The following is a 136,107-nucleotide window of genomic DNA, read 5'->3' as shown; positions in this document are numbered from 1 at the left end:
ACAGCCTGCCAATGCTTAGACCCTAGGCTATGCATAAATCTGCCGACCTGTGAGACCACAAACTGAATATCCGGCCTCGTGTTGCATACATAAATGAGGCAGCCAACAACAGTTTGGTAAAGAGTGACATCAGCAGGATCACCAGCATCATGTAAAATCAACTTCAAACCTGTTTCCATGGGAGTGGCAATAGGTGTGCAATCCTCAAGTCCAAACTTACATAGCAAGGTCTCTATGTAACTTTACTGACACAAGGCAATACCATCATCACACTGCTTAAACTGTATGCCCAAGTAATGATGCAACAGCCCCAAATCTTTCATCTTGAAAGTAGCATTCAAATCAGCCTTAAATTCAGCAATATGTCTCTCATTTGGTCCAGTGATCAACAAATCATCGACATAAAGAACCACAATGAGAAGTACATCACCCTCACGCTTTAAACATACAATGTGCTTTCTGTTCGACTGTTATGAAAGCCTTGTTTGACCAAATGAGTGTCAGCTTTCTCATACCAAGCACGAGGAGATTGCTTCAACCCATACAAAGCCTTATTACATTTGCACACTTTGTCCTCTTGTCCTTTTATGACAAAACCGCGAGGCTGCGTTACATAAACTTCCTCAAATATGTCACCATTCAAGAAAGCAGTCTCAATGTCTGATTGATGTACATCCCAACCAAAATGAGCTGTCAATGCACATAGAAAACGTACAGTAGTCATATGACAAGTGGGAGAAAAAGTCTCTTCATAATCTATGCCTTTTTGCTGTGCATAACCTTTTGCAACAAGTCGAGCCTTATGGCGATCGATCTCACCATCCGGCTTGCGTTTCAACTTGTAAACGCACTTCGTACCAATGGCCTTTTTGCCAGGAGGAAAATCACATAAAGTCCATGTGTCATTTTCTATAAGTGCATCATATTCTGATTGCATGGCAGCCATCCAATTTTTTGAATTCTGTGCTTCATTAAAAGAGAGAGGCTCCTCAACATCATGTAAGCTAGACACAGCCAAAGCATAACAATCTGATGCATAAGATGCATGGCGAGAGCCTGAACGAGTACAACTAGACAAAGGTGCATCCAATTTACTGTCACACAAAGTGTGCACCAACCATTTTGGCATACCTCTAGCCTGCTCATTTTCAGCCCTTTCCTCATCAAGTACATCTGCATCAGTAATAGGCTGATCTGTAACATTTTCAGAAACCCCCATAGGCTGTACATTTGCCTCATTGGAACTTACATTCGTATTTCCACCACTGAAAAGAGGCAACAAAGTGTCATAAATGTCCTGTGAGCTTACGTTACTGTCTCTAGTACATGACGGCAAGGGTTGAACAGAATCTTCCACAAACACTACATCCCGAGAAACCAGAATATGTTTTATTTGCGGATAATACAACCTGTAACCTTTGCTTTCAGCACTATAACCAACAAAAATACATTTGACAGCCTTATCATTCAATTTTCCGCATTGTGTTTGTGGCACCAAAGCATATGCCAAACAACCAAAAACACGCATGTGCTCAATAGAAGGCTTTCTATCATGCCATGCTTCATATGGAGTAATAGACTGCAAAGCTTTCGTAGGACACCTGTTAAGTACATAAGTGGCACACATGATGGCATCAAGCCAAAAAGAATGCGGCAAAGATTGACTTTTGACCATACATCGTGCCATTTTCGTAAGTGACCTGTTTTTCCTCTCAGTAACACCATTTTGCTTAGGTGTATAAGGCATTGTACATTGGTGTTTTATCCCACGACTAGCCAGAAATGCATTAAATTCATGAGACATATACTCCCCCCCTCGATCGGAACGGAGGGTGCCCATAGTACATTTCGAGACATTTTCAACCATAGCCAGAAATTGTTTGAAGCACATAAAAACTTCGGACTTTGCTTTAACCGGAAATACCCATGCATGCCTAGAGTAATCATCAATGAAAGTCACGAAGTACAGGTATTGCCCAAGGACGGAGTTTGCATGGGCCCACAAACATCACTATACACAAGCTGCAACCTGCATGTGGCCCGAACTGAACCATCCTTTGGAAACTTAGAACGCTGCATCTTACCCAAAATACAGCCTTCACAAACATGTTTGATAGGTGCTTCAAGAGGCGGCAAAGAAGCAACCATATCAGATTTCTGCAAACGTAGCAAACTGGCAAAATTCATATGACCAAAACGTGCATGTCAAGATTTGCATCTGAAATAGCCCTTGAATCTGCAACAACATTTGCAAAATTTTGTCCACACTTGTCGTACAAAGTGAGCTTAAACAGCCCACAGCACAAAAGGCCAGATGCAACAATTTCATCACCAAAACTGAGATCATGAATTGTACATCTGTCATCCACAAATTTGACTACAAGTCCAAGTGTAGCAAGTGCAGATATAGACAAGAGATTCTTCTTGATCCCAGATACATAAAGTGCATCAACAAGTGTGAAAGAACTACCATTAGCAGCAATAAGCACAATCTTTCCAACTCCCTAAACTGGATAAGAGGCATTGTTGGCACAAGTGACTGAATTCCCATGAGGGACAGACTCGAGAGAGGTAAACAATTCACGATGTGAGGTAATGTGCTTTGTAGCATCACTGTTGAAATACCACACATGTGAATCTGCAGCAACTGACAAGCATGCATCATGGACAGCGGGATTGTAAGTGCACTTTGCGCTAAAAGCCCATTGTGCATCAACATCAGCATTACAGTCTCCTTTCACAGAAGACTCAACAATGGTTGCATTTGTAGTGGAACCAATATTTGCAGTGGAACCACCCTCTTTCTTCTTAGCCTCTTTGCCCTTCAACTTAGGACACGACTTGATCAAGTGACCATTAGCTTTACAATAATGGCAACGCATCTTCTTTTTGCCCTTATCACCATAATTTCCAGACGAATTGCTGCCAGTAGGAGAAGCATTAGGAACATAATTTTTGCCACTCGCAGCAGAAGCATAAGAAGTGGCTGCATTGCTGTTATCGCCCTTTCTTTGAGAAGCAATAAAAGCCTGTTCAATTGCACGTTGTTTACTCCTGTTTTTTTGGGAAAGTGACTCTTGCAATAGCAACGTGCATAATGCATCAAACTTGACAACTTCTCGATTTCCTTGGGTCATAAGTCTCCAAGTACTAGAAAAAGTCTGGTAAGAATCTAGTAAGGCATCAAGAACAGTCTGCACAAGGGAACTGTTTGAAATGACTTCTCCTGCAGAAATAAGTTGCTCATTGATATCCTTGACACGAGCAAGGAAAGTGTCCATATCATCTTCCTCATGCATAACCTTCGACTCTAGCTCTTTACGCAGCAAAGCAATTTTAGCCTCATTGCGGCTTGCATAAAGACCTGCTAGAATATCCCAAGCCCGTTTGCAGATTTTGTTGAATGGATGTGAGAAACAATGGTGCGCTTCACAAACAATGCAATCAATGCATGAGCCTACACATCCTTTACATCCTAACGAGCTTGTTCTGCCGTAGGCAAAACAACTCTAATAGCAGCAATCCTTGCAGCAAGACCTGCAACATCCTCAACATCGCCTACATCCTCAGAACCAGGACGTACATCAATGCCTTGCACAATGTTCTAGACGACCTTTGACACAAGAACATGTTGCATCATATAAGCCCACATAGGGTAGTTGTCCTCATCCAACGTGTCCTCAGCAACAAACATCTTGAACACATCTGTGTTGTTGTTGTCAGCCATGGTAAATGCTACACCTGATGTGAAAACTGCCCGAAAATAGGAGAAACAGAGCGGGAACAACACGTGTTATATAGCACAAACCGTAGAAGACTATAAGGCACCTGTTATGTAGAAAACGACACTGACAAAAATTTTGCACAAAATGATGAAATAGCCTGTGCAGTACTGCCTGTAGCTCACTGAAATCAGAGAAAGTGAGTAGGCGTGTACTGGAGCAGCTAGCGACTAAGCCCGAGAGGACGCAACCTGCTCTGATACCAATTGTTGGAATTAGGGTTGCAGAGAAATGCACACAGCTTGGAGAGAACGAAGGAAGCTCAAGGCACACAATAGAGAGTGTATTACTTAGTGTGCAATGGAAAGATAGATAGCCCTAGAGTTATGGGCATATATACAATGCACAGGGGAAAAAACCTCCTAAAGAGGGAAAAAATGCCCCGGCAGTCCTAGTGTGTTCACACACATCACTACCACATGTATATGGTAACACCTGCCACCAAAACCTGCAACATCGCCTACATCCTTAGAACCAAGGCATACATCAATGCCCTACACAATGTTCCAAATGCCCTTTGACACAAGGACATGCTGCATCATGTAAGCCCACATAGGATAATTGCCCCCATCCCAACTATCCTCAGCACAGTAAACATCTTGAACACATCCGTGTTGTTGTCAGCCATGGTGAATGTTGCACCTGATGTGAAAACTACCCAAAAAGCGGAGAAACGAAGCAGGAACAATACGTGCTATATAGCACAAACCATTGAAGACTATAAGGGACCTGTTATGTAGAAAACGACACTGACAGACATTGTGCACAAAATGAAAAAATTGCCTACACAGTACTGCATGTAGTGGAGAAAGCTCACAAAAATCGGAGAAAGTGAGCAGGCATGTGCTGGAGCTGCTGGCGACTAAGCCCGAGAGGACACAACCTACTCTGATACCAACTGTTGAAATTAGGGTTGCAAGAAAACACACACAGCTTGGAGAAGACAAAGGAAGTTCAAGGCACACAACAGAGAGTGTATTACCTAGTGTGCAATGGAAAGATAGATAGCCCTAAAGTGATGGGTGCAAATACAATGCATGGGGGGAAAAACCTCCTAGTGAGAGAAAAAATGCCCCGACGGTCCTAAGTGTGTTCACACACATCACCACCACATGTATAGGGTAACAAAGCCTTGATCTCATCCAAATACCATCCCATTTACTTAGGAAGATATTCACGGTATCTTAGTTGCGTTCTTTCTTATCCCCTTAAAACATTGATGGTTTTGTGTTTTTCAATAACTCATCCACCTCTTTCAAGGTGAGAGTCGGTAATGGGTCCGGATTGGAGCCTTGCTTTGGGCATGCCATAGATGGAATTTTTAGGCCTAGAACCCAAAAAAATCCTAGGTTGCTCACTTGCAGGAATTGTGGCCTACTAATGTGTGAATTGCACTACTAGGTTAGATAGTTTAGTGATATTCGCATTCAAATGTGCAAAGTTCATTTTCAAAATAGACATACATGATTGCAATGCTCTAAATTCTCGAAGATGAAACAATTCTATGTTGTTGTCTGTGCTAGTTGCCGTGCGGGTACCGTCCATGAGAGTATCTTGTTATGGAGCAATGGTAGGCCTAACGGGCAAGGGATTTTCAAAATCGAAGGTATGATGCATGTTTATGTTTGAATCCATGGTGAGCAAAAATAAAGCAATCAATAAATAAAAAGTGAATACTTTGTAAGAAACAATGCCTTGCGACGTGGGACCTAGTCGAATATAGTACTTGCCGTAGGCAAGAGCAAGTTAGGGAAATCAATTGGCTATGCCAAATCAAATCCCAAAACCAAGAGGACTTGCCGAAAGAAAATCCCATGCCAATTAGAATTTCAAAACTCCTCCCAATTGCCTTGTTGTATACCACCTGGAAGTCGTACTTAGCTTTGATTATCAAAATTGGAAAGCTTTGTTGAAAATTGTTTCCACCAAGAAGTTGTGAATACAAGGCCTTGCCTTGATTACTTTTGAGCACCTTTCAAAATTATTACGTTCATGAATTGCTTTGCCTTCAAGCTTGTTATAAATTATGTATTTATTGTTCTTGAAGAGTTTTCTGAGATCAAGGCCTTGCCGGTAACGTTGCGAAGGGGGCTTTGCCTTCAAAGTGTTTTGCTTGAGGCCGTGCGGGGGAGCCGGGCCTTGGCCGCCCAAAAAGATAAAAAAATAATATGTGGTGGCCTTTGGGTGTGAAGCCCAAGCTCACCAATACATAGAGATGGCAGCAAAGTAGAATCACGCAAGAGAGGGAGACAAAGACAGGGTTGTGAAGACCTCCTCCTACCATGCTACTTAAACAAAAAATGAGCCTTAGGCTAGTGCGCATCCACTGATGTTAGCCGCATGAGCTTTGGTGGATGTCAAAAATCACAATCATGTGTGTGCTAGAGAGGTTGCATGCAGCCATGGCTTTGAGATCTCCTTCATCATCTCCATGGATGGATTTACCACACTTGTGCGTACATGCAAACCCCAAATAGCATGTACTAACTTAAGCTTTGATACCAACGAGAGGCTAGAGGGTAGGAAACCCATGTTGTACCTAGCCATCCCTGCTTATACATATAGGTAGGCCCCTGGGCCGATTTCCCACTGGCCCTTGGCCTTACAACTCTATAAAAAGTTCCACTTTAAGTAATGATAAACTTAATAGATGGAAAGAAACATTTTTCCATTATTGAGAGAGGGTTAGATGTTGTTGAAGATGTTCCCCGGATGGGCTCTGGGCTATGGGCTCTGCTATAGTATACAAATCAAACATTGGCCTTAATGCATTCAAGGTTGCTATGGAATCTTGAGTGGCCCTCATTAAGGATTTGATGCCAATAAAAGAGTACCCATGGGCTCTAGAGGAGGCAATACACTTTCCTCTTATAGCCAAAAGCTCATAGAACTTACCCAAGCTACTTCAGAGCCACTCTCAAAACATTATTACAGATTTTTTACTTGCCAAACCCCTTAAAACCCTTTAAACGGAGTGCAAAATCCATTTTGAAATAAAATTGATATAATGGTCCCAAATTAAGATGAACATTCATAGTAGTCATCACAATCCTTCCAATTCCCTTGACAAGATAAGAGGCATTTTGGCACAAGTGAATGTATTCCCATGAGGAACATCCTCGAGAGAGGTAAACAAGTCATGATGAGAGGTAATGTGCTTTGTAGCACCATTGTCAAAGTACCAAACATAAGCATTTGCAACAACATGCATCATGGGCAGAAGGATCATAAGTGCACTTTGCACTAAAAGCCCAATTTGCATCAACATCACATTCTCCTTCCACAGAAGACTCAACAATAGCTGCATTTGTAGTGGAACCAGGATTTGTAGTGGAACCTGCCTCTTTCTTCTTAGCCTCTTTTGCCTTCAATTTTGGACACTGCTTGATCAAGTGATCATTAGCTTTACAATAATGGCAACACATCTTCTTTTTTCCCTTTTACCAGAATTTCCAAACGAATTGCTACTAGCAGAAGCATTAGGAACATGTGATTTACCACTCAAAAGAAGGACAATGAGAAGTTGCTACATTGTTGTTACCACCTTTTCTTTGAGCACCAATAAAGGCATGTTCAACTGCACGCCGTCTAGTCCTATTTTTTTTGGAAAGTGACTCTTGCAACAATAATGTGCATAATGCATCAAACTTGACAACTTCAGGATTTCCTTGGGTCATAAGTCTCCAAGTACTAGAAAAAGTCTAGTAAGAATCTGGCAAAGCATCAAGAACAATCTGCACAAGGGAATTGTTAGAAGTGATTTCACCTGCAGAAATAAGTTGCTCATTGATATTGTTCACACCAGCAAGGAAAGTATCCATATCATCTACCTCGTGCATAACCTTCGACTCCAGCTCTTTACGCAGCAATGCAATTTTTGCCTCATTGTGACTTGCATAAAGACCAGCCATAATATCTTGTAGATTTCACTAAACAAATGTGAGGAGTAATAGTGTGCTTCACAGAAAACGCAATCAATGCATGCGCATGCGCATCTTTTACATCCCAACAAGCTTGCTCAACCGTAGGCAAAACAGCTCTTGCAGCAGCAACCCTGCCACCAAAACCTGCAACATCGCCTACATCCTCAGAACCAGGGCATACATCGATGACCTACACAATGTTCCAAATGCCCTTTGACACACGGACATGTTGCATCATGTAAGCCCACATAGGATAATTGTCCCCATCCAATCTATTCCTAGCACAGTAAACATCTTGAACACATCCGTGTTGCTGTCAGCCATGGTGAATGTTGTACCTAATGTGAAAACTACCCAAGAAGAGGAGAAACAAAGCAGGAACAATAGGTGCTATATACCACAAACCATTGAAGACTATAAGGGACCTGTTATGCAGAAAACGACACTGACAGACATTGTCAACAAAATGAAAAAATTGCCTGCACGGTACCGCATGTAGTGGAGAAAGCTCACAAAAATCGGAGAAAGTGAGCAGGCCTATGCTAGAGCTACTGGCGACTAAGCCCGGGAGGACACAACCTACTCTGATACCAATTGTTGAAATTAGGGTTGCAAGAAAACACACGCAGCTTGGAGAAGACAAAGGAAGCTCAAGGCACACAACAGAGAGTGTATTACTTAGTGAGCAATGGAAAGATAGATAGCCCTAAAGTGATGGGTGCAAATACAATGCATGGGGGGAAAAACGTCCTAGTGAGGGAAAAAATGCCCCGCCGGTCCTAAGTGTGTTCACACACGTCACCACCACATGTATATGGTAACAAAGCCTTGATCTCATCCAAATACCATCCCATTTACTTAGGAAGATATTCACGGTGTCTTTGTTGTGTTCTTTCTTCTCCCCTTGAAACATTGATGGTTTAATGTTTTTCAATAACTCATCCACCTCTTTCAAGGTGAGAATCGGTAATGGGTCCGGATTGGAGCCTTGCTTTGGGCATGCCATAGATGGAATTTTTAGGCCTAGAACCCAAAAAAATCCTAGGTTGCTCACTTGCAGGAATTGTGCCCTACTAATATGTGAATTGCACTACCATATTAGATAGTTTAGTGATATTCTCATTCAAATGTGCAAAGTTCATTTTCAAAATAGACATACATGATTGCAATGCTCTAAATTCTCAAAGATGAAACAATTCTATGTTGTTGTTTGTGCTAGTTGCCGTGCGGGTACCGTCCATGAGAGTATCTTGTTATGGAGCAATGGTAGGCCTAACTAGCAAGGGATTTTCATAATCGAAGGAATGATGCATGTTTATGTTTGAATCCATGGTGAGCAAAAAATAAAGCAATCAATAAATAAAAAGTGAATACTTTGTAAGAAACAATGCCTTGCGATGTGGGACCTAGTCGATATAGTACTTGCAGTAGGCAAGAGCAAGTTAGGGAAATCAATTGGCTATGCCAAATCAAATCCCAAAACCAAGAGGACTTGCCGAAAGAAAATCCCATGCCAATTACAATTTCAAAAGTCCTCCCAATTGCCTTGTTGTATACACCTGGAAGTCGTACTTAGCTTTGATTATCAGAATTGAAAAGGTTTGTTGAAAATTGTTTCCACCAAGAAGTTGTGAATACAAGGCCTTGCCTTGATTACTTTTGAGCTTAAGAAGATAGAACTTTATCCTTGCAAGCTTTCAAAATTATTACGTGCATGAATTGCTTTGCCTTCAAGTTTGTTATAAATTATGTATTTATTGTTCTTGAAGAGTTTTCCGAGATCAAGGCCTTGCCGGTAACGTTGCAAAGGGGGCTTTGCCTTCAAAGTGTTTTGCTTGAGGCCATGCGGGGGGACCGGGCCTTGGCCGCCCAAAAAGATAAAAAAATAATATGTGGTGGCCTTTGGGTGTGAAGCCCAAGCTCACCAATACATAGAGATGGCAGCAAAGTAGAATCACGCAAGAGAGGGAGACAAAGACAGGGTTGTGAAGACCTCCTCCTACCATGCTACTTAAACAAAAAATGAGCCTCAGGCTAGTGCGCATCCGCTAATGTTAGCCGCATGAGCTTTGGTGGATGTCAAAAATCACAATCATGTGTGTGCGAGAGAGGCTGCATGCAGCCATGGCTTTGACGTCTCCTTCATCATCTCCATGGATGGATTTACCACACGTGCGTACATGCAAACCCCAAATAGCATGTACTAACTTAAGCTTTGATACCAATGAGAGGCTAGAGGGTAGGAAACCCATGTTGTACCTAGCCATCCCTGCTTATACATATAGGTAGGCCCCTGGGCCGATTTCCCACTTGCCCTTGGCCTCACAACTCTATAAAAAGTTCCACTTTAACGAATTAAATTTAATAGATGGAAAAAAATTTCCATTACTTGAGAGAGGGTTAGATGTTGTTGAAGATGTTCCTCGGATGGGCTCTGCTATAGTTGACAAATCAAACAATGGCCTCAATGCATTCAAGGTTGCTATGGAATCTTGAGTGGCCCTCATTAAGGATTTGATGCCAATAAAAGAGTACCCATGGGCTCTAGAGGAGGCAATACACTTTCCTCTTATAGCCAAAAGCTCATAGAACTTACCCAAGCTACTTTAGAGCCACTCTCAAAACATTATTACAGATTTTCTTAATTGCCAAACCCTCTAAACAGAGTGCAAATTCCATTTTGAAATAAAATTGATCTAATAGTCCCAAAATAAGATGAACAATTCCACACGAAGAAGGAACGGTTTGAGACTTTTCTAGAGATGAAGGAGCCTCATGGGCAATTTATTTTCCACCTCTAGGATGAGGTTCACAATAAGTATCATGCACAGGAAGAGAGTGGTCCTCCTCCTTTGTCAAATGTAGCACCTCCAAAGGACTAAGAAGATGATGCCAAAATGAGGGCTTTCACAAGATAAATTTGGAAAAAGAATGATATAGAAACTAGTAACCAAATAACATTGAGAACTTTGCCTAGCTACACAAGGGAGTTTGAAACCAAATCTAAGGTGGTGGCTATTCCAACCTGTTGGAATTAGGGTTCCAGAGAAACACACACAGCTTGGAGAAGACGAAGGAAGCTCAAGGCACACAATAGAGAGTGTATTACTTAGTGTGCAATAGAAAGATAGATAGCCCTAGAGTGATGGGTGTATATACAATGGACGGGGGAAAAAAACCTCCTAAAGAGGAAAAAAATGCCCCGGTGGTCCTAGTGTCTTCACACACATCACTACCACATGTATATGGTAACAAATCCCCCCTGGAGTGATGCGGTGAACGAGAGCTGGCACATGAGTAAAGGGAAGTGACATGCCCTGAGGACAGGATCAGTCCACAAAGGGGAGTAAGCCCAAAGCTTTGCGGAAAGCTTCAAGCTTCTCACGAGACAATGCCTTTGTGAAAAGATCTACAAGGGTGTCCTATGTTGGCACATAAGCCAAGTTGATCTCTCCTATTGAGAGCCTCTCCTTGACATAGTGGTAATGCACCTCAATGTGCTTTGTGCGAGCATGAAAAACTGGGTTCCTCGCAACTTCCAATGCGCTCTGCCTGTCAGTGTAGATAGTGTTGGCGGTGTCCTATCCAACACCCAAATCAGCCATAAGGCGTCTGAGCCATACACACTCAACCGTAGCTGTGAAGACTGCCCTGTACTCAGCCTCACAACTCGAAGTGGCCACAATACGTTGCTTCTTGCCCAACCATGATATACATGAACTACCAAGCATGAAACAAAAACCACTTGTGGACACTCGCCTGTCAAAACAACCAGCCCAATCTGAGTCCGAAAAAGCATGTAAGTTTGGCGGCAATGATCCCCCCTTGGGATAAAACAGGCCAAGATGTAAAGTGCCACTAAGGTAGCGGAAAATCCTCTTGACAGCCTGCCAATGCTTAGACCCTAGGCTATGCATAAATCTGCTGACCCGTGAGACTGCAGACTGAATATCCGGCCTTGTGTTGCATACATAAATGAGGCAGCCAACAACAGTTTGGTAAAGAGTGACATCAGCAGGATCACCAGTATCATGTAAAATCAACTTCAAACCTGTTTCCATGGGAGTGGCAATAGGTGTGCAATCCTCAAGTCCAAACTTACATAGCAAGGTCTCTATGTAACTTTACTGACACAAGGCAATACCATCATCACACTGCTTAAACTGTATGTCCAAGTAATGATGCAACAGCCCCAAATCTTTCATCTTGAAAGTAGCATTCAAATCATCCTTAAATTTAGCAATATGTCTCTCATTTGGTCCAGTGATGAGCAAATCATCAACATAAAGAACCACAATGAGAAGTACATCACCCTCACGCTTTACATACAATGTGCTTTCTGTTAGACTATTATGAAAGCCTTGTTTGACCAAATGAGTGTCAGCTTTCTCATACCAAGCACGAGGAGATTGCTTCAACCCATACAAAGCCTTGTTACATTTGCACACTTTGTCCTCTTGTCCTTTTATGACAAAACCGCGAGGCTGCGTTACATAAACTTCCTCAAATATGTCACCATTCAAGAAAGCAGTAGCAATGTCTGATTGATGTACATCCCAACCAAAATGAGCTGCCAATGCACATAGAAAACGTACAGTAGCCATATGACAAGTGGGAGCAAAAGTCTCTTCATAATCTATGCCTTTTTGCTGTGCATAACCTTTTGCAACAAGTCGAGCCTTATGGCGATCGATCTCATCATCCGGCTTGCGTTTCAACTTGTAAACCCACTTTGTACCAATGGTCTTTTTGCCAGGAGGCAAATCACATAAAGTCCATGTGTCATTTTCTATAAGTGCATCATATTCTGATTGCATGACAGCCATCCAATTTTCAGAATTCTATGCTTCATCAAAAGACAGAGGCTCCTCAACATTATGTAAGCTAGACACAGCCTAAACACAGCCAAAGCATAACAATCTGATGCATAAGATGCATGGCTAGAGCTTGAACGAGTACGACTAGACAAAGGTGCATCCAATTTACTGTCACCCAAAGTGTGCACCAGCCATTTTGGCATACCTCTAGCCTGCTCATTTTCAGCCCTTTCCTCATCAAGTACATCATGTACATCAGCATCAGTAATATGCTGATTTGTAACATTTTTAGAAACCCCCATAGGCTGTACATTTGCCTCATTGGAACTTACATTCGTATTTCCACCACTGAAAAGAGGCAACAAAGTGTCATAAATGTCCTGTGAGCTTACGTTACTGTCTCTAGTACATGACAGCAAGGGTTGAACAGAATCTTCCACAAACACTACATCCCGAGAAACGAGGATACGTTTTGTTTGCGGATGATACAACCTGTAACCTTTGCTTTCAGCACTATAACCAACAAAAATACATTTGACAGCCTTATCATTCAATTTTCCGCATTGTGTTTGTGGCACCAAAGCATATGCCAAACAACCAAAAACACGCATGTGCTCAATAGAAGGCTTTCTATCATGCCATGCTTCATATGGAGTAATAGACTGCAAAGCTTTCGTAGGACACCTGTTAAGTACATAAGTGGCACACATGATGGCATCAAGCCAAAAAGAATGTGGCAAAGCTTGACTTTTGACCATACATCGTGCCATTTTCGTAAGTGACCTGTTTTTCCTCTCAGTAACACCATTTTGCTCAGGTGTATAAGGCACTGTACATTGTTGTTTTATCCCACGACTAGCCAGAAATGCATTAAATTCATGAGACATATACCCCCCCCCTCGATCGGAACGGAGGGTGCCCATAGTACATTTCGAGACATTTTCAACCATAGCCAGAAATTGTTTGAAGCACATAAAAACTGTGGACTTCGCTTTAAGCGGAAATACCCATGCATGCGTGGAGTAATCATCAATGAAAGTCACGAAGTATTGGTAATTTCCCAAGGACGGAGTTTGCATGGGCCCACAAACATCACTATGCACAAGCTGCAACCTGCATGTGGCCCGAACTCAACCATCCTTTGGAAATTTAGAACGCTGCATCTTACCCAAAATACAACATTCACAAACATGTTTGACAGGTGCTTCAAGAGGCGGCAAAGAAGCAACCATATCAGATTTCTGCAAACGCAGCAAACTGGCAAAATTCAGATGACCAAAACGTGCATGCCAAAGTTTTGCATCTAAAATAGCCCTTGAATCTGCAACAAAATTTGCAAAATTTTGTCCACACTTGTTATACAAAGTGAGCTTATACAGCCCAGGGCACAAAAGCCCAGATGCAACAATTTCATCACCAAAACTGAGATCTTGAACTGTACATCTGTCATCCACAAATTTGACTACAAGTCTAAGTCTAGCAAGTGCGGATACAGACAAGAGATTCTTCTTGATCCCAGGTACATAAAGTGCATCAACAAGTGTGAAGGAACTGCCATTAGCAGCAGTGATCACAATCTTTCCAACTCCCTGAACTGGATAAGAGGCGTCGTTGGCACAAGTGACTGAATTCCCATGAGGGACAGACTCGAGAGAGGTAAACAATTCACGATGTGAGGTAATGTGCTTTGTAGCATCACTGTCGAAATACCACACATGTGAATCTGCAGCAACTGACAAGCATGCATCATGGACAACGGGATTGTAAGTGCACTTTGCGTTAAAAGCCCATTGTGCATCAACATCAGCATTACAGTCTCCTTTCACAGAAGACTCAACAATGGCTACATTTGTAGTGGAACCTGCATTTGCAGTGGAACCACCCTCTTTCTTCTTAGCCTCTTTGCCCTTCAACTTAGGACACGACTTGATCAGGTGATCATTGGCTTTACAATAATGGCAATGCATCTTCTTTTTGCCCTTATCACCATAATTTCCAGACGAATTGCTGCCAGCAGAAGCATTAGGAACATAATTTTTTCCACTCGTAACAGAACCATAAGAAGTGGCTGCATTGCTATTACCACCCTTTCTTTGAGAAGCAATAAAAGCCTGTTCAATTGCATGCTGTCTAGTACTGTTTTTTCTAGAAAGTGACTCTTGCAACAACAATGTGCATAATGCATCAAACTTGAGAACTTCTGGATTTCCTTGGGTCATAAGTCTCCAAGTACTAGCAAAAGTCTGGTAGGAATCTAGTAAGGCATCAAGAACAGTCTGCACAAGGGAACTGTCTGAAATGACTTCACCTACAGAAATAAGTTGCTCATTGATATCCTTGACACTAGTAAGGAAAGTGTCCATGTCATCTTCCTCATGCATAATCTTCGACTCGAGCTCTTTACGCAGCAAAGCAATTTTAGCCTCATTGCGGCTTGCATAAAGACCTGCTAGAATATCCCAAGCCCATTTTGCAGATTTTGCTGAACGGATGTGAGAAACAATGGTGCGCTTCATAGACAACGCAATCAATGCATGAGCCTGCGCATCCTTTACATCCTAACGAGCTTGTTCTTCCATAGGCAAAACAACTCTAATAGCAGCAATCCTTGCAGCAAGACCTGCAACATCCTCAACATCGCCTACATCCTCAGAATCAGGACGTACATCAATGCCCTGTACAATGTTCTAGACGCCCTTTGACACAAGAACATGTTGCATCATATAAGCCCACATAGGGTAGTTGTCCTCATCCAGCATGTCCTCGGCAACAAACATCTTGAACACATCTGTGTTGTTGTTGTCAGCCATGGTAAATGCTGCACCTGATGTGAAAACTGCCCGAAAATAGGAGAAACGGAGCGGGAACAACCTGTGCTATATAGCACAAACCGTAGAAGACTATAAGGCACCTGTTATGCAGAAAACGGCACTGACAGAAATTCTGTACAAAATGAGGAAATAGCCTGTGCAGTACTACCTGTAGTGGAAACGGAGGCCGAATTGAGCCCAAATCAAAATTCTGAGCAGACCAAGCTCTTCGAGCGCTCCCAAAATATTTTTCGACCTGCAAACGCTTGCCAAAGCTCACTGAAATCGGAGAAAGTGAGCAGGCGTGTGCTGGAGCAGCTGGCGACTAAGCCCGGGAGGACGTGACCTGCTCTGATACCGATCGTTGGAATTAGGGTTGCAGAGAAACACACACAGCTTGGAGAAGATGAAGGAATCTCAAGGCACACAATAGAGAGTGTATTACTTAGTGTGCAATAGAAAGATAGATAGCCCTAGAGTGATGGGCGTATATACAATGCACGGGGGAAAAAAATCTCCTAAAGAGGGAAAAAATGCCCCGGCGGTCCTAGTGTGTTCACACACATCGCTACCACATGTATATGGTAACACAACCATGGTCCGTTCCTCTAATGAAAACCAACCCCTAGAGTAAGAATCTAATCAACATTAATTATGTTGGCACTAGTCACTTGTTTTCTCAAATTTCATCGAGATGTGGAAGGATATTTTCAAATTTAGTGATGACTAAATACTTAATGGAGCATGAATTGGATCAAGAATTTCTAGATCCTATACTAGAAGAAACAATTCTTTATAAAATATTTTTACAAGGATGATGATGCAACAAAGGGTAATGCTACTTTGCAGGTGGAGTAAAAAGGCCATACTTTTTTGGCAATCTTCGGAGTGAGCATTGCAAAAATAACCAATTGCAAAAATGGGGAAGACTAGCCCTCAAGAAAACTAGGATGGCCCTCCATTTAGTACATTGAAGACTTGATAAACCCATGGGGTTGTTGGAAAACATCGAGGTCACTAGTTGTGGGGTGCAATACATGCACACCTTTGCTACGTTGGACCTTGTAAGGGAACCAAACTATCACATCATACCCTCACGTCCTTTCATGAGGTAGCTCATGGAGAGCTCATAGTAGTTCAAGAATATGGATATGGATATCTTTACCTTTAACAAGAAGGGTTAATGACAAGAGTCAATTGTTGGGGTAAAGGCATTGCCTTTGCCCATGGTCGGTCAGGCGTTCGGTGTTTGGTCACCCACTGACCATACCTACCTAATTCATTTACATATACCTTTGTTATAGTGGAGCTTGGAAGGGAACCAAACTATCACATCATTCTCGCGTGTCCTTTCATGAGGTAGCTCATGGAGAGCTCATAGTATTTCAAGACTATGGATATGAATATCTTTACCTTTAACAAGAAGGGATAATGACAAGAGTCAACTATTGGGGTAAAGGTGTTGTGTCTTTGCCCGGGGTTGGATGCCCGATGTTCGTCTGCCCATTGACCATACCTACCTTATTCATATACATATACATAGAATAAGGGGCTCCCCATTCTAGAGGCTTCCTCCACCCACACGAACCGCGTTCTCCTCTTCCCTCTCTTGCACCTCACCATGCACACATGCATTCTGTGCACACGCCCTCTTTCAACTTATATTAGAGCAGTGCTTATATATGGTCACCCTTTTTGAAGGAAGAGCGCGTGCGAGAGCGTGTGTGTGTGTGTGTGCAGCAATGGAGAAGAGAGAAGATACAAGTTTGGGTGGACTCCAAACACAATAGTGTTAGGGTTATGAGTCCTTATTGTTTTATGTAGAATGAATGGTCAGTGTTAGTTCCCGGTAGTCTCCGTCCGCCCAACACTTAGGCGCGGCACATTGGGCTTTACCACCCCAATAACCTCCCACTTAAAGGACAATGTGCCTTTAAGCTGGGGTGACAATGTATGTATATATACAATACAGGTAGACAATGACCATGATCATCTACCCAATGCCCATGAGTGCCCAATAATGTGCAAACCGCTCTGAAGGTAAGCCCTTTGTTAGAAGATCAACAGGGTTTTCAGTGGTGTGAATCTTGGCAAGCTGCAATCGCTTGTCCTCAAGCACCTCATGAATGAAGTGATTCACATCCACAGGCTTTGTCTTTGCATGAAACACTGGATTCTTTGCCAATTGTATAGCACTTTGGCTATCATAATGTAACACATGCATCTCAACATTGATTCCCAAGTCTCCCACCAACAGCCGACCAAGCCATATAGCTTCCTTGCAAGCTTCTGAAGCTGCAACATATTCAGCCTCTGTAGTAGACAAGGTAACACAATCTTGCAAACAAAATCGCCATGAAACTTCACCTCCAGTGAATTCAAAAACATAGCCTGAAGTGGACCTTCTCTTGTCCAAGTCTCCAGCATAATCTACATCTGTGTAACCAATTACACATGCTTCCTTTCTTCCAAAGCAAATGCACATGTCTTTTGTACCATTCAAATATCACATAACCCCTTTCACTGCCTCCCAATGTTTCTTGCGTGGATTTGACATATATCTGCTAACTACTCCCACTGCAAAAGCAAATATCAGGACGTGTAGCTATCATAGCATACATCAAAATCCCAACTACAGATGAATAAGGCACTTGTGCCATTTCAACCTTTTCCTCTTCAAACTTAGGGCAATCATTTTTAGAAAGTTTCACATATGGAGGCAATGGAGTATCCATATTGAAACGCTTGAGCACTTTAGCAATGTACTCAGATTGAGACAAATAAACAAATTTCTTGCATATGTCTTGCTTAATGCGCATGACAAGGACATGGATTGCTTCACCCATGTCTTTCATTTCAAAGGTTGCATGTAACTCTGACTTCAAGGCTGAAATCTCATCCCTGCATTTCCCGGCAATTAACATATCATACACATAAAGGACCAAAATGAGCAAACTACCATCGTTAGCTCGCTTAGTGTAGAGGCAATGGTCCATATTGCTACGTTTGTAGACTTGAGAGAGCATGAACGAGTAGAATTTACAATACCACTCCCTTGATGGCTGTTTTAGACCATAAAGAGTCTTTTCTAACTGACACACCAAGTCTTCATTGCCCTTCTCAAAAAAACCTTATAGCTGCCGCATATAAACTTCTTCTTGAAGATCACCATGCAAGAATGCCGTCTTCACATCCATTTGGTCAAGTTCCATGTCGTCTTTAGCAACCAATGCAAGTACACACCACAGAGTAGTCATCTTGACAACTGGAGAAAAGATCTCATCAAAGTCAATACGCTGCTCTTGCTGCTTAAATCCTTTAGCAACAAGTAGTGCCTTGTACTTGGGTTTATTATCATGAGGTGTAATTTTTTGCTTGCACACCCATTTGCATGGTAATGCCTTTTTAACTTTAGGCAACCGAATCAACTTCCAAGTTTGATTCTTATGCAACGAGTCCATTTATGATTGCATAGATTTCTCCCACTTTGCCTTGTCATCCATTGACATGGCTTCCTTATAGCAGGAAGGCTCTCCGCAATCTGTCAACATAATGTAGTCCAATGAGGGAGTAAATCTATCAGGAGGCCTTGAAACTCTTGTAGACCTTCTAATAACTCTTTGAGCCGGTTGTCCTTCAGCAACATCTTGTACTGCAGGAGGATTCTATACTTGTTGTCTAACATTAGGCACTTCAGCCCTATTGTGGACAATTCCATCTTCTTGGAAGATAACTCTCCTGACCTCCACTATATGCACAGGCTTCTTATGCATCTTTTCTTCATTGAAGTATACATCATTATTGCGAACTATCTTTTTAGCTTCAAGATCCCATAACCGAAATCCCATCTCGCCAGGATTGCCATAGCCAAGAGAATATGCATTTCTTTGACTTAGGAGCCAACTTGCTTCGAAACTCCTTTGGAGCATGGCAATACGCTTCACAACCAAAGACTCTAAGATGCTTGTAAGAAGGTGGCTTCCGAGACCAAAGCTCTTCAGGTACCTTCTCATCTAAATCCTTGTTAGGAGATCTATTAATAAGATGGGCAGCAGTTGCTAACGCTTCCACCCAAAATCCATTAGGCAACTCTGCATTAGACAACATGCTACGTAAATTCTCTTGTATGGTACGGTTCATCCTCTCAGCAACACCATTTTGTGGAGGGTTATATGGAGCATTCAACTCTCTTTTGATACCTTTGGAATCACAAAAATTATGAAAGGCTTTAGTGACATACTTACCACCATTGTCTGACCTCAAGCACTTTACTTTCTTGCAAGACTGATTCTCCACTAATGCCACAAAATTCTGAAATTTTGAAAGAACTTCATCCTTCTTCATGAGAGGATATACCCACACTTTCCTTGAGAAGTCATCAATGAATGTAACAAAGTACAATGAACCTCCCATGGATACGTTAGGCATAGGTCCACAGACATCACTATGCACTAACTCTAATGGCTCACTTTTTCGAGTGCTTCCCCTTTTGTGTGGTGACTGTGTTTGTTTACCATAAAGACAATGCTCACAAACTGAAAAGTCTGAGAAATTAAAGACAAGCACATAACCAAAACGAGATAAGATTTTCATTCCCTTTTGGGACATATTTCCTAGCCGGCAATGCCACAAAGAAACACTTGGCTACTCGGCTACACAAATTACATGGTTTTTAACATTGGATACATGTAGCATGTACAAAGTCCCAGACTTTGAACCATGTGCTATCACTAAAGAACCTTTGGTGATCTTCCACGAACTATCACCAAATGTGTAGTAATATCCTGCGTCATCCAATTGCCATGTACTAATCAAGCTTTTGGTAAGCTTCGGCACATGTCTCACATTCTTGAGCATGAATGAAGAACCATTATGAAATTTTAGCTGCACATCGCCGACACCAACTATGTCGCAAGCAAAATCATTGCCAAGACGAACACGACCTTTACGGGCTGCATCATATGTACTAAACCACTCTCTCTGAGGAGTCACATGAAATGATGCACCTGAGTCAATAACCTAATCCTGTAAAGCATAGTCATCAATGGCAACCAAAAATGTTGTATCCATGGCAGATGTGAGATAAATATCTCCATCAGAATCTTCAACAAAAACATTGTTGATCTCTTCAATCTTTATACTGCTTTCCTTAGTCTTGCCTTCTTTCGACTTCTTGTCTTTACCTTTCTCTTGTTTCCACTTTCGACAGTCTTTCTTCATATGACCCTTTTGTGACAATGATAGCACTCAATGTCTTTTTGGCCACATGATTTGCTATGAGATTTTCCTCTCTGATTCTGCGAGTACCACGAGAAGTATCAAGATTCTTCCTGTCTAACCTCTTTAGTAAGAAAACTGCCCTCAACATCAGCTTTTGTTAAATCATCAGGAGGTACTGAGTTACTTATGGGCTGTGCCAAAAGTATCCCAACTTTCTGGCAGCTTGATTAGCAAGAACATTGCTTTGACCGAATTGTCGAAATTGACTCCCTGCACCGAAAGCTGACTGAAAATTGTGTTGAACTCATTGAGATGGTTGCACATGGGTGTGCCCCCCTCCATCTTAAAATCAACTAACTTTTTCAGCCAATAAACCTGTGATGCTGCACTTTGCTTCTCATACAGGTCACATAACTTCTTCCACGGCTCATAACTAGTCTTTTCCATGTTCGCATTGAAGTACGCATTCTTTGACAAAGTCAGTATGATGGTGGACCTGGCAAGCTCATCCAACTCTTGCCAATCATACTCATCCATATCCTCAGGCTTTATCCGTTTCATCTTTATCGGCCGGATCTGCTTCTTCTGTACTAAGACATTGTAAATTTGTTCCTTCCAAATTGGGAAGTTAGCCCGGGGGATTCACCATGGAAAACTTACGGCACCACATAAGTGCAAGGGAGGGGGTTTTTTACAAGTTACATAAGCGTATAAGTTAGGGGCAGGACCCTAATAATTTATCTTCCAAGCTTAAAAATAAGGGAGGGGGTATCATATTTGGGGGAGGGCGGGGGGGGGGGATGAGAGGAAGTTTTTGTGTTTCAAAATCATGGCTTCCCAAAAGAGTCTTCCCTCAAACTTGTGAGTCAAGAGCTACAAAGATACATGCAAGAGCTAGCATTGCTTTGTATCAATTGCTGTTTTGTGATTATAGTTCATTTGTTAAGGGATGAAAGCTATAAAGAGCTTGTATAGATGCAAATTTACACGGAGAACCTAATACAACTTTATAACCATGTTTTTGAGTAATTTAGATGGGTCCAAATTGGATGAGTAGCTAGAGTGCAGCCTGAACGGGCACCTAGTTTGAAAGTCAAACTAAGACACATTAAGGGTACATCTAGTTATCAACAAAAGTGGTTCCTTTGTACGTTGCCAATGACTTGCTACACGCTTTTTGACTAGTTTTACTTAGTTAGATCATGTGAGACCTAAATTTTATATGTAAGATAGAGGTATGATAATTTTCTACATTAATTATCGTATAAGCGTAGAAAGGGGGGGCATATTCCCTAATATGAGTCGTATATAGGGGTTTTATCAAAGTTGTCCGCTCGCAGGTGGCGTCCCATTTTGTATATAGAGTGAATTCCCGGGGAAGTTACTGGCATCTAACTTCGCAATGTTGAACAAAGAGTTCTCCGATGATGAAGCCATCACTCGACAAGGAACAAAAGTGATAGGTCCGCTCCACTAAAGAAGATGATAGAAAACCTGAAAAATTTCGGCAGAGTCTCCCTTGCAAAACTGACTTCTGAACCCAAAACAAATGTGTACAATGACTGAAATGTTCATCAAAGTGGCTAAACCGGCAAGATAAAATCTCAAAGAACTATCACTGTCAATGTCTCCAACTCTAGAAGAGTGTCTTTGACCAACTGAACACTGTCAAAGGCATACGCATAAAGATGACAACAATTCCAACAATGGTGGGTCAGCAGATGCACACCAATACTGCACTAGCCGCATAAACATACATCCTATGTCGATGCCGAAACTATGGGGATGTCCGGGGCTCGCTCCAAAGCCTGTATCACCGAAAGGATCTCCACATTTGAGAATCCCCTAGCTCAATAAAACCTTACCACGACCCTCAACAATAGACTTTGCATATTTCCATCACCATACATATACCGCATAAGATCTTACATCAACCATAGAAACCCGTTTCTATAATCGCTGCAGCGGTTTGTCTGATATAAAAGACCCTCAAGACCTTACATAAAATATGCATGTGACAGACATTGCAAAAAGAGTCTACAACGAAAACCTGTACGTAGAAGAACCGACGAGGGTAGACCACCCTGCTATCTGAACTGAATATTTCTCAAACTGTGCAAAATTTACAGAAATTTCCCTCCCCGCAAAGTTGTAGACCACGCGAAAACGGTCGGGGAGAGTGGGAATGGACTTGAAATAAGCTGTTTTTACAGATCAAAACACATATGTAAAAATCTGCAGCTTCTACTTCACGACCTACAGGCAGTCTGAGTGACGTATCTCAAAATTGGTGAAGATTTTGAGAAAACTTTCTTCTGCAAAGTTGAAGAGAACAAAAAACCGGTCAGGAATTCACGGAATTGGCTTAAATGAAGACATTTTGGTAGGCCAAAATAGATCTGCAAAAACGTGCTACAGTTTTTGCAGCTTCTCCGCTTGCCTCCTCGCTAAGCTCCAATGGTGCTCCCAATCCTTGAGCTCTGATACCAGTTGAAGAGCGCGTGCTAGAGAGAGAGAGAGAGAGAGAGAGAGAGAGAGAGAGAGAGAGAGAGAGAGAGAGAGAGAGAGAGAGAGAGAGAGAGAGAGAGAGAGAGAGAGAGAGAGAGTGTAGCAATGGAGAAGAGAGAAGACACAGGTTTGGGTGGACTATAGTGTTAGGGTTATGAATCTTATTCTTTTATGTAGAATGAATGATCAGTGTTAGTTCCAGGTAGTCTCCGGCCGCCCAACACTTAGGCGCGGCACATCGGGCTGAACTCCTTATTCATTACATGTTGATCATGAAACTCCTTCAGGTATCATTTTTGTCCATATATATTTACAATAGCTTGTAAGCGTGTCTCGCCTAGCTTCTCGAGAACATCTAACCTTATCGATAACTCGTGGCATATCTACTCTAAGTCCTTAGCTACTCGAAGTGTGGGAATCAAGAATTCTATGGGTAATATTGCATTCAGTCCAAACACCAAGTTAAAAGGTGTCGTTTCAATTGCTAGTTTGTAAGTTACTCGGTATGCCCAAGGAGCTTAGTAGAGTTTCTAGTCCCAATCCGCTCTTGATTCGTTCTGTATCTTTGGGAGCGCCGTGCATAGGATTTTGTTCATGCTCTCTACTTGTCCATTAGCTTGAGGGTGATAAGGTGTTGATTTGTGATGCATTACCATGAACTCATCCAACAAGAAGTCAATCACTTCGTTTAGAAAGTGAGTCCCTATTGCTAACTATTTCGATCAGTAGCCCATATCTTGTAAATATATTTTTATACAATAATTGTGTTGTCATTTTTGCATCATTTTTTAATGTAGCTTTTGCTTTGACCCATTGGGTCAAATATTCTATGGCCACTATAATATACTGAGCATGTGTATGATATGTGGGAGGTACTATTGGTCCTACAAAGTCTATGCCCCAAAAGCCCTTGCCACCATCATAGGTCTTGAAGGCCTTTTGTCTCTCTGCATAGGTGTTTTTGTTCGTTGACATTCACCAAATCTCTTCACATATGCTTCAGCATCCATGAACAAGGTCGGCCACCAGATTCCTGCAACAAAAAATGGCTTTCGTTGTTTTGTCAGCAGAAATATGATCGCATGCTTGTCCGGCATGAGCTTGTTCTAAGATTGGGATGTATTCACATTTTTTGGTGTATAACCGCAATTGACTGTCCTTCCCTCTCTTGTAGATATGATCCTCTATCAACACATAACTCTGCACTTCGATCTAAATGGATTTTATTCTTGCTTATTTTAACCCTTCTGGTAAGGTTCCTTTCGTTAGGTAATTCACCATGTATGAGCTCCACTTAGGTGCTACCTTTATTCGGAACAGTATATGTTAACCACCCGCGTCCACTTCTAGTAGTCATGGGCCGGGCTTGTCGGTCCAATAGGAAAAGGGTAAGAGTGATCATTGATGAGAGGCACACTCTAACTGCAACATTCAAGGGTTAGTTGGCTAAGCATGGCACCCAAGTGTGAATGGAAGAGCTCATATATAAACCTAAAAATCACTCATTCTCTCATTTGTGCAATTGATGAGTGCTCTTGCTCCATCCCTATCTTCTTCTTCATTTCCTTGTGTGTGTGTATATGCGAGAGAGAGAGAGAGAGAGAGAGAGAGAGAGAGAGAGACTGTGATTGAGCATTGCGACGACGAAACGGTTGAGCACGGCACGATGGTAGCTCCCTCTTCTTCGCGGCGAGGAATCCTCCACGAAGGCGAGCATAGGGCAGTGAGTGACACACCCTTGCTCTCTTGAGCTTGCTAGATTAATCTAGTTGTGCGCTTGCAGCCATTTGTGGCTCACACACAGTGTACGGCAAGTCCCTTGCTTTGACACGTATGAAAGATGTGCTCATTTTTTTGGCGCCTTTGCCGGGGAGATGCCCTGCACTAAGCTCAAACAGCACTCTATGCTGCTTTGTGGTGCAGTTTGGGATGTAGGAAAGGTAGAGAAAGAAAATGAGTGACTGTTGAGAAGGATTTGTGAACTTTGTTTTTGCTGCAGTGTACTTTTTTCTATTAATAAAGTGTTGCAATGTACTATTTTCTGTTGATAAGTTGTTAAATTTAAGGTATTCGATCTATAATGCTAGATGTCGTAGTATTGTGTTAACAGTAGCTCTGTTAGTTGCGAGTAGGTAGGGTAGGTGTGTGTGTGCGTGCACGCGTGGTGCGGCCGTGGCGACCTTATTCCTCCCCCAAAAAAGGGAAGGACCGGGATCGGGAACATTTCCCCAAGCCCAAGCCCAAGCCCACGCTCAGGCCTCAGTCACCCTTTGGACTTACTTATTTTAGCCTCACGCTTAAGTAAAAATCGACCCTTTTGAAGACCATTGGAGATTTGGGTAACTGAATGCTGTGCTGTAAAGCACACCACAACCCCCTGAGCGATACACTCGTTTTGAGCTATCACACGCTCTAATCCAAAAACCGATCGTAAAAAGACATTAAAAAACATCAAAAAACGAGTGAAAACGGGGTGCAAAACGCCCAAAAAATCAAGCGGTTAACCTTCGAGGGTATTCGCCAATGCTTGTAGGGTGCCAAAGGCACATGTATCTGCACTTTGGTCGTGTGCTAGAGGCTGAGCAACTAGCAAACACTTCAACTTATGCGGGTTCTCAATACCCACCTACCTTAGGTTCCGGGCCCTCGGTGGGGACCCAAGGTAGTACAACCCAAGACCCAAACATAGTGGCTAGTGACTCTTCATCTGATTACAATATTATGGAAGGGAATCCTAAACCAAACCCTGAGCAAGTAAATGAAAACGTACCTATCTGGGCCCCACAACCTGGATCTAGTGTGCTAAGTCGCTTTATAGAAACCTTTAGTAGAGCTACTTGCTCTGAACCTGCGGCAGCTAGTGAAGTTAACGAAGGTGAGGGAGAGGTAGATTTGCCTTTGGTATCTCAGGGGGAGCCTATACTCCCTAAGAGTGTCCAAGTCGATATCCTGCCCCTTGCTTTCATGGAAAACCTTGCAAAGAAATCACTCCCCAAAGTTCTACTACCCGATGGTAGGAGTCTTGCGGAGGTGCAAGAAGTTGAGCGCTATATGCAAGCGACTAGGGAGAGGAAAATGGATATTTTCCTAGAACAACGCCGAGCCATGAAGGGAAAGACCCCTGGGACAACAGGAATAGCAATCGAGCAATCGAGTGCTCCTGAGTTAGTAGGCAATGTGGGTCAAACTGTGGGGAACAACAATGCTTCCACCTCAAGGGAAACCTATAGTACGCCGGGCCTAGAAGGGTTATTTCTCAACAAAAATTGGGAATATGCCCTACAAATTGATGACTGACCTTTGCACGGGTTACACATACCATATAGGTTGGTTAGAAGTTGTACAATCTACTTCTAGCACCACAAGTCTAGAGGAACGACAACAGATGATCTGCAATGTCATCCATAGCATCATCCAATTGGAGAGGCAAAACCGAGGGATTAATATTCCTTCAACGGGCCTTATGAGATTCTTGGATACGGGCAAGTCCAGACAACCGACACTATCACAGATGGAAATGCCTTCAGTGATTCCAATGGACCCTTCATATATTGTGTCGCCTGGAGTTTCGGTACAGTCTGAACCCACAAGTAGTAGTTTTACTTTTCCAAATCTAGCTCATCTTTCTCTCGGAGACACTATGGCTAAGATACCTACTCCGGTGATGAGTACAAAAAGTACACCTTGGACCTCGTTTGTTAGCACTGCACTGCTACCTAGTAGCACAGTGCCCCCAACAATACCTACATGTGTGCATCAAGCCTATGTACCTGTCGCACCTCATGCCCACGTAGCTCCCACACCCCCAATTATGCCAAGGGCGTACACTCCACAATGGCATTGACACCAGGTAGCCCAGCTTGAGAGTTTAGAGTTCTCGGACTTCGAAACCGAGAACCGCATGAATCACCATTCGAGGAGCCGGAGGTAAAGAAAACCACAAAAAAAGCATTTTTTTCCTTATTATCACTATCACCAAACCCCAAAGGGTGCATACAATATCAAGGACTGCTCTATCCCTATAGCAGGCCGCCATTTTTTAAAAAAATCTCTCTCTTTCTCTTTCATTATTTTTCCACTCTCTCCCTCTTACCCCCCCTCTTGGCCTCACATATACCCCTCTCTCCCCTCTTGTTTTCTCCCCACCGGCGGGCCGTGTTCCCTTTCTCTCTCACTATCTTTTCCCCCCTCTCACTCACACACACACTCTCTCTTCCCCTCAGTGGAGGAACCCGCCATGCAATAATAATATTCTCTCTCTCTCTCTCTCTCTCTCTCTCTCTCTTCTTTTCCTCTTTCTTTCTTTCTTTCTCTCTCTCTCTCTCTCTCTCTCTCTCTCTCTCTCTCTCTCTCTCTCTCTCTCTCTCTCTCTCTCTCTCTCTCTCTCTCTCTCTCTCTCTCTCTCTCTCTCTCTCTCTGCAAACTGCCCGCAGGCTAAGCATAATAATACACTCTTTCTCTCTCTCATTACCCCACCCTTTGACCTCATTAACTTCCCCCCCCCTCCCCCCCCTTCCTCGCTCACTGTCGGCCGAAAGTAGCCCGAAGGCCCCCCCAAGCTCTCTCTCTCTTCCTCTCGCGTGTTCTCTAGACATGCCCAGAGGCATGTAGAAACAGGTTCTCTCTCTCTCGCTCTCTTATCCACACCCACTCCCTCACCTTTTCCCTCCGTTGCCACCTCACCCCGCTCTCCCGCTCGCTCTGTGTTGGAGGCCGGAAGGCGCAGTAAAATAGGACGAAGCCTCTCTCTCTCTTATTCTTATCCCACACACACACACACCCTCTCACACTCCCTCCCTCACTCTCTGTGTCAGAAACAGCTCGCTCTCCATGTCCCTCTCTGGCGCTCTCGTCCAGGCCTGTGTCGAAAACAGCTCGCTCTCCATGTCCCTCTCTGGCGCTCTCGTCCGGGCCTGTGCAGGCGCAGTCGGGTGACTCTTTTCTCTCTCTCTCTCTCTTACACATACGCCATCTCCTTCTTCCCCCCCCTCAATCTTTGTAAGAAGCCGCACGTAGCTTTTTTTAAATATATATATTATATATATAAATATATATAATCACTCTCTCCCTCATTCCCACATACTCTCGATACACACACACACTTACACACCCACATTCAAAATTATATACATACACACACCCACCCACAAGCACGCTTACATGAACGTATATAAACACATACACACACGGGTATACGCACTTTTGATCGACACACTTAAACAAACTCACCCATATACACATACATACACATGCACGCATATACGCACCCATAATAAGAAAACAAAAGGAAAGCAATGCCAACAACAAAAAGAAGATGGCCAGCTGGCGCGCCGCCAACAACGATCATTGGCTAAAGACCACCTCTCAAGCCTATATAAAGACGCCTCCTTTAAGCACAAAGGGAGACAAGTGAAGGAGGAATACACTAGCTCCATGCACTCTACATTGTAAGCACCACTAAGCACATAATGCACCCCAAGCTAGAGAGCTCATGGCATCATGTTGAGTTGCAAGCTTGGGCATTTTAGCATTGGCAACATCACTATGTTTCCCATTCTCCACCACACCATGGTTGAGTTACTAGTCACGACCACTCCATGCACATAAGGTAGTCAGTACTCTTCCGCAAGGAAACATGAGCATGCTTGAGTTGAATGCATCGACACCATGCTACCTTGGGTCGCTCTCGATGTTGGTGATTGACGTCGTCGGCGGCTGCATTGTATTGATGTTTTCCCTCAACTAACTTTACCACTAACTCCAACTCCACCATGCACCATATGGCGCTCGCATTCCATCATGCATCCCTAGTGCCAAGAGCCAGATTTGTAACCATCAAGACCACCATTTGTAAGTATCATTGTTGGAATTAGGGTTGTAGAGAAACGCACATAGCTTGGAGAAGATGAAGGAAGCTCAAGGCACACAATAGAGAATGTGTTACTTAGTATGCAATGGAAAAGATGGATAGCCCTAGAGTGATGGGCATATATACAATGCTTGGGGGAAAAAACCTTCTAAAGAGGGAAAAAATGCCCTGGTGGTGCTAATGTGTTCACACACATCACTACCCCATGTATATGGCAACAAATCCCCCCTGGAGTGATGCAGTGAATGAGAGCTGGCACATGAGTAAAGGAAAGTGCCATGCCCTGAGGACATGATCAGTCCACAAAGGGGAGTAAGCCCAAAAGCTTCAAGCTTCTCACGAGACAATGCCTTTGTGAAAAGATCTGCAAGGTTGTCCCGTGTTGGCACATAAGCCAAGCTGATATGTCCTGCTGAGAGCCTCTCCCTGACATAGTGGTAATGAACCTCAATGTGCTTTGTGCGAGCATGAAAAACTGGGTTCCTCGCAACTGCAAATGCGCTCTGACTGTCAGTGTAGATAGTGTTGGCAGTGTCCTATCCAACACCCAAATCAGCCATAACGCGTCTGAGCCATACACACTCAACCGTAGATAGTGTTGGCAGTGTCCTATCCAACACCCAAATCAGCCATAACGCGTCTGAGCCATACACACTCAACCGTAGCTGTGAAGACTGCTCTGTACTCAGCCTCACAACTCGAAGTGGCCACATTAGGTTGCTTCTTGCTCAACCATGATATACATGAACTACCAAGCATGAAATAAAAACCACGTGTGGACACTCGCGTGTCAAAACAACCAGCCCAATCTGAGACCGAAAAAGCATGTAAGTCTGGCGGCAATGATTCCCCCTTGGGATAAAACAAGCCAAGATGTAAAGTGCCACTAAGGTAGCGGAAAATCCTTTTGACAGCCTGCCAATGCTTAGACCCTAGGCTATGCATAAATCTGCTGACCTGTGAGACTGCAAATTGAATATCTGGCCTCGTGTTGCATACATAAATGAGGCAGCCAACAGCAGTTTGGTAAAGAGTGACATCACTAGGATCGCCAGCATCATGTAGACTCAACTTCAAACCTGTTTCCATGGGAGTGGCAATAGGTTTGCAATCCTCAAGTCCAAACTTACATAGCAATGTCTCTATGTAACTTTTCTAACACAAAGCAATACCACCGTCACACTGCTTAAACTGTATACCCAAGCAACAGCCCCAAATATTGCATCTTGAAAGTTGAATTCAAATCAGCCTTAAATTCAATAATATGTCTCTCATTTGGTCCAGTGATCAACAAATCATCGACATAAAGAACCACAATGAGAAGTACATCACCCTCACGCTTTACATACAATGTGCTTTTTGTTGGACTGTTACAAAAGCCTTGTTTAACCAAATGACTGTCAGCTTTCTCATACCAAGCACGAGGAGATTGCTTCAACCCATACAAAGCCTTCTTACATCTGCACACTTTGTCCTCTTGTCCATTTATGACAAAACCGCGAGGCTGCGTTACATAAACTTCCTCAAATATGTCACCATTCAAGAAAGCAGTAACAATGTCTGATTGATGTACATCCCAACCAAAATGAGTTTCCAATGCACATAGAAAACACACAGTAGTCATACGACAAGTGGGAGCAAAAGTCTCTTCATAATCTATGCCTTTTTGCTATGCATAACCCTTTGCAACACGTCGAGCCTTATGGCGATCGATCTCACCATCTGGCTTGCGTTTCAACTTGTAAACCCACTTTGTACCAATGGCCTTTTTGCCAGGAGGCAAATCACATAAAGTCCATGTGTCATTTTCTATAAGTGCATCATATTCTGATTGTGTGGCAACCGTCCAATTTTTTGAATTCTGTGCTGCATCAAAAGACAGAGGCTCCTCAACATCATGTAAGCTAGACACAGCCAAAGCATAACAATCTGATGCATAAGATGCATGGCGAGAGCCTGAACGAGTACGACTAGACAAAGGTGCATCCAATTTACTGTCACGCAAAGTGTGCACCAGCCATTTTGGCATACCTCTAGCCTGCTCATTTTCAGCCCTTTCCTCGTCAAGTACATCATGTACATCTGCATCAGTAATAGGTTGATCTGTAACATTTTCAAAAACCCCCATAGGCTGTACATTTGCCTCATTGGAAATTACATTCGTATTTCCACCACTGAAAAGAGGCAACAAAGTGTCATAAATGTCCTGTGAGCTTACATTACTGTCTCTAGTACATGACAACAAGGGCTGAACAGAATCTTCCACAAACATACATCCCGTGAAACCAGAATACGCTTTTTTTGCGGATGATATAACCTGTAACCTTTGCTTTCATCACTTTAACCAACAAAAATACATTTGACAGCCTTATCATCCAATTTTCTACACCGTGTTTGTGGCACCAAAGCATATGCCAAACAGCCAAAAAGATGCATGTGCTCAATAGAAGGCTTTCTATCATGCCATGCTTCATATGGAGTAATAGACTGCAAAGCTTTCGTAGGACACCTGTTAAGTACATAAGTGGCACACATGATGGCCTCAAGCCAAAAAGAGAATGCGGCAAAGCTTGACGTTTGACCATACCTCATGCCATTTCTGTGAGTGACCTGTTTTTCCTCTTAGCAACACCATTTTGCTGAGGTGTATAAGGCACTGTACATTGGTGTTTTATCCCACGACTAGCTAGAAATGCATTAAATTCATGAGACATATACTCCCCCCCTCGATTGGAACGGAGGGTGCCCATAGTACATTTCGAGACATTTTCAGCCATAGCCAAAAATTGTTTGAAGCACATAAAAACTTTGGAATACGCTTTAAGCGGAATACACTTTGGGCCCATGCATGCCTGGAGTAATCATCAATGAAAGTCATGAAGTAAAGGTAATTGCCCAAGGACGGAGTTTGCATGGACCCACAAACATCACTATGCACAAGCGGCAACCTGCATGTGGCCCGAACTGAACCATCCTTTGGAAACTTAGAACGCTGCATCTTAACCAAAATACAGCCTTCACAAACATGTTTGACAGGTGCTTCAAGACGCGGCAATGAAGCAACCATATCAGATTTCTGCAAACGCAGCAAACTGGCAAAATTCAGATGACCAAAACGTGCATGCCAAAGTTTTGCATATGAAATAGCCCTTGAATCTGCAACAACATTTGCAAAATTTTAAGAAGAGCTCCAAGCACAACTAGACGAACTCCGCATCTCTATCGAAGCTTGAGTGCCATGCGAAACGGTAATTGATTTGCAGTGGGAGAGTCAACCAACACGCCAACATCAGTGGATATACATAGGCCAGGCGGGTGCCAAGAAGAAGAAGGAGAAAGTCGAAACCATGTCCGCAACCTACAACCAACCCGCAACAACAAGATGGAGGGAGATTTGCACAATAGAGAATCAACACTATTCTACTTTGAGAATCGGGTAACTCAAGTCACTGAGGTAATTATAATAGTCAGTTTCCATGTCGCACCTGATGCTGCAACATAGATAACGGAAGCACATGCTCACGCTCTCACTAGAGAGACTAGGGATCTACTGAGCTTGTTTCAGGAAGGAACACCACCCTCTCCCACAAGCTTGGACAGTGACTAAGCACCTCTAAGCTTCACATGAATCAATACAACTTACCCCAAGGCAGATCACACATTCCGATACGAGTACGTTCAATCAAGGTAATACTAGACTTGAGGGCTCACTACTAGCACGTCGTCGACACCATGCTAGTGGGGAGCGCTTCTTTGAGGTTCTGGTATCAGATCAGTCATTTGTCTTACCTTTGGTACAAGGCAATGTACCGTTTGAGATTTTAATCTATGTTCTAGTATAAAAAGGATATACAGGCCTGCTTGTAAAGAAAAAAAAACTTTTGATTGCAAGCTAAGCAGTGTGTCTTTCTAGCTCTCTCTCTCTCTCTCTCTCTCTCTCTCTCTCTCTCTCTCTCTCTCAGTAATCATGGCAAGTGTAGCATTTCCAACATTTAAAGGAAAGAAGGGGGAGGATTTGGTAATAGCTTTCCTAGATGACTTTGAAGTAGCATCTGTAGTAAGCAAGAAAGATACAGATGAATCTCGGGTCATTGTACAACGCACTTCCACAAGCAACTAAGGATGACTGGGAGACCTTAAAAAACTCTTTTAAGAGGTGCTTTGGGGGAGGTACCACTTCAGAGAAGCTGTTGGACAAGTTGAGAGACTTGAAGCAAGAGGGTCTTTTAGAATATGTCACCTATGAGTCCAAATTTGTGGATTTGTGGGAACGGTGGGTTGAGTCATTGGCAAGAGGGGAAGCTGCACCCGATTTCCTAAAAAAGGATCGGTTCACACATGGCTTATGGCCGCTTCTCAAGGAGATTTCCTGAAACACTCAAGCATGATGAAGTACATCTTGAAGAAAGATATTTTTGGGAAAGTGGTGGCTTACATGTCTGTAGTGGAGTTCCAAAAGAGAGGCTTGCCACATTCTCATACATTGTTGATTCTAGATCCTCGATGTAAGCCTCAATCAACATTTGACTATGACAAGATAGTTTGTGCGTTTGTGCAGAGTTATCATATAAAAATTGATTTCCAGTGCTACACGACGTCATTGTTAGTTGTAACATTCATGGCCCATGTGGTCAGTTCAAAACTTCATCTCCTTGCATGGTAGATAGACAGTGTATCAAAAAATACCCACGTCCATTTTGTGAGCAAACAAGCATGGATAATAATGCCTACCCCATATATTCATGACGAAACAATGGCTTCACCACCAAGGTCAAGGGTTTTACTATTGATAATCGATGGGTTGTGCCATATAATCTTGTTTTTTCGACACTATTTAATGCACATATCAATGTTGAGGCATGTTCTACAATTTCAGCTATCAAGTATGTCTACGAGTACATCTACAAGGGGCATGATAGGGCAACTGTAAGATTCCATATGTTAGCACAAGATTTTGAGAGGGAGATTATTGATGAGATAGACATGTATACGGATGGACGCTATGTATCTGCATCTGAGGCTTGCTGGAGAATTTTTGAATTCCCTTTGCACAATGATGCACCAGTTGTCGAGAGATTGAGCGTGCATGTTCCAGCTGGTCAAATCATGACATTTCGAGATAATGAAAACATTAATGATGCCTTGCAACGGGAGGGTGCAGAGAAGACCACATTGACAGAGTGGTTCACATGCAACTTGGAGAATCCTGATGCAAACGATACTTTGTACATTGATTTTCCTCAAAAGTGGATATGGAATTCAGGTTCCAAAAAATGGACGAAGAGACATCGTGGGGACACTATTGGGCGGATGTATTTTGTGCAGCCCTCTAGCGGTGAATGATATTATGTTGGTTTGCTTTTGACTATTTGTAAAGGATGTAAATCATTTGAGGAGTTGCGTTTCGTAAATGATGTATTGTTCCCAACATTCAAAGCAGCGTGCATTGTAAGAGGTATCTTGGAGGATGATGGGGAATGGTTTGGTTGCATGGAAGAAGCTTGCAATACACATACAGGCTTACAATTGAGACATTTGCTTGTGACCATTATATTGTTTTGTGAACCCTCCTCCCCTCATCTCTTATGGGAAAGATTTCGACATGTTTTGTTTGAGGACTATCGACACATGCTGGAGTTGAGATATGAGTCCTTAGATGGATGTGCACAGGTTGCTGAAGGGTATGCATTGAAAGATTTGCATAAAATTCTTGGTACATTTGGACAAAGTTTAACTGAATATCCTGGAATTCCAATGCCTAATGAGCACTTTGTGACACATGATGAAAATACATTGCTTTTCCAAGAGCTATGTCTTGATAGATTGCAAGAGCTATCCGCGTCACATGCTATGGACCAAACTTTGAATGAAGATCAAAGGATTGCTTTTGAGACAGTTTGCCATGCATTGACTATTGATGGGGGGGCTATTTTTTTCCTGGATGGGCCTACAAGGACTGGGAAAACTTATTTGGACAACTGTTTGTTATCACGTGTGCATGGAGAAGGGGAAATTGCATTGGCCACAACATCTTCTGGGATTTCAGCATTACTGCTACAAAATGGGTGCACTGCACATTCCAGGTTCAAGATACCCTTGGAGATTGATAGTTACAGTACATGCAATATCCCTGTTCAGCGTCAACTTGCTGAATTGCTTAGACTATGCAAGTTGATTGTGTGGGATGAGGCTCCCATGACACATCGATATGCCTTTGAGGCTTTGGATAGGTCTTTGCAAGATATCATGTGCTCAAGAAAGCCATTTGGTGGAAAAGTGATGCTTCTTGGTGGAGATTTCAGACAAATCTTGCCAGTGGTGTTCAAGGGAGCACGTGCTTACATTGTTGATGCTACACTTTGTCGATCACACTTATGGAATCACGTGAATATCCTTAGATTGACACATAACATGCGTGTGGAAGATGGTGATGTTGCAAATTTTTCCTACAGAGAATGGCTCATGGATGTAGGAAATGGGACTTTGACAAGTGGGGATGATTAGAAGATGGAGATCCCCCGCCACATGTGCTTTCTTCATCTTCATTGGATGAACTGATAGATTGCATCTATTCTGAAATGGATAAAGATGTGGACCATGCAGAATACTTCAAAGAGCGGGTTATCCTTGCTCCCAAAAACTTTGAAGTTGATATTCTCAATGCTAAGGCCCTGTATGCAATGAAAAGTGACGTCGTGCAATACTTTCGTTCTGACTCCGTGGTGGAAAATGGGATGCAAGATTCATTCTTATACTTGTGGAGTTTTTAAATGGCTTGAACTTGGGTGGTGGATTTCCAGCACATTGCTTGGAGTTGAAGATGAACGCCCCAATAATCTATTGCTGAACCTTGATCCAAGTCGAGGTTTGTGCAATGGGACACGCTTGGTGTGTAAGGCATTTCACCCTAGAGTTTTGGAGGCAGAAGTTATTACAGGTACATGGGTTGGGACCAGGGTTTTTATCCCTCGAATATGTTTTGTGCATTCTGGCACGGAGTTGCCATTTGTTCTTAGATGGAGACAGTTTCCAGTCAGATTAGCTTTTTGTATGACTATAAACAAGTCACAAGGCCAAAGCATTGCCATTTTGGGCCTATACTTGGTGACACCGGTCTTCACTCATGGACAATTATATGTTGCATTTTCACGTGCACGTTCGGCTGCTGGGATAAAGACTCTCCTACGTGACGTTGATGTAAACGAAACAAATGCACTAACAACAAACATTGTGTACCATGAGATACTGAACAATGCCATATAAAGGCTCCATTCCTTCTTATTGTTGTCTTCTTTTTTGTGTAGATTTCAACTTATAAATATAACATGAGTATATTTTTCTACCTCTCTTCATAACATATACTAAACTATGTCATTCCTTCCTCTCATTGTCTGTTTTTTTGTTTCTATTTGGCTATATAGGTCATGGATCAAATTTCTTACATCTCTGAGGTGTCTTTTGTATTGAACATAGAAGATCATCCACATCCTGGTATGTTCCAGTCTATTACATTTTATGTGGATGCTTATTGTGTTCCTTTTGAGACCTTGATTTTTTTTGCATTATTTTAAGCAGAGCCACGTTTCTAGTGTGCACCTTTGTCGCACGAGAAAATTGTTAGGACCATCCGCAAACACTACAAGACCAGGTTTGTGTATGTGTGTGTGTGTTTATGAAATAAATAATTGACTTGGTATAAAGTAATATTCATGGCATTTATTGTTTCTTTTTGTTTTGCAGACCTTAGGAAGTTGCCATCTATCGATATTTTTACATTGCGTATTTTGGCATACTCATCAGACATTGAGTACGATGTTTACTCGGTTAGGAAGGAGTGTGTGTCTTCCCAAGAAGAAGATGATACTCAGTGGTTTGTTATATATGAAGGATAATTTGTTCCCGATGATTGAGAGTACCTCCAAAGTTCTAGGTTCTCTGAGCTGATCTACCATATCTACTTGCCTAGACAACTTGCATATATGGCAGCTCCATACACAGCGGCAATAATTGGTACGTATAAAGTGTTGGGTTTGGTGCTTCGATTGCATTATTTCAAGAAAAGTCTCTCTTTTTCACTAATTTTGTTTGTTAATATAATCAACCTTGGGATGGAAAAACGGTCCTTAATTTAGGAATGGAGAAGCTCCAAGACAATTATCAATTGCATGATGAAGTGAGCTACGTTGATTTTACCTCTTAGATCATCTGTGGCACAATCATGTTCCTGATTGTGTACGTTTTGATGACAAACATATCAACAAATCTTCCATGTTCATGATCCATTTTAAGATGTTCTTTGGATGTGTGGATGCGTTTCTGAGTGTATTCATGTTTATTATGACTTTTCTAATTTTATGCAATAGAGTTTTTGACTTGCGATTTGAGTTCGTGGGATTCAAAATATTATGTTCATATTTTAGAGATTGTAGTTTGAATACGTCAATTCGACGCCTTGAACCTCACATTTGTGAGAGGGTAGGTTCCTATGCTTAGAGAGAGAGAGAGAGAGAGAGAGAGAGAGAGAGAGAGAGAGAGAGAGAGAGATGCGATAAGGAAGGGAGAAAATCATGCACGTTGCTAAGACGTGTGAGATAAAATCTAAAATTTTTGTGTCTTTTTAAAACTTACACACCTTATGCTTTGTTTAGATAATGTTTCTTTTGTATGATAAGATGTTAAGTTTGTAGTATATATTGCACAAGCGATTGTTTCCTTGGTGGTAATTAACACAGAGTTCATCTCTATATGCATTGTGATGAACTTTTTAATGGTACATCTATGGAAAACACTAATAACAATGCCATCATTGAGAGCGAGTCTGATGGTATTGAGTCCACTCCTCCAAGGTTTGTCAATGTTCGAGTGGCAATGAAAAGGGCTTGATGTGTGGGATCCTCTTATGCTCATCCTATGGTACATGATGGAAATGACCAAGTCTTGGCAGCATTGCAAAACTTCTTTACCCGTAGTGAGTCTAGGTAGTTGGACTTTGAATGACACTTAGAAGCACTCCTAGACGTGACTCAGCAAGCCAATGGACAACAAATTGTAGACCTTTGCAATGAGGTGCGTTCATATGTAGAGCTCTTCAATGGAGGAATGAACTGCAAGAATAGGTCCATCATGTTGGTGCACATGGAGCAACAACAATTTGAATCAATGCAGGGCTCATACATCACCAATAGGGAATTCCAGATCCAAATTGATGCACTTAAAAAGCAGGTTCGGGCTCTAGAAGGAGAGGTGACGCAGCTCAAGATCCACCTAAATCGATTGAATGCATTGATGACAAAGATGGCTCGAGCTTCTGATGCACGTTCCATATAGATGCATTAAGTCCTTGCTACTAGAAATAATTGAACTCCTAGTTTTGTGTGCTCATTAGATTGAATGTCATGATGTACTAAAGCATAACTTGCTTTGAACTATGTTGATAGGGTAATGTAATAGATGTTATTTTGTTTGGTTCTATAGTTGTGTTGCTTTATGTGCATGGCATAAGTCCATGTACTTAGATTAAAGTTTTGAGACCTTGGTTAAGATTATATTTGTGTCAAAACAATATAGAGTAATACCTTTGTGGCTTGGAAACAAAAAGTAACAAAAGAGGCTTCAATTACTACATTTATGATTAGATATGTGAGCTTCAAGGTGGAAATGAAATACTTGAAAGCTTGATAGGTTCTAGAATATTTTTCTACTATCTAAACTTCCTTGTGAAAGTTATCTTTAGGTTTACAGGTAAAAATTGCCTTACTCCTTTAGATTTGAAGGACTTTTTGCTTTCTCAAATAATCGGGTGGTAGCAATTTTTAGCTCCCACTAGAGTTTGTAATGACTATTGTAAACATCTTTAGACAACAAGTAGAGGTATGAAGAGAGCTTTTTGAGGGATCTTTTTTCACATTTTTACGTGCACTAGAAAAAAAAATAAACCTTCCTGCAAAGCTCCCTCGTGGAGAGAGCTTTAGAGGGGATATTTCTCCGTTCTCTCTCTCTCTCTCTCCCCCTAACTCCGTCTATCTATCTGTATCTCTCTCTCTCTCTTTCTCTCTCTCTCTCTCTCCATCCCCCCTCTCTCATATATTTTTCTGCTATCTAAACTTCATTGTGAAAGTTATCTTTAGGTTTATAGGTAATGGATTACTCCTTTAGATTTGAAGGACTTTTTGCTTTCCCAAATAATTGGGTGGTAGCAATTTTTAGACCCCATTATGATTTTGTAATGACCATTGTAAACAACCATCCCCTCTATAACCCCTATACGAGTAGAGGTAAGGAGAGAGCTTTTTGAGGGAGCTTTCTTTTTATTTTTACTTGCACTAGCAAAAACAAAAAAAAAACATTCCTAGAAAGCTTCTTCATTGAGAGAGCTTTACACACACACACACACACACACACACACACACACACACACACACACACACAGACACTTATCTTGATGACACTGTCTTGGCCCAATTGGGATCTTGCTTTCTCGGGTGGCACGCTCCTTACCAACCCACCTCCTAAGTCCCTTGGAGGCTTCAATGCATATCAAACACAAATGGACAATAACAGGTTTTGCACATACAACGTCTTAAGTGTGTTGCATTGGCTCACATGCAATTTTTTTACTGCAAAGCAAGATCTCTCTCTCTCTCTCTCTCTCTCTCTCTCTCTCTCTCTCTCTCTCTCTCTCTCTTTGTCTCTCTCTCTCTCCCCTTATGTGTAGATAAGGTCGAAAGACTCCCTTATCACATAAAACGTGCCTCATATTGTTTCTATCGAGCAATCTCTATCTCTCGCTTTCTCGATCGGGTACGCATACGCTCACAACGCCCTGGGATCTCCAATACCGATTTCCTCCATTTGGTCATCTGCCGCTGCTCTAGTAATAATGGAGAGCTTGTGCTCGCAGGTAATCTCTCTCTCTCTCTCTCTCTCTCTCTCTCACACACACACACACACACACACACACACACACACACACACACACACACACACACACACACACACACACACACACACACACAAGGGAATGGCGCTCTACTTTGCGAGATTGGATTTGGCTCTATGCGTATGCATACACTGTATCTATCTCTCTCTCTCTCTCTCTCTCTCTCTCACTCACTCACACACACACACACACACACACACACACACACACACACACTCCTAGGTGGCAACCACTTCAGAGCAATTGGTTTATGCGGGTATGTTCATTGATAGTGCCCTTTTCCGCAATAGGCCTCAATGGAAACTCGGATCAGGGAGTCAATTTTGTTACAGAATACAAAGTCAACTTAATGGAGCAGGATGCATACGACAGGTAGGTGCCCTGGCACCTGCTTAGAATTTGGACATGAGTATATTAATAATTTTTCTGGGTTTTCTTCAATCTGTTATTGAAACATCAAGCTTGATTTAACAAATAAAATAAACTATAACTTATGTGTTAGAATTTTCAATCTCTTTTAAGGACATTTTGTGATTGTTGAAATGCCATATTATAAATCCGGAGATTGTACTGCTGGTTGGGATGGTATTAGGTCATATTCATGATGGTACAAACTATACTAATAGACTGTTAAAAAGCATTTCTTATCGAGGATGTTTTGGAAGCATAACGAGCATGTTTTGGAATGCCTATTTAAACATTTTGTAAAGTAGCCTGTATGTTTCAATGCATTGAGAAAACTAATGTTTAAAGACTCTCTCTTTCAAACACTAAGAGCGAGTGAGTTTATGCCATGAATGGTAAGCCATAAACCTCCTGTGGAGGATCTCACTAGGAGATTGCACAAACTGGAATTTTTGAAAATGTGTTCAATTTACAAACAAGACGTTGCCCGATTTTCTGGCCATACAAGTAAAGTTAACCTTAGCAAATTGTTGTCCCTTTTATTCAAGTTGGTAGTGACATTATGGCTCCTAGCAAGATCGAAGAAATCTTGCCTCAATCAGTAGATGTCGTTTTTAATGATTGTATGCAGGAATTACATGGACAATTGTAGCTAAAGACAAAGAACTAAGGAAATTTGCCTACATGAAACCCAATGATGAGTTGAAAAAAACATTGAAGTCTTCTACTTAGAATAAAACATTGAAGTCTTCTGCTTTGTATGGTAAGGTAACTTGGGAGCTTTGTATGGCAAGGTAATTTGGACTTTTATAAACATCATAATAAGGTAACTTGGACCTTAATCCTCATGTGAAGGTCTCTTGGTGAGACGGTATAGTTGGTTGGAGTGGTTTTGAAACTTTATTCGGAATACAAGGGAGATGTTGCCAAATTTTCATAAATTATGAACTTGCAAGATTAATAGTTAATATGACATAAGTCCGGATAACATGGGAGTAGACATTGACGGAAAATTATTTTAGGAGAATGCTCAAATTGGGTAGAATTGACATATTGATATTTCATTTATTGCAGTATGTTTTGACAAGCTTCTACTTCATGAATAATGTAGCTGATGCTCATCAATGAAAACCCTGAGAATATCGTATTTTTTAAGCTACTATCCAAGGTAAGGGATAGTATTTATCTTTGTGAATGGACGTAGTCTTACAGGGTATTTATGATACTATAGGTGTTTGTTATTCTTGGTGTCGGTTATCATTGCATATAAACATATAAAGGATTGGGGATATGTTTTTTCAAATCCATTTTTAGATACAAACAGGGTGTTAATCTCTAATATGTTTTGAGGATGCTACCATATTTTAGAGATAGTAACATGGGATATACTGCCAGTTTTTTATACATGGAATATGTTTTAGTTCTTGAAGCCGTAAACTTCCTGTGGAGGGTCTCGTGGGGAGATGGCATAAACTGAGTTTTTTGAAATACTACTCCAAATACAAAGGAGGTGCTGTTCAAATTTTTGCCAGGAGTTCTACATTGATCGATAACCCAGAAATACATAGGTATTTGCATCAAATATGGTAATCGACACTAGTGGTTTTTTGAGAGAGCTGGACGAGTATTGGGGTAGACATACATATACATTCAGAGGTTATATTACTTGAAATTTGAACTTAATAGTCAATCCTAAGGGTAAGCTATAAACTAGGTCTACAAGTGTGACATGGATGACAACTGGATCCAGTGTCGACACCTGCAAAATGCACAAACATAGCCACTTCTAACTGAATTTTTTTGTATGGATGCAGGTAACAGCTGGATCCTTCTCCATGTAGATGTAGTGGAATCTTAGCCCAAAGGGTGGACGCATAGAGATACAACATTAAGATATCAATTTGTAATGATCAGAGATTGGATTTCTGATCTAAATAATTGTATTATCCATTAGATACAGAATGTTGTATTGATGTATATGAAATGGTAATTGAGTTGTATGACATTTTGTTTTAAAATGTTTTTATTTAATATATTATTTAATACAATTGTCTAAGTATGGTTCAAATCTGAAGGGATTTTTTTACTTAAACACACACTCCTTTTTCCCTACTAGTCTTTGGTCGGACTAGTGCCATACTTAACAATTGGAATTAGATAATATATTAAATAATAATTTAGCTACTCCAATTTGTCCTGACTTCAATCAAATGGTTTTTGTCAGGATATGGGTATTCATACCCTAGGAATTGGTTTGGCGGTTCTCTTGTATAATTATTTCCAAGGAATTGGAGCACTTAATGTCTATTAGTAATAGCTTGACTCACCTAATCCAAAGGGATGGGTTGGGGTTCTTTAGCTCCTTAATTGGTCAAGTTGATACAAATTATATTATTACTAGCTTGATCCACACAATCCAAAGGGATGGGTTGGCGCTCTCAGCTCCTAAATTGATCAAGTACCTGCATGCTTACATATAATCCATATATTGTAATCATTATCCACCCTTGAGCAGGTATGGCATTTCAAATGGGTTTTATTTTGCAGGATCAGAATATATTATAGCAACCACGATGACGACATAGTTCACAAAATTGAGGTGACACATCAACCAAAAGCATGGGATGACAGGTATGTAGGTTTCATAGTACCATACTTGCCTCCCTGGAGGACCCCTTTTATCAAACAACAATTGGGTATTATTACACCTAAACCCTGCTCAACACAGTACGGATGGGTATTCAAGCATCTAAACCATACTCTCCTCCATGGAGGACCCCTTTATCATGCAACAATTGGGTATTGTGATATATACACCCTGTTCAACACGTTACTGATGGGTATGTGCGCATCTAAACCCTTTTAACACAGTACAAGTGAATGAGCTATATAATTTTTTAGGAAGCATATACTACAATCGGTGGGGGATTGGTCCACTTGGTGGACCATCCTCCACCAAGTGGATCTCTCCTCTGGGATGGGGGAGGGCCACACACACACACACACACACACACACACACACACACACACACACACACACTTATCTTGATGACAGTGTCTTGGCCCAATTGGGATCTTGCTTTCTCGGGTGGCATGCTCCTTACCAACCCACCTCCTAACTCCCTTGGAGGCTTCAATGCATATCAAACACAAATGGACAATAACCGGTTTTGCACATACAACGTCTTAAGTGTGTTGCATTGGCTCACATGCAATTTTTTACTGCAAAGCAAGGTCGATCTCTCTCTCTCTCTCTCTCTCTCTCTCTCTCTCTCTCTCTCTCTCTCTCTCTCTCTCTCTCTCTGTCTCTCTCTCCCCTTATATGTAGATAAGGCGAAAGACTCCCTTATCACATAAAACGTGGCTCATATTGTTTCTATCGAGCAGTCTCTATCTCTTGCTTTCTCTATCGGGTACGCATACGCTCACAACGCCCTGAGATCTGCAATACCGATTTCCTCCATTTGGTCGCCTGCCGCCGCTGCTCTAGTAATAACGGAGAGCTTGTGCTCGCAGGTTATCTCTCTCTCTCTCTCTCTCTCTCTCTCTCTCTCTCTCTCTCTCACACACACACACACACACACACACACACACACACACACACACACACACACACACACACACACACACACACACACACACACAAGGGAATGGTGCTCTACTTTGCGAGATTGGAGCTCTCTGATTTAATGGCTTTATCAACAGTATTGGGCTTTGAAAACTCTTCTGTCTCTTTGGCTCAATGGATGACATGCTGGCTGTGCTGAAAGACGACCATACTCGGCAGCCCATCTGATGGATGGGATGTGCTCCTTTGTCTTCTCTTTTTGCTCGTGGATCCCTATCAAGGATTAGCTGTGTGAGGTAATCCCATGCTCATCAATTTTTTGCTACGAAGCTTCTTTGATTGTTGTCTTTATCTGTGTATTTGGCTCTATGCATATGCATACACTGTATCTCTCTCTCTCTCTCTCTCTCTCTCTCTCTCTCTCTCTCTCTCTCTCTCACACACACACACACACACACACACACACACACACACACACACACACACACACACACACACACACACTCCCAGGTGGCAACCACTTCAGAGCAATTGATTTATGCGGGTCTGTTCATTGATAGTGCCCTTTTCCGCAATAGGCCTCAATGGAAACTCGGATCAGGGAGTCAATTTTGTTACAGAATACAAAGTCAACTTAATGGAGTAGGATGCATACAACAGGTAGGTGCCCTGGCACCTGCTTAGAATTTGGACATGAGTATATCAATAATTTTTCTGGGTTTTCTTCAATCTGTTATTGAAACATCAAGCTTGATTTAACAAATAAAATAAACTATAACTTATGTGTTAGAATTTTCAATCTCTTTTAAGGACATTTTGTGATTGTTGAAATGCCATATTATAAATCCGGAGATTGTACTGCTGGTTGGGATGGTATTAGGTCATATTCATGATGGTACAAACTATACTAATAGACCGTTAAAAAGCATTTCTTATCGAGGATGTTTTGGAAGCATAACGAGCATGTTTTGGAATGCCTATTTAAACATTTTGTAAAGTAGCCTGTATGTTTCAATGCATTGAGAAAACTAATGTTTAAAGACTCTCTCTTTCAAACACTAAGAGCGAGTGAGTTTATGCCATGAATGGTAAGCCATAAACCTCCTGTGGAGGATCTCACTAGGAGATGGCACAAACTGGAATTTTTGAAAATGTGTTCAATTTACAAACAAGACGCTGCCCGATTTTCTGGCCATACAAGTAAAGTTAACCTAAGCAAATTGTTGTCCCTTTTATTCAAGTTGGTAGTGACATTATGACTCCTAGCAAGATCGAAGAAATCTTGCCTCAATTAGTAGATGTCGTTTTTAATGATTGTATGCAGGAATTACATGGACAATTGTAGCTAAAGACAAAGAACTAAGGAAATTTGCCTACATGAAACCCAATGATGAGTTGAAAAAAACATTGAAGTCTTCTACTTAGAATAAAACATTGAAGTCTTCTGCTTTGTATGGTAAGGTAACTTGGGAGCTTTGTATGGCAAGGTAATTTGGACTTTTATAAACATCATAATAAGGTAACTTGGACCTTAATCCTCATGTGATGGTCTCTTGGTGAGACGGTATAGTTGGTTGGAGTGTTTTTGAAACTCTATTCGGAATACAAGGGAGATGCTGCCAATTTTTCATAAATTACGAACTTGCAAGATTAATAGTTAATATGACATAAGTCCGGATAACATGGGAGTAGACATTGACGGAAAATTATTTTAGGAGAATGCTCAAATTGGGTAGAATTGACATATTGATATTTCATTTATTGCATTATGTTTTGACAAGCTTCTACTTCATGAATAATGTAGCTGATGCTCATCAAAGAAAACCTTGAGAATACCGTATTTTTAAAGCTACTATCCAAGGTAAGGGATAGTATTTATCTTTGTGAATGGACATAGTCTTACAGGGTATTTATGATACTACAGGTGTTTGTTATTCTTGGTGTCGGGTATCATTGCATATAAACATATAAAGAATTGGGGATATGTTTTTTCAAATCCTTTTTTAGATACAAACAGGGTGTTAATCTTTAATATTTTTTGAGGATGCTACCATATTTTAGAGATAGTAACATGGGATATACTGCTAGTGTTTTATACATGGGATATGTTTTAGTTCTTGAAGCCGTAAACCTCTTGTGGAGGGTCTCGTGGGGAGATGGCATAAACTGAATTTTTTTGAAATACTACTCCAAATACAAAGGAGGTGCTGTGCAAATTTTTGCAAGGAGTTCTACATTGATCGATAACGCAGAAATACATAGGTATTTGCATCAAATATGGTAATCGACACTAGTGGTTTTTTGAGAGAGCTGGACGAGTATTGGGGTAGACATACATATACATTCAGAGGTTATCTTACTTGAAATTTGAACTTAATAGTCAATCCTAAGGGTAAGCTATAAACTAGGTCTACAGGTGTGGCATGGATGACAACTGGATCCAGTGTCGGCACCTGCAAAACGCACAAACATAGCCAGTTCTAACTGAATGTTTTTGTATGGATGCAGGTAACATCTGGATCCTTCTCCATGTAGATGTAGTGGAAGCTCAGCCCAAAGGGTGGACGCACAGAGATACAACATTAAGATATCAATTTGTAATGATCAGAGATTGGATTTTTGATCTAAATAACTGTATTATCCATTACATGCAGAATGTTGTATTGATGTATATGAAATGGTAATTGAGTTGTATGACATTTTGTTTTAAAATGTTGTTATTTAATATATTATTTAATACAATTGTCTAAGTATGGTTCAAATCTGAAGGGATTTTTTACTTAAACACACACACACACACACACACACACACACACACATATATATATATATACGCCTTAAAGGGGGCTATAGCCGAATGGTCATAGAAGCTATTCGCCAAGAAGTTACAATGTCCCTCTGCACGTCGTTATGCTACATAACGACGTGCAGAGGGACATTGTAACTTCTTGGCGAATAGCTTCTATGACCATTCGGCTATAGCCCCCTTTAAGGCGTATATATATATATATGTATTTATATATATATGTATATATATATATATATATGTATGTATGTAATGACCATTGTAAACAACCATCCTCTCTTTACCCCTAGACGAGTAGAGGTAAGGAGAGAGATTTTTTCTAATTTCTTCTTGCACTAGCAAAAATAAATAAAAAAGCTTCTTCAAAAGCTCCCTCATGGAGAGAGCTTCACACACACACACACACACACACACACACACACACACACACACACACACACACACACACATACATACATATAGATATGATATATATAAATACATAGATATGTATATGTATGTATACATACATCTATATTATATCTCTTTGTTTTTTTGCATGGAGACATGAACAATGTCAATCATGAATAAATTTTTCTGGTGTTTGAAGGTTCATTGGTATTGCAGTTGGGGTTATTTGTTTTTAAAAAAAGCATCAAAAACTCAAATCTAAGTGTTGTCTTCCATTTTAACTTTTTGCATATCTGTGGAATTTCTCTTTCATAAATGATAGATGTTTTACATATTTTTCATCTCATTATGTGAAAATGCTGAAAGTTTGTGGCTTATATATACATAAATGAGTAGATTTGTGCGGGTCTTTATGCATGTCTGCGAGTGATTGAGAGCTAATGTTTAACTATGGTTTTAAGAGTTTTAGTGGTATTAACAGTGCACTCTTTTGGTTTGCACCAACACATGGGTGGCATACTGTAGTTGTTATGCTGATTTTAATTCTCTATGCACTTTCATTGTCTTGCAAAGCTTATGTTGGTGTTTCTTGGATGGGGTGGCATGTGCTATTTATAGATGCCCTGTCTTAGAAGGCATTGGACAATGTCTACGTTTAGTTGGATGCTTCATCATCCACCACATCACATCTATGGTAATGAGCTCTAATTGTATCCTTAGTAAAATTTTCAAGTTGATGTTCAAACTAACAAATTTCTCGTGTAGATCCACCTGGTTGGATAGGGCCCACTCACTGTGCCTGATGTAGTTCACATTATTGAAAGCTTTGAAGTTGTTAGGTAAGGAATATCAATAAAACACAATTTCTTTTTATATTTTGTTTTGTTGTTGAACTTATTTTTTTTTAACCTATTGGCATGCAGGAATCACTATCATTGTGCTAACATTTTAATGGAAGTGGATGAGTTTTTTGGAGGACCCCAAGGATATTTCACAATCCATGTGGCATTGAACCTTAATGCAGGTTCAGCTCGCATATAGGTTTGTGAGCTTGGCGATCGCTTGCCTGCCAATGCAGTATACTCTTATAGGGATAGACATGAGAATTGGAGGATTGTATTATACACCTTGCACGAGGGGCGTCGTCGTTTTGGTAGGAGTGTTCGTTGTGTGGGTCCATGGATTTTGCCGGTGCTAAATGCAACGTCTCGCAGATTGTCGTTTTGAAGTCACAACTTTTTTGTCAATTAAGATTTAGTGGCTTTCTTTTTGTTTCATAGACCAATCACAAGTTATGCTTAAAGAGACTACTTATAGTTAAGATTTAGTGGCTTTCAAAAAAAAATTTGTTTAAGAGATCAATCACAAGTTATGCTTAAAGAGACTACTTATAGTAATGGAAGTGGATTTTTGTTTTTCTTTTAATCTCCTTCTCCCCGTCTCTCTTTCTTGCCATAAAACTAAAAGCCTTGCTCTTTTACTCTCTCTCTCTCTCTCTCTCTCTCCATTGCATGTCATCTTTTTAGTTTATGTTATGTACTATAGTTCATGCACTTTCTATTGTGGCACCAGGTCAATGTGATTTAGAGCAATACATTAAAGGATGCAAAACCTTATTGTAGATAATGAAGTGAAGATATGGTTGTCATTACCTTAATTGGATGCATAAAAAATACTTGCACATGTTGTAACCTTAAATAGGAGGAGAAGGGGTACCCAAAATTGAACCATACTCTTTCTAGACCACAGCAACGCACGGGTCACATACTAGTTAACACTAATAAGGCCACAGGCCAAAAAAAAGAAGTGTCACACGGAACGTGCAAGTAAAAGTAGAACGTGATGCTAGAAAATAGGAAAAGGGTGTTTTGAGCTTGAATTTTGATTGGTTATTCACCAAGGGACTCTCATAATGCTTTAAAAATGGGAATATTAGGGGTACTACTATTTTCAAGGGAGTTGTCTCCTTCATCCTCTTAAATTCACCCTCAGATTGTGTGACCACGATTTTGTACACGCTGAGTGAATACCAGTAATGTTGTGTGGGACTCCGGTTTGAGACCACTTGGTGTGTTTCCTTTTCCCTGCTCGCGAGGGTTGGGCGAGGGGGTCAAGCCTAGGCACCTTGTGTTCTAATGGACATCACAACCATCCAACGGTTTTTTGGCATCTCGATTCTCAACTACGCACATGTCTAGCGGATGTGTTAGACATAGGTTAACCCCCTACCTATGCTCATTAAACCAACAACCAAGGACAAGGTCTCCATAATGTTTCCCTTTTAAATTTTCCTTATGAGCCCATAGGGTGGGTTGAGACAAGCTAGGAGGTTGGTGCTCACAAAGCACCGAGGTAATGGCTCTATGTGGTCTTCAACAGCCAATGAGGGTTGAGCACTTGACATGAAGGATGGAAACCCTACACAGTCCAGTGTAGAGTTTTACACTGGAGGTCACCCAATGCAGGGTGGGCCACTATCTCTACTATCAGTTTTTGCCCACTCAATGCCACTTTGGAGTCTCTTTTTATGTCGCCGACTACCCAACCTAGCCTCAAAACAACTTTCCAGTCCCACTACATAACACAAGTTAGAGCACATATTACATGTAGGTCATGAGTGAAGCTATTCATACCATATGTTGTGGGGTTGTGTTATTTGATTGTCAAGCTAGTCGAATACATATTGGCTCCTTGCAAATGTTGTAGCTCCTTGTAGGGATCTCCAAATGCTTTAGGGCTTTGGACAGAGATAAATCCACTTGAGATGAGCTTGAAAATGAAAGTTTTTGAAGAGATACATCTTTGGGTGGGAGATATCCTTTCAGTGCTGGCTAAAAGACGTTCCATGCACCCACTTGGAAACTCCAATTGCCTTGAGATTTGAATCAGAGGAGGAACTAAAGTTGTCTGCTTGAATACCAAAGGGCTACTTGATATGTGCCTTTGGGTGGAAGTTAGGCCCAAGATGTTGCACTCTAAAAATTTACAGATTCTCGTTAGTGCCTTAGAGATGGTGAGTTAATCAGGTTATTATTCTATTAAATAATACCCTAGTAGGGATTGATCACACTCATTATGGCATAAAGAGACATCCCTGATCTTGCATAGATTAGCCTCATGACTAAGGTGGATTCGTGACCTAGTCAAAAGGCATGTGAGCCAAATGTAGTCAATAACAGCTATGAAAGCATCCTTGTTCTCAGTCACACAACTGGAACTGGCCATTGTAGGCTACTTCTTTGTGAGGACAAGGTTCCCGACAAGGCTTGGCAAGGGGGCTATAAGCTGACATGGCTTGGGAAAGGGGTCTTGTATAACACATGGCCAATATCCCTCTTCCTCTCAATGAAGAAGCCAATATCCTTCATCTTGATTGAAGAAGCCAATATCCCTTGTCCTCTCATCGGTATCAAGAGCCAATGAGTTTTTGGGAGAGGAGGAGAAAAAAGCGTCCATGCAAAGTACGGAATGAGGGGAGGAAAGGGCATGTCGAGGATTCAAGACTATTGCAATGTCGTGAAAGGCTCGTGTGAGGCAAGCCTTGTGCACACGAAAGAGGAGGTGGACCAACTCAAAACATCTTCTATTTCATCATTCAAAGTGAGCTTTATAAGCTACACTGTATAAATGAGTGGTGAGGAAGGCATATCACTTTTTCCGAAAAACAGCACGTGCATACCATCGGATTCAAACATAAGATTGTTATGCTCATAGCTATAATGTAATGATGGTCCTAACCCCTGCAACTACTCCTAGATTAACACCACATCTACTCTATCCATAATAATTACTTGAAAATCTAAGGCTGTATGATACCCTTGGATCTCAAGAAGTACACCTTTAACTTGTGTATCCCACACTTTAGCATCATGTCCATTTATCATAGCGACCTTGTAGCAATGGGAACTAAGTGTTTGAGGCAGATTGATGCGTTTCACTAACTTATGTTAATGAAGTTGGGAGATGCTCCATCATCTACCAAGATTCTCACCTTGTGACCTTGGATATAGCCATACATTCTCACAAGTTCATGTGGACCAGATGTCAACTGCCACATAGAGGCTGTAATACAGCACTCATGAACCGCTACGGTATGTGTTACTTCCACATTGGAATAATGAGAAGAGGATTCTAAGGGAAGCAAGTGCACCATGTGCATAGCTTTTTCCTTACACTGGGTAATAGAATTTTTCTTAGGGAAATCCTTTTTGCCATGCCCACTTCCCATGCAAGTACAACATAACATCTTTCTTTGCTTTTCCAAATTCATGAGTTAAACTATGGTGTCTATCCCCCTTGGGCTTTTTGGATGCATTAGATGAGGCTACCACAAATTTTCTTTATTATGTGCTTGATGATTATCATGAAAAGCATGTGCATGTGAGTTATCAGATATATGTGTGTCATGCAATGATTTTTCATCTCAAGATAGTCATGAATATGTGCTTGCACTATAGCTTCCTCAAGTGTTTTGGGATCTTGGGTTTTAACATGTTTCTTATGCTCGAAAGTTAGCCCACAACTGAACCCATGTACCTACTAGAAGTTATATAGACCCTCTAGCTTGAGGATAACATCTCTATAATGTGAAATATATTCAACCAGTGTCTTATGCAAACACATAGAACACTTATCCCATGCAATTTAATTTCTATGAGCTTACATTACTGTCTCTAGTACATGACAACAAGGGCTGAACAGAATCTTCCACAAACACAACAACTCGTGAGACCAAGATAGGCTTTGTTTGCGGTTCATACAACCTATAACCTTTGCTTTCAACACTATAGCCAACAATAATACATTTGACAGCCTTATCATCCAATTTTTTGCGCTACATTTGTGGCACTAAAGCATATGCCAAACAGCCAAAAAACACACATGCACTCAATAGAAGACTTTCTATCATGCCTTGCTTCATATGGAGTCATAGATTGCACACATAATAGAGTCAAGCCAAAAGGAATGTAGTAAATCTTGACTTTTGACCATACATTGTGCCATTTTTGGAAGAGACCTCTTTTTTCTCTTAGCAACACCATTTTGATGAGGTGTATACGGCACTCTACATTGGTGTTTTATCCCACGACTAGCCAAAAATTCTTTAAATTTATGAGGTATGTACACCCCCCTTGATCGGAATGGAGGGTTCCCATAGTACATTTTGAGACATTTTCAGCCATAGCCAGAAATTGCTTGAAGCACAAAAACACTTTGGACTTCTCCTTAAGCAGATACACCTATGCATGCCTGGAGTAATTATAAATGAAAGTCACGAAGTAAAGGTGATTGCCCAAGGACGGAGTTTGCATGGACCCACAAACATCACTATGCACAAGATGCAACCTGCTTGTGGCCCTAACTGAACCATCCTTTGGAAACTTTGAACGTTGCATCTTACCCAAAATACAACCTTCACAAACATGTTTGACAGGTGCTTCAAGAGGCATCAAAGAAGCAATCATATCATATTTCTACAAACGCAACAAACTGGTAAAATTCATATGCCCAAAATGTACATGCCAAAGTTTTGCATCTGAAATAGAATCCACAACTGCATTTGCAAAATTATGCACACACTTAACATACAAAGTGAGCTTATACAACCCCAGACATAAGATGACTAATGCAACAATCTCATCTTCACCAAAATTGAGATCGTGAACCGTACATCTTTCGTCCATAAATTTCACAACAAGACCAAGTCTAGCAAGTGCATGTATAGACAAAAGGTTCTTCTTGATCTTAAGTACATAAAGTGCATCAACAAGTATGAAAGAACTACCATTCATAATAGTCATCACAATCCTTCCAACTCCCTTGACAGGATAAGAGGCATTTTGGCACAAGTGAATGTATTCCCATGAGGGACATCCTCGAGAGAGGTAAACCGGTCATGATGAGAGGTAATGTGCTTTGTAGCACCATTGTCAAAGTACGAAACATAAGCATTTGCAGCAGCATGCTCACAACAAGACCAAGTCTAGCAAGTGCATGTATAGACAAAAGGTTCTTCTTGATCCTACGTACATAAAGTGCATCAACAAGTATGAAAGAACTACCATTCATAATAGTCATCACAATCCTTCCAACTCCCTTGACAGGATAAGAGGCATTTTGGCACAAGTGAATGTATTCCCATGAGGGACATCCTCGAGAGAGGTAAACCGGTCATGATGAGAGGTAATGTGCTTTGTAGCACCATTGTCAAAGTACGAAACATAAGCATTTGCAGCAACATGCATCATGGGAAGAAGGATCATAAGTGCACTTTGTACTAAAAGCCCAATTTGCATCAACATCAACATCACATTCTCCTAGAAGACTCAACAATACCTGCATTTGTAGTGGAACCAGGATTTGTAGTGCAACCAACCTCTTTCTTCTTAGCCTCTTTTGCCTTCAATTTTGGACACTGCTTGATCAAGTGATCATTAGCTTTACAATAATGGCAACACATCTTCTTTTTGCCCTTTTCACCAGAATTTCCAAACGAATTGCTACTAGCAGAAGCATTAGGAACAAGTGATTTACCACTCCAAAGAAGAACCATGAGAAGTGGTTACATTGTTGTTACCACCTTTTCTTTGAGCACCAATAAAGGCATGTTCAATTGCACGCTGTCTAGTCCTATTTTTTCTGGAAAGTGACTCTTGCAACAACAATGTGCATAATGCATCAAACTTGACAACTTCAGGATTTCCTTGGGTCATAAGTCTCCAAGTACTAGCAAAAGTCTAGTAAGAATCTGGCAAAGCATCAAGAACAGTCTGCACAAGGGAATTGTCAAAAGTGATTTCACCTACGAAAAAAGTTGCTCATTGATATCCTTCACACAAACAAGAAAAGTATCCATATCAGCTTCCTCATGCATAACCTTCGACTCCAGCTCGACTCCAGCTCTTTACGTAGCAATGCAATTTTTGCCTCATTGTGACTTGCATAAAGACCAGCCAGAATAGCCAAGCTTGTTTTGTAGATTTCACTAAACTAATGTGAGGAGTAATAGTGTGCTTCACAAAAAACAATATCAATGCATGAGCATGCGCATTTTTTACATCCCAACAAGCTTGCTCAACCGTAGGCAAAACAGCTCTGGCAGCAGCAACCCTGCCACCAAAACCTGCAACATCGCCTACATCCTCAGAACTAGGGCATACATCAATGCCCTACACAATGTTCCAAATGCCCTTTGACACAAGGACATGTTGCATCATGTAAGCCCACATAGGATAATTGTCCCCATCCAATCTATCCTCAACACAGTAAATATCTTGAACACATCTGTGTTGTTGTCAACCATGGTGAATGCTGCACCTGATGTGAAAACTACCCAAAAAGAGGAGAAACAAAGCAAGAACAATACGTGCTATATAGCGCAAACCATTGAAGACTATAAGGGACCTATTATGCAAAAAAGGACACTGACAGACATTGTGGACAAAATGAAAAAATTGCATGCACAGTACTGCATGTAGTGGAGAAAGCTCACAAAAATCAGAGAAAGTGAGCAGGCATGTGTTGGAGCTGCTGGCGACTAAGCCCGGGAGGACACAACCTACTCTGATACCAATTGTCTAAATTAGGGTTGCAAGAAAACACACACAGCTTGGAGAAGACAAAGGAAGCTCAAGGCACACACAGAGAGTGTATTACTTAGTGTGCAATTGAAAGATAGATATCCCTAAAGTGATGGGTGCAAATACAATGCACGGGGGGAAAAACCTCCTAGTGAGGGAAAAAATGCCCCGCCGGTCCTAAGTGTGTTCACACACATCACCACCACATATACATGGTAACAAAGCTTTGATCTCATCCAAATACCATCCCATTTACTTAGGATGATATTCACGGTATCTTCGTTGCGTTCTTTCTTCTCTCCTTGAAACATTGATGGTTTTGTGTTTTTAGATAACTCATCCACCTCTTTTAAGGTGAGAATCGGTAATGGGTCCGGATTGGAGCCTTGCTTTGGGCATGCCATAGATGGAATTTTTAGGCCTAGAACCCAAAAAAATCCTAGGTTGCTCACTTGAACGAATTGTGACCTACTAATGTGTGAATTGCACTACCAGATTATATAGTTTAGTGATATTCTCATTCAAATGTGCAAAGTTCATTTTCAAAATAGACATACATGATTGCAATGCTCTAAATTCTTGAAGATCAAACAATTCTATGTTGTTGTCTGTGCTAGTTGCCGTGCGGGTACCCTCCGTGAGAGTATCTTGTTTTGGAGCAATGGTAGGCCTAATGGGCAAGGGATTTTCAAAATCAAAGGTATGATGCATGTTTATATTTGAATCCATGGTGAGCAAAAAATAAAGCAATCAATAAATAAAAAGCGAATACTTTGTAAGAAATAATGCCTTGCGAAGTGGGACCTAGTCGATATAGTACTTGTCGTAGGCAAGAGCAAGTTAGGGAAATCAATTGGCTATGCCAAATCAAATCCCAAAACCAAGAGGACTTGCCGAAAGAAAATCTCATGCCATTTACAATTTCAAAATTCCTCCCAATTGCCTTGGTGTATACACCTGGAAGTCGTACTTAGCTTTGATTATCAGAATTGGAAAGCTTTGTTGAAAATTGTTTCCACCAAGAAATCGTGAATACAAGGCCTTGCCTTGATTACTTTTGAGCTTAAGAAGATAGAACTCTATCCTTGCAAGCTTTTAAAATTATTACGTGCATGAATTGCTTTGCCTTCAAGTTTGTTATAAATTATGTATTTATTGTTCTTGAAGAGATTTTCGAGATCAAGGCCTTGCCAGTAACATTGCGAAGGGGGCTTTGCCTTCAAAGTGTTTTGCTTGAGGCCGGTTTAGGGTTTACCTTTAACAACAAGAAGGGATAATGACAAGAGTCAACTCTTGGGGTAAAGGTGTTGTGTCTTTGCCCGGAGTTGGATGCCCGGTGTTCGTCTGCCCATTGACCATACCTACCTTATTTATGTACATATATAGTGAATAAAGGGCTCCCCATTCTAGAGGCTTACTCCACCCACACAAACCGCGTTCTCCTCTTCCCTCTCTTGCACCTCACCGTGCACACATGCATTCTGTGCACATGCACTCTTTCAACTGATATTAGAGCAGTGCTTATATATGGTCACCCTTGTTTAATGAAGAGCACGTGCGAGAGCATGTGTGTGTGTGCAGCAATGGAGAAGAGAGAAGACACAGGTTTGGGTGGACTCCTATATTGTGTTAGGGTTATGAGTCCTTATTGTTTTATGTAGAATGAATGGTCAGTGTTAGTTCCCGGTAGTCTCCTGCCGCCCAACACTTAGGCGCGGCACATTGGGCTTTACCACCCCAATAACCTCCCACTTAAAGGACAATGTGCTTTGTTAACCCTCACGGCTCACGGACACCCTATCACCTACGATGGACGTTGTATTATTTACTTGGTAGAGTCATGTACCGGGCTTGTCGGTCCAATAGGAAAAGGGTAAGAGTGATCGCCGATGAGAGGCGCACTCTAACTGGAACATTCAAGGGATTAGTTGGCTAAGCATGGGCGCCCAAGTGTGAATGGGGTGAGCTAATATAAAAGTCAACTAAACCTAAAATTCACTCATTCTGTCATTTGTGCAATTGAAGAGTGCTCTTGCTCCATCTCCATCTTCTTCTTCTTCATCTCCTTGTGTGTGTGTGTGTGTGTGTGTGTGTGTGTGTGTGTGTGAGAGAGAGAGAGAGAGAGGGAGAGAGAGAGAGAGAGAGAGACAGACAGAGAGAGAGAGAGAGAGTGCAATCGAGCATTGCAGTGGTACGACGGCGGTGAGGCGGTTGAGCGCGGCGTAGCGGCGTCTCCCTCTTCTTCGCGGCGAGGAATCCTCCACGACAGGAAGCGTAGAGCGGTGAGTGACACACCAACGCCATCTTTGAGCTTACTAGTTTAAGCTTGTTGTGTGCTTGGAGCCATTTGTGACTCGCACGTGGTGTATCGGCAAGTTCCTTGCATTGACACGTGCGACATACGTGCACATTTTTGGCGCCGTTGCCGGGGAATGCCATACACTAAGCTTGAATGGCAGTCTGTGCTTCTTTTGTGGTGCAATTTCAATTGTAGGAAAGGTAAGGAAGGAGGGTGTGTGTGTTGAGAAGAGGGATTTGGTGATATACTGTGTTTTTTTTTTGTTAATGGAGTTTTCAAAGGTACTGTGTTTATTCTCTGTGTATTAAGGTTGTTAGTTTTCTTTGCTAATAGAGTTTTCAAAGGTACCGTGTTTATTCTCTGTGTACTAAGGTTGTTAGTTTTCTGTGTACAGTAAGTAGGAATTAGATCTGTGAGAGTTAATAGAGTGTGTTAGTGTGTAACAATAGGTGTATTAGTTAAGAGTAGGTAGATAGAGTGTGTGTGTGCTCTTGCGCAAGCCGCGACAACCTTATCCTTAAAAAATAAAAAAATAAAATAAAAATTTAAAGGTAGGACCGAGATCGGGAATATCTCCTAGACCCAAGCCCAAGCTAACGCTCAGGCATAGGCCTCAGTCGCCTATTAAAATTACGAATTTTAGCTTCACACGTAGCTAAAAATCGATTTTTGTGGACCAACGGAACTTTAGATACCCGAAATTGTGCTGTAAAGCGCACGACGACCCTCTAAGTGATATGCTCGTTTCGAGCTATCACACACTTTAATAAAAAAATCAAACATTAAAAACGTTAAAAACACGAGTGAAAATGGACGCTTAAAAATATAAGCGGTTAACCTTCGAGGTTATTTGCCGACGCTTGTAGGGTGCCAAAGGCACCCTACAAGCGGTTAACCTTCGAGGTTATTTGCCGACACTTGTAGGGTGCCAAAGGCACATGCATTTGCGCTCTGATCGTGTGCTAGAGACGGAGCAACTAGAGAGAATTTTGACTTACGCGAGTTCTCAATATCCACCTACTTTAGGTTCCGGGCCCTCGGCGGGGACCCAAGGTAGTACAAACCAAGACCCGAACATAGCGGCTAGTGACTCTTCCTCTGACTACGATGTCATGGAGGGTTTCCGAATGCTGAATCCCAATAGCTCAAGCCAAGACATGCATGCCATAGGCCCGCGGTCCGGGCCGAGCGTGCTTAGCCGCCTGAAGGAAATCTTTAGTAGAGCCACTCGCTCCGAATATGTAGCTAATGATGTAAATGAGGGGGGTGGGGAAGTAAATTCTCCATTCGTGACCAACATAGACCCTATACCGTTAGAGAATGTGCACGTGAATACTTCATTCACTGCACCTCCTGACTCTTCAGAGTTATTTCTCTCCGAGGTCATATTACCCGATGGTAGAAGCCTTGCCGAAGTGCAAGAGGTGGAGCGATATATCCTTGCAGCGAGGGAAAAGAAAGTCGAGAGCTTACGTAAGGTGGAGCAACGAAGAGAGTTAAAAGCGAAAGCCTCTATGTCAATATCCTTGCTAAGAGAGAAATCAAGTGCTCCTGACTTAGCAACTGCTAAGGGCCAACCCCTAGAAAGCAACATTGCATCTAGCTCAAAGGACACCCCTAGCACCTCAATCCTAGATGGAGTGTTCTTAAATGAGAAGTGGGAGGACGAACTACAATCGGAAACTGTGACCGACCTATACACAGGTCACACCTATCGCGTGGGTTGGTTAGATGTCCTACAATCCACAATGGGCGCTACTAGTGTGGAGGATCAACAACAAAGTGTTTGTGAGGTCATCCATAGGGTCATTGAGTTAGAGAGACAGAACAAGGGGATCAACATGCCTTCAACGAGTCTCATGAGATTCTTGGATACAGGAAAGGCTAAACAACCGACCTTATCGCAAATAGAGACTCCCTCGGTAAGTCCGATGGATCCTCCATATGTTGTTTCTCCATACAACAACTTTTCATCAGCAGCACACCCTTTCCTAACATAAGGGCACCCCCACCAGAGATATTTTTATATGATAGGTCACCCCATGAGCATACCATGTCATGGAATGGATGTAAGAACTATGACTGCACTACCCCTTGGAAGTTGTTCACGAATGTATGTTTATCAAAGTTAATGAGAAGAAGTTTGGACTTTTTTGTTTGTTGATGTGTAAGAGCATTCTTGGTCTACCATATTTTAGATTGTTTGATAAGTTAAATAAGATTTGTAGTCATTTAAAGTGTCAATTTTTTTTCCCCGGTAAGATTGTACATGAGAAGACATGATAAAGTACAAGAGATCTTGACGGAATAAACCTCAATGAGATTCCCACCATGCACTTGTGACACCATACCTCTCCTTGAACCCTTTGACTTCTATCATTGTGGGGAGTCCAATGGGAGGCTATTTTCAAATTTTTAGCATAACTTTTTTTTGAAGGAAATTTTGGTTATTCTAAAGTTTATACACAGTCTAAGAGTTCATTCTGATTGTTTTTCTTCAGTTTCAAATTTTGACCGAGTGCACTCCTTGGAAGCCACTTTTGAAGGTGTTAGGACGAGAATTTGGGAAAGTTTTGTACGTAGGAAATACAGTCCTTAACACAATAAAAAACAATGGTTGTTTGAGTATTTTCAGATTCCATGGTTTTAATGCTCGTTGGAGCCCATAGATTAAGAAAAAAGTAAAAAATGTATGTTTTACATCATTTTTAAATAAATTGTCAACTTGCACATTGATTTTTGGAGAATGCGAGCAAGATATGATTTTTTCTCATCACATGATGGTCGAAGAACGCGATGAGATGAACAAATTCATGTGAGACAAGCCCAGACAGATTCGGAGCCGATTGAAATCTAGAAGCTGTTGAAAACAACCGAAAAGTTCAACTTAACACTTGAATCATGGCCATGCATCAAAAATATGCTCACACGGTGAAGGAGGTGCTTCAAAACTATGGAAATCAGTATAAAATGTAAGCAATAGCGTTGGAGGCTATTCAAGAAGTTGTAGAGGCTCACATCATTTCAGATGACTTTGCAATGACAAAATGATTAAGAGTTGTGTCTACTGTCTCCATAGTGATTTGGCTTTTCGGTTTATCCATGTGTTTTAAGTTAAGTGGTTCTGGCCATGAAGAGTTAAATTTAAATCAAATATTAACATTTTTTCCATCCTAAGGGGCAAACAAAGCTAGAAAATGCAAAAAAAAGGGTGGCTACAAGGGCGCACAGATGGCCCATCCAGTAGTTTTGCACGGCTCATCTGCGCGCCCTTGTGGCCACTCTTTTTTTTGCATTTTCTAGCTTTGTTTGCCCCTTAGGATAGCAAAAATGTTAATAGCCGATGAAACCAGATGTTTATGTAGCATGAGACTAGATTTTTATATTGTTCAATGTGATTTGGCCTTTTGGTGCAGGGAACTAGTAAGTTGAGTTGAAGGAAGGCATAATGTGCTTGAAAAGTTAAATTTTACATTCATCTCACCTTTTCCAAGGTCCTGGAGTGCAACAATAGCCTAATTATGCAAAAAAAAAGGGTGGCCACAAGGACGCTCAGATGGCCCATCCAACAGTTTTGGATGGCTCACCTGCGTGCCCTTGTGGCCACCCTTTTTTTTGCATTATATGGCCTTGTCTGCCCCTTATAACAGCAAGAATGTTAATATCTGATGAAACCAGATGTTTATGCAACATGAGACTAGATTTTTATACTGTCCAATGTGATTTGCCCTTTTGGTGTAGGGAACTAGTAAGTTGAGTTGAAGGAAGGCATAATGTGCTTGAAAAGTTGAATTTTAGGTTCATCTCATCTTTTCCAGGGTCCTGGAGTGCAGCAATAGCCTAATTATGCAAAAAAGGGTGGCCACAAGGGCCCACATATGGCCCATCGAGCAGTTTTGGATGGCTCACTACGCGCCCTTGTGGCCACCCCTTTTTTTGCATTATATTGCCTTGTCTGCACCCCAGGATACCAATTTTTTTTAAGATTAAGTGAAAGAAAATCTTTATGCAACATGACAGTACAAATTCCACTTCTTTTCACTCAGATGTAATTAGAGCTCCCCCCCCCCCCCTCCCCCCCCTTTCTTTGTGTTCAAAGGTCCAGAGCATTCACTATGTAAAATTTTCCTATATCACGTGCGTTCACTAGAATGGATTAAAAGTACCCCTTATAGGCCTTATCTACACATGTTTCTGCAACTTTACAAGAATATAAAATCCCTTCTGTTGAACACATGTGCTATGTTACATATACTTTAGTGAACTCCCCATGTCAACGGCCTCACAAATCCTGTGCACTAAACATTAAACACTAGAAATCGACCAAACAAGGAGCCAATTTTTACTTCCTTGTGTCCACCTAGTGTTCTTGGGAATGTTTTGGTTAAGCCATTTCTTTGGTATTTGAAACCACATGTGACCCCTATTGTTATAGTATCCAACCAAAGGTTTCTTGATTGTAAGTTTACATAGGCTCGAGTGGTACATATCTTCTATGTTAACAATGCATGTATCTATAATTTATGTTTAGACTTTCTCTATCCAAATGAGCTACATGGTAAAAATAAAATCCGGAACTTAACAGTTAAGTTCACAAGGTGATAGCTATTGGTATCATCTTTAGCAATACCAAAGAAATAGCTACCAATAGCTAATGAATAGGGATATTTAAGAAGATTTCATACCAAAAACTTGTCAACACTACTCAAAAAGTTGGAAACTCAAAGGCTTTACAATATATGTATGATGAAACAAGAATCATCAATAAGTCACCCCTATACATAGACACCTCCATCTCAAGTGATCATTTCTCTAATCAAGCTTGGCATATGCATAGTATGGAAGCAATAACATGTTGGAAAGCAAGAGTTTAGCTTTCTTAACTTGTGAAACATTGCTAATGATATATATTCAACATCCCCAAATGAGGACATCTTGACAAACTTTATGATCCACTTTAATAAGAATAACCATTAATGATTAAACTGAAATCAAAATATTGCTTGAATTTCTTCAAGGTGGAGTGATTAAGACTTGCGACTTGAATCATCGTACAGGCAAATCAAAATATCCATAAAAGTAAACAATATTTCTCAGATCTGTATGAAACTTCAGTAATCTAAATTAAATACTCTCACTCAATGCGACACCATTTAACAAAAAAACATATTTATATTGCATTTATAGAGGAATCCAGCCTCATGAAAAATAATTACAAATGGAGATAATGTTGTTGTTGTTAGGCTTCTCTTACAAGTATTTGTCTTCCTCATCTAGAGATTCATATACACTTGAGTATTTGTGTGTATGACACTAGGGAAGATAGTAGTACTATATGGATGGCTTCTATCAGAGCTCCTAGAGAGTCCCTATTGGTTCAAGATTCTAAAAAATACCTACTATTCTTATCAAAATCTTTTAACATGGTAGTGAAAGGTTCCTCAAGGAACAAAAATAGAGTGATTTCCATCTCTACACATGGTTGCTTGCTCATATCCTCTTAAAACAAGTTGAATCTGTAAGTAAACAAAAGATTATGTGAGCACAAAGTTATAAAGTACAAAATGATATCATTCCAATTATCTAATGACAATTATACGAAGAATAAATTACAAGAAAAATCTTTGACGACTCTCCATAGATAACACAACTTACTTACATTGTGAGACTCAAATCACATGCTACACAACTATAGATGGCGCACCAAATCCATCAACAAAATAGCACCACCCAGTGTTATGAGGTGTGAAGCCTAAACACTGAAAGCCATAAAGAGGTTAATTCTCTCCATCATGATAAACTTAAAGATGGAGATGATGTTAAGCTCTGAATGTAAGCTACAAGGGTAGTTTTCTTACCATTCTATCTTTATGTTGGAGATGAACCCTTGCAATGCCCACGCGATATTCATACCTCCTATTGTTGTGGTATGCAACTCATGTGAGCTCATACTTTTGCCACCTTCGGGAGTAGAGGTTTCCATGTAGTGTGAGTGAATGAAAGTAGAAGGAGTAGAATCTTGTTTCATGTTGTAATGGAGGTGAGAGAAGGGAGAGGAGCTAGCTTGGTGTGAAACTATGTGGTGGGCAAGGGGAAGAGATGGAGGAGGAGCTTGCTTGGTGCTACAATGGAGGTGGGAGAAAGCTAGCAGAGAGATAATGATGGACTATAGGGGGTGCATGTGGTTGTTGCAGCAATGGAGAGCTTGGAAAAGGGTTTGTAGAGAGAGAAAAACACTTTTTAGCTATAGAATAGGTTTGGAAAGACTTTGGAGGGTGAAAATGATGTTTTGATTTGTTTTTTAAAAAAATCAATTTTTTGGATTTTTTAGTGCACGTTTTTAACTTTTGAAGGTCAAAAATACTTTTTTGACCATGAAATAGGTTTGGGGACCTTTTAAGGAGGGAAAACTTGAAATTTGAAATTTGAAATTTTTTGAAAATTTGAAATTTTTTGAAAATTTGAAATTTTTTGAAAATTTGAAATTTTTTGAAAATTTGAAATTTTTAGTGTATTTTTAAATCCGAGCCAAAAAGTGGGGGAAAAGAGGTCAAAGTGGTCCCCCCCCCCCCCCCCTCTTTCCCCTAGCCACCTCCCTTACCTTCTCACTAGGTAAGAGGCAATTAAGAGGTGTAAGACTACCTTGTCCCCCTACGTTTTTGAGGGTATAGAGTGTGTCCACCACCCTCTTCCTATTGGCTGACCTCTAATTAACCTTAATCCCAAAGGGCCCCTAGAGGGTTTATATTTTTCCTAACGAGTGATAGCTTCACCTTTCCAAGTCTAGCTCATCTTTCCCTTGATGACACCATGGCTACCATGCCTACCCCAATGATGGGCATGCCGAGAAACACACCATGGATCTCATTTTTTAGTAAAGCACCGCTACATGGTAGCTCAATTCCTGCAACAACAGTACCTACAAGTGTGTACCAATCGTATGCACCTATGGGTCATCACACTCATGTAGTCCCTACTCCTCCCATTGTTTCAACTACCTATGCTCCACAATCACAACACCCAAGTTCTTATTTCCATGGGACTATACCGGCTAGCATTAGCATGTCACATCCGACGTCTGAACTATGGACCACCACATGGCACAACATCGTACCCAACGTGGAACCCAAGGGCTTCCTATGCGCCAAGCCCAATGCCAATACCTACTCCACATGTAGTCTCTGGAGCGCCTTCACCCATAGTGCCTGCTCACTTGGTGACTTGGCAACATTTGCTCAAGCTATTGGTCGATCTATTGCTGAGAATATGCGTAACACGCCTGATAGAGAGCCTAGAAGTAAGGCAGTACAAATAGCCAAGCTCACACAAAAATTTAGTGGAGATGGGGATGTGAGAAAGCATATCGAAGTGTTTGAACAAATATGCGATTCTCTAGGAGAACACAATGACCTGCACAAGAGCAATGCTTTAAGCCTAACCTTAAGTGGAAAGGCTGGGGATTGGTATAGAACCCTAAGGGTGGAAGAAAAAACGATTTACCCTACTCTTAGGAGATTGTTCTTAAAAGAATACATACGAGAGGGAGTGCTTTGGGGTGTAGCCTCTCAGCTCTAGAAAGCCCAACGAGAGGAAGGAGAGTCGGTGAGAGACTTTATTAGTCACTTGAAGCATTTGAATTCTCGTTGTAATCCAAATGAGCACTTCAACAATAACCAATTGCTTGATAGATTCATTAGGGGGTTACGACATGAGGATATCTACAATGGCCTAGTCATTAGAGGTATCACCACTTGGGAAGCAGTCACCACCAATGCGATCCAATTGAAGGATAATTTAATGATTCAAGGAGAAAGAGTGTCTATTGAGTCTAAATCTATTAGCTCACAAGCATCGGGGCATCAGCCAATGACCTTAAAGCCTATTGCTAAGGAGCCAAAGATACCTGAGATGACTTTAGCATATCTCACTAAAGCTATTCAAGAGAGTCTTAGAGACAATCGTGCTCCGCAAAACAATCATATGTATCCAAGAAGGGAGCAACAAAGGTGCTTAGTATGCTATGGATCGCATAGTACCAGTGAATGTCCTACTTTTAGAGTAAAATTCAATGGGAATTGCAATGCCTGTGGGAGGTATGGTCATCAAGCTAAGGATTGCATAGTATTTAAGCGCGCGATGGCCAATAGACCAACCTTTGCATGGACAGACACACCTCGAGTGCCTGCATTGATGCCGGCCCCAACTCTTGAACAAACAACACAACACATGGTCCGTAGGGCCCAAAATGTTGTTCAAACAACACCCTTACCACCTCCAGTGCTAGGACCGCAACCACCACATCCGAGAATCACTTCTGTGAATCAAGTGGGTTGTGAGTCATCTATTGCTTGTTTGGAAGGCTGTGAGGAAGATATAGATGCTAATATTTCCACACTAATGCAAACCAATCAAGCGAGCACGTCTACAATGCTGATACTCATGTGTAATCGATGTGGCATAGATCATTTGATTGCCCAATGTCCAAATAATCCAAATGCACCAAAGATCACGCCATTAAACTTGATTGAAGTTACCGAGGAGCCACCACCAAGTACACCCGTGGTACCAGTAAACGTACTCACACGATAGATGCTCCAAAAACAAAATTATATTCTTGAGGAAAGAGACACGGCATCAATTGCCCAATCTCAGAAAAAGAAGAAAACACGAAGAAAGAGATCGCAAAAAGCAGAAAGTTAGACCCTAGTTCAAAGACCAACATAGGGACTGGTGACGACCCCGTATATATGAATGACGCTGAAGAGGATTATGATTCAGGTGAAACCATGGAGACCAGAACGACCACTAACATAGAAACCAACAAGGAAGATCTTCATGAGCCACAATGGCCAGGATCCAAGAAGAAGATAGGAACTTATCCAAACCCTACAGAGGATATTGAGTGAGTCAAGCAATTAAGGAGTTTGGTAGAAGATACCCAAAGGGATCTAGAACTAGCACCTAGGCAGATCCAAATTATAGACACCATGTTCCCTACGCAACAACAACCTCACCAAGTCCATAGACCCTTAGCCATACCTAGTGTCATCCAAGAAGAAAGTGACTTAAAGTCATGGGAAAGTGGGTGTACTCACTTCTTGATGGAAAGAATGTTTACAGAGGGACTACCTGATCCTATCGAAGAAATGGAGATCCCATCTTCCCCATGTCAAGGGACTCAAGGCCAAAAGGTGCCGTTAAACATTGCCAAATTGATGGATTTCATGTCTTCAGAAGTTAGAACCACTATCATGTCCAAACTATATGAAGACCCTGAGCTAGTCTTAGCTCTTCGAGCCTTCCTCAATGGAGAACTAAAGTTTGGGCTACCACAATTTGCACAGATGGATGGAGTTGGGGAGATGCCAATAGAGGAGGAACACTTAGATCCACAACCCAACCTAGATGAGAACCTTGTTATAGAAATATCCGTTAACAAGTTGGGACAATACTTTGAGGGTGATGAATCTAATGCAACTATACCAATCACTACTAAGGGATTAACTGTGAAGGGAATCCTTGATGGTGGCGCTGGGGTTAGCATTGTGACTAAAAATTGGTGGGAAACTATGGGCAGACCTCACCTTGCGACCACAACCATAGTAGTGAAGATGGCCAATGGGTCTATTGTTAAACCTATTGGGATGCTAGAAGATCTCAAGATCAAGGTCTTTGGACATAAAATAAGGATTACCTTTATTGTTATGGATTTCTCCAAACACACTATGGCATCGGAGATGATCTTAGGATGTCCTTTCATGAGGGAAGAAAAAATGGTGCATGACTGGTCTAAAAACCATGTCTACTTGCAGTTCCAAGATTCTGTCATTCGAGTGGATCTTGTTACTGGTCGAGCACATCCTCTAGGAAATAGATTTATAATTGATCATAGATCTGACACCACAGTTCACTCGACCCCATTGCAGTATTGTTATACGTGTAAAGTGGACACTGATGTTGGGGAAGATTCTCCTTATATGGATGTACTACCTGGGATGGCAGAGTCGGACAATGTGGATTGAGTCCACCTAGCAGCAACTATAGACACTTGGGGAGATAGGGGGACGACCTGGGTAACACCTGAGGGGGATGAAATGCCCATACCCTTAAATATGCTACAAGCAATGCATTGTGTTTTATTAAACTTATATATGCCTTCTTTCATTCTCTTACACCATAAGTATATTTTTTGCCAATGTGTACATCCTTTAAAATCAAATTTTTCTTTTATACAAATCACCCCCACGTTTTCATCCTCATCCTTGTGAAAACAAAAAAATTGATTTCTACTTTCTTAGTCATGTTTATTATATTATTTTCATTTACTTGCATACCTTTTCCTCTTTCACCCAAAATAATACAAAGAGGGACCATATCATATGATTCCAATATCTTTCCATATCCATAATTCCTCCATATTTATTTATTTATTTTTTACTCAATATTCTAACACCATGTGCTCATTGAGCTAAAATCCATGAATAGTCCATACACTAGTCCCACCATGTATATATTGCTTTATTCATCAATAATCCTCCTCCATGCATGTGTAAAGGGCAACTTGGATGCTTTGTATTATGATATGCCAAAGGAGGGGCTCACTCTTGGATACATTGTACAAATTCAACAAAGGAGGGGGCCACTAAAAGACTTTTGCAGGCATAAAAAACAGGCTTGTTGGTGAGAATTTTGGCACCTATCTCCACTCCGAATTTGAAGCACTGTTCAAAAGCGAAAATGTAGCCCACAATCTGAATAATCACCTCAAATTGTTTCATGATTTTTGGAGCTACCAGCGGTGAGATATGATTTTTTGAGTGGACCCCAGTCTGCCCACTTTTCTCACAAAGTAACCCATAGTCTTCTCTCACCTCCTTTCCCACTTTCACACACAAACACACATTCCTCTCAATCCCTCACTCAAACCTGCACCTTCAATGGTTTCTCTCACCTTCTTCAACATTAACCTCCTCACTTACTCCCATAGCTCTCATATGAGCTCTCCATGAACATACATAATCTCTACGCCTCTCTTTATTATCTCCAAAGTACAATTCCATCTTACCCCTTATATATATATACATCATCTCTATGCCTCTCTCTATTATCTCCAAAGTACAATTCCATCTTACCCCTTATACTTTCACCTTATCTACCATCAATAATGCTCTTTTTGAGCCCACATCCATGACTCAAGCAGACAAAGAAGGCCCGCAATGTTTTGATATTCAGAAAAATCATAATCCTGACTTGTTAGCTTGTAAATTAGGATTTCCAAATAATCTTAATGATGGGTCTCCAACCTATAAATAGGCCCCTCTCCTTCTTGTGAAACAACCTCCAATATCTCACATTGCACCCCAACACTCTAGGCGTGAGGAGAGACTTAGGTGTAGCAACCACTTTGTGAGCTTCACTCTTGGTGTGAGAGAAGCTTTCAAGCTACACATTGCAAGTGAGAGAGCGTGAGTTCAAAATCTCAAAACCACTATTGTATATGTTCCTCCATCATCAATAAATTGAGGTTTGGTGCATCAAAGGCGTGCTTCAACGTTCAAATCTTCGTCCTTCCACTTGTGCGATACGGTTTAGTGGATTCAAGGTGACTTGTGTATTTTGAGCTCTATCGTTTGATCTTGCTTTAGAAAGTGTTTTAGTGTGTTTTCATTGCCAATTTTGTGTCCATTGTAAGAGGGTATTGTGGTGAGAGGTCTCCCACACCCTAAGACAGTGTGTGTGTGTTGGCAATGTTTAGCATTCACTAAGCATTGAGTGAGTTTTTGTACAAGCTCTACGATAGCAACATAATGAACCATCTCCATTTGCAAGTCACAAATAAGGTATCACGCAAGATCCATTCCTCTCTCTCTTCCCTTTGCTCTAGCTCTCTCTAGTCCATTATATGTGTCTTGGTGTGAGGTTGCTTGTGTGTGTTTTTTGTGGTGTATCTTCTTGGTTGTAACAAAAAATCTCTTGCGTCCTAGTTCGCATACCATAACTAGGTGGTGCCCCTATCTTGTTTGGGTTTGGCTGTGGATTTGTTTGTTGTGTTGTGCTTGTGGTTGCCCCAGCCCCAATTGAGCAGCACGGGAGCCTTGAGGGGTGTTTAGAGGTCGCCTCTCTTGTTACCCGCCCCGGACCGCCTCAATTTTGGTGCCCCCACTGAGGACGGCTTGTGTATCTTTTTGTGTAGGTTCAACCTTTAGCATAGTCAAGTAGGTTGCATGAATCACGAGAATTTGTATGATCCTTTCATTCCCATTGCAAGGCAAAAGGTACACATAATTGTTAGTACTAAGTTGCAATTTCAACGTGTAATTCGTAGAAGTTTAGGTCCCCTTAGGTTGGCAGAGATAAACGCATGAGTAAATACCTTTATTTTGCCTCTCATTAGGTACGACCTTAGTTTGGACGTCTACATTTTTATTTTGTTTTAAGCATTAGGTCATGCATAGACCATGGATAATGGCCCAGGAATAGAGGTTTTCCCCTTCCATTTTACTCCACACATTAGAATAAACATTGCAACTAGTAGAAAAATCCATTTTCAACAACGTATGGTGTTCATGTTTGGTGCCCAAAGAGTAGGAGAAATTCTCGCGTCACCAAACCTTGTCATCCTACCTCTAATTGATTATCATAGGTCATTTGATGTGAATATTTTTATTTTCTTGTAGAATAGATTGCAATTTAGAAAATATTATTGAAAAAACAAAAGTGTGCGTCACGTTGGAATCAATTCAATGGAGAGCCAACGCCAAATGTCTGGATATCCTCTTTTCTTTGGAGAGCCTGGAGAGGATGCAGAATTATTTTTGGTAAATTTCAAGATGTCTTTTCGTATCAAGAGGATAGTAACTGATCAAGAACGTGAAGACATGTTTGAGGTGGTCCTTAGGAAAGATGCTAGCACTTGGTTTGACTCTTTACCTGAGGAAGTTAAGGGGAATTATACAAAAGTTTTGAATCGTTTCAAGAAATACTTCTTTGATCCCCAAAACACTCAAAAACTATGGCAAGACATTGTTTCTCATAAGCAAAAAGACTTAGATGACTACTACTTGTACAAGCAAGAGTTTCTACGTCTTTGGGCTGTATAGGTGAGAAATGTTGCTAACCCTGGTGATGGTGCAGAGTTCCTAAAGAAGGAGAGGTTCATAGACGGACTCTTTCCTGACCTTAAGGTAAAAGTTGAGGTGGGTGCACCTGCTACCTTTGATGCAGCTGAAACTAGGGCTGCTGATAAATATAGAAAACTCAAGTGCTTAAGGGGAGAGGTTCCAATAGAAGGTCTGAGACCCAAAGGTAAGTCACAAGCATCAACATCTAGGGAGCTTCCTGAGGTAACGGCGGAAGTGATTGAGAAGTTAAATGAATCTTTAAGCAGCCTGTCAATTCACCTTGCACAAGCTGTAGGTCCAAAAGGACAAGCAAAGAAGTCTGAAGAGCGAGATCTGCGACCTAGGAGAGTCTTACAATGTTGGAATTGCGGAGAGTCTGGACATGGGATGTATAATTGTCCTTGGCTCTGTGGGGAGCCACGGAGACCTAACTTGAATTACCCAGTGATGAATGCAGGTGAAGGAACTAGTCAGAAAGCACGGCTTCTACAAAGCCCAAATGGAGCAAGACCACCTCCACGAGGAGTGGAAGGAGTTCCACCTTTGCCAGACCCAAATGTGCATGTGGTAGAGGTGGCAAATTCCAATGAGGTTGACCTGGAAGCAAATGGCATTAAGCGTGGCCGAGGAAAAGGTAAGGAGAAAGAAGGAGTTACGTCACAGAGTGACCATGGACGAGAAAAGAAGGCAAAGGAGACTAAGGAAACAAAGAGGACGCGACGTCGTATTAACTTCCAAGACTTTCCTCTTGGACATGGTATGGCTCCGTACAACTTGTTGGAAGACATGAGAGGTAAGGGTCCTGATATCTCATGGTCTCAATTTCTTGCATTATGTCCACAAGTCAGGAAGGGTTTAACAAGGGCAGTTAGCACTAGGAGAAAGGTAAAAGAGAGTGTGCCTATTGTAAAAATTGCACAAGCTGAAATGAATGAGGACATTACACATGTGCTAGATTGTTACATAAAAGGGAGATTGGTTAGGAAAGGTCTAGTGGATGGGGGTGCGCAAATTTGCATCATGACAGAGGGACTCATGCAAAGACTAGGCATGCACATCCATGAGACACCTGAAATCAAAGTCAATATGGCAAACAATAGCAAGGCTAGTGTGTAGGCATTTGTAAAAATGTCTTTGTAGAGGCCTTTGGCATTAAGAAGGCGGTGGATTCTTATGTTATGTCAACCAAGGGAAGTGGTTATCCATTTATCCTAGGAAGACCATGGCTAATGAAAATGCGAGCTTTGCAGGATTGGGAGAGTGGAAAATTAATTTGCAGGAACGACAATCATAAGAAGGTTGTCTTTGACATGAAGGAGCAATGCCAAGAGGAGCTCCATGAAGAATCATCTCAAAGTGAGACGGAGGAAGGTTGGACCGATAGCACTTCAGAAGGAGAAAGTAGCGGCAGCATTACTGAAGAGGAGTCTTCCATTGAAGTCATGGGGGTAAGGTTTAAGCCAAACAACCAAGAGACCTCTTGCCCAGGTTTGGAAGAGGTAGGTTTCCAAGAGAACCAAAATGTGCAAGATGAAGGAATGTTAGAAGGTATGTTGTCTACAACACTTACAAAGGACGAAAGAGAGGAGTTCAAATGTGTGCTAAGGAAATTTCCTAGGCTTTTTGCTAAAGACTACACCGATGTGCGTGGTGTAGATGCTGTTCAACACAAAATTGAGTTAGCCAAGGGCCACACCTAAGGCTCAGAAGCTACGAAGGCTAGGAGTCATCAAGGAGCAGGCTTTACTCAAGGAGGTAAGAAAGCTTCTAGCAGCAGGTTTCATTTATCCAGTGGAGAATTCAGAGTGGGTCTCTCCCGTTGTTGTCACTCCCAAGAAGAACGGCAAGTGGAGGGTGTGTGTGGATTACCGTCCACTCAATGAGGCAACAAAAAGAGATCACTTTCCCCTCCCATTTAAGGATGAAATACTAAATGAGGTAGCTGGTCATGAGAAGTACACTGTGTGTGATGGCTACTCGGGTTACTTTCAAATAGGTATCACATTGGAAGATCAATTGAAAACAACCTTTATCACTCCTTGGGGTTGTTATGCTTTTACAGTCATGCCATTTGGTCTGACAAATGCTCCTGCAACTTTCCAACGCTTCATGAACATGGTGTTTCAAGCATTCTTTGGAAAGTCCATTAGGGTTTTTATTGATGATTTTTGCATTTATAGCTCAAAATCATTGCATCTACAAAGGGTAGAAGAAGGTTTAAAGAAGCTCTACGACATGGGAGGTCAGCTCAACCCCGACAAGTGTCACATAGGTGAGGATGAAGTGATCTTGCTTGGTCACAAGGTTTCCTATAAAGGCATTGAGGTGGATCATTCAAAGGCAAAGGCTCTTATTGAGATCCCATCACCCAAGAATCTCAAAGAGGTCATCTCATTCATTCAAAAGGTGAAGTATATGTCACGCTTCATTCACTCAGCCTCAGAGTTACTTCATCCTTTGCAAAAGTTGACACAACAAGTAGAATTTGCATGGTCTGATGAGCTTGAAGAGTACTTTTGTAACATTAAAGTCATTTTGTCAGAGCTACCAACCCTCATGCCTCCTTGTTGGGAGTACACATTCTTTGTTAGCTCTAGTGTTGGAAGGGAAACAATTGGTGCTGTGTTGCTACAACAAGATACCCACAGTACCAGGATGCAACCCATCTACTTTGCTAGTAGGGTCATGAATTCTTTGGAGAGAGGGTACACGGAGACGGAACTCATGATGCTTTCTCTCATGTTTGCGGTGAGAAATTTTAGATCCTACTTGGTACCAAACCTTTTGTAATTCTCACTGCAGAAAATTTGTTTCCTTGGGTGTCATCTCAAATGAATCTTAGCACTAGGATCTCAAAGTGGATTATGGAATTGCAAGAGTTCCAATACTCTTTCAAGGTAGAAGATAGTGTGCGTGCACAATTGGCAGGGATCCTTACTTATAGGGTACATGAGAAGGAGATTAAGGTGCCGGAAGTAAAGACCTTACCATTGCCACCACCTAAAAGTATTCCTAATGCTTTTACCTTGTTCTTTGATGGAGCTTTTCGAAGAGTCACAGGAAAAGCAGGGGGAGGGCTAGTATTGCTCAACCCAAGTGGAGAGGTGGTCATGAAAGAGAAGGTCAATCTACCAGGTTCAACTAGCAACAATGAGGCAGAATACGACACACTACTTCATGGTTTGAAGATGTACATTAGTCAAGGCATACAACGTCTCATGGTAAAGGGGGATGCACTTCTCATTGTGAAGCAAATATTGGGCATTTGGGCATGCAAGAATGAAAGCTTAAGGACAAAAGTTCATGCCATTCGTAGGATGTTTAATCTATATCATATTCCTAGGAAACAAAATGAAGATGCCGATTTACTTGCACAACAAGCAGTTACATGTGTTGAGAAAGAAGTGCAGGTCATCATGGTGGCAGCAGCTGTCAAGTAACCGAGATACGAGGGATTGGAGTCATTGGCTCCCATTATTGGCTACGTTTTGGAGGGCGAGTTTCCACAAGACTTCACTAAAGCTCAGAAAAGGAGACTCATGAAGAAGGCAAGTTTCTATCTCTTCCTAGAAGGTTCTCTCTATCAAAGAGGGAAGGATCAAGTGTGCAGAAGAGTACCAACTATCGAGGAAATTCCAGCCATTCTAAAAGGTTTGCATAAAGAGGCATGTGGTGGTCATTTTGCCCAAGAATTAACTGTGAAGAATATTTTGCTTGCGGGGTATGTTTGGCCAAGTTTGCATGTGGATGTTCAACATTGGTGTAAAAGCTATCACAATTGTCAGATAAATGGAAATAGAAGGTTGGTGCATGGCCCAAGGCAAATAGTGCTTGCAAATGGACCCTTTGAAAAATGGGGCATTGATGCTATGGGTCCTTTGCCTAGGACAAAAAATGGTAAACTCTACATTCTATTGGCTGTGGACTACATGACTAGGTGGGTAGAGGCTCAAAGTGTGGCAAGGGTAAATGGGAAAATAGTGAGCAGGTTTGTCTACACTAATATTTGTTATAGATTTGGCACACCTCTAGAGATTGTTTCGGATAATGGTCCGGGGTTCAAGAAGGGTTTACTCACAGAACTTTGTGAAGAGCTTCACATTCTACATCGTCATAGCACACCATACTACCCACAGTCAAATGGTTTGGTGGAGAAGGCTAATGGTGTCATTGCAGGAATCATTAGAAAGATGGTGCAAAACAAGACAAAATTATGGGATGACTTCTTGGATGGTGCCTTGTGGGCATATCGAACCACATATAGGGAAGCCACGGAGTTCACACCATTTCACTTGGTCTATGGTCAAGAGGCTTTACAACCAATTGAGCTCAACATTCCAACAATGCGACTTCATGGCAAAGCAGCACAAGATGATCAAGAGGTATGTATGGATCGACTTCTTACGTTAGTGGAGCTTGAGTGGAAGAGAGAAGCAGCTTACGAGTGCTACAAGAGGAAAGCCACACAAGCAAAAGAAAAGCTCGACAAGAAACTGAAGGACAAAGGCATCAAGGAAGGAGAGCTTGTGCTAAGGTATGACAATCGACTTGACAATCGTTTTGATGCCAAGTTTGAAACTAGATGGCAAGGGCCATACATAGTCAAGAAGGCTTTCAATTCAAGTTACTATCAGCTTATGGACTTGAATGGTAAAGAGCACTCTAGGAAGGTAAACAGGTATCGCTTGAAGCCCTATTTGAGTCGCCTTCTACCAAAGGATCTACCAAAGATCTGTCAAAGGGCAGCTATCTCATGTAAGTATTGTTCCATGAAGCATGAGTGTAATTCGAGCCAAGATGCCAAGGGGCCAAACAATGAAGATGTCGTCAAGGACTCTGAAGCACTCTCTTTGGAAAAGATGCTTTATGATGGTACATGAATATACCATCATCCTGGGGGAGGGCTAATGATAGCCATTTTTCGGCTCTCCGTAATTGCCATAGTGAGTTACTCCACCCTACCAAAAACACTTAAACACTGTGGCTATTTTTACCTTTTCATTGTACATAGGCGTGTGTGAGTTAGGGGGCTTTTCCCATATCTTCTTAAAACCCTCAGCTAGCTAGTCACTGGGCTAGTTGATCCAAAAAAATAAAAAAAATAAAAAATATTATGGCCCATTTGTGTGTAAATATTGCATTATATATATGGCCTAAATATAGGGATTTTTATAATTATTTTGATATTTTATTTAAATATTTATACCTAGGTGTGTGTTTTATTAAACTTATATATGCCTTCTTTCATTCTCTTACACCATAAGTATGTTTTTTGCCAATGTGTACATCCTCTAACCTCATATTTTTCTTTTATACAAATCACCCCCACATTTTCACCCTCACCCTCGTGAAAACAAAAAATTTATTTCTACTTTCTTAGTCATGTTTATTATATTATTTTCATTTACTTGCATACCTTTTCCTCTTTCACCCAAAATAATACAAAGAGGGACCATATCATATGATTCCAATATCTTTCCATATCCATAATTCCTCCATATTTATTTATTTATTTTTAACTTAATATTCTAACACCATGTGCTCATTGAGCTAAAATCCATGAATAGTCCATATACTAGTCCCACCATGTATATATTGCTTTATTCATCAATAATCCTCCTCCATGCATGTGTAAAGGGCAACTTGGATGCTTTGTATTATGATATCACAAAGGAGGGGCTCACTCTTGGATACATTGTACAAATTCAACAAAGGAGGGGTCCACTAAAAGACTTTTGCAGGCATAAAAAACAGGCTTGTTGGTGAGAATTTTGGCACCTATTTCCACTCCGAATTTGGAGCGGTGGTCAAAAGAGAAATGTAGCCCACAATCTGAATAATCACCTCAAATTGTTTCATGATTTTTGGAGCTACCAGCGGTGAGATATGATTTTTTGAGTGGACCCCAGTCTGCCCACTTTTCTCACAAAGTAACCCATAGTCTTCTCTCACCTCCTTTCCCACTTTCACACACAAACACACATTCCTCTCAATCCCTCACTCAAACCTGCACCTTCAATGGTTTCTCTCACCTTCTTCAACATTAACCTCCCCACTTACTCCCATAGCTCTCATATGAGCTCTCCATGTACATACACCATCTCTATGCCTCTCTCTATTATCTCCAAAGTACAATTCCATCTTACCCCTTATATATATATACATAAATTCAGCATGTGTACCATGCTTAACCTCTGCAAATCAAGAGATCTCATCAATGGAATTACCATTTTCATCATGATAATCAACATTGGCGGCGGTTGCGTAAAGAAGAGAAGACGAAGAAGAAGATCGATAGTCATTTTGAGAACCTACACAAGTAAGTCAAAAACTTCTTCAAGCTTCACCATCACAAGGATTTCCTCACTTCATTCAACCATCTTACTTCAACCATCCACCTCATTCTACCCAATGTAAATTCATCATTAACTTTCTAGTGATTACTAACACTAACCACCACTAACATACTAACACAAAATAGTCATTGACCTAACCATAAAAGACACCTCACCTCAAGACATGTGCATAGTAACTCTCTCTCTCTCTCTCTCTTTCTCTCTCCCCTTCCTTAAAACTCTACTTTCACCTTATCTACCATCAATAATGCTCTTTTTGAGCCCACATCCATGACTCAAGCAGACAAAGAAGGCCCGCAATGTTTTGATATTCAGAAAAATCATAGTCCTGACTTGTTAGCTTGTAAATTAGGATTTCCAAATAATCTTAATGATGGGTCTCCAACCTATAAATAAGCCCCTCTCCTTCTTGTGAAACAACCTCCAATATCTCACATAGCACCCCAACACTCTAGGCGTGAGGAGAGACTTAGGTGTAGCAACCACTTTGTGAGCTTCACTCTTGGTGTGAGAGAAGCTTTCAAGCTACACATTGCAAGTGAGAGAGCGTGAGTTCAAAATCTCAAAACCACTATTGTATATGTTCCTCCATCATCAATAAATTGAGGTTTGGTGCATCAAAGGCGTGCTTCAACGTTCAAATCTTCGTCCTTCCACTTGTGCGATACGGTTTAGTGAATTCAAGGTGACTTGTGTATTTTGAGTTCTATCGTTTGATCTTGCTTTAGAAAGTCTTTTAGTGTGTTTTCATTGCCAATTTTGTGTCCATTGTAAGAGGGTATTGTGGTGAGAGGTCTCCCACATCCTAAGACAGTGTGTGTGTGTTGGCAATGTTTAGCATTCACTAAGCATTGAGTGAGTTTTTGTACAAGCTCTACGATAGCAACATAATGAACCATCTCCATTTGCAAGTCACAAATAAGGTATCACGCAAGATCCATTCCTCTCTCTCTTCCCTTTGCTCTAGCTCTCTCTAGTCCATTCTGTGTGTCTTGGTATGAGGTTGCTTGTGTGTGTTTTTTGTGGTGTATCTTCTTGGTTGTAACAAAAAATCTCTTGCGTCCTAGTTCGCATACCATAACTAGGTGGTGCCCTTATCTTGTTTGGGTTTGGCTGTGGATTTGTTTGTTGTGTTGTGCTTGTGGTTGCTCCAGCCCCAATTGAGCAGCACGGGAGCCTTGAGGGGTGTTTAGAGGTCACCTCTCTTGTTGCCCGCCCCGGACCGCCTCAGTACCTTACCACCCTTGCAACTAGATGAAACGCATAAGACGGTCGAAAACTATTGGTTAAAGCCTTCACCTATTACCAACTGGAACAATTGGTTTCAAAGGGTGACGAACACATTTGAAACAGTATGATCTACCCAAGGAAGGGGGGAGTGTTTGCTGACAGTCATCATTTACTCACTCTCCTCTCAACCTTCCTCCCTGAACTCTCAATCTCCCAATCTTAGGGAATGTATATATAAAGCAGGTTATACTCACAAAAAACAAAAATAATAAAGAGCAAGAGCAATTAGCAAATGAGTATGCACAATAAAATTCAAAACATTGACCCAGACCTACACATTCATATCCGGTACATTAAAACAGAAACCTATGTCATAAAACACCTTTGATCCTCATCATCCGAGTGAGGGAGGGTAGGTAGGATTAGTACGATAAGGAGTGTTTCTATTTTAGAGTTGAGTGATTAGCAAAGTTCCTTTTTCCCATTGATGTGCCTCCTAGAGGTATTCTTGGTGTTTCCTCGTGTGTACAAGAATGTGTTGCTGTGGTTAGGATTTGGACCTTCATGGAATCTTTCTCTCATCCACTTTTCAAATCAAGCGCAATCATCAACACAAACAGGTGTTTCTTGTCCATTAGCATTGCCCCTTATCTTTTTTGCATCCATGTTTGTCTGCTTTGATTGTGCTCGGTAGCATAATATTCATCGCATTTGCTTAGTATCAAACATTTAATTCAATGTAATTTTTTGTCATAATCACTTGTCTAGATTTCAAAATCAAGCAGTCCATCTTCTCTTAATACCATGGGGAATGCCTTCCTAATAATCAATGGTTACTTAGGTTCTTAATCCGATTTAGGTAGCATTGTGTGAAATGTACTCGGGCTTTCTAGTGGGCTTGACCCTATTGACCTTTAGCTTAAGTATTATAAAGGGAGTTTACTAATGTGATGAGCCTGGGGAGGTGTAACAGTGTTATATGACCCCCCAAAGTTACAAAAAATGCTTAAGCTGGAAGAGAAATCTCAGCTTGATTGGGTACTTCACTCACATGTATCGCCTATGGTACTAGAGCCCTAGAGGTTCCCAGTGTGTGCGCTTTTTCTTGAAAAGCAAAAAACCCAAGGCATACAAAATAAGCACACACATCAAAATTGAATCACTGTGAAAAGACTTTGGGGGGTCAAAGAAAAGGCAATCGGTTAGGCGATGATTTCATAAGAAATTCCTTTTATTGTACTTAACTACAAGGTTTTCTAGGCATAGCCTCTAGTCAGCCCTCGAACATGAAATACTTGGCTCTCGCGATTAAACAACTTAATTGACCAGAGAAAATTAAGAAGCTTACCCATGGTATTAATAGTCGATCTCTAGCGCCTTTCGATCGTTAAATTAGCGACTCCAGACTTGTTTAATTTTTTACCTTTACAGTTGTTTATGCGTTTGATTATATTGCAATTTAATGTTTATTGTTGACAAAAGGTTTAAAATTCTGCTACCAATCAAATTGTCTACCTACAATTGCATATGCTTTTTAATAGCTTATGAGAATGCAATTACTCTGCCAATGTCGTTTGATTTTGCAGTGACTAAAGGAGGCTAAGGACATTCATCTCAAATGCTCTTCCACCTCAACGAATGAGCTTCAACTCAATAGCTTTCAAGGACGGAATCTACATCAGGAAGGGGGCCATGTTAACCTTCACGGCTCACGGACACCCTATCATCTACGATGGACGTTGTATTATTTACTTGGTAGAGTCAGGTACCGGGCTTGTCGGTCCAATAGGAAAAGGGTAAGAGTGATCGCCGATGAGAGGCGCACTCTAACTGGAACATTCAAGGGATTAGTTGGCTAAGCATGGGCGTCCAAGTGTGAATGGGGTGATCTAATATAAAAGTCAACTAAACCTAAAATTCACTCATTCTCTCATTTGTGCAATTCAAGAGTGCTCTTGCTCCATCTCCATCTTCTTCTTCTTCATCTGCTTGTGTGTGTATGTGTATGCGAGAGAGAGAGAGAGAGAGAGAGAGAGAGAGAGAGAGAGAGAGAGAGAGAGAGAGAGAGAGAGAGAGAGAGAGAGAGAGAGAGAGAGAGAGAGAGAGAGAGTGCGATCGAGCATTGAAGCGGAACGACGGCGGTGAGGCGGTTGAGCGTGGCGTAGCGGCGTCTCCCTCTTCTTCGCGGTGAGGAATCCTCCACGACAGGAAGCGTAGAGCGGTGAGTGACACACCAACACCATCTTTGAGCTTACTAGTTTAGGCTTGTTGTGTGCTTGGAGCCATTTGTGGCTCGCACACGGTGTATCGGCAAGTTCCTTGCATTGACACGTACGAAATACGCGCACATGCCTTTAAGCTGAGGTGACAATATACAATACAGGTAGACAATGCCCATGATCATCTACCCAATGCCCATGAGTGCCGGACAATGTGTAAACCACTCTGAAGGTAAGCCCTTTGTTAGAAGATCAGCAGGGTTTTCAGTGGTGTGAATCTTGGCAAGCTGCAATCGCTTGTACTCAAGCACCTCACAAATGAAGTGATACTTCACATCCACATGCTTTGTCTTTGCATGAAACACTGGATTCTTTGCCAATTGTATAGCACATTGGCTATCGCAATGTAACACAGGCATCTCAACATTGATTCCCAAGTCTCCCACTAGCCGACCAAGCCATATAGCTTCCTTGCAAGCTTCTGAAGCTGCAACATATTCAGCCTTTGTAGTAGACAAGGTAACACAATCTTGCAAACGAGATCGCCATGAAACTGCACCTCTAGTGAAATAAAAAACATAGCTTTAAGTGGACCTTCTCTTGTCCAAGTCTCCTACATAATCTGCATCCGTGTAACCAATTACACATGCTTCCTTTCTTCCAAAGCAAATGCACATGTCTTTTGTACCATTCAAATATCGCATAACCCCTTTCACTGCCTCCCAATGTTTCTTGCTTGGATTTGACATATATTTGCTAACAACTCCCACTGCAAAAGCAATATCAGGACGTGTAGCAATCATAGCATGCATCAAACTCCCAACTACAGATGAATAAGGTACTTCTACCATTTCAACCTTTTCCTCTTCAAAGTTAGGGCAATCATTTTTAGAAAGTTTCACATATGTAGGCAATGGAGTACTCAATTCCTTCCCCTTCTCCATATTGAAACGCTTGAGCACTTTAGCAATGTACTCAGATGGAGACAAATAGACCAATTTCTTGCATCTGTTTCGCTTAATGCACATGCCAAACATATGGCTTGCTTCACCCATGTCTTTCATTTCAAAGTTTGCATGTAACTCTGACTTCAAGGCTGAAATCTCATCCCTACATTTCCCAGCAATTAACATATCATCCACATAAAGGACCAAAATGAGCAAACTACCATCATTAGCTCACTTAGTGTAGTTGCAATGGTCCATATTGCCACGTTTGTAGCCTTGAGAGAGCATGAATGAGTAGAATTTACGATACCACTCCCTTGATGATTGTTTTAGACCATAAAGAGTTTTTTCTAACTGACACACCAAGTCTTCATTGCCCTTCTCAAAAAAACCTTCTAGCTGCTGCATACACACTTCTTCTTGAAGATCACCATGCAAAAACCCATCTTGACATCCATCTGGTCAAGTTCCATGTCGTCTTTAGCAACCAACACAAGTAAACACCGCATAGTAGTCATCTTGACAACTGGAGAAAAGATCTCATCAAAGTCAATACCCTGATGTGCTGCTTAAATCCTTTGGAAACAAGTAGTGCCTTGTACTTGGGTTTATTATCATGAGGTGTAATCTTTTGCTTGTACACCCATTTTCATGGTACTCCCTTTTTACCTTTAGGCAACCGAACCAACTTCCAAGTTTGATTCTTATGCAACGAGTCCATTTCTCATGGCATAGCTTTCTCCCACTTTGCGTTGTCATCCATTGACATGGCTTCCTTATAGCAGGAAGGCTCTCCACAATCTGTCAACATAATGTAGTCCAATGAGGGAGTAAATCTATCAAGAGGCCTTGAAACTCTTGTAGACCTTCTAATAACTGCTTGAGCCGGTTGTCCTTTAGCAACATCTTGTACTGCAGAAGGATTCTGTACTTGTTGTCGGACATTAGGCACTTCAGCCCTATTGCGGACAATTCCATCTTCTTGGAAGATAACTCTCCTGACCTCCACTATATGCACAAGCTTCTTATGCATCTTTTTTTCATTGAAGTATACGTCATTACTACGAACTATCGTTTTAGCTTTAGGATCCCATAACCGAATTCCCATCTCGCCAGGATTGCCATAGCCAAGAAATATTCATTTCTTTGACTTAGGAGCCAACTTTCTTCGAAACTCCTTTGGAACATGGCAATACGCTTCACAGCCAAAGACTCTAAGATGCTTGTAAGAAGGTGGCTTCCTAGACCAAAGCTCTTCATGTACCTTCTCATCTAAAGCCTTGTTAGGAGATCTATTAATAAGATGGACAGAAGTTGCTAACGCTTCCACCCAAAATCCATTAGGCAGTTGTGCATTAGACAACATGCTATGTAACTTCTCTTGTATGGTACGATTCATCCTCTCAGCAACACCATTTTGTGGAGGGTTATATGGAGCAGTCAACTCTCCTTTGGAATCACAAAAATTATGAAAGGCTTTAGTGACATACTCACCACCATTGTCTGACCTCAAGCACTTTACTTTCTTGCCAAACTGATTCTCCACTAATGCCACAAAATTCTGAAATTTTGAAAGAACTTCACCCTTCTCCCTAAGAGGATATACCCACACTTTCCTTGAGAAGTCATCAATGAATGTAAAAAAGTACAATGAACCTCCCATGGATACGTTAGTCATAGGTCCACAGACATCACTATGCACTAACTCTAATGGCTTCCCCTTTTGAGTGCTTCCCCTTTTGTGTGGTGACTGTGTTTGTTTACCATAAAGACAATGCTCACAAACTGAAAAGTCTAAGAAATTAAAGCTAGGTACATAACCAAAACGAGACAAGATTTTCATTCCCTTTTGAGACATATGTCCTAGCCGGCGATGCCACAAAGAAACACTTGGCTGCTCGGTTACACAAATTACATGGTTTTTAACATTGGATACATGTAGCATGTACAAAGTCCTAGACTTTGAACCATGTGGTACCACTAAAGAACCTTTGGTGATATTCCACGAACTATCACCAAATGTGCATTAATATCCTGCATCATCCAATTGTCCTATACTAATCAAGATTTTGGTAAGCTTCGGCACATGTCTCACATTCTTTAGCATGAATGAAGAACCGTTCTGAAATTTCAGCTGCACATCGCCGACACCAAACATGTCACAAGCAAAATCATTGCCAAGACGAACACGACCTTTACGATCGGGCTGCATCATATGTATTGAACCACTCTCTGTGAGGAGTCACATGAAACGATGCACCTGAGTCAATAACCCAATCTTGTAAAGCATAGTCATCAGTGGAAACCAAAAATGTTGTATCCATGGCATATGTGAAATACATATCTCCATCAGAATCTTCAACAAAAACATTGTTGATCTCTTCAATCTTTATACTGCTTTCCTTAGTCTTGCCTTCTTTTGACTTCTTGTCTTTACCTTTCTCTTGTTTCCACTTTCGACAGTCTTTCTTCATATGACCCTTTTGTGACAATGATAGCACTTAATGTCTTTTCAGCCACATGATTTGCTACGAAATTTTCCTCTCTGATTTTGCTTGCCCTTTTCTTGTGATCGAGCACGAACAACGAGAGCATTGCTAGTACCATGAGAAGTATCAAGATTCTTCCTGCTAACCTCTTCAGTAAGCAAACCATCCTCAACATCAGCACATGTTAAACCATCAAGAGGTGCTGAGTTACTTATGGCTGTGCGAAAAGTATCCCAACTTTCTGGCAGTGTGACTAGCAAGAACATTGCTTTGACCGAATTGTCGAAATTGACTCCCTGCGCCAAAAGCTGACTGAAAATTGTGTTGAACTCATTGAGATGGTTGCACATGGGTGTGCCCCCATCCATCTTCAAATCAACTATCTTTTTTAGCCAATAAACCTGTGATGCTGCACTTTGCTTCTCATACAGGTCACATAACTTCTTCCACACCTCATAACTAGTCTTTTCCATGTTCACATTGAAGTACACATTCTTTGACAAAGTCAGCATGATGGTGGACCTGGCAAGCTCTCCAACTCCTGTCAATCATACTCATCCATATCCTCAGGACTTGAAATAAGTTGTTTTTATAGATCAAAACAGATCTATAAAAATCTGCAGCTTCTACTTCACGACCTACATGCAGTTTGAGTGACGTATCTCAAAAGTGGTGAAGATTTTGAGAAAACTTTCTTCTGCAAAGTTGAAGAGGACAAAAAACCGGTTAGGAAAAATTGGAATCGGCTTAAATGAAGACGTTTTGGTAGACCAAAATAGATCTGCAAAAATGTGATGCAGTTTTTGCTGCTTCTCCGCTTGCCTCCCCGCTAAGCTCCAATGGTGCTCCCAATCCCTGAGCTCTGATACCAGTTGAAGAGCGCGTGCGAGTGTGTGTGTGTGTGTGTGTGTGTGTGTGTGTGTGTGTGTGTGTGTGTGTGTGTGTGTGTGTGTGTGTGTGTGTGTGTGTGTGTGTGTGTGTGTGCAGCAATGGAGAAGAGAGAAGACATAGGTTTGGGTGGACTCCAAACACAATAGTGTCAGAGTTGTGAGTCTTATTCTTTTATGTAAAATGAATGGTCAGTGTTAGTTCCTGGTAGTCTCCCGCCGCCTAACACTTAGGCACGGCACATTGGGCTTTACCACCCCAACATTGAACTCCTTATTCATTACATGTTGATCATGAAACTCCTTCAAGTATCATTTATGTGCATATATATCTACAATATCTTGTGAGCATGTCTCGCCTAGCTTCTCGAGAACATCTAACCTTATCGATAGCTCGTGGCATATCTACTCTAAGTCCTTAGCTACTCGAAGTGTGGGAATCAAGAATTCTATGGGTAATATTGCATTCAATCCAACCACCAAGTTAAAAGGTGTCGTTTCAATTGCTGGTTTGCAAGATACTCGGTATGCCCAAGGAGCTTAGTAGAGTTTCTAGTCCCAATCCGCTCTTGATTCGTTCTCTATCTTTGTGAGCACAGTGCATAGGATTTTGTTCATGCTCTTGTTGAAGATGATGAAATAGGAAACAGAAGGAAGATAGCAACTCAGAGTAGGAAGAAGATGGAGAAGGAGAAGACACAGAGCTTGTGTACGAGATCTCTATAGTCTATCTCTCTGTATTAGAATAATAGAGTATATACAAACTCAGAGCTACAAAGCTTATATGAAACCCTAAGAGATAAGGTGTCCTTTCACACTAGATGTCCAGGGGGAAAAACCCAGTGGGAGAAAAGTGCCCATGGTGAAGCGCATATACACACTAACACTACTACATGTCTACAAATCCCCCCTTTAGTGATAGTGTGAATCCGTACAAGGTAGCGGATCATCATGTGTATGAGAGTAAGCCCAAAGCTTTTCGGAAAGCTTCAAAATATTATTGTGATAACGCCTTCGTAAATAGATCTGCAATGTTATCCTGTATAGGACAGTAATATAGTGTGATCTCCCCTGCATGTAGCCTTTCCCTGACATAGTGGTAGTGAACCTCTATGTGCTTTGTTCTTGCATGAAATATTGGATTCCTTGCAACTGCCATAGCACTCCGACTGTCAGTGAAAATGGTAGTGGGCGCCTGTTGACACTCACAAAGATCTGCCAATAACCTGCGTATCCATACACAATCAATTGTTACCGTGAAAGCTGCCCTGTACTCAGCTTCACAAGTTGATGTAGCCACTGTGGGTTGCTTCTTGCTTAGCCAAGATATACATGCATTTCCCAAGAAAAAACAATTGCCACTTGTGGAATGTCGTGTGTCAAAATCACCAGCCCAATCTGAATTGCTGTAACCAAGAAGCTGCATAGAACTGTGCTTTCCATACATATCCCCCCTTGGAAAGAACATGGAAAGATTAGGGGTACCTGTAAGGTAACGAAGTATGTGCTTCACAACCTGCCAATGATGCATACCTGGGCTATGCATAAATCTGCTTGCTTGTGAAACCCCAAATTGAATGTGTGGACGAGTGTTGCCTGCCAAATATATCAAGCAACCAACCGCTACTGCATAAGTATGTACATCAAAAGGTTCTCCAGCATCGTGCATGCTCAACTTTGATCTAGTTTCTATGGGTGTAGAGATTGGTTTACAATTTTGCATACCAAACTTGTCCAAAATTTTATGCAAATATTTTGCCTGCAGCATGTATATGCCATCCTCTGATTGTACAAAATGAATACCCAAGTAATAATGTAGCAAACCAAGATCAAACATCTCAAAGGTTTTTCTCAAAGCATCTTTAAACGCTTCAATTTCATCTGCAGTATTGCCTGTAAGAAGCATATCATCCACATAAAGTGTTAGCATAATGAGAACTCCATCTCTCTTTTTGACATACAAAGTACTTTCTGTTGGACTATTCTGAAATCCCTGGGCAATCAAATAAGTATGTATCTTCTCATACCATGCTCTTGGAGCCTGTTTGAGACCATACAAAGCTTTACGCAATCTACATACCTTTTGCTCTTGACCTTTTACAACAAAACCACTTGGTTGACTTACATAAACTTCTTCCTGCAAATCACCATTCAAAAAAGTAGTTTTGATATCCAACTGATGCACTTTCCAACCATGATGAGCAACAATTGCAACTAGTGATCTAACTGTGGACGCACGAGAAGTAGGAGCAAAGGTTTCATCATAATCTATGCCTTTCTGTTGCGCATAGCCTTTTTCTAAAAGCCTTGCTTTGTACCTGTCAACAGTACCATCTTGTTTCCTTTTTACCTTAAAAACCCACTTTGTACCAATAGGATTTTTACCTGTAGGAAAGTCCACTAGATCCCATGTATGATTCTTATGAATAGAATCAATTTCTTGCTGCATAGAATCTTTCCACTGAACACACTCTAAAGCTTGTTCAAATGAATCAGGCTCATCTGCATCACAAAGAGTGCTAAAGCAAGCCAAATCTACTTGCTCTCTGTCAAAAGTAGTACCAGCACGTGTTTTTCGTGGCAACGGTGCATCCAACTTGTCTATGCCTTTCTGTTGCGCATAGCCTTTTTCTAAAAGCCTTGCTTTGTACCTGTCAACAGTACCATCTTGTTTCCTTTTTACCTTAAAAACCCACTTTGTACCAATAGGATTTTTACCTGTAGGAAAGTCCACTAGATCCCATGTATGATTCTTATGAATAGAATCAATTTCTTGCTGCATAGAATCTTTCCACTGAACACACTCTAAAGCTTGTTCAAATGAATCAGGCTCATCTGCATCACAAAGAGTGCTAAAGCAAGCCAAATCTACTTGCTCTCTGTCAAAAGTAGTACCAGCACGTGTTTTTCGTGGCAACGGTGCATCCAACTTGCTATCCTGCAAAGTTTTCTGAACCCATTTAGGCAAGGTTCTTTCTTCCCTGAGAACTTCTTGCTCTTCACGCACAATTTCCTCTACATCATGAGGTGTCACATGCTGATCAAAAGATTGATCAAGATTATCAACCTGTTGTGATTCTTGATTCTCCACAAAATAAGGAAGCAAACCTTCAAATACATCATGTGTCTGCATATGAGGTACATCAAAAGCAACCATAGGTTGAGCAGTAGTTTCTGCAAAAATTACATCATGACTTTCAAAAATCTTGTATGTAGCATGATTGTAAAGTCTATAACCTTTACTTCCACTACTGTACCCCACAAATATACATTTGATTGCCTTATCATCAAGCTTCCCACGTAACTGCTGAGGGATGTGAGCATAAGCAAGACAACCAAAAACATGAAGATAACTGACTGAAGGTTTTCTGTCATACCAAGCTTCATATGGAGTAATGGTCTTCAAGGCACGAGTAGGACACCTGTTCAAAACATGTGCTGCACAAGCAACTGCCTCCATCCATAGCTTATGAGGCAAACTCTTAGCCTTGAGCATACATCTAGCCGTCTCCATTAAAGACATGTTCTTCCTTTCTGCAACACCATTCTGTTGTGGTGTGTATGGCATAGTGCATTGGTGTTTAATGCCTTTCTTTCCCAAAAAATCCTTAAATGCACCTGACATGTATTCACCTCCTCGATCAGTACGAAGAGTCTGTACTTTGCAACCTGTTTCATTTTAAACCATGGCGACATAATGTTGAAAAACTGCAAACACATCTGACTTTGCTTTGAGTGGATACACCCAACAAAACCTAGAAAAGTCATCAATGAAGGTCACAAAATAAAGGCTATTTCCTATAGATGGTGTCCTCATAGGACCACATACATCACTGTGTACAAGCTGCAACTTTCGTGTCCCTCTAACTGAACCATCCTACGAAAATGCAAATCTGTGCATCTTTCCAAGAACGCAACCTTCACATACATGTTTTGGTGGCATCTCCAATAAAGACAAATCATGCACCATATTATGACGTTGTAAAGTCATCAAACTGCCATAACTAACATGCCCAAATCTAGCATGCCATAACTCAACATCCTGCATGGCCTGAGTCTTTGTTTCTGCAATACATACCTGAATCTGCTTTTCATAACGATCTAGCACAAATAGTCCATTTTCCAGCGTACCTGTAGTGATAAGAGAATAACCATTCTCTCGATCTCGTACAACACATCTGTCATCCTCAAAAATGACCCGAAGACCATTTTTTGCAAGAGAGGATATAGACAACAAATTCTTCTTGATCCCTGGAACATATAAGACATCTGGCAAGCATAAATCTGAACCATCTGAAATGGTAATCAAAATCTTACCAACGCCTTTGATTGGATAAGAAGCATTATTTGCACATGTCACCTTCTTTCCTGCTGGAGCTGCATCCAATGAACAAAACAAATCCTTCCTTGAAGTAATATGCCTGGATGCACCACTATCAAAGTACCAAATCATTTGTGTCTCGTCAACACTGTAAGCAGAAAAATATGAACATACTACAAAAGCATAAGAATCCTGCACAAAGTTTGCAGACTCTTCTTTAGTTGTAGAAGAATCACCAGAAGCTAAAACAACCAAACTTGACTCTTTCTTCTTTTCTTTAGCAATTCGCTTTTTACACTCACTAATGTAGTGACCAGGTTTCTTGCAGTAGTGACATTTACCTTTCTTCTTGGACTTGTCGGAATCACCTTTAGACTTCTCTGAAGATTGTCCTGCACCAGACTTGGAGTGATGAGCACTCTCTTTACCCTTGTTTTTGTTCTGTACAACAAGAGCATGATCCATAACATCCACCTGTAAAGACTTGTTCTTACATGATTGATCCTCCTGCAATAGCAAAGCCACTAACTCTTCAAAATGAAGAGGCTCAAGATTAGCTCGCAAAGTCAAAGAAGTCTGAAAAGTCAAATAAGATGGTGGTAGTGAATTGAGTGTTTTGGAAACCAAGTCCTTCTCTGGAATCACTTCATCAATGCTAAGAAATTGCTCTTTAAGATCCCTGATTTTTGTAAGATGCTCGACAATATCGTCACCTTCGTCCATTGTATTTTGTCAAGTTGTTTCTTCAAAAACTCTATTCTGACAGCGTTTCTTCCTCCAAACATAGCTTGCAGAGTGTTCCAAGCATCCTCAGAAGTTCTGCAAGATCTGATATGTGGTGTGATTGTCCTCTTTATGCTTAAGGCAATCACAGCCATAGCTTGTGTATCTTTAGTATCCCATCTCTTTTGCTCTGGAGTGACTTGTGAGGGTCCTGTACCAACAGCTGCACCACGACCAGGCGTGGCAGGTGCAATGCTACCTGGACGAACTTCATCTCCAGATACATAATCCCACAATCCTTTACCAACCAAAACATTTTTGGCCATAAAAGACCAAAGAGAATAGTTGGTACCATCCAATTTGTCTTCGGATGTAAACGCACCAAAAATCTCTTTCTCCGTAGATTGAGCCATACTGTGGATGCACACAAGAGAGCAAAAGAACCTCCAAGAGATTCACAAATCTCCTCTCCAATCCAAGAAAAACTCTACACAAAATCTCAGCACAAAGCTAAGACAAGCTGCTTCCCAAAAGAACTGTTTACCTGAAGAAAATCTGTCAAAAAGCACACCCTCTTGATCTAAACGCCTCCGAAAAGTAACTTTTGCTACGCTGCTCAGAACAAAATTTTGACGGCTCGAACGGCTTCAAAAGGGGGATAAAACCCCAGGTCACCTACTTAGAATACTCCCGGAACGTCGAGGATGCTCCCACGAGCAAATTTTCCGAAAACTGCCTGAAAATTGTGATTGTGCGCGCGAACGCGAAAACGCAAGTAGAGGCTCTGAAAATCACCTTGCTCTGATACCAATTGTTGAAGATGATGAAACAGGAAACAGAAGGAAGATAGAAACTCAGAGTAGGAAGAAGATGGAGAAGGAGAAGACACAGAGCTTGTGTACGAGATCTCTGTAGTCTATCTCTCTGTATTAGAATAATAGAGTATATACAAACTCAGAGCTACAAAGCTTATATGAAACCCTAAGAGATAAGGTGTCCTTTCACACCAGATGTCCAGGGGGAAAAGCCCAGTTGGAGAAAAGTGCCCCTGGTGAAGCACGTATACACACTAACACTACTACATGTCTACAGCTCTCTACTTGTCCATTAGCTTGAGGGTGATAAGGTGTTGATTTGTGATGAATTACCATGAACTCATCCAACAAGAAGTCAATCACTTCGTTTAGAAAGTGAGTCTCTCTCGCTAACTATTTCGATCAGTAGCCCATATCTTGTAAATATATTTTTATAAAAGAATTTTGTTGTCATTTTTTAGTGTAGCTTTTGCTTTGACCCATTGGGTCAAATAGTCTATGGACACTATAATATAATGAGCATGTGTATGATATGTGGGAGGTACTATTGGTCCTACAAAGTCTATGCCCCAAAAGCCCTTGCCACCATCATAGGTCTTGAAGGAATTTTGTCTCTCCGCATATGTGTTTTTTGTTCGTTGACATTCACCAAATCTCTTCACATATTCTTCAGCATCCATGAACAAGGTCGGCCACCAGATTCCTGCAACAAAAAATGGCTTTCGCTGTTTTGTCAGCAGAAAAATGATCGCATGCTTGTCCAACATGAGCTTGTTCTAAGAATTGGATGTATTCACATTTTCTGGTGTATATCCGCAATTGATTGTCCTTCCCTCTCTTGTAGATATGATCCTCTATCAACACGTAACTCTGCACTTTGATCTAAATGGATTTTATTCTTGCTTTATTTAGCCGCTTTGGGAAGGTTCCTTTCGTTAGGTAATTCACCATGTATGAGCTCCACTTAGGTGCTACCCTTATTCGGAACAGTATATGTTAACCACCGGTGTCCACTTCTAGTAGCCATGGGTCGGGCTTGTCAGTCCAATAGGAAAAGGGTAAGAGTGATCGTCGATGAGAGGCACACTCTAACTGGAACATTCAAGGGTTAGTTGGCTAAGCATGGCACCCAAGTGTGAATGGGCGAGCTCATATGTTAGAAAATAAGACGTAGCTAAATAGATTTTTGAGTAGATTACTTAATGGAGAGAGATAGATTTCACACACAAGAGATTATAGAGTAGAGAGAGAGAGAGAATACACACGATATACGTGGTTCACCCAATGTGGGCTACGTCCACGGGAAAATAGCCACTCAATGGCTTTAGCACTTCAAAAGAAGAAGTAGTTTACAAAGGGATTAAACCCTTGATAGATCTCCCGCCTTGCTTCACTCTTACCACCTCACACTCACCTTGTTGCATCAACTTCACACTATGAAATGTTTTTAGAAATGGCTTCCTTTTATAGGCCAAAAGGGCTGCCCTCTCTTATGAGAGACAGCCATGTGTAGCCGCCCTTGTGCGAATAAGTCCAAATCGGACCCTCCAATCCGTCCATGTGTGGCCGCCCTTGAGAAGACAAGTCCGCTTTTGAATTCGCCCACCGGCCATCGACTTCCGACCACCAGCCACCGGCCATTGACTTCCGACCACCGGCCATCGGCCATTGACTACCGGCCACCGGCCAACTGACCGGTTGTTTTCCAACCACTTTCCGGCCATAATATTCCAACGGAAAAAAAAAAGTCTCGGGGGCCTCCGCCCCCGAGGCCTCTAAAGTTGCCCGTGATTCTTGTCCGTGAAAAATTTGGTTTCCGGTGAGTGATTTTCCTTCACGCACGATGGCTTCTCCTCATAATGGGGGCCTTACAAATGTGTGCTTTTACCACAGAAAATTACAAGGGTAAATCAGGCTCCATACTTAACAATCTCCCACTTGGAGACTGATCTCCAAACCAAACCTGTGACTGCTTTCCATTCTGGCTTCTTATCCTTGAATGCCGATTGAAGATGAGCAAAAGCTCAACTTCTCCTTGTTGACCACCTTTGTAAACATGTCTGCAGGATTTTCACTTGTATGCACCTTTCCTAGCTTTAGCTGTCCCTCTTCCAAAAGAGTGCGTATGAAGTGATATCTCACCTCAATGTGCTTTGTCCTTGAATGAAAGGCTGGCTTCTTCGCAAGATGGATAGCGCTTTGGCTATCATTGTACAAGACACAATTGTCTTGTTTGAATCCAAGCTCTTCTAAGAATCTGTGCAGCCACAGAATTTCTTTGCTTGCCTCCGTCATTGCTACATACTCTGCTTCCATGGTAGAAAGTGAAACCACTTTCTGCAGCTTTGAAGCCGAGCTTACTGCTGTGCCTCCAATAGTGAACACATAGCCAGTAGTGCTCCTTCGAGTATCTTTGTCACCTGCCATATATGCATCAGCATACCCTTCTAGAAAAATATCAGTTCCTCCAAAATACAAAGCATTTGTTGTTGTCCCTTTTAGATACCTAAGTATCCACTTCACAGCTTGCCAATGCTCTTTACCTGGGTTGTCCATGAACCTACTCACAACTCCCACTGCATGTGCAATGTTTGGCCTTGTCCAGACCATAGCATACATTAGAGAACCTACCGCTGCAGCATATGGAACTTTAGACATATAGGCTATCTCCTCTTGTGTCTTTGGACACATATCCTTCGTTAGTTTAAAATGACCAGCCAAAGGTTTAGAAACTGGTTTTGCATTTTGCATTGCAAACCTTTCTAGTACCTTCTTGATGTAATCTTCTTGAGATAGCTTTATTGTCTTCTTCGTCCTGTCCCTTGATATTTTCATACCAAGTATCCTCTTTGCAGCACCTAAATCTTTCATTGAAAAAGATTTGGACAGCTCCTCTTTTAGGTCTTTGATGTCTTGTATGTTAGCACTTGCAATCAACATGTCATCAACATACAACATTAGGATGATGAATTTCCCATCTCCCAAATTCTTCGTGTAGACGCAGTGATCCGAGTTGCATCTTGTGAATCCATGATCCAACATCCATCGATCAAACTTCAAGTACCATTGTCTTGATGCTTGCTTTAAACCATACAAGCTCTTCTTTAATCTGCAAACCATTTTCTTCTTGCCTTTTACTTCATACCCCTTTGGTTGAATCATGTAGATTTCCTCCTCTAAGTCACCGTGAGGGAATGCCGTATTTACATCCATTTGCGCGAGATTTAGATCATGAGCAGCCACAAGGCTTAAGACAAGCCTAATTGAGTTCATGTTTACAACAGGAGAAAATATTTCATTGAAGTCAATACCTTTCTTTTGAGAAAAACCTTTTACCACAAGCCTAGACTTGTACCTTTTCTTCCCACCTTCTTCTTCCTTCAGCTTGTACACCCATTTGTTTTGAAGTGCCCGCTTACCTTTAGGCAACTCAACCAACTCCCATGTTTGGTTGCGATGTAGTGAGTCCATCTCCACTTGCATGCTCTTCGTCCATTCTTCTTTGGATTCATGTTGCATAGCTTCTTCGTATGATTCCGGCTCTCCAAAATCTGAGATCAAGAGATGGTTGAAGGAAGGAACAAACCTTTCTGGAGGTCTACTTGCTCTTGTAGATCTTCGGGGAATAGGTTGAGGCTCCTCATTTGGTTGACGTTGTTGCACATTGTCACCGTTTGCAGTCCTTGAGTCTTCACCGTCCTCAAGCTCCATGTACTCATCACCTGTTTCTTTTGTTTGTTTTCTTTCCAAGTAATCTTTGTACATATTTTGTTCGTTAAAAATTACATCCCTACTCCTTAATATTTTACCATCTTCAGGATTCCATAGGCGATACCCAAAGTCTCCTTCTCCATAGCCAATGAAGAAACACTTTTTGGACTTTGCATCTAACTTTGATCTTAGGCTTCTATATATGTGCATGAAAGCCTCACACCCAAACACTTTGAGAAATGCATAATTCACCGGTTTACCTGTCCATGCCTCTTCTGGAACTCCCCCATCCAATGCCGTTGAGGGTGACCGATTGATTAAGTACACAGACGTACTTACAGCTTCCGCCCAAAGCTCAAGCAGTAGGCCTGCATGTAGCCGCATGCTTCGCGCTCGTTCCATGATTGTCATGTTCATCCTTTCCGAAATCCCATTTTGTTGAGGTGTCCTTGGGGTTGTCCTTTGCCTCCGAATGCCATTGCTAGCACAAAAGCTTTCAAAAGCTTGGCTGCAATATTCGCCTCCATTGTCGGATCTGAGGCATTTAACCTTGGTACCTGTTTCATTATCCAAAGTTGCCCCTGATTCTTGTCCGTGAAAATTTTGGTTTCCGGTGAGTGATTTTCCTTCACACACGATTGCTTCTCCTCATAATGGGGGCCTTACAAATGTGCGCTTTTACCACATAAAATTACAAGGGTAAATCAGGCTCCATACTTAACATCATATATAAACCTAAAAATCACTCATTCTGTCATTTGTGCAATTGAAGAGTGCTCTTGCTCCATCCCCATCTTCTTCTTCATCTCCTTGTGTCTGTGTGTATGTGTGTGTGTGTGTGTGTGTGTGTGTGTGTGTGTGTGTGTGTGTGTGTGTGTGTGTGTGTGTGTGTGTGTGTGTGAGAGAGAGAGAGAGAGAGAGAGAGAGAGAGACAGAGAGAGAGTGTGTGATCGAGCATTGCGACGGCACGGCGACGGCGAAGCGGTTGAGCACGGCACGGCGGTAGCTCCCTCTTCTTCGCGGCGAGGTATCCTCCACGAAGGCAAGCATAGGGCGGTGAGTGACACACCCTTCATCTCTTGAGCTTGCTATATTAATCTGGTTGTGTGATTGCAGCCATTTGTGGCTCACACACAGTGTACGGCAACTCCCTTGCTTTGACACGTGCAACATATGCGCTCATTTTTTTGGAACCGTTGCCGGGAAGATGCATTGCACTAAGCTTGAATAGCACTCTATACTGCTTTGTAGTGCAATTTGAGATGTAGGAAAGGTAGAGAAAGAAGGTGTGTGACTATTGAGAAGGATTTGTGAACTTTGTTTTTGCTGCAGTGTACTGTTTTCTATTAATAAAGTGTTGCAATGTACTGTTTTCTGTTGATAAGGTGTTAAATTTAAGGTATTAGATCTATAATGCTAGATCTGTAAGGTGCAGTAAGTAGATCTGTTAGTTGATTAGTTGCTATAGTATTGTGTTAAATAGTGTGTAACGGTAGCTCTGTTAGTTCCAAGTAGGTAGGTTAGGTGTGTGTGCGTGCACGCATGGCGTGGCGCGACCGTGCCGACCTTATCCCCCCCCAAAAAAGGAAGGACCGAGATCGGGAACATTTCCCCAAGCCCAAGCCCAAGCCCAAGCCCAGGTCCATGCTCAACCCTCAGACACCCTTTGGACTTACTTATTTTAGCCTCACGCTTAAGTAAAAATCGACCCTTTTAAAGACCATCGGAGCTTTGGGTAACCGAACGCTATGCTGTAAAGCACACCATGACCCCCTGAGCGATACACTCATTTCAAGCTATCCCACGCTCTAATCCAAAAAACAATCGTAGAAAGACATTAAAAAACATCAAAAAACGAGTGAAAACGGGGTGCAAAACACCCAAAAAATCAAGCGGTTAACCTTCGAGGGTATTCGCCAATGCTTATAGGGTGCCAAAGGCACATGCATCTGCACTTTGGTCATGTGCTAGAGGTTGAGCAACTAGCAAGCACTTCGACTTATGCGGGTTCTCAATTCCCACCTACCTTAGGTTCCGGGCCCTTAGCGGGGACCCAAGGTAGTACAACCCAAGACCCAAACATAGCGGCTAGTGACTCTTCATTTGACTACGATATTATGGAAGGGCATCCTACACCAAACCCCGAGCATGTAAATGAAAACGTACCTATCTGTGCCCCACAACCTGGATCTAGTGTGCTAAGTCGCTTTATAGAAACCTTTAATAGAGCTACTCGCTCTGAACTTGTGGCTAGTGAAGTTAACGAAGGTGAGGGAGAGGTAGATTTTCCATTGGTATCTCAGGGGGAGCCTATGTCCCCAAGAGTGTCCATGTCAATATCATGCCCCCTGCTTTCATGGAAAACCCTGCAAAGCAATCACTCCCCAAAGTTCTACTACCCGATGGTAGGAGTCTTGCGGAGGTGCAAGAAGTTGAGCGCTATATGCAAGCGGCTAGGGAGAGGAAAATGGAGATTTTCCTAGAACAACACCGAGGCATGAAGGGAAAAACCCCTGGGACAATAGGAATAGCAATCGAGCAATCGAGTGCTCCTAAGTTAGTAGGCAATGTGGGTCAAACTGTGGGGAACAACAATGCTTCCACCTGAAGAAAAACCTTTAGTACGTCGGGCCTTATTTCTCAACAAAAATTGGGAATATGCCCTACAAATTGATGACTGACCAGTGCACGGGTTACACATACCATATAGGTTGGTTAGAAGTTGTACAATCTACTTCTAGTGCCACAAGTCTAGAGGAGCGGCAACATATGATCTACAATGTCATCCATAGCATCATCCAATCGGAGAGGCAAAACTGAGGGATTAATATTCCTTCAACGGGCCTATGAGATTCTTGGATACGGGTAAGGCCAGACAACCGACACTATCACAGATGGAAACTCCTTTAGTGATTCCAATGGACCCTTCATATATTGTGTCTCCTGGAGTTTCGGTACAGTCTGAACCCACAAGTAGTAGTTTTACTTTTCCAAATCTAGCTCATCTTTCTCTCGGAGACACTATGGCTACGATACCTACTCCGATGATGAGTACAAAAAGTACACCTTGGACCTCGTTTGTTAGCATTGCACTGCTACCTAGTAGCATAGTGCCCCCAACAATACCTACATGGGTGCATCAAGCCTATGTACCTGTCGCACCTCATGCCCACCTAGCTCCCACACCCCCGATTATGCCAAGGGTGTACACTCCACAATGGCATTGACACCGGGTTAGCCGCACTGCCCTCTAGCCCGGCCTGAGAGTTTAGAGTTCTCGGATTTTGAAACCGAGAACCGCATGAATCACCATTTGAGGAGTCGGAGGTAAAGAAAACCACAAAAAAGGCATTTTTTCCTTATTATCACTGTCACCAAACCCCGGAGGGCGCATAAAATATCAGGGACCTCTCTATCCCTATAGAGGGCTGTCGTTTTTTTAAAAAACAATCTCTCTCTTTCTCTTTCATTATTTTTCCACATTCTCTCTCTCTAATCCCCCCCTCTTGGCCTCACATATACCCCTCTCTCCCCTCTTCTTTTCTTCCCACCGGCGGGCCGTGTTGCCTTTCTCTCTCACTATCTTCTCCCCCCTCTCACTCACTCACACTCTCTCTCTTCCCCTCGGTGGAGGAAGCCGCCATGCAATAATAATATTCTCTCTCTCTCTCTCTCTCTCTCTCTCTCTCTCTCTCTCTCTCTCTCTCTCTCTCTCTCTCTCTCTCTCTCTCTCTCTCGCTCTCTCGCTCTCTCTCTCTCTCTCATCCACACCCACTCCCTCACCTTCTGCCTCCCTCGCCACCTCAACCCGCTCTCCCGCTCGCTCTGTGTCGGAGGCCCGAAGGTGCAGTAAAACAGGACGAAGTCTCTCTCTCTCTCTCTCTCTCTCTCTCTCTCTCTCTCTCTCTCTCTCTCTCTCTCTCTCTCTCTCTCTCTTATTCTTATCCACACACACACACACCCTCTCACACTCCCTCCCTCGCTCTCTGTGTCGGCAACAGCTCGCTCTCCATCTCCCTCTCTGGCGCTCTCGTCCAAGCCTGTGCAGGCGTAGCCGGGTGACTGTTTTCTCTCTCTCTCTCTCTCTCTCTCTCTCTCTCTCTTACGCATACACACACACACACACACACACCACCTCTCCCCATTCTCTCACCATCTTCCCCCCCTCTCACCCACGCCGTCTCCTTCTTCCCCCCCCCTCGATCTCTATAAGAAGCTGCACGTAGTTTTTTTTAAATATATAATTTATATATATAAATATATATATATATAATCACTCTCTCCCTCATTCCCACACACTCTCGAGACACACACACACACACACACTTACACACCCACATTCAAAATTATATACATACATACACCCACCCACAAGCACACTTACCCGCACGTATATAAACACATACACACATGCGCATATGCACTTTTGATCGACACACTTAAACAAACTCACCAATATACACATACATACACATGCATGCATATACACACCCATAATAAGAAAACCAAAGGAAAGCAACACCAACAACAAAAAGAAGACGGCCAGCTCGCGTGCTGCCAACACCAAAACAAGAAGTGGCACCGAAGGCACGCCCTGGCTGGCACCGAAAGGAGGTAACACATAGCATCTCGGCTTCTCGCAACAAATACTGATTTCGGCAGCCCTAAACCTCACACCGACCACCCGAACCATCAACAAAACCCTTGTAAATTCCCCGAACTCCACACTTCCCTAATAACCTAGCCAGTGGTGGTTAGTAGATTGTAAAAAAACCCCCACCCCACTCTTTCCTCTCTCTATCTCTACCCTCTCTCTCTCTCTCTCTCTATCTCTCTTACTAGAGAGGCATCTAGATCATTTTCAGCCACCAGTGGATATTAGCAAGGACCATTCGCTAAAGACCACCTCTCAAGCCTATATAAAGAGGCCTCCGCTAAGCACAAAGGGAGACAAGTGAAGGAGGAATACACTAGCTCCATGCACTCTACATTGTAAGCACCACTAAGCACATAATGCACCCCAAGCTAGACAGCTCTTGGCATCAGGTTGAGTTGCAAGCTTGGGCATTTTAGCATTGGCAACATCACTACTTTCCCCATTCTCCACCACACCATGGCTGAGTTACTAGTCATGACCACTCCATGCACATAAGGTAGTCACTACTCTTCCACAAGGCAACATGAGCACGCTTGAGTTGAATGCATGGACACCATGCTACCTTGGGTCTCTCCTGGTTTTTGTGATTGACATCGTCGGTGGCTGCATCGTCTTGATGTTTTCCCTCAACTAACCTTCCCGCTAACTCCAACTCCGCCATGCACCATATGGCGCTCGCATTCCATCATGCATCCCTAGTGCCAAGAGCCAAGTTTGTAACCATCAAGACCACCATTTGTAAGTATCATTGTTGGAATTAGGGTTGCAGAGAAACGCACACAGCTTGCAGAAGATGAAGGAAGCTCAAGGCACACAATAGAGAGTGCGTTACTTAGTATGCAATGGAAAAGATGGATAGCCCTAGAGTGATGGGCATATATACAATGCTCGCAGGAAAAAACCTCCTAAAGAGCTAAAAAATGCCCCGGCGGTCCTAGTGTGTTCACACACATCAGTACCACATTTATATGGTAACAAATCCCCCCTGGAGTGATGCGGTGAACGAGAGCTGGCACATGAGTAAAGGGAAGTACCATGCCCTGAGGACATGATCAGTCCACAAAGGGGAGTAAGCCCAAAGCTTTGCGGAAAGCTTCAAGCTTCCCATGAGACAATGCCTTTGTGAAAAGATCTGCAAGGTTGTCCTGTGTTGGCATATAAGCCAAGCTGATCTCTCCTACTGCTGCTGCTAAGAGCCTCTCCCTGACATAGTGGTAATGCACCTCAATGTTCTTTGTGAGAGCATGAAAAACTGGGTTCCTCGCAACTACCCTATATACAAGCCAAGCTGATCTCTCCTACTGCTGCTGCTAAGAGCCTCTCCCTGACATAGTGGTAATGCACCTCAATGTTCTTTGTGAGAGCATGAAAAATTGGGTTCCTCGCAACTGCCCTCGCAACTGGGTTCCTGGCATATATACAATGCTCGTGGGAAAAAACCTCCTAAAGAGCTAAAAAATGCCCCGGCGGTCCTAGTGTGTTCACACACATCAGTACCACATTTATATGGTAACAAATCCCCCCTGGAGTGATGCGGTGAACGAGAGCTGGCACATGAGTAAAGGGAAGTACCATGCCCTGAGGACATGATCAGTCCACAAAGGGGAGTAAGCCCAAAGCTTTGCGGAAAGCTTCAAGCTTCCCATGAGACAATGCCTTTGTGAAAAGATCTGCAAGGTTGTCCTGTGTTGGCATATAAGCCAAGCTGATCTCTCCTACTGCTGCTGCTAAGAGCCTCTCCCTGACATAGTGGTAATGCACCTCAATGTTCTTTGTGAGAGCATGAAAAACTGGGTTCCTCGCAACTACCCTATATACAAGCCAAGCTGATCTCTCCTACTGCTGCTGCTAAGAGCCTCTCCCTGACATAGTGGTAATGCACCTCAATGTTCTTTGTGAGAGCATGAAAAATTGGGTTCCTCGCAACTGCCCTCGCAACTGGGTTCCTGGCATATATACAATGCTCGTGGGAAAAAACCTCCTAAAGAGCTAAAAAATGCCCCGGCGGTCCTAGTGTGTTCACACACATCAGTACCACATTTATATGGTAACAAATCCCCCCTGGAGTGATGCGGTGAACGAGAGCTGGCACATGAGTAAAGGGAAGTACCATGCCCTGAGGACATGATCAGTCCACAAAGGGGAGTAAGCCCAAAGCTTTGCGGAAAGCTTCAAGCTTCCCATGAGACAATGCCTTTGTGAAAAGATCTGCAAGGTTGTCCTGTGTTGGCATATAAGCCAAGCTGATCTCTCCTACTGCTGCTGCTAAGAGCCTCTCCCTGACATAGTGGTAATGCACCTCAATGTTCTTTGTGAGAGCATGAAAAACTGGGTTCTAACGGTCAGTGTAGATAGTGTTGGCAGTGTCCTATCCAACACCCAAATCATCCATAAGGCATCTCATACACACTCAATCGTAGCTGTAAGGACTGCCCTGTACTCAGCCTCACAACTTGAAGTGGCCACAATAGGTTGCTTCTTGCTCAACCATGACATACATGAACTGCCAAGCATGAAACAAAAACCACTTGTGGACACTCGGGTGTCAAAACAACCAGCCCAATCTGAGTCCGAAAAAGCATGTAAGTCTAGCGGCAATGATCCCCCCTTGGGATAAAACAATCCAAGATGTAAAGTGCCACTAAGGTAGCGGAAAATACTCTTGACAGCCTGCCAATGCTTAGACCCTGGGCTATGCATAAATTTGATGACCTATGAGATTGCAAACTGAATATCTGGCCTCGTGTTGCATACATAAATGAGGCAGCCAACAGCATTTTGGTAAAGAGTGACATTAGCAGGATCGCCAGCATCACGTAGACTAAACTTCAAACCTGTTTCCATGGGAGTTGCAATAGGTTTGCAATCCTCAAGTCCAAACTTACATAGAAATGTCTCTATGTAACTTTTCTGACACAAGGCAGTACCACCATCACATTGCTTAAACTGTATACCCAAGTAATGATGCAGCAGCCCCAAATCTTTCATCTTGAAAGTAGCATTCAAATCAGCCTTAAATTCAGCAATATGTCTCTCATTTGGTCCAGTGATCGGCAAATCATCAACATCAAGAACCACAATGAGAAATACATCATCCTCATGCTTTACATACAATGTGCTTTCTGTTGGACTGTTACGAAAGCCTCATTTAACCAAATGAGTGTCAGCTTTCTCATACCAAGCACGAGGAGATTGCTTCAACCCATACAAAGCCTTCTTACATCTGCACACTTTGTCCTCTTGTCCTTTTATGACAAAACTGCGAGGCTGCGTTACGTAAACTTCTTCAAATATGTCACCATTCAAGAAAGCAGTAACAAAGTCTGATTGATGTACATCCCAACCAAAATGAGGTGCCAATGTACATAGAAAACGCACAGTAGTCATACGACAAGTGGGAGCAAAAGTCTCTTCATAATCTATGCCTTTTTGATGTGCATAACCCTTTGCAACAAGTCAAGCCTTATGGCGATCGATCTCACCATCCGGCTTGCGTTTCAACTTGTAAACCCACTTCGTACCAATGGCCTTTTTGCCAGGAGGCAAATCACATGAAGTCCATGTGTCATTTTCTATAAGTGCATCATATTCTGATTGCATGGCAGCCATCCAATTTTTTGAATTCTGTGCTTCATCAAAAGACAGAGGCTCCTCAACATCATGTAAGCTAGACGCAGCCAAAGCATAACAATCTGATGCATAATATGCATGGCGAGAGCCTGAACAAGTACGACTAGACAAAGGTGCATCCAATTTACTTTCACGCAAAGTGTGCACCAACCATTTTGGCATACCTCTAGCTTGCTCATTTTGTGCCCTTTCCTCATCAAGTACATCATGTACATCTGCATCAGTAATAGGCTGATCTGTAACATTTTCAGAAACCCCCATAGGTTGTACTTTTGCGTCATTGGAAATTACATTTGTATTTCCACCACTGGAAAGAGGCAACAAAGTGTCATAAATGTCTTGTGAGCTTACATTATTGTCTCTAGTACATGATAGCAAGGGCTGAACAGAATCTTCCACAAACACTACATCCCGTGAAACCAGAATACGCTTTGTTTGCGGATGATATAACCTATCACCTTTGCTTTCAGCACTTTAACCAACAAAAATACATTTGACAGCCTTATCATCCAGTTTTCTGCGCTGTGTTTGTGGCACCAAAGCATATGCCAAACATCCAAAAACACGCATGTGCTCAATATAAGGATTTTTATCATGCCATACTTCATATGGAGTAATAGACTGCAAAGTTTTCGTAGGACACCTGTTAAGTACATAAGTGGCACACATGATGGCCTCAAGCCAAAAAAAATGCGACAAAGCTTGACTTTTGACCATACATCATGCCATTTCCGTCAATGACTTGTTTTTCCTCTCAGCAAAACCATTTTGCTGAGGTGTATAAGGTGCTGTACATTGGTGTTTTATCCCACAACTAGCCAAAAATGCATTAAATTCATGAGACATATACTCCCCCCCTCGATCGGAACGGAGGGTGCCCATAGTACATTTCGGGACATTTTCAACCATAGCCAGAAATTGTTTGAAGCACATAAAAACTTCGGAATTCTCTTAAGTGGAAATACCCATGCATGCATGGAGTAATCATGAATGAAAGTCACGAAGTAAAGGTAATTGCCCAAGGACGGAGTTTGCATGGGCCCACAAACATCACTATGCACAAGCTGCAACCTACATGTGGCCCGTACTGAACCATCCTTTGGAAACTTAGAACGCTGCATCTTACCCAAAATACGGCCTTCACAAACATGTTTGACAGGTGCTTCAAGACGTGGCAAAGAAGCAACCATATCAGATTTCTACAAACGCAGCAAACTAGCAAAATTCAGATGACGAAAACGTGCATGCCAAAGTTTTGCATCTGAAATAGCCCTTGAATCTGCAACAGCATTTGCAAAATTTTAAGAAAAGCTCCAAGCACAACTAGACAAACTCCACATCTCCATCGAAGCTCGAGTGCTAGGTATAACGGTAATCGATTTGCAGTGGAAGAGTCAACCAACACGCCAAACGCAGTGGATATACATAGGCCGATGCTAAGAAGAAGAAGGAGAAGATCGAAACCATGTCCGCAACCTACAACGAGCCTGCAACAACAAGATGGAGGGAGCTCTGCACAATAGAGAATCAACACTAGTCTACTTCGAGAATCGTGTAACTCAAGTCACCGAGGTAATTATCACAGTCAGTTTCCATGTCGCACCTGATGTTGCAGCACAGATAACGGAAGCACATGCTCACGCTCTCAGTAGAGAGACTAGGGATCTACTGAGCTTGTTTCAGGAGAGAACACCTCCCTCTCTAACAAGCTTGGACAGTGACTAAGCACCTCTAAGCTTCACATGAATCAATACAGCTGACCCCAAGGCAGATCACACATGATACGAGTGCGTTCAATCAAGGTAATACTAGACTTGAAGGCTCACTACCAGCACGTCATTGACACCATGTTGGGTGGGAGTGCTTCTTTGAGGTTCTCGCATCAGATCAGCCATTTGTCTTACCTTTGGTACAAGGCAATGTACCGTTTGAGATTTTAATCTATGTTCTAGTATAAAAAGGATCTACACGCCTCCTTGTAAAGAAAAAAAAAACTTTTGATTGCAAGCTAAGCAGTGTGTCTTTCTAGCTCTCTCTCTCTCAGTAATCATGGCAAGTGTAGCATTTCCAACATTTAAAGGAAAGAAGGGGGAGGATTTGGTAACAGATTTCCTAGGATGACTTTGAAGTAGCATGTGTAGTAAGCAACAAAGATACAGATGAATCCCGCGTTAGAATCTTTAAGCATCTCATGAAGCTGGAAGCTAGGTCATGGTACAACGCACTTCCACAAGCAACTAAGGATGATTGGGAGTCCTTAAAAACTGCTTTTAAGAGGCGCTTTGGGGGAGGTACCACTTCAGAGAAACTGTGGGACAGGTTGAGAGACTTGAAGCAGGAGGGTCTTTTAGAATATGCCACCTGTGAGTCCAAATTTATGGATTTGTGGGAACGGTGGGTTGAGTCATTGGCAAGAGGGGAAGCTGCACCCGATTTCCTAAAAAAGGATCGGTTCACGCATGGCTTATGGATGCTTCTCAAGGAGAAGGTGAAGGGTAGATTCCCGGCTACGTACGAGTTAGCAATCGAGATTGCTCACCTTAAGGACAAGAAGCTGCGAATGAAATCCAAAGAAACCGAGTCAACAGAAGCAAGAACATCGCATTGACCAACAACCATGACAACCACCATTCCTCCACCACCACCGACTCCTGGGGTAAGAGATGACCAACAAGATATGTTGGCCCATATTACTGAACAACTGCAGAATTTGTCTATCCACTTGATACAGCAAGGAAGGAAGCAAGAAAGAGATCAAGACCCAGGAAGAGCACGACAACAAAACAGGGAGTATCACTGCTACAACTGTGGAGAAGATGGTCACGGTATGTACTACTGTCCCAAACCACGACAAACTATAATAGAGGAGGTAGGAGAAACCAACTGTCACCCCCTAGAGAGAGAACACCCCCACCCCGAGCACCAGCCCCACCAACACAAATTCTACGTCCATCCTAGGCACCACCACAAGCACCCATTCCACCTCTTCCATGGGCACCACCACCTGATTGCCTTGTAAACATCATAAGGCTAGAAGAGAAAGGAAAGGCCGTAGTAGTGGATCCACCCAGAGCGAAGGAGAGGGATAAGGCTAAGAACAAGGTAACCTTTGTAGAACCATTTGAATCCATGCCTGTAAAGAGATCTAGGAGAGAGAAATCTACACAATCTAATGATGAGAGAAGCATGAAAGGAGAGACTAGCAAGAGGCCATCAAGGCCACGATGGAAATTAGGCATCACCGACTTCCAGTTAGGGGAAAGTTCTAGGCCCTATGATCTAACATTGGATGTGGCAAATCAAGGACCAAAGATTACATGGCCACAATTGCTACATCTCGTAGCAAAGGTAAGGCAACAATGGTCTAAAATGGTGAGTACAAGGCGCTCCAAAGCAAAGGTAGCCGGAGCAATTTCGGGTTGCAACATGGATGACATCCTTCCAATTGTCGACGTCAACATAAAAGGTAAGAGGGTTGGAAACACCTACATTGATGGAGGTGCACAAATTTGCGTGATGAGTGAAGCTATGATGCTTCGGCTGGAGCTCGAGGTTGACAGGCCTTCTCCATGCAAGGCAAAGATGGCAAACAATGCAAAAGTAAAGTGTGTAGGTGTGGTAAGTGCTGTGAAGATAAAAGCTTTCAACACTAAGGTAGAAGTAGATGTTTTGTAATGCCTACTCAGGGGGAGGGCTATCCATTAATCTTGGGAAGGCCATGGTTGATGGCCATGAAGGCAAAATAGGAGAGCACATCCACCGACGAAAGTGACAGTTCCATCAATGTGATGGGTATCATCATGAAGGATCCACAAAGGGTAAGCACAACTGGCGATCCGTCACTAGAAGGGCAACACAATGAAGAGGAAAGTCAATCACCTGGCCTAGGAGAAAGTAGGTTGAAGGGTATGTTGTCTACGGAATTAGAAATTGAGGAGAAAGATAATCTTTTGCAAATGTTGATAGGATTTCCTGACCTTTTCATTGACAACTATGAAAGAATCACAGGTATTACAGTAGTGGAACATCATATTAAGCTGAAGGAAGGGGTAAAACCAGTTGTGCAAAAGCTAGGATGGCTGGGGGCATACAAGAAAAGGCACTCCTGGACGAGGTAAGGAGGCTACTAGAAGCAAGGTTCATCTATCCTGTAGAAAACTCAGAGTGGGTGTCACCTGTAGTAGTGACACCTAAAAAGAATGGTAAGTGGAGGGTCTGTGTTGACTACAAACCACTAAATGCAGCTACAAAGAGAGACCACTTTCCTCTCCCTTTCTTGGATGAAATTTTGAATGAAGTGGCGGGTTTTGAATGCTACATCGTGTGTGATGGTTATTCTAGGTATTTTCAAATACTCATAGCCGTGGAAGATCAGCTGAAAACCACTTTCATTACGCCATGGGGTTGTTTTGCATACATAGTTATGCCATTTGGTCTCAGAAATGCACCTGCCACATTCCAAAGATATGTCACTGTGTTCATCGATGATTTTTGTATATATAGCCCTCGCTTTTCACACTTAGAAAAGGTAATTGAGGGTTTGGCAAGGTTGCAAAGCCTAGGTGGGCAGTTAAATGTGGAAAAATGCCACATTGGGGAAAGTAGAGTCATTCTGTTAGGCCATGAAATTTCAGCGAAAGGTATCAACGCCGATCCAAGTAAGGTGTCTGCACTCATAGCCCTACCTTCACCAACAACCGCACGTCAACTGGTCTCTTTTTTACAAAAGGTGAGGTACTTGAGTAGATTCATACATCTACTATCACAACTTGTTCTACCACTACAACAGCTCACTCAAAGATCAAGTTTCACCTGGGACGAGGAGAGCGAACATCACTACAACAAGGTAAAGGAGGTCTTAGCCACCCTACCAACTATCTCATCACCTAAGTGGGATGAAAACTTCTATGTCACCTCAAGCGTGGGTGATGACTCCTTGGGCACCGTGCTACTCCAAAAGGATACAAAACATCGTTCATGAGGCCAATTTACTTCTCCAGTCGAATGATGACAGTAGCTGAGAAAGGTTTCACCCATGTGGAACACCTAGTCCTAGCTCTTAGATTTGCAACTACAAAGTTTAGGTCATATTTACTGCCTAACCAATTTGTGATTCTAACCATGGATGAGATGTTTCCCTATGTTGTACAACACATGGATGTTTCTGCTAGGATTACTAAATGGCTAGTTCGTCTGCAAGAATTTGATTGCACGGTACAAGTGGAAAGCACGACAAGGGCAAGCTTGGGGGGACTTATGACCTACCAAAACTTTGAGAAGAAGGAAAGCAATCTAAAGGGGAAGGACTTCAACCACTTCCAGAGCCATCAATGGTAGAGAGAGCACACTCTCTCTACTTTGATGGAGCCTACAAGCGAGCATCTGACAAAGCAGCTGTAGGCATAGTGGTCTTTGATGACAAAGGTATCAAGGTATTTTCGCTTGGCCATTTGTTAGAATCACATTCTAACAATGAAGCTGAGTATCCAGCACTAACCAAGTGTTTACAATGGTGCGTCTTGCAAGGGGTAAAACGCCTTAATGTATTTGGGGATGCTCTACTTTTGGTAATGCAAGTAAATGGAGTATGGACCTAAAAAAATCCTAGCTTGAGGACTCACTTAAGCTATGTAAAAACTCTGTTGGGTAAGTTTGAAGAAGTTCAATTGCACCACATCCCAAGGGCTCAAAACCATGAAGCTGATGCCCTAGCAAGCAAAAGATTGCAGGAAGTGGTGGTTGGGGCTAAAGCTAAAGCTCCCTCTATTCCAAGGTAGTGATGCCTTACCTGACATCATGCATTTTTTGGAAACAGGGGAATGTCCACTGGATCTAACAAAGGGACAGAAGCAATGGCTTACCCGGAAGGCCAAAAGGTATCGGCTTATCAATGACGGTTTGTATTGTAAGGGTAAGGACCAAATACTCAGGAAGGTCCCTCTCTCTAATGAAATTATGGAGGTAATTGCCAATTGTCATGATGGTCTTTGCGGTGGTCACTTTACCCTAGATATAACAAGTAGGAAAATCTTGCAGGCTGGTTTTGTATGGCCTAGCCTCAAGTGTGATGTACACCACTGGTGTAAGACATGTAAGTTGTGTCAAAAGGCCGGCACCATGTCACTCATGCCTGAACCACAGACACCTATCCTTTCATATGGAACATTTAAAAAATGGGGTATAGATGACATAGGACCAACTCAGGGAAGTTTTACATCATCATGGGAGTTTACTATATGACTAGATGGGCGGAGACTACATCCACAACTAGAATCACAACGGTAGAGGTAGCTAAGTTTGTCTATGAGCACGTATGCTAAAAGTTTGGCACACCATTAGAAATCGTCTTTGATAGAGAGCCAGGTTTCAGAGCAGACTTGATAGGAGAGCTAATGCAAAAACTAGGCATTACAAGGAGGCACTCATCACCATATTACCCTCAATGTAATGGTTTAGTAGAGAAAGTGAATGGAATGGTTTGTAAAGTTATCACCAAGCAGGTTAACAATCATCTTGGAGATTGGGATAAGTATCTACTCCCAACTTTGTGGGCCTACAGAACCTCATTCCGTACATCTTTCGGGTTCACACCATATCATTTGGTATATGGCAAGGAGGCAATCTTGCCCATTGAGGTGAAACTACAAAGTCTCAGAGTGATGGAAAGCCAACTTCAACGACCCAACATGCATTTGAGAGATCACATCCTCAACTTGGAAAGACTACAATTGGACAAAGAAGAAGCAATCAATTATTAGGCGGCACAGGCAGAGCACAGACGGCTTAACTTTAACCAGCATCTTCAGCACAAAGAATTAAAGAAATGAATGTTGGTGCTCCGCTACGACAATCGTTTCGACACACGCAAAGATAAGAAGCTCCTACTCCAATGGGAGGGCCCTTTCATCATCAGGAAAAGGTATGCCAATGGGAGTTACAGCTTATGGAAGTTGATGGCAAACTTCATAAAACCAGGTTAAATGGTTGGCGGCTCAAACCTTATTTTCTTCTATTTGATCAGGCTCCATCTATCGACATTCCTGATGAGGATACACCATCAACCTCCACCTCCAACAACAATGATTAAACAGATGAGTTAGAGGCATGAATGACCCTAACCTTAGGGAGAGGGCTAATGACACTTGGTTAGCCGCACCGCCCTCTAGCTCGGCCTGAGAGTTTAGTGTTCTCGTATTTCAAAACTGAGAACGACATGAATCACCATTCGAGGAGCCGGAGGTAAAGAAAACCACCAAAAAATGCATTTTTTTCCTTATTATCACTGTCACCAAACCCCGAAGGGCGCATAAAATATCAGGGACCTCTCTATCCCTATAGCAAGCCGCCATTTTTTTTAAAACCTCTCTCTTTCTCTTTCATTATTTTTCCACACTCTCTCTCTCTCTTACCCCCCCTCTTAGCCTCACATATTGTTAACCCTCACGCACATTCCTATCACCTACGACGGACGTTGTATTATTTATTTGGTAGAGTCAGGTACCGGGTTTGTCCGTCCAACAGAAAAAGGGTAAGAGTGATCGCTGATGAGAGGCGCACTCTAACTGGAACATTCAAGGGATTAGTTGGCTAAGCATGGGCACCCAAGTGTGAATCTCCATCTTCTTCTTCTTCATCTCCTTGTGTGTGTGTGTGTATACATGAGAGAGAGAGAGAGAGAGTGCGATCGAGCATTGCAGCGGCACGACGGCAGTGAGGCGGTTGAGCGCGGCATAGCGGCATCTCCCTCTTCTTCAAAGTGAGGAATCCTCCACGATAGCAAGCGTAGAGCGGTGAGTGACACACCATCGCCATCTTTGAGCTTAGTAGTTTAGGCTTGTTGTGTGCTTGGAGCCATTTGTGGCTCGCACACAGTGTATCGGCAAGTTCCTTGCATTGACACGTGCGACATACGTACACATTTTTGGCACCGCTGCCATGCCATACACTAAGCTTGAATGGCACTCTGTGCTTCTTTTGTGGTGCAATTTCAATTGTAGGAAAGGTAAGGAAGGAGGGTGTGTGTGTTGAGAAGAAGGATTTTGTGTGGCTACTGTGTATTTCTTTGTTAATGACGTTTTCAAAGGTACTGTGTTTTTTTCTTTGTGATAAGGTCTTAGTATTAAGGTTGTTAGTTCTGTGTAATGCAAAGTACAGTAAGTAGGAAGTAGATCTGTGAGAGCTAATGAAGTGTGTTAGTGTGTAACAGTAGGTGTATTAGTTGTAAGTAGGTAGGTAGAGTGTGTGTGTGCTCACGTGCAGGTCGCGACGACCTTATCCTATTAATAAAATATTTTTTAAAAAAATAAAAAATAATTAAAAAATTTAAAGGTAGGACCAAGATCAGGGATATCTCCCAGACCCAAGCCCAAGCTCACGCTCAGGCTCAGGCTTCAGTCGCCCTTTAAAATTACGTATTTTAGCTTCACACATAGATGAAAATCTACTTTCTTGAGGACCAACGGAGCTTCAGGTGACCGAACGTTGTGTTGTAAAGCACACTGCGACCCTCTGAGTGATACGCTCGTTTTGAGCTATCACACACTTTAATAAAAAAATCGATCATTAAAAAACATAAAAAAACGAGTGAAAACGAACGCTTAAAAAAGTAAGCGGTTAACCTTCGAGGTTATTTGCCGACGCTTGTAGGGTGCCAAACGCACATGCATCTGCACTGTGGTCGTGTGCTAGAGATGGAGCAACTAGAGAGAATTTCAACTTACGCGAGTTAACAAGTTCACCTACCTTAGGTTCCGAGCCCTCGGCGGGGACCCAGGGTAGTACAAACCAAGACCCGAACATAGCGGCTAGTGACTCTTCCTCTGACTACGAAGTCATGGGGGGTTTCCCAATGCCTAATCCCGATAGCTCAAGCCAAGACATACTTGCCATGGGTCCAGGGTCCGGGCCGAGCGTGCTTAGCCGCTTAAAAGAAACATTTAGTAGAGACACTCACTCCAAACATGGAGCTAATGATGTAAATGAGGGGGGTGGGGAAGTAAATTCTCCATTCATGAACAACATAGACCCTATGCCCTTAGAGAATGTGCACGTGAATACTTCATTCACTGCACCTTCTGACTCTTCAGAGTTGTTCCCCTCCCAGGTCATATTACCCGATGGTAGAAGCCTTGCCGAAGTGCAAGAGGTTCAGCGGTGTATTCTTGCAGCAAGGGAAAAGGAAATTGAGAGCTTACGCAAGGCGGAGCAACAAAGAGAGCTAAAATCAAAAGCTCCTATGTTAATATCTTTGCTAGGAGATCAATTGAGTGCTCCTGACTTAACAACCGCTAAGGGCCGACCCCTAGAAAGAAACATTGCATCTAGCTCAAAGGACACCCCTAGTACCTCAATCCTAGATGGAGCATTCTTAAATAAGAACTGACAGTACGAACTACAAACGAAAACTCTAACCGACCTATACATGGGTTGGTTAGATGTCCTACAATCCACAATGGGTGCTACTAGTGTGGAGGATCAACAAAAAAGAGTTTGTGAGGTCATCCATAGGGTCATTGAGTTAGAAAGACAGAACAAGGGGATCAACATGCCTTCAACGGGTCTCATGAGATTCTTGGATACAGGGAAGGCTAAACAACCGACCTTATCGTAAATGGAGACTCCCTCGATAAGTCCGATGTATCCCCCATATGTTGTTACGCCAAGGGTCTCGGTGCAATCTGAGCCCACAAGTGATAGCTTTACCTTTCCAAGTCTAGCTCATCTTTCCCTTGATGACACCACGACTACCATGCCTACCCCAATGATGGCCATGCCGAGAAACACGCCATGGACCTCATTTGTTAGTAAAGCACCACTACATGGTAGCTCAATGCCTGCAACAGTACCTACAAGTGTGTACCAATTGTATACACCCATGGGTCCTCATACTCATGTAGCTCCTACCCCTCCCATTGTTTCAACTACCTATGCTCCACAACCACAACACCTAAGTTCTTATTTCCATGGGACTATACCGGCTAGCATTAGCATGTCACATCCAACGTCTGCTATGCATAGGGCCACACATATGAACTTTGGGCCACCACATGGCACAACACCGTACCCAACGTGGAATTCAAGGGCTTCCTATGCGCCAAATCCCAATGCCAATACCTACTCCACATGTAGTCTCTGGAGCACCTCCACCCACAGTGCCTGCTCACTTAGGTGACTTGGCAACATTTGCTCAAGCTATTGGTCGATCTATTGCTGAGAATATGTGTAACACATCTAATAGAGAGCCTAGAAGTAAGGCAGTACAAATAGCCAAGCTCACACAAAAATTTATTGCAGACGGGGATGTGAGAAAGCATATCAAAGTGTTTGAACAAATATGCGATTCTCTAGGAGAACACAATGACCTGCACAAGAGTAATGCTTTAAGCCTAACCTTAAGTGGGAAGTCAGGGGATTGGTATAGAACCCTAAGGGTGGAAGAAAAAACGATTTACCCTACTCTTAGGAGACTGTTCTTGAAAGAATACATACGAGAGGGAGTACTTTGGGGAGTAGCCTCTCAACTCCAGAAAGCCCAACGAGAGGAAGGAGAGTCGGTAAGAGACTTTATTAGTCGCTTAAAGCATTTGAATTCTCGTTGTAATCCAAACAAGCGCTTCAACAATAATCAATTGCTTGATAGATTCATTAGGGGATTACGACATGAGGATATCTACAATGGCCTAGTCATTAGAGGTATCACCACTTGGGAAGCAGTCACCACCAATGCAATCCAATTGGAGGATAATTTAATGATTCAAGGAGAAAGTGTGTCTGTTGAGACTAAATCTATTAGTTCGCAAGCATCAGGACATCAACCAATGACCTTAAAGCCTGTTGCTAAGGAGTCAAAGATATCTCAGATGACCTTAGCAGATCTCACCCAGGCTATTCAAGAGAGTCTTAGAGACAATCGTGCTTCGCAAAACAATCATATGTATCCAAGAAGGGAGCAACAATGGTGCTCGGTATGCTATGGACCGCATAATGCCAGTGAATGCCCTACTTTTAGAGTAAAATTCAATGGGAACTGCAATGCCTGTGGGAGGTATGGTCATCAAGCTAAGGATTGCATAGTATTTAAGCGCACGATGGCCAATAGACCAACCTTAGCATGGACAGATACACCTCGAGTGCCTGCATTGATGTCCGCCCCACCTCTTGAACAAACATCACAACACATGGTCCCTGGGGCCCAAAATGTTGTTCAAACAACACCCTTAACACATCCAGTGCTAGGACCGCAACCACCACATCCGAGAATCACTTCTGTGAATCAAGTGGATTGTGAGTCATCTATTGCTTGTTTGGAAGGCTGTGAGGAAGATATAGACCCTAATATTGCCTATGGGATTGATGCGCTTGAAGAAAGTCCACAATACTACATGGAGGACTATTGGGGACAAGTCAAACCTGTCTATCAATTAGCTGCTCTTGTTGCAAGAGGTCAAAACATCACTTACACTACCAAGAGACCACCTCTTCAATGCTATGAGTGTGGAGGTCCACATCATGTGGCCGAGTGTCCTATTAGGCTACAAAAGAACGCCACACTAATGCAAACCAATCAAGCAAGCATATCTACAATGTCGATACTCATGTGTAATCGATGTGGCATAGATCATTTCATTGCCCAATGTCCAAATAATCCAAATGCACCGAAGATCACGCCATTAAAATTGAAGTTACCAAGGAGCCATCACAAAGTACACTTGTGGTACCAGTAAACGTACTCACACGATCGATGCTGCAAAAACAAAATTATATTCTTGAGGAAAGAGACTCGGCATCAATTGCCCAATCTCAGAAAAAGAAGAAAACACAAAGGAAGAGATCGCCAAAAGCAGCGAAGTCAGACCCCAGTTCAAAGACCAACATAGGGACTGGTGAAGACCCCGTATATATGAATGACGCTGAAGAGGATTCCGATTCAGGAGAAACCATGGAGACCAAAATGGCCACTAAGATAGAAACCAAGAAGAAGGATCTTCATGAGCCACAATGGCCAGGATCCAAGAAGAAGATAGGAACTTATCCAAACCCTACAGAGGAGATTGAGCGAGTCAAGCAATTAAGGAGTTTGGTAGAAGATATCCAAAGGGATCTAGAACTAGCACCTAGGCAGATCCAGATTATAGACACCATGTTCCCTACACAACAACAACCTCACCAAGTCCATAGACCCTTAGCCATACCTAGTGTCATCCAAGAAGAAAGTGACTTAAAGTCATGGGAAAGTGGGTGTACTCACTTCTTGATGGAAAGAATGTTTACAGAGGGACTACTTGATCCTATCGAAGAAATGGAGATCCCATCTTCCCCACGTCAAGGGACTCAAGGCCAAAAGGTGTCGTAAAACATTGCCAAATTGATGGATTTCATGTCTTCAGAAGTTAGAACCACCATCATGTCCAAACTATATAAAGACACTGAGCTAGTCTCAGCTCTTGGAGCCTTCCTCAATGGAGAACTAAAGTTTGGGCTACCACAATTTGCACAAATGGATGGAGTTGGGGAGATTCCAATAGAGGAGGAACACTTAGATCCACAACCCAACCTAGATGAGAATCTTGTTATACAAATACTTGTTAATAGGTTGGGACAATACTTTGAGGGTGATGAATGACCAATGCGACCATCCTTGATGGTGGCACTGGGGTTAGCATTGTGACTAAAAATTGTTGGGAAACTATGGGAAGACCTCACCTTGCAACCACAACCATAGTAGTGAAGATGGCCAATGGGTCTATTGTTAAACCTATTGGGATGCTAGAAGATCTCAAGATCAAGGTCTTTGGACATAAAATAAGGATCACCTTTATTGTTATGGATTCGTCCAAACACACTATGGCATCGGAGATGATCTTAGGACATCCTTTCATGAGGGAAGAAAAACTGGTGCTTGACTGGTCTAAAAACCATGTCTACTTGCAATTCCTAGATTCTGTCATTCGAGTGGATCTTGTAATGGGTCGAGCACATCCTCTAGGAAACAAGTTTATAATTGATCATAGATTTTACACAACACTTCACTCGGCCCCATTGTAGTATTGTTACACATGTAAAGCGGACACTGATGTTGGGGAAGATTCTCCTTATATGGATGTACTACCTGGGATGACTGAGTTCGACAATGTGGATTGGGTCCACCTAGCAGCAACCATAGACACTTGGGGAAACAGGGGGATGACCTGGGTAACACTTGAGGGGGATGAAATGCCCGTACCCTTAAATATGCTACAAGCAATGCATATAGCTTATGACAAGACTCATCCTAATATAATGAACAAAACATACAAGTGGGTCCCTAAAGCTTCTTTAGGGACCATAGCTAGTGGTAAAAAATAGAAGCCTTGTAAGAAACATCCCACTCGCTCCAAGAAATGTAAGGAAACGTGGCGACGGATTCCTAAACGACTATTGGAAGCCCAAGGCTACTATGATGATCAAATCTGGGTGCCAAAACGTAGATTGTGTTCTTACCTGTCACCTGACCCATGTGCACCAAATCCTGTAGCTTAAAACAAATTGATGATCGCGGAAATAAAAAAATCATAGAATGCTACACACCCGCTCCAGAGCTAGTTTGGGTACCAAAGAAAGAACGATTTGTTCCACCTAGCTCAGGAAGGGGGGAGTCCCATGAAGCTTCTAGCTCCGCATGTAATGCATCCATAGAGGTAAAAGCTTCTCCACATCCTCCACCTACAATAGTGGACCTCCATAAAGCTACAAAGGAATCCACACCTCCCATTGTTCAATTATTACCTGATGCACTACTTCAAGTTCGTTCATGGGAGAGTACCTTACCACCCTTGCAACTCGACGAGGCACCTAAGGTAATAGAAAACTACTGGAAAAAATCCTCACCTATTACCAGCTGGAACAATTGGTTTCAAGGGTGACGAGCACATTTCAAACGGTATGATCTACCCAAGGAAGGAGGGAGTGTTTGCTGACAGTCATCATTCACTCGCTCCCCTCTCAACCTTCTCTCCTTGACCTCTTAATCTCCCAATCTTAGGGAATGTATATATAAAGCCTTATACTCACAAAAAACAAAAATAATAAAGAGCATTCAAGGGATTAGTTGGCTAAGCATGGGCGCCCAAGTGTGAATGGGGCGAGCTCATATAAAAGTCAACTAAACCTAAAATTCGCTTACTCTCTCATTTGTGCAATTGAATAGTGCTCTTGCTCCATCTCCATCTTCTTCTTCTTCATCTCCTTGTGTGTGTGTGTGTGTGTGTGTGTGTATGCGTGAGAGAGAGAGAGAGAGTGCAATCAAGCATTGCGGCAGCACGACGGCGGTGAGGCGGTTGAGCGCGGTGTAGCGGCCTCTCCCTCTTCTTCACGGCGAGGAATCCTCCATGACAGCAAGCGTAGAGCGGTGAGTGACACACCATCACCATCTTTGAGCTTACTAGTTTAGGCTTGTTGTGTGCTTCGAGCCATTTGTGGCTCGCACACAGTGTATCGGCAAGTTCCTTGCATTGACACGTGCGACATACGCGCACATATACCCCTCTCTCCCCTCTTGTTTTCTTCCCACCGGCGGGCCGTGTTCCCTTTCTCTCTCACTATCTTTTCGCCCCTCTCACTCACGCACTCTCTCTCTCTCTCTTCCCCTTGGTGGAGGAACCCACCATGCAATAATAATATTCTCTATGTGTGTGTGTGTGTGTGTGCAAACAGCACGCAGGCTAACCATAATAATACACTCTTTCTCTCTCTCATTACCCCACCCTTTGACCTCATTAACTCCCCCCCCCCCCCCCTTCCTTGCTCATTGTCGGCCAAAAGCAGCCCGAAGGCCCCCCCAAGCTCTCTCTCTTCCTCTCGCGCATTCTCTGGACGAACCCGCAGACACGCAGAAACAGGCCCTCTCTCTCTCTCTCTCTCTCTCTCTCTCTCTCTCTCTCTCTCTCTCTCTCTCTCTCTCTCTCTCTCTCTCTCTCTCTCTCTCTCTCTCTCTCTCTCTCTCTCTCTCACACACACACACACACACACACACACACACACACACATTCAAACCCACTCCCTCCCTTGCCACCTCACCCCACTCTCCCGCTCACTCTGTGTCGGAGGCCCGAAGGCGCAGTAAAACAGGACTAAGTCTCTCTCTCTCTCTCTCTCTCTCTCTCTCTCTCTCTCTCTCTCTCTCTCTCTCTCTCTCTTATTCTTATCCACACACACACACTCACCCTCTCACACTCGCTCCCTCCCTCTCTGTGTCGGTAACAGCTCACTCTCCATCTCCCTCTCTGTCATCTAGGCCTATGCAAGCGCAATCGGGTGACTCTTTTCTCTCTCTCTCTCTCTCTCTCTCTTACGCATACACACACACACCCACACACACACACCACCTCTGCCCATTCCCTCACCATCTTCCCCCCCCTCTCACCCACGCCATCTCCTTCTTCCCCCCCCCTCGATCTCTGCAAGAAGCTGCAGGTAGCTTTATTTTAATATATAATTTATATATATAAATATATATATAATCACTCTCTCCCTCGTTCCCACATACTCTCGATACACACACACACTTACATACCCACATTCAAAATTATATACATACACACACCCACCCACAAGCATGCTTACACGCACGTATATAAACACATACACACACGCACATATGCACTTTTGACCGACACACTTAAACAAACTCACCCATATACACATACATACACATGCACGCACATATGCACTTTTTGACCGACACACTTAAACAAACTCACCCATATACACATACATACACATGCACGCACATGCACGCATATACGCACCCATAATAAGAAAACCAAAGGAAAGAAATACCAACAACCAAAAGAAGATGGCCAGCTCGGGCGTCGCCAACACCAAAACAAGAAGTGGCACCGAAGGCACGCCCCGACTGGCACCGAAAGGAGGTAACACATAGTATCTCGGCATCTCGCAACAAATACCGATTTGGCAGCCCTAAACCTCACACCGACCACCCGAACCATCAACAAAACCCTTGTAAATTCCCCGATCTCCACTCTTTCCTAATAACCTAACGAGTGGATTGTAAAAAAAAACCCCAGCCCACTCTTTCCTCTGTCTATCTCTACCCTCTCTCTCTCTCTCTATCTATCTCTCTTACTAGAGAGCCATCTAGATCATTTTCAGCCACCACTGGATATTAGCAAGGACCATTCGCTAAAGAACACCTCTCAAGCCTATATAAAGAGACCTCCGCTAAGCACAAAGGGAGACAAGTGAAGGAGGAATACACTAGCTCCATGCACTCTACATTGTAAGCACCACTAAGCACATAATGCACCCCAAGCTAAACAGCTCTTGGCATCAGGTTGAGTTGCAAGCTTGGGCATTTTAGTATTGGCAACATCACTACTTTCCCCATTCTCCACCACACCATGGCTGAGTTACTAGTCATGACCACTCCATGCACATAAGGTAGTCACTACTCTTCCACAAGGCAACATGAGCACGCTTGAGTTGAATGCATGGACACCATGCTACCTTGGGTCGCTCCTGGTTTTTGTGATTGACATCGTCGGTGGCTGTATCGTCTTGATGTTTTCCCTCAACTAACCTTCCCGCTAACTCCAACTCTGCCATGCACCATATGGCGCTCGCATTCCATCATGCATCCCTAGTGCCAAGAGCCAAGTTTGTAACCATCAAGACCACCAAGTATCATCATCACCAATAAAAGGGTACTATGTTGTCTTGATCTTTGGGTTCCATTCTCTGTTCTCCTTCGTTTTATTTTCTCACACTCGCGGGATGTTTCGTCTCTTGTATATCACTTTGCTTGTGCTCCATCACGTGCGGCCTCTACAATCAGTCAGTATGCTCCATTTTGACCTTGTCACATATCTCCCTCGTACAGACACTCCTAACTGTTGACTAGGAATTTTCTACATGTGGATGTTACTATATCACCATTTCATGTTGGTTACCTAGAGGGCATTTCACTTTTGCTACCCGAGGTCATGTATGTCCGCGTCCTAGCTGCATGTATGCTAGGTGGGGCACCTCTATCACTCCTACTTTTGAGATGATGCTTGGGGATGTTCAGGCTATGTGTGGTGTAGAGGCCACCCCATATGGAATGTCATTTCCGGCCATCAGCATTATCCGAGCTCTTATTCAAGTGGGGCCATACTATTTAGCAATAACATGTCGTATCCAACACCGGTTATGCCTAGGGCCACACCTATGAACTTTGGACCACCACGGGGTACACCACCATATGAGGTATGGGACCCGAGGGCCGCACATATGTCAAGGCCAAGGCCAACTCCCATTCCACATGTAGTTCCAGGAGCGCCTGCACCCGGCCACTATACCTGCTTATTTAGGAGATTTGACAACATTTGCTCAAACCATCAGTCAATCTATTGCTGAGAATATGTGTAACACGCCTGATAGAGAGCCTAGAAGTAAGGCATTACAAATAGCCAAGCTCACACAAAAATTTAGTGGAGACGGGGATGTGAGAAAGCATATCAAAGTGTTTGAACAAATATGTGATTCTCTAGGAGAACACAATGACCTGCATAAGAGTAATGCTTTAACCCTAACCTTAAGTGGAAAGGCTGGGGATTGGTATAGAACTTTAAGGGTGGAAGAAAAAACGATTTACCCGACTCTTAGGAGACTGTTCTTGAAAGAATACATACAAGAGGGAGTGCTTTGGGGTGTAGCCTCTCAACTCCAAAAAGCCCAACGAGAGGAAGGAGAGTCGGTAAGAGACTTTATTAGTCGCTTAAAGCATTTGAATTCTCGTTGTAATCCAAACAAGCGCTTCAACAATAATCAATTGCTTGATAGATTCATTAGGGGATTACGACATGAGGATATCTACAATGGCCTAGTCATTAGAGGTATCACCACTTGGGAAGCAGTCACCACCAATGCAATCCAATTGGAGGATAATTTAATGATTCAAGGAGAAAGAGTGTCTGTTGAGACTAAATCTATTAGCTCGCAAGCATCAGGACATCAACCAATGACCTTAAAGCCTGTTGCTAAGGAGTCAAAGATATCTCAGATGACCTTAGCAGATCTCACCCAGGCTATTCAAGAGAGTCTTAGAGACAATCGTGCTTCGCAAAACAATCATATGTATCCAAGAAGGGAGCAACAATGGTGCTCGGTATGCTATGGACCGCATAATTCCAATGAATGCCCTATTTTTAGAGTAAAATTCAATGGGAAATGCAATGTCTGTGGGAGGTATGGTCATCAAGCTAAGGATTGCATAGTATTTAAGCACGTGATGACCAATATACCAACCTTAGCATGGACAGATACACCTCGAGTGCCTGCATTGATGTCCGCCCCACCTCTTGAACAAACATCACAACACATGGTCCCTGGGGCCCAAAATGTTGTTCAAACAACACCCTTAACACATCCAGTGCTAGGACCGCAACCACCACATCCGAGAATCACTTCTGTGAATCAAGTGGATTGTGAGTCATCTATTGCTTGTTTGGAAGGCTGTGAGGAAGATATAGACCCTAATATTGCCTATGGGATTGATGCGCTTGAAGAAAGTCCACAATACTACATGGAGGACTATTGGGGACAAGTCAAACCTGTCTATCAATTAGCTGCTCTTGTTGCAAGAGGTCAAAACATCACTTACACTACCAAGAGACCACCTCTTCAATGCTATGAGTGTGGAGGTCCACATCATGTGGCCGAGTGTCCTATTAGGCTACAAAAGAACGCCACACTAATGCAAACCAATCAAGCAAGCATATCTACAATGTCGATACTCATGTGTAATCGATGTGGCATAGATCATTTGATTGCCCAATGTCCAAATAATCTAAATGCACCAAAGATCACGCCATTAAACTTGATTGAGGTTACTGAAGAGCCATCACAAAGTACACATGTGTTACCAGTAAACGACTCACACGAGCGGTGCTCCAAAAACAAATTTATATTCCTAAAGAAAGAGACACGGCATCAAATACCCAATCTCAAAAGAAGAAGAAAACACGAAGGAAGAGATCGCAAAAAGTAGCAAAGTCAGACCTCAGTTCAAAGACCAACATAGGGACTGGTGACGACCCCGTATATATGAATGACGCTTAAGAGGATTCTGACTCAGGTGAAACCATGGAGACCAAAACAACCACTAAGAAAGAAACCAACAAGAAAGATTGTCATGAGCCACTACGGCCAAGATCCAAGAAGAAGATAGGAACTTATCCAAACCCAATAGAGGAGATCGAGCGAGTCAAGCAATTAAGGAGTTTGGTAGAAGATACCCATAGGGATCTAGAACCAACAAACATGCCGATCCAAATTACAAATACATTGTTCCCTACGCAACAACCACCTCACAAAGTCCATAGACCCCTAGCCATACATAGTGTCATCCAAGAAGAAAGTGACTTGAAGTCATGGGAAAGTGGATGTACTCACTTGTTGTTGGAAAGAATGTTTACAGAGGGACTACCTGACCCTATCGAAGAAATGGAGATCCCATCTTCCCCATGTCAAGGGACTGAAGCCCAAAAGGTGATGTTAAATATTGCCAAATTGATGGATTTCATGGCTTCAGAAGTTAGAACCACCATCATGTCCAAACTATATGGAGACCCTGAGCTATTTTTAGCTCTTCCAGCTTTCCTCAATGGAGAACTGAAGGTCGGGATACTACAATTTGCACAGATGGATGGAGCTAGCGAGATGCCAATAGAGGAGGAACACTTAGATCCACAACCCCCAACCTAGAAGAGAACCCTGTTGTAGAAATACCTGTTAACAAGCTGACCATAGGCAATTGATCGTGCTTTGCGCTTGGTTTTTGATTGACGTGTTTTTTCAATCGATGAGATAGTGCGCTTGATTCTCGACCATTTTGCTTGCAGGTTGCACATTCTTTGTGCAACACAAATAGTGCTCATGTATGATTGTATGGGGCATTCTAGAGAGTAGTTTTTTACCACAGTTTTGTGCAATTTCATGCTTCTATGCATGTGCAGATACAGTTTGAGCTAGGTATAGGTTTACAACATTTTTGGATAGGTACAGGTCCATAGAGCCACTCATTCAAGAGTGAGCTTGTTTGTCGGGGTTTTCCAATTTTATGTACACCATTTGCATTAGGGGAAGTTTGGACTCAAGTTTGGTCCTTTTAGCGCTAGAGAGAGAATGCAACACAACCAATGGAAGGCGTTCTACCGTAATGGTAGCTCGGATTTTCCTTGTTTTTATCTCAAATTTCAGCATTTTCAAAAAACAGTTTCTAGTTTCATAAAAAACCCTTAACAATAATATACGTTGTGATTTGCTCGAATCTTTCTTGTTGCGATTGAATATAGGACAAATGTATCATAACTCACACTCAATGCAGTTGTGCACACTTTTTCGATAGGAGAGACTCCATAGTATTCCCGCTCATTCTCATTCATTTGCGCTCAACTAACTATTCTGCTCGCATTTGATTGTATTGTGTTTGCGCTCAGAAATACTCCCCCTCTCACATCTGTGTTGTGCATCTCAGGCCATAGAAGAATCACTAATGGAGAAGAAAAGACCTCAATGACCATTCGCAAGTCTTAAGTCTGTCAAAATTTTCAATAGCTTTGATTTGGACAACGATCAATGGCTTTTCACCACCATTACAATTGGAAGTTGGGTTCTCCTGGAGACGAGGAAGAGAAAGCACACGGGCAACGAGTTTGTGAACTATTATAAAAGTAGGGTGAAAAACTGTTGCTTGTCCATAAACGGACAAAATAGTCAAAGAGGTTCTCATTGAGCATGCATATATGCACTCATAGTTGCATCTATGAACAACGCCGACAGGATTTTCAACAAACCGACCAAATTGCAAGTTTTCTTACATCCACAATAGATTTTACTCTTCACTCATGTATTGTGTGTTTAACCTGTTGCAGATATTTATCCTTCCAACAAAGAAGACTGGTAGCCAGTGGATTGCATTATTAGCATTTTTTATGCATTCCATGCAAATGTGGGAGAGATACTCTATAACACTAGCACCAGAAGAGCGTTGGCTGAAAGGGGCTTTTCTTCTTTGACCAATTTTATAATGCTCCACGTTCTGCGCTTGGCTTCAACACTCTAGAATATCTCCCGCTTCCTTCGAAGGACAGTCTAGAGTGGCTAGTCCCTTCATCTAAAACCTCTGAGTGTTTCAGACTAAAGCTCCATCAAGAAATACAAAAGTGCTTAAGGCCAAATATTGCTAGTCGGCTAGTACGTGTTTCAATCTTCATGCCCATGTATGTGTTCATTGCCTTTTTCCATGATGAAGAGATTAGGAAGACTAGAACTATCCTACTCTACAAGACAAAGAAATGCCTCGATTTTCTGGATAAATCTTGGGATGTCCATGATTCTGATGGCATCTTATGCAAGGTAAATGAGAAGTCTAATGTGTGTAAGTGCATGATAGCTTCTCAAAATTTCATAGCTTCCTTCCACTACACAAGGTGGCATCGAGTGAATGGTCATCTGGTAGCTTTGGGCCAAGATTTAACTGATGACCTGAACAATCCTTTGAGAATGCTTGAGGTATGGTGTGGACCTGATCTGTTAGCTGCTCTTAGCATTTGAGGCAATGTGACACTACGACAAGTGCACGAGGATTTGGAGAATGAGGTTGACCTCAGCTTGCCTCTAAAATTTCTTTTCCAGTGCAACATGTAAAAGGTAGTATGTTTTGTACGTAAACATTAATGTTGTGTTAATTATATCCCTATTGGTTATCATCACAAAATATTGGTCTAATCTAACTATCGTACAGGTGCCTCAGAGAAAGGAGAAGAAGAAATTGTGTGCAGAGATAAAGGACGACCAACTGTTTCTAGTGCAATGCAACTCTTGATTGAAGAAGGCGGCTCACACAATAAATCACATTGCTTTGAACTGCAATTTAAAGAAAGCTATTGATAGCAAGCTTGTAATCTATATTCATGTGGAATGCATTGTTAAGAAATTTCTTGCAAATAAATTCTGAGAACAATTATCTTTTCAAATTTGACTTAAGTTGTCTTTACATTGGGTTTAATACATTGAGTTAGTAGGAATGGAAGGTGAGCGAGGAGGTGAATGAGCAGCCTCGGCAGCTTCAAGTGTACTGATGGTGCTGGGTCATGCTCAGGAGACAATCTGAGGGTTGGGTGATGGGTTTGGGATTGAGGAAAAGATTGTGCAGTGGCCTTGTCTTCCTCGGTAAAATCGGGTATCACAAAAAGACTAGAGGTTGAGTGGCCAAAAAATGAGGGAAGCCAGATCCAGGCGCTTGGTGTGTCGTTGGTTGAGGCACTGGTTGTGGCAATGGCAGGACAAATGTATCGGCGGCTCCTAGAGGACATGTCTCCACAAGATTGATCATATTCTGGATCATCGTCGTCTTGAATGCCTCCACATGGACGTTCGAATAATTTGCCAAGTTCCTTGCTTGCAAATGAATTCCCTAGCTTTTATATGTAATTCAAAGAAATCATGTGTGCAAGGATTACAAAAGCAAAACATTGCACTTACACTTCTACGCTCCTCAGCATAAATGCGTTCGAGAAGAAGTTCCGTATTTGCAAGAACTGTCCATCCACAAGAATGCCTATTGTCTTGTTTTGGGACCTTGCAACTCAAAATTAACATATCTTTCCAAACACTGTCTTGGGTCAATGGTTCCCATGCATCAGCAAGTTTCTAAACAGAGCTGCATGACATAGCATATGGTGACCACACGTTGCATCGAAATTGCAGAATCAAGAAACAAGTAACTACGTACCTTCGGACATTCTCATGAAAACCATGCGCAAAATTTTCAAGGTAGCAACTCTTGCGCTCAATGTTTAGTCCAACAAGGCTCCAATGTGAACTGATTGCACAAAATAAGGAATTAGTTTGATATTCAAAGTATACAAAATATTTAAAAATAACGAGATTAAAAACACTTACTTTTCATTAGCTAAAAGTAAAACTTTCACCCTGTCCATGTTGACTCATGAAACCAATCAGCGACTTCTATCAGGGAAGTGGACTCCGAGGTAAGCAGAAATAAGTTTCTCATTGATATCCTTGACACCAGCAAGGAAAGTGTCCATATCATCTTCCTCATGCATAATCTTTGACTCCAACTCTTACCCAACAATGAAAGTTTGCCTCATTGTTGTGACTTGCATAAAGACCAGTCAAAATATCCCAAACCTGTATTGCAGATTTTGTTGAACGAATGTGAGGAATAATAGTGCCCTTCACAGACAACGCAATCAATGCATGAGGCTACACATCTTTTACATCCCAATGAGCTTGTTCTATCGTAGGCAAAACAACTCTAAGAGCAGCAATCCTTGAAACAATCCTTGTAGCAATACCTGCAACATCCTCAACATCGCCTATGTCCTCATAACCAGGACGTACATCAATGCCTTGCACAATGTTCCAAATTCCCTTTGACACAAGAACATGTTGCATCATATAAGCCACATAGGGTAATTGTCCCTATCCAATCTGTCCTCAGCAACAAACATCTTGAACACATATGTGTTGTTGTCGGCCATGGCGAATGCGTGCACTTGCTGTGAAAATTTTCTGAAAAGAGGAGAAACAAAGAGGGAACAACATGTGCTATATATCACAAACCATAGAAGGCTGTAAGGGACCTGTTATGCAAAAAACGACACTGAATTTTTTTTGCACAAAATGACGAAATAACATGTGCACTATTGCCTATAGTGGAAACGGAGGCTGAAATGAGGCCAAAATTTTTGTCAACCTGCGAACGCTCGCCAAAGCTCACATTATATCGGAGAAAGTGAGCAAGCGTGTGCTAGAGCTATTGGCGACTAAGCGCGGGAGGACGCAACATGCTCTAATACCAATTGTTAGAATTAGGGTTGCAGGAAAAAGCACCCATCTTGGAGAAGGAAGCTCCAGGCACACAGAAGAGTGTGCTTTAGTTAGTGTGAAATGGAAAGATAGATAGCCCTAGAATGATGGGCGTATAGACAATGCATGAGGGGGAAAACCTCCTAGTGAGGGGAAAAATACCCCGCGGTCCTAAGTGTGTTCACACATCTCACTACCACATGTATATGGTAACAAAAGAGACATTTTGCTGTCATTTGCCGTATGACTACTGTGCATTTTCTATGTGCATTGGGAACTCATTTTGGTTGGGATGTACATTAGTCAGACATTGTTACTGCTTTCTTGAATGGTGACATATTTGAGGAAGTTTATGTAACGTAGCCTCATGGTTTTGTCATTAAAGGGCACCAAGATAAAGTGTGTAAATGTAAGAAAGATTTGTATGGGTTGAAGAAATCTCCTCGTGCTTGGTATGAGAAGGCTGACACTCATTTGGTCAAATGAGGCTTTTGTAACAGTCCACCAACAGAAAGCACATTGTATGTAAAATGTGAGGGTGATGTACTTCTCATTGTTGTTCTCTATGTGCATGATTTGCTGATCATTGGACCAAATGAGAGAAATATTACTGAATTTAAGGCTGATTTGAATGCTACTTTCAAGATGAAAGAATTGGGGCTATTGCATCATTACTTGGGTATACAGTTTAAGTATGCAGTTTAAGCAGTGTGATGGTGATATTGCCTTGTGTCTGACAAGTTACATAGAGACATTGCTATGTAAGTTTGGACTTGAGGATTGCAAACCTATTGTCACTCCCATGGAAACAAGTTTGAAATTGAGTCTTCATGATGTTGGTGATCTTCTTGATGTCACTCTTTACCAAACTACTATTTGCTGCCTTATTTATGTATGCAACACGAGGCTAGATATTCAGTTTGCAGTCTCACAAGTCAGTAGATTCATGCATAGCCCAGGGTCTAAGAATTGATAGGATGTCAAGAGGATTTTTTGTTACTTGAGTGGCAGTTTACATCTTGGCTTGTTTTATCCCAAGGGGAGATCATTGTCACCAAATTTACAAGCTTTTTCGGACTCAAATTGGGCTGGTTGTTTTGACACGCGACAAGTGGTTTTTTTTTCATGCTCAGTACTTTATGTATCTCATGGTTGAGCAAGAAGCAACTTATTGTGGCCACCTCTAGTTGTGAGGCTAAGTACAGGGCAGTCTGCACACCTACAGTTGAGTGTGTATGGATCAGGCACCCTATGGCTGATTTGGGTGTTGGACAGGTGTTGGACAGGACACTACCAGCACTATCTACACTGATAGTCAGAGTGCATTGGCAGTTGTGAGGAGCCCAATTTTTCATGCTCGCACAAAGCACATTGAGGTGCATTACCACTATGTTAGGGAGAGGCTCTCAGTAGGAGATATCAGCTTAGCTTATGTGCCAACACATGACAACCTAGCATATCTTTTCACCAAGGCATTGTCTCGTGAGAAGTTCGAAGCTTTCTGCAAAGCTTTGGGCTTACTCCCCTTTGTGGACTGATCATGTCCTTAGGGCATGGCACTTCCCTATACTCTATGTGCCAGCTCTTCTTCACCGCATCACTCCCAGGGGGGATTTGTTACCATATACATGTGCTAGTGATGTGTGTGAACACACTTAGCACCACCGGAGCATTTTTTTTTCTCACCAAGAGGGTTTGTTCCATGTGCATTGTATATATGCCCATCACTCTAGGGCTAATTTATCTTTCCCATTGCACTCCAAGTAATTTACTATTTGTTGTGTGCCTTGAGATTCGTTCGTCTTCTCCAAGCTGTGTGTGTTTTTCTGCAACCATAACTTCAACATAAGTAGCTATGTTGCGGACAACACATGCAAGGAGGTGGGAAATGTTAGCTGCTTAGCTAACAGAAACATCACTATCATTTTTTATTCCCACTTATTGTGTCAAAGCTTTATTTATTAATTTAAAATTTTGTAAAGTCCAAAATTGTTGTACCACAACTATTTGCCAAAGAGTGTAAAGGGTCCAGGGGCTTCTAGATTGTAATTATTTGCAGTTCCTAGCCTTAGTACTAAGCCAATTAGTAAGGGTTTTATTTCTTGAACCTTGGCTAAGGTATAAAAGCCAGTTTTTGTAACTTTGGACCTAAGTTTTTGGAATAATGAAAGTGAGTGTGCATTGCAGTACAATTCAATGAACTCTCTCCTATTTCAATCCTTCATGTCTCCTTCGTGTGAAGTTGCATCGAAGTTCTAAGCATACCAACGCACTCGCAGGTGGAAGCTCTTCCTTTCTATGTAAGTCTCTTGCAATGAAGTTGTGTTTTTAGTAGTGCTCGTCTACGAGCTATTTTCATTCCATGTGCTCCCTAAACACATTAAAACTGGTTTTCAACCATATGAGTAGATAAAGCACATCCTAAGGAAGCTATACAGTGCTTTGAAGGCCGAAACCGACCTACCTAAAGTAGGCTATTTATCTTCGATGTGATTATGTCCAAGTGTCAGAAATGACTTTTGAGCATATGAGGATGGTGAGGATACTCTGCACATTCTAGGTAGCAAGTTTTGTTGCACTTGAAGCGCGATAGCTATTCAAATCATCATATTAGGCTTGTGGTAAGAATATTAGCTTTTGGTGTTTAACACACACATGAGACCGATCTAGGTGAGAGCACACTAGACTTGGGTTTTCCAAAAGATTAGCTATCTCTTGTAGCCTCAGTTTATGTATGTGGTTCTCGCTTTGCTAGCATCGATATGTTGGGGCTTAATAGCCAACCGACAAGACTATCTAGAGACAAAGAATGCTATAAAAAAATCCATAGTGGTCCTTGTCATCTGGTAGTCTTCTTGCTCAACGATTTTTGAATATGTTATAAAAGAACTAAAACTTTGTGTTGGTATGTTTAGTAATTGTTGGCAGTTTTTCCGCGAGTAGATGCTAGTACAACGAGAATAAGACCAACAAACTAAATGTCAACCAAGGACGAAGCTCGACCCGTATGCGCATGGAAACAAGTCGATGATTGTCAATCACCTACTTGACCTTCTAAGACAACTACTACTCGAAGAAATCAAACATGTACATCCTATGTGCTCATCAACGCAATTCAACCTACAACGCTCACACTTTTCGAATCAAGACCAAATGTGCTCAAATTGTCACAAAACTCATAGAGCACACTCTACTTACCAAGAGGTCACTACCCTATGGACTCTAACCCGATACCTTGCATGTAACCACTCCGTGCAACAAACATGTATGAAGACAGGCAGTGTATTACAAGTCACTTTTTTGTCATGTATGGTCCTGACATGCAGCTTTACTCATCGTAAATCCATCGGTATATTGAACTTGCAAAATAGACACACGATTTACAAGATAATTCACTCACAATCTCGTGGAAGCTTGCCTCACGACATAGTCAGACCTTTGCAACTTTGGCATTGGAGCGTAGCCCTCCCCCTTGCTAATTTATTGGTGGTGATGGCTTCACAATAGCTGCTCCGTAGCGCACGTAGCAAAGAGATAAGACCTCTCTCTCTCTCTCTCTCTCTCTCTCTCTCTCTCTCTCTCTCTCTCTCTCTCTCTCTCTCTCTCTCTCTCTCTCTCTCTCTCTCTCTCTCTCTTTGTGTATGTGTGTCTGTGTGTTACACAGACACGACATAGTGAATGCAATGCTTTGATTGATTCAAAAAATTCATTTTAGGGTTAAAAAAATTGGCTTAGATACAATCCTCCTTAGAGGCTCATTCCCACCAAAAATGATGTCTTAACCCTTACAAAATATCCTTGCTTCTCATCAAAATTAAATAATACAAAAGTGGTGTAGCTTTCCCATGTTTAGCCATCAACAATCCCTCCCTCTGCATCCATGTCGTCGTGACATGATAGGTCTTCGTCTTTGTAGTCTCTCCAAGCTGAATCTTTGCTTAATAGAACCATGGTGGCTTAATCATCTTCAAATATGATTCATATCTTATATTGCCCATGTTCACCATTGGCCCAAAAAAATTGCTATCATAAGTGAAAGAGCCCATGTAAAATGCTTCTTCAAACACCTGCATGTGATACCTGGTAAAAACATCACTCTCTGGTAGAAATGATGTAGCACTTGTGGTGACCATTGAGTGGAGAGGTTGTAAGCCACCTTCTGGGGCGTGTCACCCGTTGACAGTAGACTTGAATCTGTGGCTTTATGTGGTACAAAAACCTCGATGCACGCTAGCAACTTTTGCATATCTTTCTGAGCATTACACATGTCAAGTCAGGAGAGCCAGTGAAAATCTTAATGGCACCCTTGAGTGTTTTCACCATATAAGTTCCACTTATTTTCTCTCCTTCCTTGGGTGGTGTAAGCTTAGGATAATTAAGCCAATTGGGATGTTTCTCTAGTAATATGGAGTGATCCTTCCAGGTCCTCATTCTTGGCACAAGGCAAAAAGAAACATCATCCCTTATTGATTTTGGCACATCAACCAGACATACAAGGTATGATGAGTACTTGGAGAGCCAATTTTTTTGCCATTTAGACTGTGAATCCACTATCCTTTTGGAGGCTTTTTTATCTTTGATATCACTGTCAAAGAGAGGTGTAATCTCCTCTATCTGGATGCACTTATTGATAGTAAGAACTTCATATTTAAGTAAAGGGTAGGGCAGGGAAGCCTATATCCATTCCTCTCTGATCACATTTGTATCAATGTTTAGGACGCCTATAGAATGTATCATCCGCTGCTCCCATTCTATTATGGATTTAGCACCATCTTCAGTTACTTTTTCTATTAAACCATAGAGACAAGCCTCCTCTTCAACTATTAGCACACACCTATCCTTCTTCTTGGATCTATGAAGGATCTCCACCAATACACGTTGATCTTTTGAACTTTTTGGGAGCTCCATAGGCTCTTGCTGGGCGTTGAACCTATATTCGCTTGAACTCGGATCTGTAGGTTGACCCCATGCCCACTCTACTTCTTGCCTTAGGTCTGCTAGCTACTGTTGCACCTTCTCATCCCTTCTTGTTGCCTCTTCTACATTGTTGACTAGCAAGTCTTGCAACATCTCCAATTGTTTCTTTAGCTCGTCGTTTTCTTTTTGGAGCTCTTGTTGTTGTTCTTTTAATATGTCTTCTGCTTCCAATGACTCTTCTACAATGTGGATTCTTTGCCTTTGCTCCTCTTCCCTTTGCAAGGCTACGATCTGGGCTTCCATGGCTTGTACGGCCTAGTTATCTAGTCCTGCGCTTGCTCTAGCAGCCCTTGGGGTCCCTCTTAGCCTTTGTATGGTGAGTTCTTGGAGCGCTAATTTCTCCTTTAGCTCCATGACTTTGTCTTGGGCTGATTCTAGCTCATCTTCCGTGTTGTCTTTTTCCTCCTTGTAGCTTTGCAATCTCTTTGGACACTTCAGCTATTTGCAAAGTGAGGGTGTCTCTTTTAGCCTCAGTTTCCTGTAGTATTTTTATTTTTGTCTCTTGCTCTCTTTCAATACTCTATGCTCTCTGTATATATCTTTGCAGCTCTTCATCAAGGTTGTCATGCTCTTTCAATATATTCTCTTCTCTTGTTCTGAGCATACTGTTTTCTTCCACTACAGAGGCTGATTGTGTTCTGATTTGGTCTAAAATTTGGTGCGCAGCCCTAACATGTTCTTTATTAGTTGCCACTCATGGCTATAGGCTCTGGCAATGGTCCAACTTAGGTGACTTGGTGGTCCATACTTAACAACACTCCTACTAGAGGGGGACATCACGGTCTCTCTAGAGGTCTCCATTGCAGCACTGGTAGAACCGGCACCATCCTTGGCACTCCGGGCATTGATATATGCACTTCAGGTGCCCTTTCTTTTTTGGCTTGGTCCTTGGCTTTTCTTCAGCTTTCACTTTGTTCTTTGTAGCCCCATGACTTTGTCTCGAGCTGATTCTAGCTCATCTTCCATGTTGTCTTTTTCCTCCTTGTAGCTTTGCAATCTCTTTGGACACTTCAGCTATTTGCAAACTGAGGGTGTCTCTTTTAGCTCAGTTTCCTGTAGTATTTTTCTTTTTGTCTCTTGCTCTCTTTCAATACTCTATGCTCTCTGTATATATCTTTGTAGCTCTTCATCAAGATTGTCATGCTCTTTCGGTATATTCTCTTCTCTTGTTCTGAGCATACTTTTTTCTTCCACTATAGAGACTGATTGTGTTCTGATTTGGTCTAAAATCTGGTGTGCAGCCCTAACATGTTCTTTATTAGTTGCCACTCCTGGATATAGGCTCTGGCAATGGTCCAACTTAGGGGACTTGGTGGCCCATACTTAACAACACTCCTACTAGAGGGGGACATCACGGTCTCTCTAGAGGTCTCCATTGCAGCACTGGTAGAACCGGCACCATCTCTAGCACTCCGGGCAATGATATATGCATTTCAGGTGCCCTTTCTTTTTTGCCTTGGTCCTTGGGCTTTTCTTCAGCTTTCACTTTGTTCTTTGTAGCCCATGGGGGGTTAGATGTGTCGTAGACTGCCTCAGAAGCATCCTCTGATGTATACCCCGCTTCAAGGAGATCGTCATAAGTGCATTGTATAGTCTTTTCCTTTTCTTCTGGTGTTGGCTCAGCTTCTGATTTCATCTTTGGAAGATCCTTTTGCCGGGATGTTGGGGGTGTTGGGCTTGGTGGTTGGTTGAATTCTAGAGGAAGTGCGACATTGGTGGTGTTGCACTTCCTCCCTCAGCCTTGGTACCCTTCTTTTTTTTCTATCTTTGCTTCTTGTGCTTGTAGCTGTTCTTGTAGCTTCTTCTTGATGTCTTGGACTTCCTCACCGGTGAATGGCTCTAGATTTTGTTGTTCAATCACACGCTTGGTCTCTTCATAGGCCCTGATGTAGTGGTCAAACTGGTCCTCCAGTGGTCGAGAGGAACTGTCGCCCATCTTCTGTGGATCTAGCACCCAGTACTCTTCGAAATCCCCTTTAATTGCTCTTTTGGCCCTGAATTTATCTATCAATCTTTCAATCCATGTTGCCTTTTGATTGTTGGTTTCATTTGGTCTTTCTGCCTTCGTCACCACACCTTTTCCCTTCTTCTTTTGCGGTTTCTCCACCATATCTTATTACACTATCTCTAGCTTTCTCATAAGCTGCATAGAGACAGGCGGCGTCACTGCTATAGAAGGTTCATCTTCTATATCCTCTTTCAATCTTAGCCACTTATTATGGGTAGGTGGGTCTGGTCATTTTCCTTGTGATCTAATAGTTTCATGTGCAATTTTTGTTAGAATCTCTGCACCACCAATGTATTTAGGCTTGTCAGTCCCCAAGATCACTACCTTCTTATGTATAAATGGGCATAGTTCACATCCTTTGGTACACTACTGCCCAATGCCCAAGTAATTGTGGTGGCAATGGCATGTGCCAGGGTCATGTACTTTTGTGGCCGCTTGTTGCAAACATGGAAAAATTGGTTGTACAACCTGCAGATTCTAATTGCTCTTAGATCCACCAGGTCTTCAAAAGTTTGGTTGGTCTTCTTCTGAGATTATGACTTTACTTCGTCTCCTCTTTATCAAATAGAGCTGCCATTGTTGTGCATTCCTAAAGCATCAGCAATAATCTGTGGTGTAATGTTTCTTCTTTTCTTTCACCTTTATGTGTGGTGAGGATTGTTGTGTCGTCTTTCTTGATTGTGGTTGTCAGCTCATAAACTCTATGGAAGTCGATACCAACTGGCATTGATATGAAAAAGCCATGTAGGTCCACTCTTTCTAGGTGGTTTAGGACGCCCTCTTTGTTGGCATACCCACTGAGCTCTCTTGGAATCATTGGCATGTCCACCGTATTGCCATGTGGATCTCTAAATGTTCCTTGATGTAGCTTTACACCTTTTGCTTCTAGTGCGGCTTTGTCCATCCATGCTATCCATGCTTTAGTCGGCTTCAATGTCTCATTTGGGATGGTAAAAGGCTCTGATGTTGCCATGACATCTTTCAAGGTAGGCCTTTTCCTCTTTACAGGCGACTTGCCTGCTTCCATTGATCCTGCCTGCACTCCAAGTTCCAAAGTTAGCACCTTATTGCAAAATTTGGCCATTTATCAGCTTCTAGATATCCAAATGATTTTAAATTGAATTACAAGCTAACTAGGACCTAAAGTTGCCATTCAAATGGAAAAAGTGCATTTGCAAGCTCATTTTATATTGTGAAACATCATACATGTATGATGTCTTATGTGCTCTGACTGAGGTGAAACTTGACATATGCATATCTCATAGCTTGTACACCTCACATATATGCCTGGAATGGGATTTAAACCAGTAATTAGCAAGAATTTGGCTTATAAGCTCTTTCTAGGCTTTGAAATGGTAAATTGGGTGCATTTGGATTGTATGAGGTTCAAATTACTTGAAACTTGGTGGATAGACTCATGGGCATATGGTAAAAACATAGTGTAGGCTAAAACCTCCTCAAGTGGGCAATTTAACACCTTGACACATCATATGCATATAATGTCTTTTTTTTTGCAAGCAGTTTGAAACTTATAGGGTAGGGTTTCCATAGTATGAGCATTGAGTGTACAACCTTAGATTTGAAATTGGGATTGTTTTTGGTTACCAGAATCCATGAATGAGGTTTGTGCGTCTAGATTTCCACAACATGGGTATAATTATGTCAAATGATGCCCATACATGATGAGAATTCGTTGGCAAAGGCATATAAGGATGTGATAAAAGTGCTAGTGACTTCAAAAACACTGCATCATGTCAAAATGAAGGGTTTTAAACATCATACATGGTGATGTCTATGTCGCCTTTTTTGGCTTAAACTTGGTGTGCAACTTGCTCATGATGTGCGCATTGCTCTAATGTGTTCAAAAATGAATTTGGATAAGTGATGATGTGCCCAAGATCATAGAAGACGTTTTAGACTATGATTTGCAAAATGAGGTGGATAATGATCAAAACATGCCAAATTGTGCTCAAACTTGGTGTAGAGGCTATATATGCAATGATATTTAAATCTGGATACCCAAAATGTTGACAGAAACCTCTCTATGATAGGTCTAGACATCATACGCGTATGATGTCTAATCTTGTAAAATGGATATTTGAGCATTGGTGTATGATGTATATATTAGGTGCATGCCTTGTGTCAAATTTCTCTGAGTTTAGAGTATCCTTTCTATGGATAAGGCCTTATTTTGCTTGAGGACTCTAATTGTGTAGTTTTTGGCTAAATGATGGCTTCATATGGTCCAAATTGCATGAGACTTGGTATGTGAGATGTACTGAGCATATGAAAGAGCTGGTATGCAAAAATGATCACTTACATGACAGCCAGACATCATACACGTATGATGTCTAGAAAGCAAAATTCTGGTTTTGATGCATTGGGAAGATGTCTGCTAGTGTCTTTAGTCCTTGTAGCTTTGGTTCAACTTTAAAATTCACTAGATTATCTTAGAAACTCCCTGTTTGGTATTTCAGACTCTGAAAGGGATTTTTGCAGTTGGAGACGACTTTTCGTGATGATTTCTCTTGAGCTCCATCACCCAAGCTTGTAGATGTTGAAGGGCATCCTTCCATGGCTTCGATGTAGCCTTTGGCCTTACAAATAACATTTTTGACAATTTGTTGCTCAAAATGTGTCTTTTTGTCACGGGATGGTCGGCAAAAATTTCCCTTGATGCTTGACCATATGTTTTGGTTGTCAATGGTATGTCGATGATGCTTGTGAAGTGGCAATCGGACGTGCCGTTTAGCCGTGAGAGCCAAATGACGCTTTGCGTGTCCAAAGCCTAGCTCAATGTTTTGGCCCAAATTTTGATGATTGATAATGAAGGAAGTTACACAAGCTTGCTGGCATTCTTGAGAAGCATCTTTCTGTGAAGTTTCGTACCATTTCGCCGACTTGTCTCCGATTGGCTTCTTGCAGGGCCTGAAAAGTTGGGGTTTTTCTTGCTGACCTAAACCAGCATAGGAGGGAATATCCATGCTTGTCTAGCCTAGGGTTAACCCCCTATCAAGTCTTGTAGCTATCAGGTTAGTGGTTGTTGAGTTATGAACCCATTTTGGTTTCTTTTCGATGATGCCACATTGCCCTTTTCATGATTTTTTTGCATTGAAGTTAGCATAGAACAAGAAGAGCACATAGTAATGAGCCTACCTCTCATGTATGGTGCCAGCCAGTGTCCTGTGTGCGTCGCATGAAGCCGTAGAAGGTTCACGTGCTCTAG

At 42.0% G+C, this 136,107-nt stretch overlaps 1 protein-coding gene across 1 annotated transcript; it reads left to right on the top strand.

The window, feature by feature from the left end:
• The first annotated feature begins 26,445 nt into the window (after positions 1–26,445).
• Positions 26,446–132,565, top strand: LOC147436202 (uncharacterized). Its single transcript, XM_086487837.1, has 6 exons — positions 26,446–26,897; positions 76,791–76,804; positions 92,463–92,485; positions 110,367–110,397; positions 112,103–113,589; positions 132,497–132,565. The coding sequence occupies exons 1-6, from the start codon at positions 26,446–26,448 to the stop codon at positions 132,563–132,565; spliced, it is 2,076 nt and encodes a 691-aa protein (XP_086343963.1).
• Positions 132,566–136,107: the final 3,542 nt, after the last annotated feature.

Source organism: Adiantum capillus-veneris, chromosome 18, assembly GCF_014529385.1.
Source record: "Adiantum capillus-veneris isolate H3 chromosome 18, ASM1452938v2, whole genome shotgun sequence".
Taxonomy (NCBI): Eukaryota; Viridiplantae; Streptophyta; class Polypodiopsida; order Polypodiales; family Pteridaceae; genus Adiantum; species Adiantum capillus-veneris.
The sequence above is the reverse complement of the archived record's forward strand: the minus strand, read 5'-3'. Positions and strand labels throughout refer to the sequence as shown.

Coding starts and splice junctions, on each gene's coding strand:
- LOC147436202 (XM_086487837.1), top strand. CDS start 26,446: ATGATCTGCAATGTCATCCATAGCATCATCCAATTGGAGAGGCAAAAC. Junction 92,486..110,366: donor ACCCTTCTAGAAAAATATCA/GTTCCTCCAAAA, acceptor GACCAAGATCAG/GGATATCTCCCAGACCCAAG. Junction 110,398..112,102: donor AGACCCAAGCCCAAGCTCAC/GCTCAGGCTCAG, acceptor GTGGAATTCAAG/GGCTTCCTATGCGCCAAATC.